At 33.2% G+C, this 104862-nt stretch overlaps 14 protein-coding genes and 2 non-coding genes across 16 annotated transcripts; 8 read left to right on the forward strand and 8 right to left on the reverse strand.

Annotated features, from left to right (window-relative positions):
• Positions 1 to 10579: 10579 nt before the first annotated feature.
• LOC133690260 (uncharacterized) lies at positions 10580 to 14117 on the forward strand. Its single transcript, XM_062110493.1, has 7 exons — positions 10580 to 10740; positions 10833 to 11018; positions 11247 to 11319; positions 11757 to 12088; positions 12344 to 12485; positions 12750 to 12875; positions 13467 to 14117. Exons 1-7 carry the CDS (start codon positions 10719 to 10721, stop codon positions 13849 to 13851), a joined length of 1266 nt encoding a protein of 421 aa, XP_061966477.1. The 5' UTR covers positions 10580 to 10718; the 3' UTR covers positions 13852 to 14117.
• A 4754-nt stretch (positions 14118 to 18871) lies between these two features.
• On the forward strand, positions 18872 to 22802 carry LOC133687866 (O-fucosyltransferase 19-like). The gene is made up of 8 exons (XM_062107202.1): positions 18872 to 19668; positions 20534 to 20606; positions 20702 to 20769; positions 20866 to 20954; positions 21044 to 21176; positions 21273 to 21505; positions 21615 to 22091; positions 22195 to 22802. The coding sequence occupies exons 1-8, from the start codon at positions 19096 to 19098 to the stop codon at positions 22454 to 22456; spliced, it is 1908 nt and encodes a 635-aa protein (XP_061963186.1). The 5' UTR covers positions 18872 to 19095; the 3' UTR covers positions 22457 to 22802.
• A 2426-nt stretch (positions 22803 to 25228) lies between these two features.
• On the forward strand, positions 25229 to 26326 carry LOC133689058 (uncharacterized). Its single transcript, XM_062108773.1, has 2 exons — positions 25229 to 25369; positions 25756 to 26326. Exons 1-2 carry the CDS (start codon positions 25326 to 25328, stop codon positions 26216 to 26218), a joined length of 507 nt encoding a protein of 168 aa, XP_061964757.1. The 5' UTR covers positions 25229 to 25325; the 3' UTR covers positions 26219 to 26326.
• Positions 26327 to 27333: 1007 nt separating this feature from the next.
• Positions 27334 to 27424, reverse strand: LOC133690417 (small nucleolar RNA snoR27). Its single transcript, XR_009841448.1, has one exon. It is a non-coding gene; the product is annotated as a small nucleolar RNA snoR27 (small nucleolar RNA).
• A 45-nt stretch (positions 27425 to 27469) lies between these two features.
• LOC133690416 (small nucleolar RNA snoR26) lies at positions 27470 to 27561 on the reverse strand. The gene has a single exon (XR_009841447.1). It is a non-coding gene; the product is annotated as a small nucleolar RNA snoR26 (small nucleolar RNA).
• Positions 27562 to 29807: 2246 nt separating this feature from the next.
• Positions 29808 to 31752, forward strand: LOC133687868 (tubulin beta chain-like). Its single transcript, XM_062107203.1, has 3 exons — positions 29808 to 30317; positions 30407 to 30676; positions 30767 to 31752. The coding sequence occupies exons 1-3, from the start codon at positions 29924 to 29926 to the stop codon at positions 31435 to 31437; spliced, it is 1335 nt and encodes a 444-aa protein (XP_061963187.1). The 5' UTR covers positions 29808 to 29923; the 3' UTR covers positions 31438 to 31752.
• A 1527-nt stretch (positions 31753 to 33279) lies between these two features.
• LOC133687869 (L-type lectin-domain containing receptor kinase VIII.1) lies at positions 33280 to 34821 on the reverse strand. The gene has a single exon (XM_062107204.1). The coding sequence runs from the start codon at positions 34569 to 34571 to the stop codon at positions 33501 to 33503; it is 1071 nt and encodes a 356-aa protein (XP_061963188.1). The 5' UTR covers positions 34572 to 34821; the 3' UTR covers positions 33280 to 33500.
• Positions 34822 to 43970: 9149 nt separating this feature from the next.
• LOC133688385 (uncharacterized) lies at positions 43971 to 46206 on the reverse strand. The gene is made up of 4 exons (XM_062107856.1): positions 45717 to 46206; positions 45040 to 45218; positions 44287 to 44629; positions 43971 to 44109 (listed from the first exon to the last, which is right to left on the reverse strand). Exons 1-4 carry the CDS (start codon positions 46140 to 46142, stop codon positions 44029 to 44031), a joined length of 1029 nt encoding a protein of 342 aa, XP_061963840.1. The 5' UTR covers positions 46143 to 46206; the 3' UTR covers positions 43971 to 44028.
• Positions 46207 to 49345: 3139 nt separating this feature from the next.
• On the forward strand, positions 49346 to 51442 carry LOC133688283 (cytochrome P450 76A2-like). Its single transcript, XM_062107715.1, has 2 exons — positions 49346 to 50418; positions 50703 to 51442. Exons 1-2 carry the CDS (start codon positions 49498 to 49500, stop codon positions 51315 to 51317), a joined length of 1536 nt encoding a protein of 511 aa, XP_061963699.1. The 5' UTR covers positions 49346 to 49497; the 3' UTR covers positions 51318 to 51442.
• Positions 51443 to 54226: 2784 nt separating this feature from the next.
• LOC133688790 (uncharacterized) lies at positions 54227 to 57555 on the forward strand. The gene is made up of 7 exons (XM_062108401.1): positions 54227 to 54578; positions 54655 to 54937; positions 55799 to 55996; positions 56080 to 56761; positions 56880 to 56986; positions 57066 to 57122; positions 57232 to 57555. The coding sequence occupies exons 1-7, from the start codon at positions 54396 to 54398 to the stop codon at positions 57282 to 57284; spliced, it is 1563 nt and encodes a 520-aa protein (XP_061964385.1). The 5' UTR covers positions 54227 to 54395; the 3' UTR covers positions 57285 to 57555.
• A 186-nt stretch (positions 57556 to 57741) lies between these two features.
• Positions 57742 to 59819, reverse strand: LOC133689443 (uncharacterized). Its single transcript, XM_062109298.1, has 6 exons — positions 59774 to 59819; positions 59243 to 59328; positions 58490 to 58575; positions 58306 to 58360; positions 58082 to 58213; positions 57742 to 57813 (listed from the first exon to the last, which is right to left on the reverse strand). The coding sequence occupies exons 1-6, from the start codon at positions 59817 to 59819 to the stop codon at positions 57742 to 57744; spliced, it is 477 nt and encodes a 158-aa protein (XP_061965282.1).
• Positions 59696 to 61901, reverse strand: LOC133688791 (fructose-1,6-bisphosphatase, chloroplastic-like). The gene is given in 5 exon segments (XM_062108403.1): positions 59696 to 59957; positions 60044 to 60550; positions 60678 to 60902; positions 61208 to 61513; positions 61515 to 61901. Coding segments are annotated over 5 exon segments (1254 nt in total). The 5' UTR covers positions 61659 to 61901; the 3' UTR covers positions 59696 to 59885.
• A 3045-nt stretch (positions 61902 to 64946) lies between these two features.
• Positions 64947 to 66728, forward strand: LOC133688820 (uncharacterized). The gene is made up of 3 exons (XM_062108436.1): positions 64947 to 65156; positions 65292 to 65618; positions 66367 to 66728. The coding sequence occupies exons 1-3, from the start codon at positions 65093 to 65095 to the stop codon at positions 66510 to 66512; spliced, it is 537 nt and encodes a 178-aa protein (XP_061964420.1). The 5' UTR covers positions 64947 to 65092; the 3' UTR covers positions 66513 to 66728.
• Positions 66729 to 71791: 5063 nt separating this feature from the next.
• LOC133690098 (laccase-7) lies at positions 71792 to 75266 on the reverse strand. Its single transcript, XM_062110280.1, has 5 exons — positions 74950 to 75266; positions 74172 to 74323; positions 73566 to 73810; positions 73330 to 73458; positions 71792 to 73150 (listed from the first exon to the last, which is right to left on the reverse strand). The coding sequence occupies exons 1-5, from the start codon at positions 75037 to 75039 to the stop codon at positions 72078 to 72080; spliced, it is 1689 nt and encodes a 562-aa protein (XP_061966264.1). The 5' UTR covers positions 75040 to 75266; the 3' UTR covers positions 71792 to 72077.
• A 19007-nt stretch (positions 75267 to 94273) lies between these two features.
• On the forward strand, positions 94274 to 97375 carry LOC133689079 (uncharacterized). The gene is made up of 2 exons (XM_062108802.1): positions 94274 to 95109; positions 96794 to 97375. The coding sequence occupies exons 1-2, from the start codon at positions 94667 to 94669 to the stop codon at positions 97038 to 97040; spliced, it is 690 nt and encodes a 229-aa protein (XP_061964786.1). The 5' UTR covers positions 94274 to 94666; the 3' UTR covers positions 97041 to 97375.
• Positions 97376 to 97768: 393 nt separating this feature from the next.
• Positions 97769 to 101903, reverse strand: LOC133690214 (serine/threonine-protein kinase BSK6-like). Its single transcript, XM_062110438.1, has 10 exons — positions 101503 to 101903; positions 101184 to 101404; positions 100930 to 101065; positions 100535 to 100668; positions 100337 to 100442; positions 100064 to 100149; positions 99721 to 99909; positions 99421 to 99585; positions 98719 to 98832; positions 97769 to 98185 (listed from the first exon to the last, which is right to left on the reverse strand). The coding sequence occupies exons 1-10, from the start codon at positions 101582 to 101584 to the stop codon at positions 97943 to 97945; spliced, it is 1476 nt and encodes a 491-aa protein (XP_061966422.1). The 5' UTR covers positions 101585 to 101903; the 3' UTR covers positions 97769 to 97942.
• Between the last annotated feature and the right edge of the window lie 2959 nt (positions 101904 to 104862).

Genomic DNA, 104862 nt, shown 5'->3' on the forward strand with positions numbered 1-104862 from the left:
AAAACCATAATTATTTTAAAAGCAAAATCTAAACATTCTAGAAAGTATAGGCGCATTCTATACATAAGATTTGCTTCCTTAGTCATATACATTTAATAGCTAAATCTAAATATTATTATGGGTAGATGTGCATTAATGTATAAAATTGTTAATTATGATTATTTTAAAACTTTATTAAACATTCAATGTTATTAAGATTTTATGGCTATTCTTAATATCAATGATGTTTGCTTAAATGTATTATTACAATTTAAATCTATTTATTTATCTTATGAGTTTAGGTTTTTATATTAGCCCAAGCCTATATATTGATTGGATTTAAAAAGATAGGCTCAAAATTAACTTATTAGGTTTTTCTTAACCCAATCCAACTTCTATAGGTTTTAATTAAACCAAGCCTAAACCTAATTAATTTGAGTTTTAACTTAAACCTAAAATATAATTAGATTGATTATTCCTTTATAAGTCCCCATTTCTATTTGGTTTTTAATTCTAGCCCAATTTAGTTTTATTAGGCAATTAATTAATTATTATTAGCTCTAAACCTTAAACTCAATAACTTATATAAAAGATCTAGTCCAACCAAAATTTTAATTAACCAAACTTTTATTTTAAATTGGATTTTTATCCAAGCCCAAACCAATTTTAATTTTTCCCAAGATTAAAATTCATAAAACCTTAAACTAAACCCAAATCTAATTAATTTATTCTGGCATAAAATTAAGACCAAACTAAATAAAAAAAATATTTCTTCCCTTAAGCTTTCTTTTCCTTTATACCTAATACGTCTATAACACCGAAAGTCAATTCCAGAGAAATTTCTAAACATCTACTGATTTTGTTTAATAAAAATCCTATAAAGTTGAAATGAAATCATATAATAATAAGCACAATTATCATAACCCGAAAATAAACTTAATTATGAAATTCCTTAAAATTACCATCATCAACCATAAACATAAAATTCTCTAATCAATAAAGAACTTGCAGAAATAATATCACAACCACATATACAATATTCATAAAATATAGATGAAAAATTAACCATATATGGCTTGAGAGACATCACAGAAAAACAAATTGCTAAAATGATCATCTCATAATATTTTGCTTTATATTTTTTTACCAATAATAATAATAATAATTTTTTAAATTTTTTTTATTCTAGCGTATGGTATATCTTTGTGCCTACATGCCTTCAAGATATTCATGTTGTATCTAAATGGTGACTCCTTTACTTGTTCATGGAAAGGTCATGGGTTCAAGTCTTAATAGTCACATAATAATATTTTTCAAGCAATGTTATAATAGCATATAACAAAAAGAGTTCAAATCTCCCCTTAATTATTTTTTAAATTAGAACTTATACACCAATGTTCAAATCTCAACCTCCTCCAATATCTCTTTTTAATTTCCAAATCTTTCAATTCTAATTCTCTTATTTAATTTACCAAATCAATGTGTCGGAGTTTAAAAAAAGGTTTGCAATTAAAATTTCCATCTTTCCTATTGTGACAAAAAAGCAAATAAATTCAAGCACTATTATTTGTAAAACTTTCAACTCTTGATTATTTTAAATAAAATAATTATTATGTGTGTATATATTATAATTTTAGATAAATTTATATTGTATATTTGAGTCATTTAATTACTCTTTAAAGAATATATTTCCTATATTATAATCTACTAATAACAAATCCATTGTATCTTCTAATGGATGAAAACGGACGACGATAAAATGATAGTTACTATTTTTTATCACTCGTCGTTGTTCGGGTCATCAAGAAAAAAAGCTTATCCACCTTTGTTGAGGTATTGTCACTAGTTTTCTATAACAATTCGCTTTTAAGTGTAACTTTCATATATCAAAATTAAATTTCTTTTATTTAGATCTCTTTTGGATTTTGAATAGAACACGTAGAAATGGATTGGTGTATTTTTAAAATATATACTTATTTTTATGTACTCCTTTAAAATTCAAATCTAATGATAAAATGAAAAGCAAATTTATTTACTTCTTGTTGTTAGATTTGAGTTAAGTCTCACCTGTTAAGATATCTTGGTTTAACAAGTTGTGAGTTGACTCAAATAATAGTGAGTTGATTGATCAAGTTAGATCGCCACGCCATGTCAATGATATTAATATTATTAAAAAACCATCTCAACCCAATAATTTAAGCTATTAGATAAGATCCCAAAATATAATTAATATTATTATTCTTTAACACATTTCCTTGAGTGAAAGCATTTTGAACTTAAAACTTGCACAAGATCATTGTACCTTGTGCTTGATTTTATCAAATAAATAAAGGTGATAAGATTCGAACCCGTGACCGTTTGGTCATCAAGACTCTGATACCATGTCAAATAACAATTTCAACCCAATAACTTAAACTATTAGATCAAGTACTAAGATATAATTAATATTATTATTCTCTAACAAATACATAAATATATTTTAAAACTTATTCGTAGCAAACTATTGATGATGTATGCAGAGGAGAAATGGGAGGCCATACCAACTAGTTGAATTTTTTCAATATTTTCTCTTAATTTAAACTGAATATGTAAAATTAAAATCTTTTGTGCCTATCTGTCGAAGTCAAATCTGATTTGATTTGTTCGGATGATCGAGTTTGATGATCTAATTAATTCCCTAACCCGCTTAACTTCAAATCCAATATAGATTAATTTTTAGATTATCAAGTGTTCGGGTCAATCCACTAGTGGTTTGACAACACTGTATTTACCAACCAAGCTAAAGTGTTAAACCCCTCTAAGGATAATTTTGTGATTCGAGAGTAACTTTTTGTAGTAAGCTGTAATTTACCCGGTTGGTGCTTATTTACGAGCCATTGCGGACAAAGTTTTCAACAGTGGTGAGGAAGCCTTGGTTGTAATTGGTCAGAATGGGCTAGCAAACAATGCAAGTAGTTTACGAGGATAGAGCAAGAAATTATCCAGAATCTTGTCGATATTATAATCCTGAAGAGAAATGTGGTTATACACTTGAAAAGACATTCGGGAAAAAAACAAGTAGCACTTGTCTTGAATGGGTTTCTTGCCTCTACTAATGACTTTTAAAGAGTGGTCGGCAGTCTGAATAAGATTATTTTTTAAAGTAATTTTTATTTAAAAATATATTAAAATAATACTTTTTTTATTTTTTTAAATTTATTTTTATCATTTACACATTAAAATATTTAAAAATACTAAAAAATAATTTTAAATAAAAAAATATTTTAAATTTTAACAAAAGACATGTTTAAACTAGATGCCAAACAACCCCTTAAATTGGCAAACCAAGTCAGCAATCACTAATGACAAATATCTTTATAATCTCTCTTCTATGCTAAGAACAAGAATAACAATATCCGAACTAAGAAGTTTGAGAATTATGTATTTTGGATATTGAATTCTAAAGACTTGAATCAGTAATATATACAAGAGTATGTGCTACTACAAATCTGCTATTCAAGAAAAGTAGATCATACAATAAAAGCTGATTATATTTATATCCTATGATCTCGTTCAATCAATCAGAGAGATATGATTTCCTTCTTCATTTACTATCTTGTAACATATTTGCTTTCCTTTAACACTCCTCCTCAAGTTGGAGCATGTATATCAATAGTGCCTAACTTGCTCAGATGTGTATAGAAAATAGGTGCACGCAGTGGCTTAGTAAATAAGTATGTTACTTGCTCTCCTGTTCTAACATATGAAGTTTTGATCTCTCTCATTTGAATTCTTTCACGGACAGTGTGAATCAATTTCAATATGTTTTGTACGTTCATGATACACGGGATTTGCGGCTATATGCAAAGCAACTTGATTATCACAAAATAATCCTGCCGGCTGGAGATGTTCAACACATAAATCTCTTAATAAAAATCATAGCCAACTCAATTCACAAGTGGCTGCAGCCATAGACCGATATTCTGCCTTTGCGGATGACCAGGCAACTGTAATTTGCTTCTTGTTTTTCCATGACACCAATGATTTTCCAAGAAAGATATAATAACCAGTTACTGAGCGACGTGTTGTGGGGCATCGCGCCCAATCTGCATCACAGTAACTAATCAAATGGAGCTCATTATGGGAAGGAAACATTAAACCTTGTCCAGGAGCCCTTTTGAGATATCGAAGAAGTCGATATGCTGCATCAAGATGGTGTCGCTGTGGATCTTGCATGAACTGGCTTAATGTGTTGACAGTGTATGCAATTTCTGGTCTTGTGATGGTCAAGTAAATTAATTTTCCAACTAGGCGTCTATATCTTGCTGGCTCATGTAGTGGGCTGCTACCTGCAGGTGTTAATACCAAATCTGCCTCCATTGGTATCTTTGTAGATTTAGCATCAAGTAAGCCAGCCTCCTCTAATATTTCCAGTGTATATTTTCGTTGGCAAATGGTGATTCCTGCTTGTGACCGTGCGACTTCAACTCCAAGGAAATATTTCAAGGGTCCGAGATCTTTAATTCGAAATTTGCTACTAAGAAAACCTTTCAAGTTCTTAATTTCTGCTTAATTGTTGCCTGTGATCACCATGTAACAGAACAATAGTGAGTGAAGTCCCCTTAACTTGAGTGAATAAAGAGTAGTTTGCCTTGGATTGGCAGAAACCGATGGTCTGTATTGTTGAAGAGAATTCTCTAAACCAGCTTCCGGATGCCTGCTTAAGCCCATATAAAGATTTGTGGAGTCGACAAACAATGTTCTCCCCCTGTCGATGACAACCTGGAGGAGGCAACATGTAAACTTCCTCTTGGAGTTTGCCTTGAAGAAAATCATTTTGAACATCCATTTGGTGTAAAGACCAGTTGCGAACAGCAACCACAGCTAAGAGGCAACGAACAGTAAGGAGTTTGGCTACTGGGGCGAAGGTCTCTTTGTAGTCAATGTCTTCGCGTTGGGTGAAACCCTTTGCAACAAGGCGAGCTTTGTGGCGTTCAAGGGTCCCATCAGATCGATACTTAAGTTTGAACACCCATTGGCAACCGATAGGTCGGTGTCCATGCGGGGGAGGAACAAAACTCCAGGTATTGTTGTCTGAGAGAGCTTGGAGTTCGATTTGCATAGCAGTGATCCAATGGGGATTTTGACAGGCCTGTTCATAAGTAGTAGGTTCTACCAAGTGGGAGATATGAGCAAGAAAACATTGGTATTGAGGGGACAAGTGTGAATAGGAAACATACCGATGGAGTGGATGTCGTGTGCTGAACATGGACTGCGAGGATGTTGCCTTGGACATAAGCAAAGTTGAGTGATGAGCCACATAATCTTTGAAATGAGCTGGTGGTTTGGAAGAATGGGTGGATTGGCGTAGTGTAACTTGGTGAGGGGATCTGTCAAGAAGAGCAGGTTCTGGTGAAGGTGCGGTGATGGTAGAAGGTAAGGTAGTTTCGGGCGTGTTGTCAGTTATGGTAGTGTCGGGGGTGGCTGTCGTGAGTGGAAGAGAAATGGGATCAGAGGGATCGGTGTTGTGTGGGGAGGGAAAGTATGTGAGAAAAGGATCCAGAGTGGGAGTGGGTGATGGAGAAACAAGTGGCAGGGCAGGTTGGGTGGCATGTCTGGGGGAGGTGTAGGGAAAAATATGCTCATGAAAAATGACATCTCGTGAGGTGAAAAATTCATGTGTGGTGAGATCATATAACTTATAACCCTTTTGGCCAATGGGATAACCAAGAAAAACACAATGACGTGCACGCACATCAAACTTAGTGACAGGTGTGAGGTTGGTAACATAACTAAGACATCCAAAAACACATAAGTGTGTATAGATTGGCAGTGTGTTGTGCAAAAAGCTCGTATGGTGATTTATGAGAGAGTAATGGTGTGGGAAGATGATTTATGAGGTAACAGACAGTTTGGATACTTTCTCCCCAAAACTTTAAAGGTAAATTGGCCTGAAATTGAATAGCACGACCAATGTTTAAAAGATGCCTATATTTATGTTCCACAACCCCATTTTGTTGTGGTGTGTAAGGACAAGAATGTTGAAAAGAAGTCCCACACGAGTCTAAATAAGAATGTATAGAAAGAAATTCACTACCATTATCTGCACGAAGGATCTTAATGTCTTTTTGAAATTGTGTTTTGACCCAAGAGAAAAAGGATTTCAAAATTGATTGCGTGTCAGATTTGAATTTCATAAAATGCACCCAAGTAAAACGAGTATAATCGTCTACAATAGTAAGAAAGTATTGTGCCCCAAAATGTGTTGGATGTCTGTGAGGTCCCCAAATATCACAATGGATTAAATCAAAAGGTGCAGACGTTTTTATTTCACTACGACCAAAAGGTAAACGAGTTTGATTTGCCAAAGAACAAATATCACAAATATGTGTGGAATCAAAAATGATTTCAGTATTATTTTTTGCTAATGAAAGTAAAGGTGCAGATGACGGGTGCCCTAGACGTCGATGCCATAAGTTATTGGTATGGTGAATGTGGTTGGCGAGATGGGGGTTTTGTCCTGGTGTAAGGTAGTAGAGGCCATCAAAATGCTTGCCCAAGCCAATCATCCTCTTCGTGTCTATGTCCTACACAATACAAAAATCCGGATAAAATGTTACCATACAATGCAAAGCTCTTGTTAATTTACTGACAGACAATAAATTGACATGAAATGTTGGTACATAGAGAACTTTATCAAGAGATAACTCATGTGATAATTTGATAGAACCAATGTTTGTTATTTTCGTCTGTCCCCCATTTGGTAAACCAACAAATACATGTTGAGCATTAACAATGTTATGCGTTGGTGATGAATGCGATATATGATCAGTTGCTCCACTGTCAATAATCCAATAGAGAGTTAAAGGAGAACCTGTTTGTGCTATATTGCATTTTTGCGAGATACCTGTTGCATTTATAGATGGTTGTCCATTACCACTACAGAGCATGGCTATAATCTGATTATACTCCTTGGTAGTGAATGTAGGACCATCTGTAACTGGAGTGTTGTGCTTGGAATTTGTGGTAGTGTGAACAACCCTTGTAGCAGAGTGAACAACCTCAGTATTATTGGCCATTGATCTCTTATTTCTCAGCTTCACATTCTTGCCATGCCATCGGTGTCCTTCTGGAAACCCAATAATATAATAACAATGGTCTACCAAATGTCCATCTCCATCACAGTAGTTGCATTTAAGTGGTTTACGTGAAGATGTGTTGGTGCTCTGTTTATTAAATGACTGGAATGTTGGGTTTCGCCTTACCTGCATTGCATGAGAATTCATCCCTATATCAGGGAGTGGATTCATCTGTCGTTCATGTTGGAAAATAAGACCATAAACTCGTCGTGTGTCAGGGAGTGGATTCATCATCAAGATCGACCCTCGTATTGTGGAGAAAGATTCATTCAATCCCATTAGGAATTGCATAACTCTTTCTTTCTCTTCCCGTTCAGCGAGTCCCTTTAAACCTGCAGAAGTGCAAACAAGTGGATCATGGCAGGATGCTAACTCATCCCATAAAGCTTTCATCTTGGTATAATAAGAGGAAACCGAGAGTTTCCCTTGATGATTTTCAATAATTTCTTGTCGAATCTAATAGATTCTTGAGTCATTGTTCTGTGAAAACCTTTCTTTGAGATCGTTCCAAATTGCAGCAGCAGATTCTGTGTACATGATGCTGTTGGAAATGTCTAGGTGGACAGAGTTCACGATCCACAGTGTTACCATATCATTGCATCTTTTCTAAGATGCATAGTTTTTATTCAGGGGTGACGGAGCTGTAATGGTTCCATCAATGAACCATGTTTTGTTCTTTGCGCTGAGACTTATGCACATGGCACGACTCCATTGCCCATAATTGTTTCCATCAAGTGGCTTGGAAGCAAGAATAATTCCAGTATGGTCTGTATGGTGTATTGCATACGAATCTGAGAACTCTATAGAATGCTTGTCTGTCTTCGTCCTTGCTTCTGTCATGGTGTTTGTGAGAGATTTGTAATTTACTATGAGGGGGCTGTGTATTTGAGGCTGTGTTTGTTATGGTGGCGGAAGTGTGATAGGTTACCAAAGGCAATGCTCTGATACTATAAGAAGTTTGAGAATTATGTATTTTGTATATTGAATTCTGAAGACTTGAATCAGTAATATATATAAGAGTATGTGCTACTACAAATCTGTTATTCAAGGAAAGTAAATCATATAATAAAAACTGATTATATTTATATCCTATGATCTCGTTCAATCAATCAGAGAGATATGATTTCCTTCTTCATTTACTATCTTGTAACATATTTGCTTTCCTTTAACACGAACTTCAATTCCAAATCTTAAGCTTTCGGAACGTGCACAATCATAGTTATTTTCATAAAGAAAAAAAAAAGTTTTGATTTTGATATAGATATTATATAAGGGTTTTTAAATAAAAAATTGATGTGATATAAGTATAATATTTTCTATAAAAAATATATATGATAACTTATATATCTTTTTATTTTTTGTAAAAAAAAGAATTCAATCCCAAATCTTAAATTATTTAGGAATTGTTGTATGAATCCTTTGTGTTGAACAACACATAAATATGATATAGTTTTTTATTTTATATTTTTCAATTGATTACTGGATTTAAAAATATATATACTTTAATAACTACTTGCAGAAGAGAATAATAGAAAGTTCAAACTTAAAACACGTAGCTTTTGTTCCTGCAAAGGATAATTTGCTATTTAGAGGCTTGTATTTTTCCATCATGCCGAGGGTGTTTTTTTTACGTTATTATAATAAAAAAATTAATAAAATATTATGATTCAAAAAATATTTAGAAAAATAATATAATTTGACGAGTTACAAGTTTTATCTACGACTCACATGTTGCAAGTCTTATATGCAACTCGCGAGTTATATGAGAGACATGCAATTCTTGCAAAAAGATAGTTATGACAGTTTTTTTCAGACTCTCAACTTCCTATATTAAAAAAAACAACATAACATATACATCACAGTTTAGAAACACAAATCTCAATTTATCTCCCCAGCAAAATTAAAAAATCAACACATATCACAATTCATCAAATATATAACAATTCACAACTCATTATCAAACACAATAAAAATTAACATAATATTTTATTAAATTTAAACTAAATCTATAATTCTTAAAACATTAAAGCATGCAATATAAGTACGTCTAAAAATCACCTTAGCTCATAGACGAGCTTAGAGTGCTCGTGGATGGGCTTGCACCACCCCAAATCATCCAACTCGAGGACAAGCTTGTAACGCCCGTGTAAGGATCAACACCAAAATCAACCCAGCTCATGGAAGGACATGCCTCCCTAACTGCATGTCTCGAATCATGATAAGTGATCTCATCTTCCTACTTTGAGATGTTTAGCTTCCCCAACCTCCTTAAATCTAGCATGGCACAAGTTGAACAAATTGTTAGCCAAGGCATATGTCATCCCATCGACACCTTTGTGAATAATGGATGTTGTTATCCAAGCCTCTTATAATAAGAAATGAATCTAATTAATAAAAAAAACTAATTAGCACTCATGATCTATAATAAAAATAACCATCATTTATAAAAGTTTTATATTTAAAAAAAATTATATCAATCGATTTTGCTCTAGATATTGGAGCACATAATACATCGAAATATGTAGATATTTTGGAAAACATAACCATATAGATGCAGTAAACTAATGTGTTATTGGCAAATACCATCTTATATAGGTATTTAGATCAATTATTAATTGTCGTTCCATATATAGCCAACCTTTCTTAGCATTTTAAAAATCTAGGGAAGTTGCATGATAATCTACAAATTCCTTTCCAACATACCCTTTTCTATAAATGTTTTCCTTTGTTGATATTTGGTTTCTTTAATTATCATCTAAACCAGATGGACTAATTGCATGTAATGCCTGTGTGGTTCTTTAAGTGTTACTTGGCACTTAAGTGAACTCTATATTAAAGAAGTTTCCTCGATCATGTCTATTATTCAATTAAAGCTCTAAAATATTCATTTCATTAATGTTGGTAAACTTAAACATTGAATTTACACTCACGTTATTACATATGGGTACATCGATATAATAAATTGGACTAATTCGTATTCGTATTATCTTTCAAGTAATTTCAACTTTAACTTTAAACATATTCCAACCAAGTTAATCACATAATATTTTAAATAGCTCATTAAAAGACATTTATAATATAGTAGTTATGAACTCATTATATCATTACATAACATTTTAAATAGCTAATTTTTATCCAATTACATATTTCTTGAGGTTTTTTTAAAGGTTATAATGATTTTTTTTTGTTCAATATTGTTGTTGTTTTTCTATCATCTAATTAAAATAAAATTAATTTGTTAAATCCGGTAGAACTATAACTCAAATTATTTATATATTTTTATTTATTTAAAACATGTTTGCAGTGCTTATACACCACAGAAAAAAAAAATACAGAACCACAGTGCAACGAAGGCCCATATCTAGTTGTTACTGAATGTTGTTTCTTTTTTATCTGAGGGAAGAAGTGAAAGGGTACAAAAATTAAAACCCGCTAAATCTGTGGGTCCGACCCGGCATGTGGAGCTTGTGTCCATGTCAATTGAATTGGAAGGATTGACTTCGATGCGATTTGGTTCCTTACCAGCTAAGAAAAAAATAAAATAAATAGAGGTAGTAAGTATTATTTCATAGATAATCAATCAATCATCATTAATTTCCACTCTCTCAAAAACAATCAATCATGGAGGAACCTCTGTTTTCAGGTACAAATTAATTCCATCGTTCTCTTTTGTTTATGAACTTCTATCATTTCAATATTATAATTTACATAAGATTTCTGTTGTGTGTGTTGAAGAAAACAGGAGTGAGTTGGGAGAAAGCGAGAAATGGAGCTCCTATCAGTTCGTTGGAGGAACCGGTTCGGTATTACCCACCGCTTCAGTCAGCGTCGATGAAATCCGGTCAGCTGCTGCCTCTTCCGATTATTACCCGCCCTCCATTCATGCCGCCTTGCTCACCTCGCCTGAACCCAATCCCAACGGTATATATATATACATATATTTTCAGTGTATGGAAATTACATCACTAGTTTCAATTTCCCTTTTCTATCTTAGCCTAAGGTTTTATGCAGTGAATTCAATCGTGCAGTCAATTGTTGTGACTATTTATTTATTTATGAATTGCATCACTTGATATCTGTCTTTTGGAAGTTAAATGCATCCATCATTATTTCGATCATGAACGGGAATATTCCTTCTTTCCTGGGCAGAGCAAGAAGCCATTGTTTATCAGGGAGGATATGTGGGAGGTGACTACGGTGGATCTACCAATGAATTTCAGAGGTATAACAAAACCTTTTTACCCGATTTGATATGATGGATTTTATTGGGACTCATTATATGTATGGCTTGCTCGCTTGATTCATTACTGGTTTGGGTTTTGCATTATTAAGCTTGTAATCCTCTCTCTATCCCCGTTATTTTCCCTTTTCACTTCAAGGATTTTACGCTTTCTTCTTATAGCCTCGTTTTGTATTATGAAAATACTAGCAAGATACGACGCAGAGAGTAAGTTTGCACGATACTGAAGAGTTCAAGAAGTTCTTATTTGTCTTGTTATATGTCATGCAGTATTAATTAACTTTGTGCCAATCCATTCATCATTATAACCTTAGATTATGCGAAGATCTAAAGGGAAGTAAGAGTCAAAATAAGACTGTTAGACATCATGTTTACCTTGGTTATTTAATTTCACTGTTGATTTAATCTTATTTTTACAGGCAAATATTGGATGAGGTTGAGATTCGAGAGTTGCTCATTGATCATGTTGGCCATCGTTGCTGTTGGGGAAGTCGTCCTGCTCGGACCTGGAAGATTCATGCCGTGGAAGACTGCAATGTCTATATAGGATCTCTAGAAACTTTCATAGAGGAGAGGGAAATTATTAGAGAAACAGAGCCATATCACGGTGGGAATATTGTTGGAAAGGATACTGCACCTGAACTTGGCGTCTGGGAATTGGATCTAAGATCTCAGTTCCCTGTGCTCTTTATACCTCATAAAGAAACAAGGACCAAAGTTCCTAATTCTGAAATTGTTGAGAAATGCACAGGTATGCACGTTAGTATGTTGGAATAAAGGACTCTTTTGAGTTTATACTATAAAATTCTTGATTCAGTCTGCTCGAAATTATATTTACCTAGGTTATTTACTTTCCCTGCTTTCCTGTACCTCTTTTAGTCTTATTTTTGTGTTTTCCAATTGGACAATCTTCTATCCATGCGGTGCAAGAGGCATCTGGTGCCCGTATTTTAAAATTTCAGTTATTACTGCTTACTTCTTACACAGCTTTACTAAACATTTGCAGATTGTGCTGGGAAGGGAGATATTGTATGTACTACATGCAATGCCAACCAAGAGCCTGGAATTAATAAGGAGAATCAGATGTTTGATTGCCCAACCTGCTATGGAAGGGGTTTGATTGCTCATAGAGATGGGTCTGACACAATGTAAGCTGTTTTCCCCCCTTCCCTATCAGGTTATGTTGCATCGATAAACCAATCTATGACTTGTGATCAAACTTCTAAAGTTCTTGTTGCACATTACATTGTACAATTAACTAGCGTAGAAATTGTCAGTTTGTTGTCCGAGTAATATCCAGTCTGATGAACTCAACTGTTGGTGCTGGAACTAATAGCTACTAACTATATATTTTGTAATGATGTCATGTTTAACAAGGTTGTTGGCTTGCTCTTACTAATTTTCCTCTATAGATGCACAAAGTGTTCTGGAAAAGGGAAAATCCCCTGTGCAACATGTGGATCTCGTGGGCTGATAAAATGCAAGAAATGCATTGGAAGTGGCGCTCTTTTGTCATGCAATGTTGCCATTGTTAGATGGTACGTATATGAGTTTCTGCTGATACTCTCACTACCTGTAAAACTTTGATGTTGATGGAATTTCTTTACTGTCTGAACTTTCTCGTCTTTGTTTAAAGAGGAGGCCAGCGTCTTCATTTTTAGTCACTGTTTTATGTTTCATCTACCTACAGTGTATGTTAAAAAAATAAAATCTTCAACCATGCCAATGGAACAACAATCACATTTCTATTTCAAGGATAAATAATTGTTGAAGTTATGAATTGAAAATACAACTATTATCATCATATCTCATGCCATAAATTCATCTCTGCTGACGTGGTTCCTCAAAACTAAAAATATCTTGAAGCTAAATCGTTTGAAATGTTTTGTGTCATCAGGATTCTGTGACTAGTAACCCTTTTAGATACTGCAGTGACATACTTTACTTGCTGTAACCTTACAATTGCTTATGCTACAGAATGTATGAAGTTTCCTTGGGTGGCATGAGATATTTTCAAGGTTTTGTTACTATGGCATGTATATAACTAGCTTCCAAGTATGCATCTATATCTTTTTTCATCAGCTTAGAATGGTTTGTGCTTATAATGGTGCAAACCTTGCTATCAACAGGAAGACCCTTTCAACTCGCAAAGTTAGCGCAACAAGTGGGGCAGCATCAGTTCCAGATGAAGTTTTTCATAAAGCCAAGGGTGTCCAATTATGCAACACTCAAGCACATCAATGCAGCCCGGCATTTTTCGCTGACTCATTCTTTCTCAATAAGTTTTCATCCGAAGTTATTGCTGAGAGAGCTTCTGTACCTCCCACTGCGAGGGTCATATGTGAGAGGCATGCCATATCTGTTGTGCCAGTGACACGCGTCACCATGACTCATCGTGACCGTTCATTCAGTTTTTACATTATTGGTTTTAGCAGGGAGGTATACTTGAAGGACTACTATCCTTCTAGGTTTTGTTGGGGGTTATGCCCTTGCTTGGAGTGGTTAAAGTTGTAATTAGGCGTATCTCTTAAATTAGAGAATTTGGGATCTCTGATTTACTATGCTTCCTGTGTTTGTGAGCTTGTTTTCTTTTATGGGTGAGAATAACTAGCGGCCATCCTATCCTGAAGAGATTTTTTTTATCTCAGTATTTTGTTGTATATTTTATGTTCCCCGTTACTGAAATGAGATATACAGATCGTGTAACATATAAACTCCTTTCTATTTTGAAATTATCTATGTTGATCCTTCCTTGTTTTAAGGATCTTGCAGCGTATAAACTTCTTTTTTACCTGGTATAATTTAAATTTTCAAATTTAGAATTCTCTCTATTTAAAACTCCTTTTAAGTTATTTTTTATCACCATATCTCTCTTAATTTCTTACTGCTTCAAACTCTTCTTCTTAGACCTCTCAATGCCTGGAAAAACCACCAAAACTTAAATAAACCCTAGGCACGATATTATGGATGAAGTTTCAGCATTTCTCTTCCCTCGAATGGTCAACATCCTAGATATCCCCCAAGCTTCTGACCTTTCTTCTTGCGAGAAATTCTTCTATCTTGACTTAACCCAACTTTGGATCGAGTTCTGTTGTTTTAGCCCACTTTTCATCTAGATGCCAACCTTTAACCATATTTTTGGTCCTGTAGTTCATCAAAATCCTGATTTTCCTGAAATCCCACATGTAAGCAAGGATGTGGCCATTAAAATTCGTAATCGTGTTATCCCTTTTTTCTGTTTCATCCTGAAAAATCTTTTAAAGTTAGTTGGGAAATATACCTTAATCATACTCTTTTTTAAAATAAAACTCGTTAATATAAAAAAATAACTTTATGGGCCGAACTATACATGCTTAGTTACAAAGATGATTATTTAATTAGCTACAAGGATATTACCTGCAATGGCCGAGTCTGAAGGATGTTCTGCACAAACTAATTTCATTAAATCAACTATACAGCAATTCATGAATCAGTCCCTAACTTTTAAATTTTGCTAGTTTCTCTCCTGCCTTTCTTTGATTTAGCAAATCCATCCCTCCTAATAATTTTCTTTGACTTATACCGTCAAAAACCATGCAAGGTTTACCGCTCTCCTTACAGAAAATAACACAATAGGAGACCAAAAAACCGAAAGAAAAATGAGGGAGAAACTAACAAAAATTTGAAGGTTGATGAACAATACGTTAATTGGTAGTATAGGTTAAGCATTGATTCGTGGTTCCACTTATCATCAGGAAGCCTTTTTTCATGTGGGCTTGCGGCTGTCAAGATTAAAGGAGTATCTAATATTCAAATAAATCACGCGCGAGTACGTAAACATTGTTTATTATTATAAACCAAAAAAAAAAAACATACTATATATATTGAAATAAATCAAGCACATTAATCTTGTACCATAAAATTCTTTTACAGAACCGATTATTACTGCAATATAATTCAATTATATAGTTTAATTTAAATTTAATTGATAAATAAATCAAATTCAAATATTTATAAAAGATAAAACTTAATTATTTTTGTTTTTTATATTACTTTCATTTCCAAAAAAAAAAAAGGGTAAATGAATAGGTTTTTCATTATCTTTGCAAAATGATAATAGTTGTTACGTGTTGTGTTGATACTGCTCAGTTGCTCATTATCAATTGTAATTATCCAACATGAACAAATTTGGTATGTTTTTTTTTTTGTTTAATGTTGATTATCAGATTAACTTGTATGTATCTTGATTAATCTTATATGTTTTAAAATTAATAATTATATAAATTTTTAATAATTTTAAGATACGTAAAACTAATAATTTTTAAAACTACACGAATAAGAGATTTCGTACGTTTAATATATTGAAAAGAGACTGCATCCAGCAATAACTCAAACTATCTTTTTTATTTTAATTTTTTTTTGTTCAAGTCGAGTTGGATTGGAATCCTCAACAAATCCCAGTTTGTACTTTCTAGTGACAAATAACCAACACGCGGCCGTATGGAGCACCAAAAGACAGAACATGCAAGCTTGTAAAATTCTGCGGTTGATTTTCATTTTGGCGGTCAGTCAGTTGGCACCGGTCAATACGCGAGTTTTTTTTACTGATATAACGCACATGTTAAAGAAAGTACGGGAAATATCACAGTTTTATCATAATCGAATATCGGTTCACAGCCAAATATTGATTGTTTTAAAATTTATATCTAGTTTAAATTAATAAACTTTTACAAAATTTAATCTAAAATTTTATAAAAATTCAATACTCATGAGATAAAATTTAAGATTTAATAATTAAAATAAAATAAAATAATATGCAGGAAGAGAAAAGGAGTAAAGAAACAAATAAAATAAAATAAAATAAATAATGGAGATTACATTATAGTTTTATTTTTAAAATATTAGTATTGCTAAAAAAACCCTAATGAAACGATTTAATTATATTTTAAAAAAGACAGTCAAATAAGATTATAATTAGTTAGACCCTAATGAAACGATTCAATTATATTTTAAAAAAGACAGTCAAATAAGATTATAATTAGTTAGAGGTTAATTAATGATTAATTATGATATTATTTGGTGTTATTTCAAGTGTAATTAAAATTATTTCATTAAGGTTTTGAAAACAAAACCTTAGCATGTTCTTCTGATCTATTATTTATTTGTTTATTTATTCTTTCACGTTACATTATTTTATTTTTATTTTTTTCTTGATTATTATATCTTGAATTTTATTTATAGGCTATTAAATTTTTATTAAATTTTAGATTAGTTTTTATTTAAATCAATTAATTTATATAAAAATATATTTTAATTTTAATTAAATAACTGCTATTGAAAATAGTGGATATATCCATAACTGTATACAAAACGAATCTACATAGATACTGTCGTGTTTAAACTGCGTCATCTTTCTGATACTTTCCTAACCTACGTTAATATTTACCAAAAAGTGTAATTTTCAAAAAACAATCTGTTTCACGTGGGTTCCATGATTAAAACCCGTGATGGACCCACGACGGTGACCCATCAACGAAGTCCCATCGCTTTAACAAATAAGGATGAAATCCATCCAACGGATATAAAGTGCCGGAGGATACATAATATATTTATTAATTGAGTGCTTACCCCAAGGGAGGGGGGGTAGGCAGAATGGCGCCACGTGTCAGTATAAGATTCCGTGAAATGTCAAAGGAAAATACGCTGCTCCGCGTATAAGCAAAAGGTACAAGGGAAAAACTGAGTCAGAGAGAAAGGGAGGACAAATCTGGAGGAACGTTCAAATGTATCACCGTTTTGCCCGTAAGAGAATTCTCGTCCCAAAGAGGAGAAAAGGTCCCTTTTGAAATGTCCTAACTGCCCCTTTTCCCTTTTCCTTTTCGAGTACAATTACCGTTTTCAGTTACTATTCCTTGAGATTTTTAATTTCTTATTACTTCATTCATGTGGGTTTCTAATGGTTTCATTAAAGCTAGGTGACCGGTAAAAGGTCATTCTAATATACCGTTGTAAAATTAGTAATTTTATAATAAAAAAATATAACAATATTTTAGAAAATAGATTCTTAAAATTAAAATATATATTTTAAAAATATTAAAAATAAAAAAATTATAAATCCTTGACTTAAAGGATTTATGGTATATTTATAACTCATAAATATTATTCTTTTATGGAGAGAGAAGAGGCTGAAGTATAATTTTATTTTGTGATATTGTGAGTTATATTTTACTTGAAGTAATACATATTGGATCGATATAAAATATTAAGGAATCCATATGGGATTCCAAAAAAACATCTGACAGGTGTTGAGTTTAGGTTTATTAGAGATGAAAAATGAGTTCAAACGCATTACCTAGACCCAAACATATTTGAGCCTATACTCCTTGAATCACAACTATATATTGGGCTTTGGCTTTGTAGCTCGAGCACAGTGGATGTTTTTAAAATCTATTTTGATGGAGTTTTTTTAATTTATTTTGGAGTTTTTCTAGTTCTATTTTATTGTTAGGCTTTTGTTTAATTTAATCGGAAGAGGTCAACCAGATGGTTAATAAGATTTTATTTCTTCATAAAATGGTTAATGAAAATTTCTTCTTAAATTTTTTGTTTTAAACATTAAAATTAATATACAAGAGAATTTATTAAATTTTTATGAATGTTACATTTTATTAAATTTATTAAATTTTTATGATGTGGGGGTGTGCTTTTAAAATTATTAAAGATAAAATTAAAAAAAAAACAAAATGTATTTTTTCAATCAACACAATACTTTGTGTTGTTTCCCCTTCTCAATTAGTTGTTGTTAATAAGCATAAGATAATTTATTGTGTGTGTAATCCATTTCCTATTTGGTTACTAATAGTAAGTAAATTGATCAGTGCAGTTACTTGAAGACAATGACTCCATTGTCTAAATCTTCATATAAATTGCAATAAATATCCAACTTGAAGTAAATTTCATCTCTTAATTAGTTAATTAATGCATTATTAGATTAATGGTACGTTCCAGTAATTTATCGCAGGAACGCAAGAGTCAAGTTTCCTATTTGACTCATTTTTCTTCTTTATTTTCTCGAGAGTCAAGAGCATGGATACTTTTGGAAATCCCTGAGCAATTTTGTTACTAAATCAACTCAAGTGACCTGCTGGAATCAACGGCTCAAATTGCTTTCTAATTAAATCCTTATATAAATTGCATATATAGGCATCGAAAAAAAGAATAAATCTCAAGTAAATATCTCTTTAGTGCGTTCATGCATTATTAGAATTAACGGCAATTAAATGCATGGAAGAATCGGAACATGTTACTTTCGAAATACATAAAAAAAATAAAAAAAATTGAAAAGTCATGATCACTTAACCATAACAACATGATAACAATATACCATAATTAATCCCATGAGGATTTAAACTAATTACGAGAAGATATTTATGCTGGTCAGGCTGGCTGGCTATGTATGGAGCTTACCAAAGAAGAAGAAAATCCAAGAGGTCGATTTGGTAACTTACTATGAGTGAAAAAAAAAGAAAGAGACCAATATGTATTTGTGAAGGAGTCAGACAGTGTCCGAGAGGGAGAGGGAGAGGGAGAGGGAGAGGGCAAATAAAACACCAAAAAACCAGAAAAACGAAAGCGCACGCACCTCTGCTGTCCCTTACATTACGGACTTCCTTCCCTAACTTCCTTCCCTCCCTCCCATCCCAACTACAAATCACACGAACCAACAAAACGCAACTCTCCCTTCTCTGCAACATATTTTCTTCCTGAATTAAGACCACAATGTCGTCTGGAGGTCCCACCGCTACGTCCTCCACCAATGCCAGCCCAAGGAGCCACCCTGGTCCCACCACCACCAGACGACGGGTTGATGCCATCGCCGCAGACAGAACCTCTAACTTCTCCGATTTCAACCACGATTTCTCTGACGAAGAAGACAGTCCTGGCGGCTCTTCCACTACTGGCGGGCCCCACCATTTTCATCATAACTACCATTGTCATAACCATAGCCACCGCCACCACCCCTTGATAAAGTATCTTCTGCTTCGCAGGAAGTTTTTCTTTTTTGTTCCGGAGTCGTGGCTGCTTGGGGTGGAGGATTTGACGGCTGCCATTTCACGTGGTTTGAGATCCGGCAAGAACATGGGTCGTAGGATTTTTGGTGTTTTAATGTTAATGGCGGTTTTGTCGGTTTTTCTGAAGGTCTCGTTTTGGAGTCAAACGGAGAGAAATATTCATGAAAATAGTAATTTAGTTATTTTCAGACATTTTAAAGATGATTGGGCTAGGGCTCAACGTTCTATCATCGAACACCACCCTTCCATTTCCACTCCCCTTCTCCACAAGCTTCCTCCTGTAAGTGACGTGATATTTTTCTTTCCTTTTTCATCTCTTTCCGTTTATTTGGTTCAGGAGAAAGAAAAAAAAACTATAGCTTTTGCTTTTCTTTTTTATTTTTAATTTATTTTCTTACGGATAGAATTTGAATGTATTTCATGAATAATTAGTTGTGCCAAGTAATTTTTTTTTTTTTAATTTTTCTTTTAGGGGTTGAATACCCGCAAAAGAAAAAAAAAAAAAAAAAGGTGTTATGACTTGCAAGAAAATGGGTGGCAACCAATGTTCGGCTTGTACTTGTACTGTAGTGTTGAAATTGTATTTGATTAGCCATTGTTTTTTTAATTGTTTTTTTTATATAAATATATTAAAATAATATTTTTTATTTTTAAAATTTTATTTTTAACATAGCAAATCAAAACATCCAAAAATATAAAAATTTTAATTTTAAACAAAAAAAATTCAAAAAAAAAAACACTCTACATGTTTGCCTTTTGCATATAAAATGTATTTTTAAAAATATTTTAATTTTTTTCTTCAATTTTTTTAATAATTTTAAATTATTTTACGTGTAAAAACAAATTTAAAACTAAAAAAATATTATTTTAATATATTTTTAAATAAAAATAACTTTAACAAAAAAAAAAAAAAACATTCTAAACTATTTACAGAATGCATGTAAATGGGCTGCTTTGAAATGACTAGTCAGATTATAAGTTTTCTTCTTTGCTTTTAATTTTGTTGTTTCTCATGGCCACCCTGACATATGCATGATTATGAATTTTGGTTTGTAAGTTTTAATCCGGTTTGTAAGTTTTAATCCGTGAACAAACATTCTCATTTTTTTCCAATTAGCTTGAATTTGTGTGATTGTTGTTTGCAGATTCCAAAAATCTGGATGAAACCCAACAGCGACGACTTTTATCAGTGCATACCTCCGCCAAGAAATCAAATAAGTGTGTGTTTTGCTTCTGCCTTAAAAACTTGTTGGGCAGTACTTTGCAGTCGATGAATTCTAGCCTAATTTTTATGAGATTTTAAATTGATCTAGGAGCCAGGAAAACAAATGGTTACCTTCTTGTTCATGCGAATGGTGGATTGAATCAAATGAGAACAGGAGTAGGTTTCAGTATTGACACCCTCTAATTGAGTTTGCTATTTAGAGAAAGCTATCCCGATTGGCGCTGATTTTTTGTATTTTTTTTTTATGTGCAGATTTGTGATATGGTTGCAGCTGCTATGTTAATGAATGCAACTCTTGTTCTTCCTGCTCTTGATCGTGAATCATTTTGGACGGATCCAAGGTATCTTTCTAAGTAAATTCTAGCTGGTGTATGATAAATGTTCTGCTGGTTGTAAAGTTGAAAGTAAGCAATTTTGTAACTCCTTTCAGCACTTTTAAAGACATTTTTGACTGGAGGCACTTTATGGAAGCGTTAAAAGATGATATTGATGTAGTTGAGTATTTGCCATCCCAGTATGCAGCCAAGAAGCCCCATGAAAAGGCACCTGTCTCGTGGTCTAAGGTTTGAAAACTTCCCTGTAGTTTTATTTATTTATTTATTTGAGAGAAAAAAACCTCCTCTGTTACTGGAATTATTGCTTTGTTGGTTCATTTTCAGGCCAATTACTACAGAGTGGAGATGGCGACATTGTTAAAGAAGTACAAAGTTTTAAGGTTTACCCACAGTGATTCACGGCTGGCTAATAATGGCCTTGCAGCTCACATCCAGAGGCTAAGGTGCCGTGCCAATTACAAGGCTCTCCGGTATGCAAAGGAGATTGAGGATCTTGGAAAGAAATTGGTTGATAGACTAAGAAATAAAAGCGAGCCATATGTTGCTCTGCATTTAAGGTACTTATCTTCTGGTTTCGATTACCATTCTCTTAGCTGGAAAGATGTGCCATCTGATTTCGTGAGAAGAAAAATTAGCAAATTTACCAGAGCCAATGTTGACTAGCAGATATGAGAAAGACATGCTTGCCTTCACTGGCTGCAGCCACAACCTTACCGCAGAAGAGGCTGAAGAGCTCAGAGTTATGAGGTTCAAGACTCCGCATTGGAAGGAGAAGGAGATAGATAGTAAAACACGACGGCTCCAAGGGGGTTGTCCGATGACTCCCAGAGAAGCTGCTATATTTCTAAAGGCTATGGGCTACCCATCCTCTACAGCTATCTATATAGTTGCGGGGCCATCATACGGAAGCGGTAGCATGGCACCCTTCCTTGCAGAGTTCCCAAATGTTTTTTCTCATTTTAATCTAGCAACATCGGAAGAATTAGAACCTATCAAGCCATATCAAAATCGTCTCGCTGCCTTGGATTATATCGTGGCACTTGAAAGTGATGTCTTTATTTATACATATCATGGAAATATGGCCAAAGCTGTGCAGGGGCATAGGAGGTTTGAAGGATTTCGAAAGACTATAAATCCAGACAAGTAAGATAACAAATCTCACCCTTACTCCAATGTTGAATTTTCTTCTTTGTTGGAAATTGGACTTTCAAAATCAATCTAATGATAGAATGACATGTGATTTCAGACGAAATTTTGTCGTGCTGATTGATCAGTTGGATGACGGTGCATTATCCTGGGAAGAATTCTCTTTGCAGGTTCAGAGTTTACATTCAGACAGGATTGGAGCTCCATACCAGAGGCAGGCAGGCTCATCACCGAAGGAGGAAGAGAACTTTTATGCAAATCCTCTTCCTGGATGTGTATGCAACATTTCCCAGGAGATATTTGTGAGCCCGAAACTTGTCCAAACAGTAAAACCAAGTAATAGGGCTGCATTGAACAGATAGGGGCTAAGTTTGAATTTGAGCTTGTGCAGTAGACTATTTGATGCCCGTTGCTTGAAAGGTGGCGAGTCTGCGTTGAGCAGCTTTTGCCCAGACAGGGGGGGAGGGTAAGAGCTGCCAGTAGGGTCAAGAAGTCTTAAGGTTTCTCACGTGGCAGGAAAGATACAAGTTTCATCTCTTGTTTAGACAAGAGGATCTAACCAGAAATTTAGGGACGCAGGGAAAGTCAAAGCATAATTCCTAGGTGAATCATCTCAGTTACAGATTAGATTATTTGATTTATTGGTTATTATTCTTTATACAAAATTATTATATATAACCTTCGCTCGGCCATCAAATTAACTCTTTGATCAGCATGATCACAACAGTGCTGGTATATGTCTTCATTTTGCCAGTGCAGACACATTTACAACCCTCACTGAATCAACATAACTCCACATTCTTCACTCTGCAATTTATGATAAACGTCCTGCTCTGTCGAGCTAACATTACCAGAAGTCTCACAGCAAGAATTTGGCAGCTCAAAGCAACGGTGTCGTTCCTTGAAAATATGGAACCTGCATTAGAAATCACATATCCTGAACAGAACAACAACCTTTTGGAAATCCAAGATTCACATTCCATGCTAGCCCGCGAAGCAATAACAATCCCTTACTCTTGTCTACCGCGGCGTCTTTAATTTTTTTGACATAAAAAAATGCTAAGGCGATGCTGCCGATGAAAAAAAAAAGCAAAAAAAAATAATCAAAAACTGGAGTTGTGTTTTATTTAAGTTTAATATGTTTGATTAATTTAAATAACCAAAAAAAAACATAGCAACAATAAATAAATTTAAAAAAATAATAATAAAAGGATGCTATGGTAACACTACTATTTTAAAAAAAAAATATAAGATTTAAGTCATTAATTTGACAAGATTCAACCTTCAGCATTGAATTGTTGAGAATTAAGTATTTTTTTTATTATATGATTATCTCTATCCCATGACCAGATCAAGAGAGGTCGTGGTCTAGTGGATGAAGGGACTTGTTTCCTTTTTCTACACTCAGGTTCGATTCTCTCTATGCATGCATGTCACCCTCACGATGCTTTACATGTCCACTGAACTTATAGTATATTCAGTAGGCCTGAGGATTAGTTGTGGTGTGCGTAAACTGGCCCGGACACCTCGGGTTATAAAAAAAAAGGTATGAGATGTTAGCCTAGGTTGATATTAGTTTTTTTTTTAAAAAAAAAATTTACATTTGTTTTCTTTCTTGATTTCAGCCATCCCATGACCAGATCAAGGGCATAAGATGTTAGTCTTGGTTGACATTGGTCTTCTTCTTTAAAATTTTTTTACACCCATTTTCTTTTTTAATTTCAACCTTTGACATTGAGTTTATTAAATATCAAGTTTTTTTGTTTTTTTATGTTATTAATGAGAATGTCTCAATCTCATAATTCGAGTCACAAGTTTTTTATGTTAACTTGAATTGGGTCGAGGTTTTTATTTTTTATTTCATAATTTCTTTTTATTTTTATTTTTGTCTTTTAGCATAAGGTCTATAACTCAAGGCATATAATTTATTTTACTTTAAAATATTTTGGCATCGTTTTAAAATTATTTTTTTAAGTTTCAAAAGAAATTCGAAGCATCTATCTAGTGAATTATAACACTGTATTTTTCTCCCTTCTTTTAGTTATTTTTTTAATTGAGTGTTTTCGAATTAATACTATCGAATCTGTACAAGGGGTTCTTGATTTCCTCTGTTTATTTATTTGTTTATGAGAATTTTTAGTTATTTTTTTAATTGAGTGTTTTCGAATTAATACTATCGAATCTGTACAAGGGGTTCTTGATTTGCTCTGTTTATTTATTTGTTTATGAGAATTTTCTGGCTTGTATTGCTGTGATAGAAGGACTAATTGATTAATTATCTAAGTTTGGTGATGATTGCAAGTTTGCAACGTTAATATACTTCAGGGACTGGATTAGACGTTGAGTTCTCCCTGACCTCAGATGTTTTCTTCTGTTTTTTTACTTCAAAAAAAAAACGGAAAAGAGTCAAAAGAAAAGAATAAGGCCGTCTTTGAAAAATGACAGACGTCTTCAAACGCCCTCAAATTTAATAATACCTTGGATCAACAGCGTGGTGTACACGTGGCCTTCACAAATGACAGTACTCTTTTTTGTTTTTATTTTTTATTTTTTAAATTTCCTTTTAAGGAAAGACGTCTCCATAAAAGCTCGTGTATACTTACTTATACACACGTGTGTGTATTTTATTATTGAAAGTTATAAGCTCCGATTGGATTTCATGAGAAGGGAAAGAAAACAATTGCTGAGATTGATCACAAAAATCAAAGCAAAGAAAATGATTCTTAAAACAGTTTAGAAATCTTTTGATGTCATTAATTATTTTTGCTTTTAAATTAATGAAATTCATTTCATTATTTTCTTTGTTATGAAATCTTTTATTGAAAAAAAGAAAAATCAACAACCATTAACATGTTAAATTTTATGATTGATTGTTGGTGTTTTCTTTTTTTATGAGAAGGAAAAGGTCGTGGACGTCCTCATACGTCCCCGGGCGTTTTTCATCCATCTATGCTTCTGGAAAAGGTCTCCTAACACTTGGGGAGGGGGGGAGGTATAAATATAGACAGACAGACAGACGTCTTTGAAAAATGATAGACGTCTTCATACGTCCAAGGGCGTTTTTCATTTTTTACTCTATGCTTCTGGGAAAGGTCCTAACAATTGAGAGAGAGAGAGCGAGCGAGAGATGTATATAAATAGTGATAGGCAGATAGAAGGCAACTCAATTCCAAAAACAGCACCACCACCACCACAAAGAACGTTTCAAAGAAGAAGAGAACAGTAAAGGAAATGGCTGATCACCCTATGCCACATCTGGGATTTGAAATTGAAAGGTATGTTTGAAGCTCTTTGCTTTGGTTTACTCTCTAGCTATCTGTCAACATTTTAATTTTCTCTCTCTAAAGTTTAGGACCTTCATTTTAATTTTATTTTCTTATTGAAGACTTCACTCACTTTAATAGTATTTATCTTCTACCATATCCATATTGGTGCTCCAGTTTCATGAGAGAATTACCAAGTTCTGGCTCATGGCACTGCTTGCCATTTCCCCTGTTCAATTTCTGGGCAATAGGAAATCATTCTGTCCAAATTAAGGAGCAAATATCTAATACTATTTATTATCTACATAAATCGCTGTTCTAATACAATAAATACATAAAGATTACTAAAACAAAAACACTATTTTGGTATCCTAATTTCAATTTTGTTGTGATGGCAGCATCATCACGCAGCATGGCGTTTTTGCTTTCCTAGTCAACACACTAAATGGCCAGATCCAGGTGATGTACAAATCCATGACAGCATCTCCATTTGACACACACGAGGGGGTCATGCTCGCATTCTTTATTGCGTTCTTTATTTACGCCACCGCATCAGTGGCCGAGATCATGCTCCGAGCTCGTGAATCAATCTACCATCCTATTGTTAGCTATATCCGCTTGTTTGCTAGCGGCCTCGCCACGATTTTGCTTCTGGTGATTCTTGACCCCGTTTTGGGGTATATCATCTCTGTCATATGGGGTAGTTTATTTGCGAGAGTAGCGTATGAATCATGCAAGGAGTTGCAGGAGTTCCGAAGCCACACAGCTCAATTGGGACACAGCTTGTGGACCAAGCTTGTTGGAGTCTTGGGATACCACAATGAGGAAGAACCAGATCAAGCTATTCGCCCGGCCGTGTAACGCCCCATTTGGCACTTTGTTGTTCTTGCATTTCAAAATTCCTTAATTTATATTGTACATTGTAATCACGTCTTGATTATATGCGGAATGAAGAACAGAGTAGAGAAATATCCTCCTCTTTTTTTATTATTAGACTTGCAAATTTTAAGGAGATTGACTTTAATTCAGAGAGTTTTGCTTGTCAAATCAAAGGGTTCCTCAACCTTCACAAGTAATGGATGCTTTCAGGTACAGTTTTCAAAAAAACAGTTTATATGTATGTTTGGTTACTGAGAAAATGAAGCAGAGGAAAAATTCAATTTAACCGGTTTTGAGGAAGAACCAATCGGTTTGAAACAGATTTCAATTCGGTCCTGTTCACAATCTCAAGAAATCACAACTCCTCGTTCGGTTAGATTTTTTGGCCCAAACCAGACCGGACCTTTATACATTACCATTGTCCTACAAGGAGGTCCTGTCATTCTGGCTCTTTCGGTGGTTTTACATCATATATGAATATTAATTTGGTCAGATTTTGAATGGCGTGGACCTAAAAATCCCAGGAAAATTCCTCAAGAAAAAATGCAAGGCCCAGCAAGCTAATAAATCGAGACAACTGTTGAATCAAATTTTACCAAAATGAGAAAACAGACGGCAGTATAGCATGTAAATTTCAGACAAAATAACACAGTTTCAAAGTAACAACATTGATTCTGTGACAGCAAGCAATAGCAATTTATAAACTGAAATCAGGGGGGAAAAACATAGAGAAAACATTCCGAGTCACATGAACAGATCGTTTCCACAAAAGAATTATCGCCTGGTTGAGCGGATGGCAACAACTTTGCTCTACTCCAACATCAGATACCCACCCAATTTCACAGAATAAAAAAGACACTGTTACTGTAAAACCCAGAGTGAAAGTAGTCTTCGTATCTGTAGCAGCAAATGAAAAGAGAAAAGAAAGCAATATGATGGAAAAAGGATCCCAGAGTGTTATATACAGTTGGGATATCCAATATTTCCCATTCAGGAAGATATATAGTTTTTTCAAAGTAAAATCATTGATCCCCTAACAGATAGCGACAAGCTATCAAGGAACGCTCCAACCAGCAAAACAAGAAATCATGATGGTAAATGGATCTCAGCGTGTACAAAATTTATCTCCATTTCATTGTTAGATGCAGGAAGATAACGCAGTAAAATCAATAACATCATTGATCCACAATTAAAAATAAAATTAAAATCAAATAAGAAGAAAACAGAGAGAAAGAGCATCTCAGAGAAATCTGTCCCCATGATTTTCTTCACTGTAAAATCAAAGTGCAAGGATAACGATTTGGCTAACTCATCACTGATGCTCGTATAAATAAATTTGAACAATTGAAAGCACTCAACAAAAATCTTGTTGATTAGTCGCATACAAATATACAAGGTACCTTCTTCCAGTTCCACTGTTGTTAGAACAAAACCCTTTAATTTGTTAGCGAGGCAGGCCCGCTGCCGTGCTTTTAAAGGCGGCTAGGTTTAGGTTTTAAGCTAGAGTGTGTTTGGTATGAGAGTTAGTCTATCCCGTGCTCCAGCTGAGATCACCCCGCGCAAGCATGAATACATGCCAAAACTCCTGGGCGTTACCCCCTTCTTATATTATACGACGACCTCGGAGTTATTATTTATCAATGAGAGGAAATTGTTTGGCGGGACCCGCTAAAAACTTGAATACTTCGCAAGTGTTTTTTATACACACACACACATAACACTCCTGCATGTTGTTACTATGAATTTAAATAACTTTATTAAATGAAGTGCAAATTTGAATTTAAATAATCTTTTTTTTTTCTTTGAAAAATTTGGTTTTAGTTATTTGAATGGGTCAATATCTGATAATAACTGTTTGAGAATGTGGTTGTGGTTATTTTTTAAAGTAATTTTTACTTGAAAATATATTAAAATGATATTTTTTTAATTTTTAAAAATTATTTTTGATATTAGCGTATTAAAATGATATAAAAATATTAAAAAATATTAATTTATACTTAAAAAATAATTTTTAAAAAAATACTTTTAAAACGTAAAAACATACGTGACCAGTAATTAGTGATTTTGTAAATCAGTTTTTCTTGTTTTAAAAATATAAGCTGTCCACTTGATTAGAGTTTACTTCTTATTCCTTTTTCAAATGCAATTTTTGTTTTATTTATAGCAGGAAAAGTTGGAGATTTAATTGTGAAAGGCATTTAAATGTATAAACACGCACTCACATCAAGATCAAGACAATTTAGAATATTTATATAAGTTAATTAAACATAAATAAATCATTTCTCACCTAATTAATGGTGGGATTCAAATTGGAAACCACAAGGTGAAAAAATGTTATTTTTACAACATTAATCAACCCAATGAAACAATTAAATAATTTGCTTAAATAACAATTTTATCTGAGAAAATGTTGCGTGCAATCTTTAATGTGCATTTTGTACGTGCGTTGATATTTTATTTTTTTCATTAGATTTATTACGAATAAATATTATACTTGCAATTATATATATATATATATAGAAAAAGAGAGTTATGTTTGCTAAGATTAGACGGCCACTAAAACACACATAGCCAGCTCAAAATAAGTGTCATTATCTTATAAATAAATTTTATATTATTTTAGGAGTAGTTGCTTGATAGGAAAGATAGATAGAATTAGAAGATAAAAATAAAAAAGCTCACCCTAAAAATAAAAATATACATATATATAAAAAAATATTATCCTAAAAAATTAAAAAATAATTGTTTGAATGAACGGCAACCAACAATTCATTTACTGACATTTTGAAGATGTTAGGGAATGAGTTTTAACTTGTTTTTTTGGTTAAAAATTGAATTTTTATTTTATTTTCTTAGTTTTTTTTTTCATTTTGATATGTTAATGTCAAATATAAATTTTAAAGATAAAAAAAATATTATTTTAATATTTTCCAAATAAAAAAATATTTTAAAAAACAAGTATTACTATATTTTAAAATATCTTCTTTAACACAGAGGGGGGGACGAGGCCACCTCCCTCTTGCACAAAAACAATAGTCATTTATTAAGAACAAATTAATACATTAAAATAATAATTTTTTTTATTTTTTTAAATTTATTTTTTAACATTAACACATCAAAATAATACAAACACATAAAAATAAAATTAATTTTAAACACAAAAAAAATTATTTTTTATGAAATGTGGTTTAAGCTGTGTTTTCAAACAGATCTAAGTATTAATTAATAGTCTATTTAACATTGTGGTAGTTATTGTTTTGATATCAATATGTTAAAATAATATAAAAATACAAAAAAAAATTGAAAAAAATAATAATTATTTTTTAAAAATAAAAAAATAAACATACTGTGAAGGGATTAGATAAAAACAAAAACTAGTCATTCATGGTAACATCCAGCTGTGTCCTCTCGAATTTTGAATTTCAAAAATCTATATGGCGTGGCATCGCATCCAGCTCAAATCTCCATTCTTAACGTTACAACTCACATTTACTCACTCGCCAATTCAAAACCAGCCCCTTTCACTCCTCACCGTTCATACCCAAACCCACTTCCAACCGTTAGATATATCTTCCTATAAAAGCCCCCCCTGTCCCTACACCCTCCTCTCCCTCTCTCATTCTCTCCATTTCCTCTGCCGAAATAAAATAAAATATAAACTCCTTCCTAATTCTCATTTCGTTCAAGATGCGTGAGATTCTTCACATCCAAGGAGGCCAATGCGGCAATCAAATTGGTGCAAAATTCTGGGAGGTGGTTTGTGCAGAACACGGAATTGATGCAACTGGGAAATGGAATGGAGATTCTGAGCTGCAGATTGAAAGGATCAATGTTTATTACAACGAGGCAGGTAATGGCCGGTATGTTCCAAGGGCTGTCCTTATGGACCTTGAACCTGGTACTATGGATAGTGTCAGGTCTGGTCCTTATGGCCAGATCTTCAGACCTGATAATTTTGTTTTCGGACAATCTGGTGCCGGAAACAACTGGGCTAAAGGCCATTACACAGAGGGTGCCGAGTTGATTGATTCTGTCCTCGATGTTGTCCGAAAAGAAGCAGAGAATTGCGATTGCTTGCAGGGTTGGTATTTCTTCCTTTCTTTCTTTTTGAAATGGAAATTTGGTTTTGGTCTTGTTGCTAAGGTGGGGTGGGGTTTGTTGGATTTGCAGGATTTCAGGTGTGCCATTCTTTAGGAGGAGGGACCGGATCCGGTATGGGAACTCTTTTGATATCGAAGATCAGAGAGGAATATCCAGACCGGATGATGCTTACCTTCTCCGTCTTTCCCTCTCCCAAGGTTTCTGATACGGTTGTTGAGCCTTATAATGCAACCCTTTCTGTGCATCAGCTTGTTGAAAATGCAGATGAATGTATGGTCCTTGATAATGAAGCTCTCTATGACATCTGCTTCCGTACCCTCAAACTCACCACTCCAAGCTGTAAGAACTTTGATGTTCACATGTTTTTAGCTAGGGATTTTAATGTCTTTTATGTTTTTGTTATTGATTTCACTGTTCTTTTCGGCGCAGTTGGTGATTTGAATCATTTGATTTCTGCTACAATGTCTGGGGTCACATGTTGCCTGAGATTTCCAGGACAGCTTAACTCTGACCTGAGAAAGCTTGCTGTGAATCTGATCCCCTTCCCTCGGCTCCATTTCTTCATGGTGGGTTTTGCTCCTCTGACCTCACGTGGTTCGCAGCAGTACAGTGCCTTGACTGTCCCAGAGCTCACCCAGCAAATGTGGGATGCAAAGAACATGATGTGTGCAGCAGACCCGCGCCACGGTCGGTATCTGACAGCCTCAGCAATGTTCAGGGGCAAAATGAGTACCAAGGAAGTTGATGAGCAGATGATCAATGTTCAAAACAAGAACTCTTCATACTTTGTTGAATGGATCCCAAACAATGTCAAATCAACTGTTTGTGATATTCCTCCTACAGGACTGAAAATGGCATCGACATTCATTGGAAATTCGACATCAATTCAGGAAATGTTCCGTCGTGTGAGCGAGCAGTTTACTGCCATGTTTAGGAGGAAGGCATTCTTGCATTGGTACACCGGGGAAGGAATGGATGAGATGGAGTTCACAGAGGCAGAGAGCAACATGAATGATTTGGTTTCTGAGTATCAGCAGTACCAAGATGCCACAGCCGATGAGGACTATGAGGATGAAGAGGAGGAACTCCATGACATGTGATCTTGATCCATGTTACTATGTTGAATGAAAATGCTTGGAGTTGGGTTGTGATTGAGGTAGTGGACGTTGAAAGAAATGCAAGCCAACATTCTGCTGTCAGTCTCTGGCAACAGAATGGATGATTCCAGGCAGATGGAGGCCATTTTATTGTCATACTTATAAATGTTTGTAGTTTTGGTACTTTCTTTCTTTCTTGGGTTTTCAGAAGGGAGGGAACAAGGATTGTCAAACAAGTACTCTTATATGCGGATACAATTAGAGATGTTAATCTAGCGTTAACATCTCTTCTTCAATCAACTGTTGCATTTCTAATTATGTTATTATTTCTCTCTAAAATAACTACACGATGTCTGTTCCTCAAGTGATTGATAACTTAAACTTCATTTGCCATTATACATCAATGATACAGCATTGGACAATGTTGCTTATGGCCACAAAACATTATGCAATCATGTTAATAAAACTTTCCTCAATGTAAGGAAGGCTGGAAAGCTAAGCTCAACTCTGTACACAAATGGAAAGAAACGAGACGGTTTCTCCGAGCTTAGAGAGTATCTGGGGATCATTCTATTTTCAGCTCTCTCATGAAAATAACCACCATGGAGCACACAAAACACGGATTCCTGTGAAACTGCCCCGCCGCTGTACTTCCACTCCAGCAGATAGCACTAGAGATTAAAGATGAAACGGAGTCCACAATAGCATGGGCCTTGAAGAGAAGCCGAATAAGAAACTTTAAGTTTTGCAGAGATTCACAGATTACTTTTAGCAAGTTCCCGGACTGTATAACGTTCTGGTCACCTTTAGAACAAAACCTAAAGGTTACAATTTTATCAATAACCGCAACATAGAGTTTTGAGAATAAGGGCTGAAACTGTGTTAGAGTTTTGAAGTTAAACACCAATGCTCCCATCACTAGACAGTGTAACAAAAAAAACCACATTTGGTCGATCGTTCATGGTACAACAAAATGCTAGAAAATCTGTGAAGAGCAGCATGAAAAGGACAGGAATTTACACAAAAAATCCAACACAACCCAGAACCTCGCCTCTTACATCCACGGTTGCCCCCTCACAGCTACTCTTGCCCTCAGAATTATGCAGGTGGGAAAAACACTCCTCTCGCACCAATGGATGCCCCTAATGTCAAAGATCGTCGATTGATGCAACACAAACAATTCTCCCGGTAGTCCACTAGCAGGTACTAAAGAGCACTGCAACATTCTCATAAGACAACTACTCTGAAATACCACAGGTTTCACAGTTTTAGCAAAAGTTAACAGAATAGCTACGAGACACAGACTAGCAATTCCCGAAATCTGCTTCCCAGTAACATTTCTCAAACATAGTAAAACGACTGCCTTCAGCCAACCTTAAATCTGGCAACAGTTCATACCGTATCTAGAGATAAAATGCTATGTTGAGAAAAATCTCAACTCAGTATAACACCACAGCTATTGACCATCAGGTTATCATTCATAATTTCCACTTTTCACTCATTCAAAATGATAATTAATTGCAAGCTTTTGGTATGACTTTCACCATGTACATAAACTTAGTCTAGTACCAACTGCCGGTATTTAAATCACTATAAGGATCATAATTATAGAATACTATTAAACAAGAATGACTACAGTAGCATGTGCCTTTGCGGTTTGATAGCTTGCTCTGTTATGCTAAAAGGCAATGACAATCCAGTGGTCTTGCGCATCTTTGTTCACTGTTAGAAAATTTGGAACATGGAGCAAAGCAAGTAAAAACATATGAGAGTTGATTAAAGAGTGAATTAGATACGTGGGATAAACCAAGCACAGACAAGGTTATAAACATAATAAAGGCTAGATTACGCAAGTGAAAATGGCTTCACAATATGAATTAATGCAAACCATTACATCAATTCAAAGTTAATTTCAGTGCTCCCGTAATTAGACAATATGCCACAAACTACATTTAGATAATTAACTATCAGTTACAACAACACAATAGAACCTGCTAAAACAATTACCAAAAAAAAAAAGAACAGGGATTTACAACACAGCCTCCAACAGATCTAAGCTCGAGCACCTAATGCTTGCCATCTTCGATGGCTTTATCTACAATAACTTTGACTTTCTTGTATTCGAAATCCACTGGGGGGACAGAACACTCTTCTGGCACGACAGGGCGCCTATTGCCAAAAATGGTCCAAAGATACAACACCATGAACGCCCCCACTGCTCCACAAGCAGTACCAAAGATCATTGCAGTAAGCATTTTTAAAATACAACCACTCTTCTTCTGAACCACCATTGGTTTCTCATGTTTAGCAAAATCCTGAGGGTCCAGTGGCTGAGAATGCATCCAAAGCGGGACTCGCCGTAGCTTAAAGTTCCATGAATGGAGGAAACATGTCTGGGAAGAATTACCATTTGATGAGGTCAAGCCTATCAACACTTTCTCATCATTCCACATTTTTGACAGGTCAATTGGGTGAGAGATCAATGGGTCAATTGGCTTTATATCACCAGAATGACTCAATCTAACCTCTAATCTTTTTGAACCAGCTTCATAATCAATCCAAGAATGCAATCTTTTTCCACTATTCAACACCATATTATTAGATGAAACGTTTCTCACTTTAACTGATACAAAACCACCCACATCAATTCCCACATGGTTATCATTCAAATCACCAAACTTAGCATCCCTCATCGTATCAAATTCAACAGCAACAAATTTAGGACTACTTTTCTCGGGTCCTAAATAAAGCCCAAATGGGGTGTTATCAAACACACTTGCATTAAAACCACTAGGAACCACAACAAAAGCTAAACCATCTCCATTATCATGTGACATCAAGAATGAGAAATAAGTGGAAAAGGAAACCAAATTTCCAGGATTACCTTCAACAAGCTTGATGGGTTGCTTGTACATGACTCGTCCAGCACTTAAGCTCACAGGGCGAGTGAGTTGAAGAGAAGAACTATTACCAACAACCTTTGCATCACCATAAAGAGCAATGCTGAACTCAAAGTTTGGATCTTTATCAAAACTTCCAAATGAAAAGGAGTAACTTGAGACAGCATGTAGCATTTTCGAGTGGAAAATCATGAAAGTTAACACTGTTAAGCAGGTAGAAATGGAGAGCTTGGCCATGGCTAAAGTGGGTTTCCTAAGCTGAATCTGGGTTTGCTTGGAGTAAGATTTCTAGGGTTTGTGAGGTGAACCCATTTACAAGTAGGTGACTATTTTTTATTATTGTTGGTTGTTGTTGTTTGTAGAATGTAGAAACCAAAGAAGGGAAGTAAAGAATATGCGGAAGGTGGGCTTGGAGGTTGTGAAAATTAAATACGTTTACTCCCTTCTGAAACCCTCTGACTCACTTTCTCTGAGCGGATGCTGAGTGAGGAAACATTAAATTATTAATATTATAGAGTGTAGCTTATTTTGCATCCATACCCCTGGATTTAACTGAGTTTGCAAATGTATACGACATCTTTTTGGTTATTCGCATTCCCATCATTCAATGCAAGTTCTGACGGGCAATCAAATACCAATGGATGGATAAAAATCCGTACCATAATCACTTCTTTTTCATTGGGAGCATAATTCCTTCCTTTTAGTATTGGTACGAAGCAATAATGTCATAGGTTGCGTAAGATTCTACTACTATATCATTTATTAGTGTAGATCCTCCTCCTATGTCTAATGAATGGATGGATTAAAAACAAGTTTTAGAAAAATCAATAAAAAGTTTGGATTTCTTGCTACTCAATTCTAGTAATAATTATTACAACTTTCTAATCACAAAATTATAGACCTTTTAAAAGAAAAAAAATTAATAAACTAACTCTCTTTTTTTGTTGCTTTTTTTTTAGTTTTTAGTTTAACGTGGATGTCCGGGTCAGCTTGCGCGCACCTCGACTAATCCCACGGGCCCTGAAGTTAACGACCATGTAAGCCTCTAGTGGCCATCATATGAGCAACCACAGGGCTCGAACCTGAGATCACAAAGAGAGCAAACCTCTTGGTCCCAAGCTCTTACCACTGGGCCACCACCTAGATAGTTTTTTTGTTGCTTTTAAAAATACTTTTAGATGCAAATCAAAACTAATTCTTTAAACTTATTAAAAATAACTTAATTCATGCTATGATAATGAAATGGGATAATTGTAAAAAATCTCTATAGTTTGATTTTGAATTTTTTTTTCTTTGTTTTTTTAAATTATATTTTTCATCATGTAGTTTATATGTTCAATAAGAGTTTGCATGCTTGACAATATGTTTTATTTGATTTTTTTGTTTAATTTAGGATGTAAAATGTAATTTATAAAAATATAGAAAAAAAAAATGAAGTTTAGATCAAACTATTAAAGGGTTTTTGTAATTATCTCTAATGAAATTAAAAAAAAAATACTACATTCCATCGTATAAAGTAAAATAAGAAATCCTACATCTTAACAACCAACAAATACAAAGCCAAATTAAATAGGGCTTGTTTGACATTGTAATAATATTATTTTTTAAAGTATTTTTTTAATTGTAAATACTTTAAAAAAAAATATTTTTTTATTTTTTAAAATTTATTTTTGACATCAACACACTATAATATAGTTTTAAAACCTGGGGCGGCTAGACTGGTAAATCCAGGACCCGGCTGACCCCGGGTTGAAATCGGATCAGGTTTAAGAAAAAATAAGAAAAGTAAAAAACCCGAGTGACCTGGTGGGTTGACCCAGCAAGACCCGGTAAAAAACCATGTTGTAACCCCTTGATTATTTATTTATTTATTTTTAACCAAAACAATGTTGTTTTGATTTATTAAAAAATTATGGTTGATCCGGTGATTCAAGATTTAAGCCGGGTCGACCATCAGACTGGATTTAAAAACTATACACTAAAATGATATGTTTTAGTATGAAAATAAATAAATAAAATTCTTGAAAATAAAATCAAATATGTTTAAAAGTACACGAATTGTTGGCACGTAGACAGAACTCTAATGAGATCAGAGATGAAATTAATGAGAAACAGAGGTGGGCATTCGTAAATAAAATAACTAAAGTAAGGAATCCAGTTGTCAAACACCTTAATTAATTAAAGGATAGACTTCAACTGTACTCTCAAGTGCTTCCACGCACTTTTGTCTTTCCTTGAACTGACTTCCTAAAGAGCACCTGGACCGACCGGCTAGCGAGTTGCTTACACCTTACCCTGTTTCTCTTCTGAAGCAAAACCCACTTCTTTATTTCTACGAGTCCTTTCCTTTTCCTTTTTGAATATCTCTCTTCTTTTTTTATATTTTTATTTCTTGTTGATAAAAGGCCAAGAATAAGAAAATAAAAAAGGCCAAGGATTCCCCATCTCACAGGACCACTAACCTGCGCAGTGGGTGGTGATACATCAACCTCGTTGGCTTTAATCCGACATGTACAAACACACCTAGAATGAGAGAAAAGATAATGGGTAGTGGCTGCTTTAGCAAACTCTTTTCAGGCAAAAACTAATATGCGCGTGCTCCATTGTCTTCTTGGTAAAAAATAAAGTAGGAAAGAGCCACTTAGTAGAGGAATATACAGTCCAAATACCATTAAACTAAGTGGTTCTGCTTGGAGAACCTTCGGCTATGGCTGTTGTCTATCTTTGAAGATAGTTTTTGTGTGTGTGTGTGTGTGTGTGTGTGTGTGTTGTTCTTACTGTACATCCTCACTAGCTTGGACAAAGCACTCAATTCACCGTAAAAAGGCTTGGCCTTATATTATGGCTTGTTTGGCGAAGGGCCATGCACTCTCCTCTGTTGGAATAAAGTTGATGCTGAGATGCCATTTATCACGACTCCAGTGCTTGTGGGTCACCTTTTGATGGGTGAAATTCTCTATGTGTACGTTTAAGATTGGCTAGCTACATGGGAATATATATATATATATATATATATATATATATATATATATATATATATATGAGAACCATTACCTAGCTCATGCAGTTTCCGTTACCATTAAAAGACTTGCTAGCAGGTATTTTCCAGTCTACGCTAAACTATTGGTATTTCCTCAATGAACATGAAGGAATTTTCCAAACATATAATAACGTATCTATTCATGAATGATGCAGAGCTGTTTTTTTGAAATTTTAGCTAATATTTTAAGATTTTAACTGAGTAGATTTTTGCTTTTTCATGTAACCAGAGTCATTGTGTTATAATGGACCTTGTAGAATTGTTTCCAAGGACTTGTAAATAAATAATTGTAAAATAGGTCGGCTGAATAGTAGAATTTCCTGTTGAGCCATAGAAAATCCGATTGAATCTACCGTGGAGCCACCACTATAGTTTCATTGCTCATTTCATGGCCATTTTACATCAATGATGTATCACCATGGTGAGTTTGTGAGCGCGTTGAAATTATATTTTTTAAAAATTAATTTTTTTATAATTTTAGATTATTTTAATGTATTGATATTAAAAATAATTTTTAAAAAATAAAAATATATATTATTTTAATAAATTAAAAAACAAACAAATATTTTAAACCCCAATCACTTTTACATTTTCAAACATACTCTAACGATGCAATTTCTCCCCAGCGTAGTTTACATGTAACATCACGTTCGTAACTTTCTTTTAAAGTATAGTGCGGTAGATATTTGAATAAAGGCGGGGATGGACTGAGGCAAAAGGGAATTACGAAGCAGAGCTTGTTCTGCTTCCTTGTCTATTTGGATGTCAGCAGAGGTTAATTTTTAATATATTTTTTTACTTTTAATATTAATATTAATATATTAAAATAATATTAATTTAAATTATTTTAAAAATAAATTTTAAAAAATTCAATTCATCTGCATTTTCGAATGACACTTAATGGATGCAAAATGAAGACAAGCTGGAACTCTCATTGTACAACATTGATTTTTATGTCTCTTTGTTTCTGTTTTTTAAAAATATCTTTTTTAAAAATATATTTTTTTTAAATTAATATTTTTTTGATATTTTTAGATCATATGTGCTGATATTAAAGATAATTTTTTAAAAAATAAAAAAATATTATTTTGATACATTTCTGTATGAAAAACAATTGTAATAATACTTTTAAATGTATTAAGTGTTTGGTATTGAAGTCAAAACGTTATTTATTAAAAAAAATAGTTTTTTTATTATTTTAATATATTAATGTGAAAAATAAATTTTAAAAAATATAAAATATATTAATTTTTATAAAAGAAATTATTTTAAAAATCAATTTCTACGCTGCTCTCGTCCCATCATGCACTTCACTTCATCGTAAAGCAGACAAAATTTAAAACCATAGCACGTGACCTTTGCTTGAACACTAAAGTAGAGACATGGGACCACTTGACCTCGACCTCGTGACTCTTATGAATAATGACCCAGGGACTAATATTGAAAGCTACAAGCTTCGGTTGGTAGCCATGGACCCTTAGCCCTTAGGTTCAACTCAGTCTTTGATTATAGATCCATGGTTAGATGACTACTTTTCAACACGCAAGAGAAGTTTTAGTCGTTGATTTTAGATCGAAAACAGACATACTAGTGTTGTTTCAGACAACGACATATCATTTGGAGATTTAGATCAGCTTGAATTCACCTGTAAAATATACTTTCTAGATCATGGTTCCAACTTAATTTGATTACTTCGCTTTTTTTAAGCTATCTTTCATTTAATTATATAATATAATAAAGATAGATAGGTGTTAGTAGAAAAGTCACCAAATATTTTAAATATATATATATATATAATTGGTTGCATTAAAAAATGTAAGCTAAAAACAAACAACTATAATCTTATTAGAAAACAAATAAAATTTTTAATGGAATTTAATAAAATAATAACTTAAATATATTTTAAGTTAGTTTGAGAAATTAATAAAGTGGTATATATAAATAGTTATTTAATATAAAATCAAATAAACATAGGATGAAGAGAAAAAAAGAGATCGGAAGGTAAGCTTAGTAGGCTCAACACTTTTGACCCATCAAAATTTAGGGCTGACATGTGGGTTTGATGGGATAAATTAACATGCCTAAGCCTAAATATTTTAAATTATCTAAATAGATAAATGGATGGACAACCCATTATTTACTCATTTTTTTAAAAAAAAATAGATGAAGTTTCGTTTGTAGAGTCAGGCGATATGTTGTCTATAGAGGTAAAAGAAATATCGGCTACAAACCTAGTTTCTAACCACCAGCGGTTGTTGAAAAATTGGAGTGGTTGGATTTTTGTCCAAAAAAACCTAATTTTCAATTCATTTTCACTTAGAGAAAAAAAAAAACTCTTATAATTCTAAGAAACTTATCCCTCAAGTAAAAAAAAAAAACAAGATCAAATATAAAAAACTCTCTCAACCATGATTTAATTTTTTTAGTGATATTGAACCCTCAAACACCTTAATGGCACTCATCTTGTTAAGAAATTAATGCTTGCACACCAAGTTTGGCAATCTTTTTAAACAAAATTGAATCAACTAACCTATTCCTCTTTTTCATCATTTATCAACGACTCTCTTTCTTCTCTCTCAAGTCTAGGGACTAAAAGACAGAGAAAAAAAATTTATGTATCAAAATGTAAAAACCTTTTAAAGTAGGGATTAAAAATGAAAAAAAAAATCAAGGACAAAAAATGTACCTAACCATAGTAAAACAAAAAAACAAGCCTAGAAATTTTTCCCGATGTTTATTTTGATTCTTGGAGTTTTAATTATGTATAATCAAGAAAATTGTTTTTTATTTTTTCAAATCGAGCATCAATTCAATACCACAAATCATCAATCATTACCTTGAATTAACTAAATGTAAAAAGATCTTAATTTTGTACCAAAATAAATAAATAAAACAGTGTCGTGGTCTATAATGCAATGTGAGAATGTCTATAGTAAAAATGACATGCCCTGTAGTTTTTTTTAATTCTAATTCTAATTCTAATTTAAATAGATGACCATATATTTCTTGTTTAAAATTTAAATTCAAACCAGCTCCTTCCTTTTTAGAAATTTTGGAAAAGTCATCCATTAACATTTTTTAAAATTTGGATTCCCCAACTCTTTTATTGTTTTGTTAGAATGCATGGTTTTCTTGTAAATTTCAGTTGGGGACAAATCAAACAAAAATTGAACTGTATAAGTTTTCCATATAACAATATTATGTCCTACCTAGTTTCTTTTTTTTTTAGTTTAACATGGGTGTTCGAGTCAACTTGCGCTCACCTCGACTAATCACACGGGCCCTGAAGTTAACGACCATATAAGTCTCCAATAGTCATCATATGAGTAACCACAAGGCTCGAATATAAGATCACAAAGGGAGCACACCTCTTAGTCCCAAACTCTTACCACTTGGCCACTATCTAGATGGTTTATCTAGTTTCATAAGGTGTGTTTGGTATTGCGGGTGCTGTTGTGGTTGTGGTTTAAAAAAGTTGTTTTTATAAAAAGTACTTTTAGTTGAAGTTGATTTGGAAAAATATATGCTTGGTTAAAATTATGATTAAAATTGAGGTTGACAAAAAAATAGTTTAATGTGTTTAGTTAAGAATGCTTTTGAAATTGAGGTTATAAAATAATTTTAAAAAATATATATTAATATTGATGGTTTTTAATTTAAATATTATAGATTTAACTATTACTATTATATCATGAAATAAATAATAATTTATATAAAATATTTTTTTCTATCTACAATTTCATCACGTATGAAATACATCCGACAAGAACTATATTTTTCACAAATTTCTTAAGAGCGCAGCAACATCAGATAAAATATAATCAGAAATAAATTTGGGATTGCGATCAAATTTTGCAAATACTAGATCATCAAGTGATCTTCGTCTAATTTATGTAGTGTCATTAAATAATGTTTAACACTGGTTTTTTTAATAAAACACAATTAAAAATATATTTTTTTATTTTGTTGGGTTGGACCCGGTTCAATAGCTTCGAATCGGACTGGTCCGACCGGAACAGTGGAGCATGCTCCACTGTTCAAGGAATAAAAAAAAATAAAACCCATGAACAGTAGAACATGTTCCACTGTTTATCCTAGCTGCTTCTTGGAAACCTGTGGCACATCAAAGTTACAAGTGGATTTCACAAAAAAAAACCTGATATTTTTATTTTACCAAATATTAATAGTTGTGATTATGGATGAACCTCACATAACATCAAACACCCACTTTGAAGTGAAGGCACTCATGACTCGGGAGTTCCTCTATTATTTTCAGGCAGTTTATAGCTACTACAGAGTGTTGTTGTTATTCAATTATTCATCAATCATGCAAAATTAGTTTTTTTTTATTACATAAATGATAAGGCAAAAACACAAAATCCCTTACGAATAGGCATGAAAATTCAATGACATAATTACTATTTCGAATGTTAAGGTGTTTTTTTTTTCCGGTGTATATATAAACAAAGATTCCATTAAGATGTCAAATCAAGAACACTATGCAGAAAACAATTATTGGATAAACTTTCTGCTGGTTTGTGTGAATCCTGATTGCAAGTCCTTTTTTTTTTTTTGGGGGGGGGGGTGGGGTTCTTTTTTCTTACCTAATAAGTCTCAAAAGTTCAAGTTTTCTGGCAACAGTAAACCGGGTTAAATAATAAGTATCAATAATTTCATTTTTATTTTCTAAGCAAGATAATTAACCAAGATAATTAATAGCTTATACTTATAAATTAAGGGTGATAAATTAAGGTAACTTGTGATTAATATCTAAAAAAAAATTCTTTTTGATAGAAACATTGATTCTCTTATACTTAAACAAATAAATATATATTTTTTTAAAATACAATAATATTATAGAAAGAAATTTAACATATTTTTGTTCAATTCCTTCCCGAACAACATCATTTAAAGGATCATGAGCCTTTCCTTGGCTGGTTAATGAGCTTTATAGATTGAATTGCTAAAAGTGGCTGCTGAACTAAGGGTTTTACGAGTACCTTCAAAACAAGTCTCCTAATAGGCTAGGAGGAACTTTCGATGCTTCTGTTAGAACTAGTGAAGGTGAAGGAAGACATGCGAGGTTCTGTGTGTGTATGTGTTTGCAAGAAAAATACAAGAGATGATGTGAGATTGAATGAGAAAGTACAAGCCCCTCTCTTTCTATGTTTATGGAAGAGTAAATGAGCATAGAGCTTGTTCTTACTTGTTTAGTCATGGGTTTTTATATATCCATGAATCATGTGAATTTATTTGTTATTTAATCATACAGTATGACTGCCTTTATTATGGATGGTCGCACTGTCATGTAAAACGACGCGTTTAGGTTGGCAGCCCTGGCACGAGTGTATTTTAACACAATATTTATGTGTTTCGTGGCGATGAGTAGTCATGTTAGCATTAAAAAAGAATTGCATGAAACATGCGAAAATAAGAGGATTGATGGGCTCCTGTTTGAGCCCATTTATTTTGCATCATTTGGGCTTGGTTTAGAGCTTTTTTTCTCTTCTTGGGCTTGGTTTACCGCCCCTTGATTCTTTCTCATGGTCTCGGTTTGCAGCCCAAAAAAAACAGATATCTACAACTACACTATACTACATGCCATTTTACACTGTGCGATCCATTAAAAAAAAAAAATCTACATAACAAAGCAAAGCTTTAAAAGCACATGGATTGAGTCCATCTGTGTACACTTTTCATATGCATTTTTAAATGCTACAGGTACTGTATGCTATATCGATCTCCAAGAAAGTGGATGAACTCTAGTGTACCGGCATTTGACCTTGCCGATGTCAGATAAATTTATGGATTTGTACAAATTCAATGGTCTCGTGCCAGCAAACCCCCGTGACATTTCTGTCATTCCGTGGTTTTCCTGAAAAATATGAATTTATACATTCTGCCTTTACATATGAAATTGTAATAGGATACACTCTGCATATACAACTATCTACATAACAATTTTACCATGCTTTTATCCTGATGGATATGATCAAGATTGCTATTCTGACTGACAATCATGAAGTCAGCAACCAGAAATACAATAAAACAAAGAACTCTTACTGAAATTCCATCATTAACTTAATGAAGCAAAGTGCAAAAGAGCTTGTTGTGTTTTGAACCAGGGCAGCTGAGATTTGCCTGGTTACAAAAGTTTGATCTCAAGGAATTTTGAACGGACAAAGCAAACTCACACGCTCCCACATCCATCTCTATCATCTAGCTGTGTAGGATGGTAATTCTGATGGATGCAAGTGTCAATTAAAATCTTAGAAGAGAACTGTTTTTGAATCACCATCTGGGGCAGGGCAGCTATTCTACCTTCAGGAAAATTGTTGATCTATGAATAATACAAGTACACCAGAGAGAGATCTTTGAGCCAAGTATCAACCAAAGACAAATTTTATAAAAGCTTTTGACTTGAAAAGCGAGAACCGACGTGACTTGGAGTCAGCACGTTTCCAGTGTTTCATGTTTAAAACTATGCATGTTACTTGACCAGATGCGGATGTAACATAGTGAGTTCACAGATATGTAATTAAAGTGCACTTTGTAGAGGAGGAGTAGAAACAACCACTGACAAGAGAGGGAAAATCTAATAAAATTAGCAAAACTCGCCATTCAATGATTATCTGGAGAAACCAAATATTTACATCATTTCATCTCTGCTACAATTTCACCGAGATCTAATTCTACTAAGCTCTCCTTGCCGAAGAGAGTAACCACCACAGTTGCCTGCAATAACACAATTTGGCGAGCAATAATATTCAGTGTCTTGAATAAACATGTATATTAAAGACATGATTGCAGATGAAGTCTTTTCAAGTGTATGCCATTTTACTAAGCGACACATTATCTAACGAGGTCATTTAAAATAGCAAGTGAAATTAGCTCACGCAGCAAAGAATATACCTTCCCAGTTTTGCGATTTAGTTTCTTAAGGCTGCCAACAAAGTCTGCAAAAGTTCCAGATACAACCCTAACAGTTGAACCTGTTTTTGGGAGGTCACCCTTTTTTCTGGATGAGCTACTCACAAGAGGGCCAGAGATTTTTCTCAATCCCCTTTCGGAATTGGAATCTATAAAAGATTGTGTAATGTTATTGGAACCTAACTTCACAGAGTTAAGGGCTCCCTGTGCTTGTTGCTCTTCCTCAAAACCTATATCAGCTTTTTCTTGTTCCTCTTTTGCCTGTTGGAAGACTGCTTCCATGTCATCATCGGACACTGGTCTAGGCTTGTTGATCTGTCGTTTTCTGCTCAAGTGAACAATGGTTACTCAAAATGAATAAGAAGCACGCCAAAAGAAAATAACACACAGTTTATGTAAATCCAAAATACGAGAGTGCAGCAGACACAAGGTTGGATATTTAGAAACTCAGAAAAAGTCAGCATGTAGGAACAAATATCAAACTTTAACATTCATGTCTTGTTAGAATACAATATAACCTCTTTCCCATTTTATACATCAGCAACAATGTGATACAAAACATAATCTATTCTATATTCCCTGCCATATCCCTATTCATATTTTCATGTGCAAGCTCTCATCTGAGACTTTTTAGCACTGGATGATAACAATATTATTATACCTAAAACATGCTTGAACATTGCAAACAACTGATATTAGCATATAACAAGTAAACAGAACAGAGTAAGCACTCACGTATTTCCAACCTTGGCACCAACAAAACCACCAACTCCGTCGCACTCTCTTACAAAATCATGTATCTCTTTGTTTAGAACACACCATAGAAAAACACACCCTGGAAAGATGGGTTTTGGTTTAACAGAGTAGGTACCATTTTTCAATTTTCTCCTCTCCTTGACAGAAGGAGCATAGACCTGGAAACAAAAACTAGTGCCTTGAGAAAACTAAAAGAATCCCTGTGCAAAATTCTTAATCATCAATAGTGTATTAAGTAATAAAACCCTCGAGATATAACCCCTACCCAATGAAACTGCTATTATTATTATTATTATTATTATTTAAATAAAAGAAATAAAGCAGTATCCTAAAGTTAAAAATACTAAAACCCTGGTGCTGGTGATTAATATCTACTAAATACCCAGACCAAGATTGAGACGATGTGATACATTATACAGTTCAATGTAACCAATTACAATTAAAAGGATTTCATCATTAAAGTAAATCAACAAAAAACATGGTATTAAGTTCAGGCTATTTTCTATAGCGGAGAGTTCATAAACAGAAAAAAAAAAAAAACGTCAATTCCATTCAGATTAAGGCTCTTGGTCATAGCAAAAACAACACCATTTGCAACAAAAGGAGAAAAAACTACTGTATAAATAGCAGAATAAATATAGTACACAATAAGTGACCTTAAAGTCCATTTGAGGGAAGTTCCTAGCGAGTAACCGAGCAAGAACATCAGAAGTTTCATCTCCTCTAATTCGAGAAACCCGAACAATCCACCATTGAGGACCTAAAAGAGCAAGCTTATCAAGATTGAGCTCTTCAGCCATAGAAGTAGTAGGTTTCTTCTTGGGTTTCTTAATAAACCTCTCTTCAACTTCTTCTCGCCAATTATATCCAGCCTTACTTTCTCTCTTCTCATTTCTGAGTTGCCTTCTCTCTCTTGCTGTTAGCAGTTGCTGTTCTTCACGGGTGGTTGTGGAATCAAGAGTTGCTGCTATTGGTGAAAGGGTGTGCTTGGTTCTTGGGATTGCGAGGGAAAGGAAGGAAAACGAGGGTGGAGAGAGGAGAGAGTGAGGGCAAGGACTCCATAGGAGAAGCCCTTGCTTCATTGTTTTGTTCCGATGGGTTTGGTTAGTTGTTGGGGAAGAAGATAGAGTGGGACGGTGGTGGTGGTGGTGGTATTTTGATGATTTTGTAATGTTTTTGGATAGACTCGTTTAACAGGCCCATTGGGCTTTTAAATCTATTTTGAAGCTAGGAAAGATGTCCAGATCCATTCATCGATAGGTTTTAATGGGCCTGGACAGATGCATAAGAGTACAAATGATGGAGAAAAAAATCAACACATCTCTTGTATTTTTTTTTTTACGAAGTTCTTCAAAATCAAGCTTTTTTTTTGTCCATATCTATATCTTTTAGGAGATCCCTACCATGAAAATGAGGCTGTCGTAAACTTATAAAGTGGGTTTGTTTTTACATTTAAAAATTATTTTTGAAAAATTTTAAATTCTTTTTAAATTATTTTTTTTTATAATTTTAAATTATTTTGATTTGATGATGTTAAAAAATTTATTTTAATATATTTTTAAATAAAAAATATTTTTAAAAACAATCCCTATCATAATTTTAAATTATTATTTATGCCGGAACTTACAAGTTCCCTTGGACCTGGTCATGGATTGAATATCATGAAAAGGCATTGTAGAATTGGTCTCTCTTTCGAATCCTTGATAGAGAGAATGGTTTCACTTTGAAATGCGATGTTTTTTTTACATAGTTAATGTTAATGTCGTGTTCACATATATTATTAAAAAAAATGTGATGTTTGTGGACAAGTAAAAAAACATGATTTAACCTGTCCTTTTCTTCTTCCTCCTCCTACTTTCTTTGACAAATACAGGGCGAGATCCTGTTTTTTTTTTTTTTTGTCCAAAACAGGATTCCCCACGGCTCAGCGTCTGTTCGGCTGCTGGCCCATTTGCCAAATACGTTTGGCCAAAAAGTTGTAGGTAAACATACTTCCTTTATATATATACTTACTATTTAATTCGCATTTCAATGTAGGTTGTAAGTTTTTTTAACAAAAATATTAGTTGTATAGGCTATTTAGATGTGTTTTTTTATATAAAAAAAATCAAAATGTAAATCAAAAAGTCTCTGCAGACATCTACTTAAATAAATTAGTAATTATCTATGTAAATAAACAAAAAAAAATGTTAATAATAACCAAAAAAATTAAAAAAATTAAGAGGTATTTAAATATATATCAATATATTCAATCACACAAATTGAGACATTTACCCGATTGAGTTTACTGAACTTATTTAAATCAATAAAAGATAATAGAAATACAAGTAAGATTGTTGTCAAACGACATTAACTTTAAACCACACAATGCAGCTTACCTCGTGAAGGGTACGCTAAGAGTATTAATACCTTCCATAGCCACAATTAGTCCCCTACCCTTGAATTTTTTATAAGACTAGTACACTCGGGTTTTCTAACGACCTTGAACCAAACAACTACGTGGTGATTTTTTGACCCCTGACATTACACACCCGCGTGATAACGACTCCACCGAGGATGATTTTACAATTTAAGAATTTGTGATCTCTATACCTCGCTCAATAACACTTAAGGAATTTGAAAGTGTTTGAGTGTTGTGAAAATGAAAATGTATACTCTTGTAAAAGAATAGGTTTTAATGCACAAATGTGAATATAATTTAGAATTGATGATTTGAAGCTGGTTTTGCTTTTGAAATAGCTTGTGTCTATATGTGTGCAGGAGGGCGGGCGCATGCATGTGCGTACGTGTGTGTGTTTCTAGCAAAAACTAGTCGTTTATAGTCGTTATTATTCCTCTAACAACTACAACAATTGACTGGTACCATATTGTCAAGCCAAATAGTCGACCGGTTCCTGTAAATTTCCAAATATTCATCACATATGAACAAGCGGTCGACCATTTCATTTGGTATCACTAAACGGTCAACCAATTCATGTAAAATACTATATTTATTAGTTTTATTCCTAATGATTTCTTAGAATTGTTTTATCAATTGTTTTTAAATGCATGCAAAGTAAAATGTGTGTATTCATTTTAATTTGTGCTATGAAGTATGATATAAAGATTTACATTTAAGTATTAAAATGAATACTTAAAAACTAAGTCTTCCCTTGTTTTGCATCTTGAACTTGTTGATTGATTTTTTTATTCAATACCTCATACTTGTTGATGTGATCTTTATATAAACCTATTTAAACTTAATCTCATCCAAACATATTATTAGTTTATTTTTATTTAATTGTTATCATCAAAATACATAAAATATTAATATGTGATCCAAAGGTCAACATCTCCTCTTTTTTGTTTGGTAATCGTGGGTGCTCAGGTCAGCTTACAGGCACCTTGACTAATCCTCCAAGGCCCTGAAGTTAACGATCAGGTACGCTTTCAGGGCTCTGTAGTTTATGACATTCGAACTAGTAACCTCTGAAGAGCAAACTCAAAACCTAACTAATTAATATCTTTTTAAGTAAGTATTTAGAGGTGTGTATATGTGTTTCCCTCGATTACTCCCCAAATCCCTTGATTTCTCTAAGAATTGAAAATTTAAAATTTTCCTCTCTTTCATCTTTGTTTAAAGTTGCCGGGTTGAAGAGAAGAAAATCTTCTCCTTTTTATAGTCTTTCTAGAGTAATTTATCAATTTACCCCTCCTTAAAGATAATATAAATTGTCATTCATTTTTTTAATGTTTTTTTATTTTATTTTTGAAATAATAATTGATTTTTTTAAATCATAATTTAATCTATTTTTTAATTAAAAGTTAAATTTAAAAAAAATCAAAAGATTCATCTTATATTTTTTTATATATAAAAATAGGATAAAAAATCAAACCCGAAAGTAAACAGTCAACTCGTTGATCAATGAATGATTTACACGTCTTAAGATTATTAAAATATCAAAAACAAAAAATAAAATGGAGAGATGGACAGGGCCACCAAATTCAAATGTAGAGAACGTGGCTCGTTTCAAAGCACAGACCATAGGGATCTACGACGACGAAACACCATATATTTTTTTCAACAATCAAGATATCTTTTAGACCATCTTTTATGTATCGAGCTTGATAATCAAGTTTTTACAGAGACAAATTACACTTCAATTAATTAATTAATTAAAGATGCCAAATGCTCTTTCAAGTTGATTCTCTCCATGCACTCGGAGGAATCCTTTTGTCTTATTCCATGAAATAATACATCATTAATCAATCCAATTCTATCAGACATGTGTGTAGAGGATTGGATTTATTTTGTTTCGGTATCCATTGGCCGCAGATCTTATTTTAATTCGCTTCCATTTGTCTGTGTAGAATTGACCCTCAACAAACAGCACCTTAATGGTAGCTAGCTAGTTACGCCTATTTAACAGAAGCAGAGCTCATTTCAACATACAATTAATGGTAGCCATGGAGTGGTTGTGGCCTTCAAACCTTTCCATTTCCCTCAGCCTTTTCTCATTAGCACTCCTATCCCTGCTCCTCCTCCGTGCAAAGTCCAGCCGAAAAAGGCACCCTCCGGGGCCATCAGGATGGCCAATACTTGGGAACCTGTTCGATCTTGGTTCAATGCCACACAGGACTCTAACAGACATGAGACAGAAGTATGGTGATGTTATTTGGCTAAGACTCGGTGCTATAAACACCATGGTGATTCTATCAGCTAAGGCTGCAACTGAGTTCTTCAAGAACCATGACCTATCATTTGCTGATCGCAACATAACGGAAACAATGCGTGCCCACGGCTACGATCAAGGCTCCCTGGCCCTTGCACCTTATGGTTCGTATTGGCGCGTCCTCAGGCGGCTGGTCACTGTAGACATGATAGTAACCAAACGCATCAATGAAACAGCTTCTATACGTAGAAAATGTGTTGATGATATGCTGCAATGGATTGAAGAGGAGTCATGTAAAGTTGGGAAGGCTTCCGGAATTCATGTTTCACGGTTTGTGTTCTTGATGACATTTAATATGTTAGGAAATCTTATGCTTTCACGTGATTTATTAGATCCAGAATCAAAGGTGGGATCTGAATTTTTTGATGCAATGATGGGGCTAATGGAGTGGTCAGGGCTTGCTAATCTGGCGGATTTTTTTCCATGGTTGAGGCGGCTAGACCTGCAAGGATTGAGGAAGAACATGGAGAGGGATCTTGGGAAGGCCATGGAGATTGCTTCGAAGTTTGTGAAGGAGAGGGTGGAGGATAAGAAAGTGACAAGTGATTCGAGGAAGGATTTCTTAGATGTTCTGCTTGAGTTCAGAGGCAGTGGAAAAGATGAGCCTGATAAACTTTCAGAACGGGACCTCAACATTTTTATACTGGTAATTCTCTAGTTTTACCATTACTTCCATTTATTTTCCTTGTAGATGAAGTTGGATATTCGCTTAGGAGTATTATAAGTTTATGATGCCTTTGTTTTTTCCCTAGTAGAATAAAATAAAGACGCGTCATTTTCTTCCGAGCGATGAAGTTGGAGAGAAGTCTTGTCTTTTCTTCGTTGATTACCAGGAATTTAATTAGGTCATGTCACACTATTATTTATTTCATGATGGACATGGTCTTACAACTGTTCATTAATCAAATCGTAATTGCAAATCCAATTCAGGAAATATTTATGGCCGGTTCAGAAACCACCAGCAGTACTGTTGAATGGGCACTGACCGAGCTCCTATGCAACCCAGAGTCGATGATCAAGGTTAAAGCTGAGCTTGCTCAAGTAGTTCGAGCAAGCAAGAAAGTTGAGGAGAGTGACATGGAAAATCTTCCATTCTTGCAAGCTGTGGTGAAGGAAACTCTGCGACTACACCCTCCAATTCCCTTTCTAGTTCCAAGAAGAGCAGTGCATGACACCAATTTCATGGGATATGATATACCCAAGAACACACAGGTTCTAGTTAATGCTTGGGCTATTGGAAGAGACCCAGATGCATGGGATGATCCTTCGTCTTTCATGCCTGAAAGGTTCATCGGAACAAGAGTTGACTATAGAGGTCAAGATTTGGAGTTCATTCCTTTTGGAGCCGGGAGACGAATGTGCGCAGGTGTGCCCCTAGCTCATCGAGTTCTTCACCTTATTTTGGGGTCATTGCTTCACCATTTTGACTGGGAATTTGAAGCTAATGTCACCCCAGCCAGTGTAGATAAGAAAGATCGAATGGGTGTTGCAGTGCGTAAATCTGAACCATTAATGGCGGTACCTAAGAGGTCTAATAAGGCGTGAGACTTGAAATGTGTCATCTGCTACACTACTGCTTAATTTGATGCAATGAACTTCATGATCACTCCTTGTATTGTCAGAATTAAAAGATTTTCTTGTTGAATTGAGTGGGCTTTTATTATTATTAACTGGATTGGACCTAAAATGTATTTCATTCTAGGGGATGCCTTGAATTCCAGGGCCCCAGGACTTGTTTTACTTTCTCTGGATTCAAGGATGGGGTTGCCATAAAAAAAAAACAAGAAGAAATATTTACAATGTTGATTAGCCTAATAAAAAAAATGGTTTTACTAGGATAGGTTTTAATTTCAATCTGACTTGCGTTGCGCATTGATCGGATAATTTTTCTTAAATTGTAAAGAGATATGTATGCGCCACTAACATGTTTTTTAATATATAAAAAAACTAATAATGAATTAGAAATATGATGTATACCATAAAATATATTTTTTTAATATTAAAACAACGGAATAACTTTTGCTCACTTGCAAAACTTTCAACTCAAGTCACAAGAGTTTGATAATCTCATTGAAAGCAAAAAAAATAAATTAGAAAACTTAATTTTTAATAAAAAAAAATATTGAAAAATGAAAAAAAAATTAATTTACAAAAAAAAAGGCTTAACTTGGGTAAACTTGTAAATCAGGTCATGAGAATGAGATTATCCTATAGAAAACAATTTGAAAAAAATTATAAAACCAAAATCTAAATCAACTCATTGTTGAGTGATGTAAATTTGAAAAGAAACAATTAAAAAAACAATATGAGTCAATTTAGGTAAATCCGACAAACCTACAACCAATGATATAAGATCAAGATAACTTAATAAAAAGAAAATAAAAAAAATTACAAAGCTCAATTCTCAATCAACCAAACCCGTAGCTCGGGTTATGAGACCAAAATAAACTAAAAAAAAATATTATGAAGTTTAAATCTCAATTAACTCATTGTAAAAAGACTAAATCAAAAGAGAAACGATTAAAAAAAAACATAAAACAATAATTTGAGTCATCCTGGGTTATCCAGGAAAACCCACAACCCAAGTCACGTAGCCAAAATAACTTAATAGAAAGAAAAAATAAATAAATTATAAATCTCAATTCTCGACTAATCACTTGAGTCACAAGAATGAGACTACCTCGTAAAAAACTAACAAAAACAAATTATGAGGCCTGACTTTAAACCAATCAATTGTTAAAAATTGTTAAAGAATAAAATTGAAAAATAAATAACTTTTTTTAAAATAATAACATGAGTCATTTTGAGTCAGCTCAACAAACCTGCGACTGGATTCGTGCTAAATCACAACCAACTAAACATGCGACTCAAGTCATGAAAATAAGACTACTCCATAAAAAACAAATAAAAAAAATATGAAACCCACCTCTATACTAACCCATTGTTGAAGAATGAAATTAATTTTTTTTTAAAAAAAACTGAGTTAATCCATGTTAATTTGGTAAACCTGTGACCCGTGTTGTAAAGCCGAGATAACTTAATAGAAAACAAATCGAAACAAAACTCAATTCCCAACCAACTAAATGTTAAAGGACAAAATTGAAAAGAAAATGAATTAAAAAAAATCCCAAAGAGAGAGAGGAGAAGGGGAAAAAAAGTTTTAGCAAAATTAAAACAAATCATGGAGGCCAATTCCTAATTAATTAACTGTTAAAAAAAAAAAATGACTCAAGGCAATCTGAATTAACATGTTAAATCCGTAATATAAGTTACGAGAATATGACAACCTTGTGGAAATTAAATAAAAAAATTACAAAGTACAACTCCCTATAAATCCAACAAGCTGAAATTTACAAAAATATCAAAGGTTGGAATTGGAAATATAACTAAATCCAAAAGAATAATATATAACTCAACATAAATAAAATAAAAAAGAAATTACGAAACACAATTCTCGAAACAACTCAACGTTGAAGGATAATAATAATAATAAAGAAGATCATGTTGTTAAAAGCTGAAATTAAAAAAAACTAAACAAGAAAAAAGCAAAAAAAGCAATAATTTACAAAACACTATTATAATGAATAATGTTTTATGAGTGCACCTACAGTTAATTAGCCATGTTCTAATATTGAATGATGAAATTAAAAAAAAAATAAATTAAAAAATAACAAAATATGAATCTATTCAACTCGAATTAACCTGCCGACCCATGTCATAATATCAAGATAACTCTATAAAAAATAAATTTAAAAAACTACAAAGCTTTATTTTCAATAAATCTAATGTTAAAGTTGAAATCAAGAAAAAAAATTAAATCATGAGATCAATATATAACTCAATTAAAAGAAAATAAAAAAAATACAAAACATGATTTTCAAACACAATCTAATACTGAAAAATAAAAATAAAAATAAAAACTAGAATAAAATAATATTATTAAAGCATGAAATTAAAAAAATTAAAAAAACACAAAATATTATTCAAATAAATAATGTAATTATTTTATAAGTGTGACCAAGAGCATTAGCCACACCCAAAAGTCTTTTGTTTTTTTAATTATTAATGTCAGTTGTTAATTAATATTCAGACACACTCTACCCGATACATTCCCAAAAATACCTGTTTTTTTTTTAAATTTTATAGACTTAGTTTAATTTTACTTCTGCTTTTAATGTATTTTTTAGTATTTTTTTATTTTTACATGTTAAAATTAAAAATAAATAAATAAATTTAAATTGTTTTTAATATATTTTTAAATAAAAAACAACATTACCAGAACGTAAAACACACTTAAAATCGACAGCAATTAGCGCTTAAAATCCAGTATGAGTTTCCCGCGGCGGGAACCAAAATGCAAAGGGCAAAGCCCAAACAACCGCTAAAAACCTTTAACCTCCCACCCAATTATTTTAAAACCTCCCGCCCCCTCTCTACCTCTCCTCTGATAAACTCTCCCTCCCACCATCTCATTTTCCTCCTCCTCCTTTCGCGCTCTCTCCCTCTCCCTCTCCCGCTCTCTCTCTCTCTCTCTCTCTCTCTCTCTCTCTCTCTCACACACACACACACACACACACACACACACACCCACACACACCCACCCACCTTCTGAAAAATCAAAAGATGGGGAAGCAAAACAAATCCAAGTCGAAAAAAAGCGATTCTCTTGTTGGTAAGGGGAAAGTAACTCCGCTCCAAATCGCATTCATCGTCGATCGATATCTCTCCGACAACAATTTATCCCAAACTCGCTCCATTTTCAGGACGGAAGCCTCTTCTCTTATCTCAAAATCTCCTGTTCGTGAGGTACGTACCCCTTTATTTTTTTTTAAAGGTAATCGATATCTAGAAACAAATAATCTAAATGTTTTTTTTTTCTCAGGCACCGAAGACTTTGTTGAGTTTGGGGGCGATTTTGAATGATTATATATCTTTGAAGGAGCAAAAGGTGATTTTAGATCAAGAAAAGGTGCGTTTGGAGCAAGAGAAATTCAGGGTACAGAATCTTTTGCACGGTATGCAACAAGTGATGAATGCTTATAATGCTAGTGGAAACGTAGCACCAGCACCACCAGCAGCTACACCTATGATTCAGGCTTCTGTTACAAGATCTGCGGTTATGGTTCCTCGAGCAGATCCATTTCGTGGATCCCCTTCAGCTGCAGGTGAGCTCGATAAACCCTTTGCATGATTATGTTGATATGATTATTTGAATGTTTTATGATAACGTGCTACAGTTTTTTATTTTGGCCAACCTGAATTTGGTGGTTCGAATCTGGGATCCCAACTTTTAAGCCTATATAAATGGCGGATATAGTTTATTTGCTTGATTTCATCTGGTCTGTGAATTGCATGCTTAACTGTACTATTAACTGTGGATTGATGAAATAATTTGTTTGCTTGCCAGGATCTTGTAATTTTTTTTTGGAGAAATCAGTGCTCCAATTGGGAATTTTAAGAAGAAAAAGGATCACGTTTTAGTGGCTAATTCCCTAGATGGATTCCATTGTTGTATGCTACTTAAAATGAAGCTTGCTAAATGATGACAAACCTTTGATAATAAATAATTATGGAATAATCATATCAATCACTCCAACACCAATACTTTCAACATATGTTAATCTCGCCATTGTCACACATTGAGCCTTTTCCAGTCTCCACGGACCATGGTAGTGAGTTTTTATGAGTTAGTGCTGAATTTGGATAATTGATCATTCTCTTTATGAGAGATTACAAGTTCCCTGCATTTGTGAAAGACATGTTTTTGAAGGATTTCTTTGTAGGCTATTGGTTTTCTGTAGTGTTACTATCAATATTCAAAAGAAGTTTCCTTCTCCAAAACAATGAAAGAAAAGGGGTTCTCTTACTCTAATAGGTTCGGGGTTTCTCCTCTTAGGAATTTCCTTGCATCTTCTTCCCTCTATGCTTGGAGAAGGCAGAACAAAGATACGAAGACAATCTCTAGGAAAACATTCGGAAATTAGGAATTTATTTACTCATATGCTTTATTGATTATCTCTTGCTAGGTTGTCCAGTGTACAAATCACCAAATTGCTTTCCAGTCTCCACACCCTCGAACACTACCACGGAGCATAGCAATCTGTCTTCAATTACCAATCAGCCATCAACAAGAAAGCGAATGGGTTCAAGTGCTGTTTCAGACTCTGCTCCAGATGCTAAAAAGTCTCGCAGCAAGTTAGCCTCAAGGAAAATACCAAGTAAATGTAAGAAATTCATGTTCTTGCACATTTCTCATTCTCAAAATTTGAATTTGTTTATTTTTTTTTATAACTCGCTATGTCTTCAGGTACACTCAAACAATCTGATAATGATGCCGCTACTCAAGAAAATGTTCATCCCTCTCCAATGATTGGATCATCAACACAAAATTGTACACCCACTGGTCCAATAGTTCAAACATCCAATGTGGCTAAGAGTTTGTTCCATCAGCCTTTACCGTCCCCTCCAACTAGTTCATCTAATCCCAATACACCACCACAATCATTTTCCCCTCACAATGACAACTCTGCATCTCCAAAGGATATTTCTGCCAATGCTCACTGCAGTAGCAACAATACTCCTCAACAGGTCACTCCTACCAACTGTACGGTGATCACATCAGAGAGAGTTACAGTGAGCCCATTCAAAAACATGACGTACTACACCATGGAGAGAAATCAGTGCATCTCTTCTTCCTCACCAGTCAAGACAACCTTGAAGAGGATGTGCAAGAGGGATTGTGTGAAAGGAAGGCTAGACTTCGATGGTTCTGACGCAACAGTGAATTTGGATAAACCAGTTGACAATGAGTTCTCTACATCCGAGTCTGATAAGGATGGAGACTTTTTTGACTTAGACTTGCCTAACTTAGATGTATTCGGGGCTAATTTCTCCTTCTCTGAACTGTTGGTGGATCTAGACCTTGATTGTGAAGGAATTGCTTGTCCATGCCAGCCAGCCTTGGGAGCTTCTACAGACACCATTTCAGGGTATTGGTTTTCTTTGGCTATATTCTAATAACCTAATACTTCTCTATTGTCTTTTTGACTCCAATGAATCCTTTCTTGGTTTCTTTTCTCTGATATTTTGGCTCCGTATGATATACAGGTCATCGCATGAATCTAGGGATGGCAATCTGGGGACTGATCAAGTCATGTCGGAGTTTTCCTCTACCATGACTGAGGTGTTTTCAGGAAACGATATACATATGCAAGGTAATCTGAATGATCTCCTCAACATAATTGACCAGAATGCATCCATCATTATGCATATATTGAGTGATTTTTTTTTCAGGTCCTGATATAACAGCTGTGAAGTCTATAACAAAATGCATAAGAATTTTAAGCCCTGGTAAATTTATCACTTCACCTTCATGCTTTGTGTATTTTCTAAATTTTTTTATGCTACCTTCCCTATTTCTTGGAACCCTTGAATTATTTGGCCTTTTCTCAAATTGCAGCTAAAAGTCAGAGGAGTTCTTTGAATCAGGAGAATTGTTTGGCTAGAAACTGATTGACTTGAAGATTCAAATGACACTTTAGACTGACCTGTTACCAGTACAGCACTTACTGCAGAAGATTCATAACCATCTTCACTAGTAATCTAGGTTTATAATCTCGGGATCCTTTATGGCTTGTCTCTCAGTTGACCAAACCCCAATTTTTTAGCTCATATGTAAGTTTCTGTTTGATGTACTATTCTTAATATACCCACAAAAGTATTGATTGCTCTGCCAAGACTCATTGCTATAAGCATTCTATGCTACACAATTTAGTTCTGTATCGCATGCTGCATTCTTTTTGATAAAAGAAGTGCTGAATTCTTCTGACATATAGTTTACGTTTTTGATGGAGATCACTTTCATCAATTTTATGTAAGGTTGAAATTATGTAAGAGTTCTTCATTCAAATGTCATTATTTAAGCATGCTGCAAGAAGGGGAATAAAGGGCAGAATCAAGATATCTAAGCTCAAGCAAGATACTGAAGAAGTTTGTCCACTTCATCTGAATTTCCAAAGAAAATCGGTGTGCGTTGGTGTATCTGCCACAAAATTACAAAGTTAATCCAAAGAGTCAGTAGTTATTTGATTCCCAAGGTTCATTCTGTTTCTGTGGTTATGAATTGTATGGAAATGTGATTCAAATCATAGTTTCTGATCCTAGCGCTCATAATATTCTGTGTTTGTCACTCCCATGGTTGTTTTCTTGCACAATTTCTTAAATTGTGATTGATAATCTAAAGATGAAGCGGTAAAGCTGCAATGCAACGGCTGCCTGCGCTGGCTTGACGTCAAGGATTCTCTGGTGACCATCTGTTGCTTTCCACCAGCTTGTTCCACAATATAACTCATAGGTGCGCATTCATACAGTAGCCTTAAGTTCCCATTTTTACTGTCCTTTTTCTTTGGGTTTCCATAGATGCCACCATATAGAAGCATCCTCTGTATTTCATCAACAAGGCAGCTTAAGGCTAGACATTCCTCTGTATTTAACGTCCAGAATTATATTGGATCCCAGTATAAGTTTCCTCAACTGCAACAGGTATATCTTCTTCATCTGTTGCTACAATTTCCGTGCGGCCACTTGACCTTAAACATTTGCAAAACAGCTAGACATTAAAAAACATTAGCTATGGTTTCAGTTACAAAATGTTTAACTCACAAACTTTAGCTTGTTCTTTCTTCAATAGCCAATTTGTCAAGTTTTAAAGCGCGTACAGGCCCTTCTTTCTCTTCTCTTCTTTGATGTCCCATTCAGCTGCTGTAATTTCCACAGCTTTGCATCGAACTCCTTCGCAAAACTGCTGCCAAATGATTGCCTCTAATGGTTAGAGAGGTTATTAACAGGAAAAAGGTGAGGAATAGTGGAAGAGCGAGAGGGAGAAAAGGTGATTTGTGAAGAGGAAGTTGGAATGGCCTCAAACATTGGTGTACTTGTATGTCTGTGTGCTACAGGGCTCTCACTTATCTTCCATTCTGCGACAGATTTATTCGACTTTTAAGCCCATTTGGTATTGGAGGTGCCTGCAGGGTGCAAGCCTGAAACATGACTGGTACTGCATGTAATGGATTTATTTTTTCTGCAAATATTTATAGTTGTTAAAATCTTACATTCTAGTTTATGTCCACGGTATAAATCCCAACTTTTATGAAAAAACTTGGGGTTTTTTTTATCCCTAATACGTGCAACTGGGGTTTATTAAAAAGAATTAATGCCTTGACAATCTCATCTCGAGTTGCCAAGGAGATTTCTCAGGCCTCATTGTTAAATGGAACTTATGATAGCTTTTCAACAACCTGATCTCATTTGGTGCTCACAGATTTCCTTTTGTTCTTATAATATCGCAAGTTGTTGCCGTGGATCAGTAGTATATATATTACAGAAGGTCAATATCTGCTGCCATTATTTGCAGCAGATTTCACATAGGCAATAAAGATTGAATCCCAAGATTCAGACCTCTTTCCTTATGCATGATCAGTGATGGTAGCTTGCAAGGTTGCCCCAAAATCTTCAGTTACAGTGGTATCTTCAGTAACAATTCCAGTTGTAGAAGAATCTGCAGTTACAGATGCAGATGATTCAATAATCATTAATTTTGTGTTCTTTTTAGAGATTTGTAACTTCAAGTTCATGCATGTGATTGGAAACCCAAACTGGTCAGGAGGCATCAGATGCTCTAATGATACGGGCGAATACGTAAAGTTTAAATGTGATATGTTCAACATCAACCCCTCCACTATTTTATTCAGTGATGTTAATATTTGAAAGTGAAATCGCCCGCTGTATGACTTTATCTAGCTGAAGCTTCTGTTATGTGCAACAGAAGCAATGGCAGCAACCAATGCATCAACAATTGTAACTCAATTTACAACAATAAAATAATACTACTGTTTCTGAAAGCCTGCTATCATGCGTTCCGCATAGATTCTTAACATTGAGTTTCAATCTTCCATTACTTTTAAGCGATAAAAAATTGATTTTACATTTGTGACACGACTGACTTTCTGTGTTCTTAACCCAGGAGCGCATTTCCTGAGAAACTGCCATGGCCAATGATAACATTTAGCTTCACAGAACAAAATTACTCTTGTTTTTTTTTTTTTTTCATTTTAATCAAGCTAAATACTTCTCTAATTTCTCCACTTCCTCCACGCTCCCAATGTAAAGCGGAACGCGCTGGTGTATCTGGTGAAGAAAACAATGCCTCAGTTATTAACTCAAGAAAGAAGAAATGAAAAATGCTTGAATTGAATGAAGCGTATTAAACTGACCTCAGCAGGTGTGATATCCAACACTCTCTGACGCCCATCTGAACCTTTCCCGCCAGCTTGTTCCACTATAAAGCTCATCGGTGCACACTCATACAAAAGCCTCAGCTTCCCATTCTTGCTCCTTTTGTCTCTGGGGTACCCATAAATGCCACCATACAGCAGCGTCCGATGGAAGTCGCCAACCAAGCTTCCAATGTATCAAGCAGAGTAGGGCTTGCCACTCGGACCAGGGTCTTTAAGGTCATCGATGTACTTCTTCAAATTGTCATCCCATAATTCGTAGTTTCCTTCATTAAATGCATAAATCTTTCCAGCTTTTGGAATCCGGATATTTTCTTGAGTTAAAACAAATTCTCCATACATTGGATTCAAGGTGAAAGCGAACACGCCTTTTCCAATAGTGAGCACAAAAATCACTGAGCTTGAATACATGCAGTAGCCAGCAGCAAGAAGGTTATCTCCTGGCTGGCAAACATTCACAACACACTTCTGTTCCGACTGGTCAAGCTGCAATTACCAAATCTTCAAACAATCAGATATTAGCTATACACTATCTTCCTTTGTGTTTGATAAATTTGAAATGGAACATGAAAAGTGCCCATCAAATTTTTGTTTGTAGTATACATGGACTTACAGCGGGATCATCTCCAATATCAGCAAGACACTCATCATTTGGGCTGTATATCCAGAAGATAGAACCTGTAGACACTGCAACATCAATGTTGGAGGATCCATCAAGTGGGTCAAAAACCACTATATAGTTTCCAGAGTAACTCTCCTCCACTGCCACTGGCACATCCTCTTCCTCTGATGCTATGATACCTGTGCGCCCACTTGATCTCAAGCAGCTAGAGAACACCTGTACTTAGTTGCAAACCAAGTAATTTCAACAACTGCGCCAAATGTTTACAACTAAAATGCATCTAATTCGTGAACCAAAGAATTATTTAAGGGAAGAGAGAAGTTGCCTCATGGCCTCATATATATATATATATATATATATATATGGTGCTAGCACTTAAACTTTATGTATAAGCAAAAGAAAATCATCATCTAGTTAGTTTTTAGACTGTCTCACAATCAAATTTGCATAAATATGATGAAGCATGCATGTTTAATTCTGGTAGTTTGATGCAAGATAATTAGTTGTTCATCAGCTCAGACCTCATTAGAGACCACGTTAAGCTTCTTTTGGTCTTCTCCTTGAACATTAACAGCTCCTTGAACTCCAGTTAAGTTAGAAATGCTGGCTCTTTGAACCAAAGAAGCAATCTGCTTACATGCCATTGAAATGCTAGAAATCACAATAGTGAGTTCAGCATCAATAACACCCGCTTGTTCTTGATTCAGCAGCCAACCAGTGAGTGTTTGAATCTCAAACCTACTCTTCTTTGTCTCAGCCTTAGAGGCTGTGTTGACAGCCATGCACTCAAGCCCACCACCACCTCCACCATGTTTAATTTTTCTTGATAGTAATAGTGATGTTGGGGTATGACACGAGTGTTTTTGAGTCAAAGACACATAACTGGAAAGGAGATAGGCGGGAAAGAGAACGTGAGCTTGTGAAGAGAAGATGTGATGATGAAGTTGTCATTGCTGCTGCTTGAGCAACCATGGCTTCTGCTTGTCTTCTTTGTTTTTTGATATAATTTTTTCTTGGTTTTCTTTTTCTACATGGATTGTGATGGGCATAGAAGGTAGATTGTGAGGTGGGAAAAGATTTCGGTTAAATTTAGGGTCCCACACTTATCATCCCTTTCAGAAATCCGTTTTGTGATCATTGTTCGTTCTAAGTATCCAAGACGAGAATACATAGAAGATTTCTTTTTCTTGATTTGGGAAAAGGATGTGGATGGCCAATTTCAAAATTGCTTTTTTTTTTAATTGGGCTGTTGTCCGATCTAAGTCTAGTATCGTTTTTGCAAGAGCTCATTGTTTCAGTGTGGCATTAGCGCGCAACTCGATCATTCTGCGGTCGAATCAATTTTATTTTTAACTAAAAAAATTATTCCATAATATGCTTTCTAAAAAAAATATATTTAATCATAAATTTAAAATATATAATGCATACTGAAAAATATTTTTTAAATATTAATATGGTAATACTATTTTCTTTCAAATATTGAGGTTATAACATTGGATCGATTTAGATTAAATTATTAAATCTATGGCTTAGATATGAGATCGTGATAACGTTATAGAAAATAAATCTAAATAAATTATAAAGATTAATTCATAATTAACCCAATATTAAAAGAAAAAATTAAAAAAATTAAATTAAAAATGACAAAAAAGAACTAACCAAGTCAACCTAGGGTAACAAGCTAAACATGTCATGAGATCAAAATAACTCAATATAAAGCAAATAAAAAAAAATATGAAATCCAATTCTCAACCAATCCAATATTATTGAACGATGAAATAAAGAAATAATTAAAAAAAAACAAAAAAACCTTAGTAAGCTTAGGCTAACATATTAAAATCATGATTTAGATAATAAAATTGAGATAGCTTCATGAAAAGAAAATAAAAAAAATTACAAAGTTCTATTTCTAGTAATTCAATATTAAAGGTTGAAATTCGAGATAAAAAAAATTCATGGGATCAAGATTGAGTTGTTGAAAGAAGATGAAATTGAAAAAAAAGCTAAATAAAACGAAGAAGAAGATTAAGTTGTTGGAGGGTGAAATTAAAAAAAAAATATTCAATTAAAAATAATTAAAAAAATAAAAAAAGTCAACTCAGGTTAACCTGTAAAACCTGTAACCCGGTTTCTAAGATAAAGATAACTACATAAAAAGTAAATAAAAAAATAATAAAATCTAATTAAAAAATTAAAACAAATAGAGTCACATGCTAAACTTGTGGGTTGAATCGTGAGATTGTGATAATACAATATAAAGTAAATCAAAAAAATCTACAAAGTTCTATTTATAATTAACCCAATGTTGAAGGATGATATTAAAAAATAATAATTAGAAAAAGTAAAAAAATAAAATCCAAATCAATTAAATTCTTAACTTGGATCATCAAATTATAATAAATTTATAGAAAAAAATAAAAAAAATTACAAAAACTAGCATGAAATCAAGTAAAAAACTCAGGCAATGCAACTAAAAGAGGAACTCACTCTGATAGAGAAAGGGAATCAGTCGATCCAACAAAACTTGTAGGCTGTAAAATCCCCGACAGACAAAATCTCACTCATAGATCATCCTGTTTCTGAAGATGATCTGACGCTATACATCTTCCATGGTCTGGGGGGCTGGTTTTCGTGAAATTGCAGCCCTATTCGTGCACAAGGCCGTCCACTCACGTTTGAAGAGTTGCATGATCTTCTTGGAAGTCATGATGCATATCTACGTCGCCTTGAAACCATTTTTCAGCAGCTGGTTGCCTCTGTAAATTACTCTAATCGGCGAACTGGTTCGTCTTTTCCCGGAATTCAGCCTTCTAAAGGCTCCTCACGGTCAAGTAGTTTAGACCGCTACAATATTGGCTATGCACCACTTGACTTGATTTACGATGACGTTTTGGGGGCCTCTAGTTCAATTGGTATTTGATGGATCACGTTACCATAGTTGATCACTTCACCAATTATATTTGGATCTACCCAAGGGAAACAAAATCCAATGTTCACACAATTTTTCTTAATTTTCCTCCTAGAAAAAATCAAGTGAACAATTTTTGTTTTTCTAATTAGATGTAACCGATGAAGTGTGATAAATAGAGTAAATTTGATAAATTTGTTTGTTTTTTTTTTGTTGCAAAGGCTAATTTTCTGAATGTTAGATAGACGGATTTCTTGTATTTTTATGAGAGCTTCACTTTCTAGAGTTAGTAAAAAGAAAAAGCAGTTTTTCTTTATTTATTTATTTTGAATCATGGTAAGTTCTAGAACATTAATAATTAACACAATGATTTGATGATCTCAAAGCCATTCTCTTTTGAACTTTGGAGCAAAAGACTCTTGTGTTTTATGGTCATACGTTACGTAAGGGGAACTCCATGGCTGCTGCTACTACAAGGATGGATTAGCTTTCAATTCAACCACAGCCGCCTTCGAAGAAGACTGCTGCTTTTCTTTGAAGCTCGCTATCACCATTGGATGATGGACACGTTTCATCTTGGACGTGACCGACGGACCAAAATAGCATCACCAAGGCAGGACATGCACGCATCATTTTCTCTTAAATTGTTGGCAAGTCAATTTTTCATGTCTTTTATTTATTTAATTTTATAGAGGGCAGTTAATTCCCATGTCCGCTAATTACCCTCTGTTCAGGCTTGAGCCGTATTGTGATCCAGGTCAAGCAAAATTTATAATTACTGCTGGCCTCAAATCTGGAAATTGTTCACTTAACAAAATTTGCTGTTAATTTCCTCGTCCCCCCCCCCCCCCCCTGTTCAACCCGCCATAATTAGTTAGTTCATTATAAATAATAATAATTAACAATAATAGCCCCATTTCGTTCATGATTGATAGAGAATGGTATCGGTTTAAAAGTCACCGGTTCTAGTGTTTCTTGGAGGCGAAGGAGTTGAAGAGCCGCAGAGTCAATACAAATTGGGTAATTTGACATGGTAAACTATAAGAAACTTCTGCATGGTTAGGCAGTCAACCGAACAGACATCCAAACACGTTGTTCTTAGTTTTCCACATCTGAATTTGGACGCACAAGAAACAAGAACAGAGTACTTTATGCCTATATGGAGTAATAAATTAAGGAAAAACCTGCTGTCAGCAAATGAGAGCTCTGCCTCATGGGCTGCACGGAGAATATCAATTTAACGCGTTCCAAAAATAGGTTTACGCGTCCTTTTCATAGACAAGTACGAGTATTACAAGCAAAGAACCACCTCAACGCCTGTTTACATTCTCTATATAAGCCATTCATACCGTTTGCCTTTTTTTATAAATTCGTTCCCCTGTATTCACTCTCCCCCCCTCAAAAAACCCTCTTCATTGTCCTGTCAGTTAAGCAATCATCATCCCAGGAAAAATCCCTATCAATCAACCTTCTCGCAATAACATCTTGTATCTTATCAATGGCTTCCTTCAAACTCCCATTGGTTCTCTTTCTCTCTTCTCTATTCCTCCAAGCAGCTTTAGGTAATTATATATACTACATTATGCGCACTTTATATATATTACATTATGCACACGCTAGGTAACATTCTTGCTTGTTAATTCGTTGATTTTTTTTTCTTTGAGTTTTCTTGATGATGGTCGGTTTTTAATTGGCAGCCGAAATTGTATGCGAGGAATTGCCAAATGATATTTGTGCTTTTACCGTCTCGTCATCCGGCAAGAGGTGCTTGTTGGAGACATATGCAAAACAAAATGGTGCAGTTGAGTACCAGTGCAGGACATCCGAGGTGGTTGTTGAGAAAATGGCAGATTACATTGAGACCGATGCTTGTGTCAAGGCTTGTGGGGTTGATAGGAACTCGGTTGGCATTTCCTCTGATGCACTCCTCGAGCCTCAGTTCACCGGCAAGCTTTGCTCTCCTGCCTGTTACCAGAACTGCCCCAACATTGTAGACCTTTATTTCAATTTGGCTGCTGGAGAAGGTATGATCTTACGATACGTGCATGTGTTTAATCGGAGAATTTTGTTTCTTCAATTCCCTTTTCAAAGGAATATTATTTGCTCATGATTAAAAACAAAAGGAATAATGTTAAATACTGGTCTGGGGTTTTGAAATGTAAAATTGGTGAATGCCATGTTCAATTCTTGGTTGCGGCTATCCATTTTGTTTTTGAATTTCTTTTCTTTTTCCTTTTTTTTGGGTCTCTTTTCGCATCTGAGGTCAGATTTGATAGCAATAAGCATACATATTTTTAGAAAAATCAAAATCCGCCTTGGTTTCTTCGAAAATCCGGCTTTTGATGATTTCTTACCTTACAATTAAATATCGTTCTGTGGGATGCATAAAATATGACCAGGTCAGAAGGACAAACCATTGATGGTTATGACTTTTCATCTCTCACAATAGCTGTGGAGCAGAATGTTATCTTGGGCTTAATTAAATTTACAGTAACGTCTTCCTATGTCTCATATTCGAAATTCCTTTCCCTTTTGTGCATAAGGGATATATATTAGAGTACTCGTTCATGTTCTTGTTTGATCTTTCCTTTTCAACTAACTAAAGCATTTTGGTGGTTTGCTTACTTCACCTTTAATCAAAGAATTATCCTTCCTTGTGTAAAGGCAAGGAACTATGGCTTAAAATTCTGCAGGAACTCTTACTTTTATTACAGCATCCATCAATATTCTCCCCAATGGCTATTTTTTCATAATGTCTTTTGACACGTGCAGGTGCATTTTTGCCTGACCTCTGTGATGCTGCCCGCTATAACCCTCACCGTTCCATGATTCAGCTTATGAGCTCCGGCGCAGCCCCTGGACCTGTTGCTTCTGAAACCGCATCTTTGATCGCTGCCCCTGCCCCTGCTCCCATGTAATCAAAACATATATTTGATGTCTTCAAGAAAATTTTCTGTGAAGACTAGTTTATATTGAATGAGAAATTATTTATATTATATATCTAGTGAATTAGAAAGACTACGAGGAATTCAACGCTACATATACTGGTCTTCTTCAGGGCTGCAATTTGATTGTATTCTGTTTTTTGAGGATTATTTTATGCGATTATGCCATTGAGTTTTGCGGACAGATAATTTGTGTTCCTGTCTTCATTTGATGAATAAATAAAATTGATCCAATCTTTATCTAATAAACCCAGTGTAAATCAATTGGAGCATATCTTCATCTTTCATGAAACATAGCATAAACCAGGAACAAAGTGTGGAGACAGATATCATATCATTAACACTTTGGCACGTATCAAAAGTCTAAAGAGGTGATTTAATTGGACTTGAACTATTATGGAGAGAAGTAGCATAAGAAATTTCGAACACAAAGCACAAATCAATTCAACGTAAATCACAGCTGCACTAGACGATTCCCTAAACATGCACCTAATTAAGAGCCAATGTAGTGAAATCCCAAAGAAGCTCAACCGTGAGGTCTCGTATTGCTCAAAGGTCGGAGTCGCCAAGAAATCATCAGGTTCCACTACATCATAGGGATGAACGGACTTATGTTGCTGTGGCTAAAACTCTAGAACGTGCAGAAATTGAAGAGGCAAGAACAACGGTATATGAGATTAAGGAAGAAGATGTTGAATGGCTTAAGCAAAGTTTGGTTGGTGTTTTTCTTTTAATTAATATGGATTATGTTGCCATTAAACCAAAGCTACTGCGAAGTGGAATGGAATTGATTGACCATAGATTATTGGGAGCATCTCAAGCAGTTTTAATAACTTATATGATTCTACGATGCCGGTTTTTAAGTCAGATGAATTTGACTGGGGACTATTTTTCGATGAACTCAGTCCATGGAAATGCTCAGATAGGGCTTTTGATAAATTTGCATGGGTTACTATCTCTGGCTTACCTTTGGCAGCATATAGTAAGGATTGTATATCCTCCATTTTAGCAGCTCAAGGAAAGGATATTGGTTATGATTTGGGCAGTGTTAGCCACAGTTCCATATCTGGAGTTCGTGTTCTGCTTGCTACATCTTCTAATGTGTTCATTGAAAGACAGATTTTGTAATCTTGTTAAAACATTATATGATTTAACAAGTTTATAAACAATAACATCAAAAATTGATAAAGTTATGTTATCAAATAGTTAAAAAAAACGAAGTAAATAAACATATTGATATATAAAACATGGATAAATTTTATATTATTATATGTTTCTATATTGATGATCGGCAAAAATAAACTTGAGACTTTAAAAATGAAAGAATCTAATGATAGAATTTGTCAAGAGAAGATCCCAAAATATAACTAGGTTTAAATAAAGAACTAAGTCATGTAACACTATTAGTAGTATACAGAAATTATTATTTCATGCATTTTTTTATGATGAAAGTAATGTTAGCTGTAACGTGGTAAAAAATAAACTTTGTTTTTAATGATTTTTATATCTTGGTACGCATACCAAGTGAAATATATCATTATATTTTCAGTGAAAGATCACTTATACGAGTAAAATATACTACAATTTCTTTGAGAATTTTAAAAAAATTTAATTCATTCATGAAATCATCAAGAGTTGCTGATGAAATAAACACAATCGTGATTTATGATGATTTTGCCATAAGAAATATAATTGAGATAGATGAATGTCCCATGTATACTTTATTAGTTACACTCCTTTTACACAATTTTTACCCAGAATATTGGTCAATGGACAGCCGTACCATTTGTTAATCCTATCCAACTTAAAGTGAACAATGTTATAACAGTGGTTTAGTTTATTTCGTGGCTTCAAATAATGACAGTTGTGGGCATATTTCATGCATGTGGAGAGATTTTTGAAGTATTTTAATTAGCAAACATGAGCACTTTACCATGATTATAATTAAGTTTTAAGTTGATTTATGTTAATTTAATTATTTTATAATTTTATAAAATATTTTTTTAAAATGTTTTTATATAATTACCGATGGTCTTTTTCGAGGGATATACCGATAGAATCAAGCGGGTTATTTTTTTTATGCGTCTGTTCCGTCGGTAATTCCATCGGTATATCCCTCGGTAATTCTGTTGGTAATAAAAAATATTTTTACTGACACGTCTGTTCCGTCAATAAATTCGTTATATTATCGACGAATAATTTACTGATGGATTATTTTTATCTGTGATTCTGTTGATAATATAATTATTAATAGAATATATATCTTATATCAATAAAAAACTTTTATTAATAAAACTGTTAAATCTTGCAGAGGCAAGCTGTCTTTGTGCCTCGCAGGTTTGTTAAAATGTGAAGCTGACCCGACGTGTTAACTTCTTGAATCTCCTTGAAGCCTGCACGGAGGATAGACTTATATTTTTTACTCTTTCTGCTTTTTATCGAAGGAAACAATATACTGATATAACAATTAATTCTGTCAATATACTAACTTCTTAACCAAGGTTTTCAAAAACAATTTTTTTGACATGATATTAAAAATATAATATAAACTCGGATGATAAAATTATAAAATTATAAGTAATTTTTTAAAACTAATTATATATTAACAATTTCAGTCAAGAAAATAAATTACATTAAAATTTAATAAAGTGAGTCAATAATATTATAATCAATAAGTGATATAAATAAAATAAGATATATATATATATATATATATATATATAATATTTAAAATTAAATAAACCTCTAAACAATGTCTAATATGCCAACAAAAATTAAAATTAAAAATAATTATTCAAAATCAAATAAAAAAAATAGAATAAAAAAAGTTTTCATGTTAAAATTTCTGTAGCCCGAATCTTCAATTTTCGCATATTTTTGACAGATTTGGGTCCTGATTTCAAATATATCATTCTCTCTTCTCTGGATGAATTACTGGGCCTCCAATATATGATTGGAAAGCTTCAGATGTCTAATTTTCGGGCCAACTTTAATCGCAGAAAAATTCCACCAGTAGCTCCAAATATGTCCCAAACAATACACGAAGGTTTAGTTTGATATATTTAACAAGATTCATCTACTAATTTTTATTCTTTGAAATATTATGTCCCGAACTTCATTTGACCTGAAAATTTACTACAATATTTTTTCATATGTCTAATATTTCCCTATAAAATTTCAGCTCTAACCAAAGTACAGTTTGAAAAATATGCTCAATCTCGCAAAACTGGTCAGCAAATATTTTAAGACAAATTTGAACCTAACTTAGTTTATGTCAAAAATTTAATAAGCTCGTAAAATCAGAATAATTTTACTGATTTTACACAAGTTAAATTTGATTTTACTAATTTTCAAGGTTTTAATCTAATTTTACATATTAAATACATATTAACTCATAAAATTATACAATTTTAAAAATCAACTCGCAATTATAACAACTTATCCTGTTTAGGTTTAAAATCTATCCTCTCCTTCATCTTCGTACCCTTAGCCACCCTGCAGGAAATCTTGGGCAAAACATTAGTTTACGAGATGTGATTGAGAGTATGATTGTGTTTATTTTTTAAAGTGCTTTTCATTTATAAATGTATCAAAATAATTTTTTTTTAAATTATTTTTAATATCATCGCATCAAAATGATCTAAAAATATAAAAAAATATTAATTTGAAGTAAAGAAAAAAATAAAAAAATTTTAAATTTTTTCAAAAACACTTTTAAAATACAAAATCAAACAAGGAATCCTCTATAGTTTTTGAAGCTTTTCCATCACGTAATGTCATATCTACTAGAGAGTGATTGTTTTGAATAATTGCATGAGATTACCATTTAAATTAACTATTTTAAATTTTATGATTCAATTTTGATATGATCATTTTGTTCAAATCCAATAATGACCCCCCGATATATTGACCGAATTTAGCACAACCCAATCCATGAACAAGCTAATTAACTTCTTAAATTTATTATTAAATTTTTATATTTTATTGCCAAAGAGGTAAAAATTGGTATGAATTGCAAATAGACGATGAGATCCCATAATGGATTCAATCAAAATAAAAAATGTACAAATATTTTATATGATGTCTAACAATTGTGCTAGTTACACGTGTATAAGTGAATCCTTTATCTTCTCGAGATTTATTTTTAAATATTTGAGTACTTAATATATATAAAATTAGCATTTCTAAATTTATTTTTAGCGGAAAAGCCCACCGGGCCCAAATGAAAGGACAAACCAATTAAAAAAAAAAATTGCTCGATGCAAATCCAGCTAAAAATCCTCGGCAATTAATAAAGTATAAGATAATAGCCCTGCGCATCTGCGTGAGATCATGTGGATGCCAAAATAGACAGGTCAACATACTCAAACCACGGCTTACAGTACCTTTCAATTATTATTATTATTATTATTATTTTTTACTATAAATAAGTTGGATGGCTACCATTATATATTCATTCTTTTTTTTAAGAGAGAAGTGTATATAATAACCTATTTATATAAAGTGCATTCAATTTTATTTACGCCTGTGTTTTTTTTCTTTTTGGTTAATGAAATTTGAGTCAAAATAAATTTAATTATAATTATAAATTTTGCTTAAAGAAAAAAACTTGAATTATCAAATTTGTAAGTAATTTATAGATTAAATTCAAGATTAATTAGTTCCAGCAGTAAGAATTTAGAAAACCCAACTTGAATTAATAAATTTGATTAATGAATTAATAAAACATGACAAACGTACTATCCCCCTGTAAACATAAATTAATTACTTGAAAATAATTGATTAGTGAATTCTTGTTCTCTCTCTTTGAAGTACAATTTTAAAATTTGCCCTTAATATGTCAGTTATTGTTTCGTTAATTTCCTTAAATTTCAAGCACAATTCAAGCCATTGCGAGGAAAATTAAATCTGTTCTAATCATTGGCTTAACTAATCATTAAATTTTTTGGAAAAGGATTATCATTTATTTTATTTTATGTTTGAAATTTTTTTTTAAAATAATTTTAAATATTTTTTTTAAATTAATTTTTTAAGTGTTTTTAGATATTTTAATGTACTAATATTAAAAATAAATTTTAAAAAATAAAAAAATATTATTTTAAAATTAAACTAAAAAATAATATATTTCTAAATAAAAAAATACTTTAAAAATAAATCAATACAACAACAACAGTAACAAAATCAAAATGTATCTAAAGTTGAACTAAAAAACCTACCTGGTATCTGGTTGTCATGAAAGAGAGAGCTCTCCGAGATTATTTAATGATAAGAATCATAAATTTTTCAAGGTATCAATATATGCGTGTACAACCCTTGAACAATAAAAAAATAAAACAGCTAAATCACTATATGTATCTGTTCATGGTAAACAAATCTTGCACAAACATCAAACAAAGTTTGGAAAATAAAATTATAATTATGACATTCAATTAAAGAATTTGAACCCGGTGGCACACGCCTGCTTGTAATAGCAGAGCATCAACTTTCTTTGCTGCAGTGAAAGAGTCGAAAATGAGTTGTAAGAATGTTGAACAGCTACTAACATTGAGGCAGATCAGCTGGAGGTGGCGGCAAAGTAGAATCTTCCGTCGGTCCATTCTTAACGACGAAAGCTGTAGCTAATCCCCAGGGCAAGTGCACATCTAGATGACAGTGCATGAACCACACACCTGGATTATTGGCTGTGAATCTTATGACTGCCCATCCTCCCACTGGAACACCAATGGTGTTACGTGATTGTGGATTGACGAGATTGAACTTCTTAGGGTCTTTAACGGGATCATAGTTCCCAAACCCTTGAGCCAACACATGGAAATTGAAACCGTGAAGATGCATAGGATGATTCTCCACGCCAAGAATAGCTGTGTTCTGTAACACCATCTCCACCGTGGAATTATACTTCAACACCTTCACGCTTGTTGATTTCGGTGTAATTAACAGGGATGGATTTAGGGCGTTGATGCTGGCGTTGGTGTAGTCAAATTTGATCGGAGGAGTATCAGGGAAATCAGGAGTGTAGATTCCGCTTACATTGAAAAAGAAGGCTTGCAGCATGGACAAAGTTGTAGGACTCACAAATGAGAAATTGTTCATGCTAGCAGAGAGTCGCGTCCCATTTGAACACGTTGGGCAAATTGAGAGCCCCAAGCCCACTGTCACAAACATGTGCTCATCAATCTGACGTGGGACTGGGACCCAATGAGGCCCACCAGCCAGGCCAGTAATGTTGGTGAAAAACTTATGGGCAGTTGGGGTGTCATTGAAGGCAGGCATTAGAGGCATTATGGGAGTTGCTGATGTGGGTGCTCCTTCGTAGACAACAATTCCTCTAGTCGTCGTGTTATCAAATGGCACACCAGCAGCACTAGAATATGCGTTTGCAGCCATGTAATAAGATCCCACTTCCTGGTCTGCTGCGAGGAGAACGTCCACGGTCTGGCCAGGGCCGATGACAACAACGCCAGTGACGTAGGGCACCGTGTACCCGGCATCAACAGCAACAACTTTCATATTATGATTGGCTATCTTGAAAAAGAGCTCATTATTGAGCGCAGCGTTGATTATTCGGAGGAGATAAGTCTTTCCTTTCTGTACCTTAAGCTTGAATATTCCTAGGATTGCACGGGCAAAATAAACCATAAACATAATAAGAGCAGGACGGTTTAAAATGAAAATAAATGTGTCACCATTAATATGCTTGGACATTTCATCTTCTAGACGGATCAGTAATATTTACACCATGAATACCGATGATGACTGAGGATGATGATGGCATATTATTATTACTTACGGTTTTGAGAGCAAGGGTAGAGATCCCCGGGGAGTCCATTAATGGTGAAGGCATCCGAAGTGTTAGGCGCTGCACCACTGGCTAGAGCCTGGTTTTCGACATCAACAACATTAGCATTCCACCACTCTCCTGCAATCATATAAACATATTTTAATTGCCACGCATTGTCATTAATCTTAAATTCATAATAGTTCGAGCATTAATCATGTGACTTTAAATTAAAAATCAAGGGTTACCAAATAAAATGGGAACTTCTTTGTCGGGTTTTGGGAAAGGGTAAGGGTGGCCGGATCTTGGTCGGATAATGAGTGCCCCATAAACTGTTGCTCGGAGCCAACTGACATGAGCATGCCACCATAGAGTACCTTCTTGCTTGAGGAGTTTAAATTGGTAGGTATATTTACCTCCAGGCGGTATTGGACATTGAGTTACCATATTAGGTCCATCCGCCCAGGCACTAAGTAATTGAAACACTCCATGCCTGCATAAAAACAAAAAAAGTTCAATAATTAGCCACTAATAATTTATCGAATAATGATAAATTTAAAAGAGTGATAATAATTAATGATATTTATATATAGAACCCAATCTTTTAATAATTTTTTTAATCATGATTATATTAGCCTGCACGGTAGTTGAAGAATAACTTTCTCAAGTTTTCAATTAATAGAGTTTTTTAGTGGATAACATGAAGAAGACAAATTTGATATTTTCTTGGGAAAATTCCTAGCTGGGTACGATTTCTGGCAGAAAATCAATGTGTTTATTTTCTGATCCACTCACTTCTAGCTTCTTATGTAATTAACCAAGGATTTACTATTACCAAAAAACCATGGATTTACCAGTGAAGTGTCATGTTGTACGGTGACTTGTTAAAAACGTGGACTTTAAGGGTGTCGCCCTCTTGAACGCGAAGTGTTGGGCCTGGTAGGCTTCCATTCACTGCAGTCACCACTTGCTCGGTGCACAGCCGACGAACTGTAAGGTTTTTCACCTAAAACATTCACAACAAAACCCATCAGCCTGCAATTAAGGTTTAAGAAAAGTGGAAAATCTTTTTGCCTATATATATATATATTATATATATAGGAGACTCATGTACTGGCTAGAATATGCAAACTTGGTCAGTCCAGAAGAGATGAAAAACTTTTCCCACTAGATTATTTAAATTATGGGCAGAAGTGTGTTGGAAGTGTATTGAGTTGCCGACTCCCATGTTTCCTTCCAAGTTAGTAGGCATCTCGAGCTCTAGCCTCTTTTGTAACGAAAGAAAAGAGTTTACTGAATCTTGGGACGTCGCAGAATCAAATCTTTTTCCTTGGATCCTTTTCATTCAAAGTGTGAACATGATTTTGATCTTAGGAGCTCAAAATGAAACAAAAGCGTATGGCTAATTTGATGAATGTTTTTCCTATGTCAAAACTCTAAGTTAACTTCCTAGGAGGATATAATAAACCCGCTTACCATCCTATCCTCACCCCTGATATTTCTTAAAATGACCAAAAACCCTAATGCAACCTTTGCATTACATAATTTATCAAGACGGGAACCTATAAGGACCATTCCCCAAAAAGGGTGAGTACTAATACAAGAGAGAAGAGCTTAAAGTCAAAGAATTACATGGAATGAGTGTTCCACAATCGCAGCAGAAGCCACTGAAGAAGCTAGAAGAACCAGAGCACATGTTAACCAGAACAGAAGACGTAACATGTTTGAAGAGAGAAGAGTGCTATGAATGAATGGAGAGAAGCTCTAATTTATAAAAAAGTGGCTTTAGCAAATGTTTGTTGTTGGAATTTCGATATCTCAACACACACATATTTATAGAAGAAATATACAAGTTTAGATGATCATAGCCTCCACACGATTGCGTGCTTAGGTACTTAATTTCTTCTATGGAGTTTTTCAAGTGACTTGAAGTAGAAAAACTCAACGGGTTAGCAAAAACTTCGTTTTCTAATAGCTTAAGTTAGGCTATCTAAATATACATAATTAAAGTGCAAGTGTTAAGAATCTTGATTGCTCAAGCAAACAAACATTTTCGGCTTTTGTGCTGTGGTCGCGAATTTGTTTTTTTTTTTTTAAAAAAAAAAACAATTTCCTAATTCTATATATTCCCTTGCCAAAACATAACGACTATAGAGTAAGCATTTTCCATTTCATGATTAGCTAAGGACTATGAATATAGTTAAAAAGAACCCGGTAGTCAAATGACACCTAGGGTTGGCAATCTGTCGTCATCTCGAGTGTCAAACAAGCGCTTAAGGGAGACCTTTTCCATTTTCAATTACGTCTGTTTTATAAAAATCGAATTAAAAAAATGAAGGCGTGGTAGAGCTGCTAGAGAAAATAATATTCAAAGAAAATGAGCAGAGGCCAGGTTGGAATTTTACTCCCTTGAAAACCAATCTAGTGATTAAGTGTCTCTAATAATATCAAACAAATTAAGTGGTAAACCATCGAATCGAGTAAAAAACAACTCATGAATTCCAATTTTAATCACAGATTATTCTAACCTTTCGTTGATCCACATTTGGATGCCAAAGGGAGACGGTGCAATAATTATGCTATGAAGAACGAGGGGGTCTGGCCCCCAGCTGGTTTTTTTTTATAGCCTAGCTTAAAAATACGTGTTAGTAAAACAAATAATCGATAAAAAATAAAAATAAAATAAAAAACATGGTCACCCAACTCTCTCTCTTTATGCGCTCCATGCCAAAAATTATTTGTCCCTCCCTCTCTTTCATCGAAATTAAGAAGGTAATCCAAACTCAAAAACTATATATTATTTTTTTCTTTTTTTTTTGTTTGTTTTGTATTGTTTTATTGGTATTCTATTTTGTTTTTATATTTGGATGGGTTATCATTAATTTTTAATTTGATTGAGTTTTTGTGAATTTGAATGGAATTAAAGATATTAATTTCATCAATTTATGGTCTTGATCTTTATTGTTGTTTTTAATTTTGGATTCTCTTAATTAAGATTTGCTTATTTTACCTGTTTTGATTTTAGGTTGGTGTTTAATGAAAATTTAATGCTCCATAAAATATTAAATACACATCATAACAAATTCAAAAGAAAATTTTACATGTCTTTGCTAAAAATATTCAATCTTCAATTCATCATGAGACTGATAATGTAAAATTTTATTTGATTATTAATGAAGCTCGAGATGAATTTAGAAGAGAGCAAATGGTCCTTATGAGAACATTTTGTTAGCATAAAGATATTGAAGTTCTTAATATGGATGCTTGTTTTTTTTAAATATGGGACGATCTCATCCTAAAAGAAATTAGTAACAATTAAACATCACTATCGAGTTGATATATTTATAAAAATAATTGATCAATAATTGTAAGAGCTAAATAATATATTCAGTAAGTAGAAAACTAGGCATTTTATGTTGAGCGCAGCTTCGATTCCAAAAAGTAAAAAAGAAGCCAACACATTATTTAATGTTAAAGATATATGCAAGCTTGTTGATAAGTTTTATCCTAAAAATTTTTCTAAACAAGAAAGAATTTAGTTGAGATTCTAGTTATAAAATTATAAGCTTGGTAGACCTAATTATCCAGAGTTAAAAAATTTATCATCCATTGATGATTTATAACAAAGATTGGTAGAAACTAGAAAAATAGTAATTTATGCATTAATTAACAGATTGATTTGACTTATTTTAATTTGTTTTTGTGACAACTATTGAACAAAATTTTTCAACAATAAAAATTGTTAAAAAAAGATTTTGCAATCAGATGAAGAATGATTTTCTTATAGATTATTTGATTGTTTATATAGAAAAAAAATTATTGAAAGATTCTCAACAAATATAATATTTGATGATTTATATTTTATGAAAAAACAATGAGTGCAATTAAAATAAATATGTAAAAAACTTTCTTTATTATTTTATTGTTATTGTAATTTATTTCAAAAAAATTACAAAATAAAAATAATACTTTATTTTAGCTAATTAATGTTTCTTATAAACTTTGTATGTTTATATTCAAGGTATGAAAACTAACAAAATTAAAGTAGTGGATTCATTATAAAGATTAAATGAATTTTTTAGCTTTAATTTAATTTGGTATTACTTTTAATTTCTTAGCCCATACAAAAATTGTTCTATATTTATAGTAAGTTTTTACATTGCTTATCTTGTTTGAAATAAATCTTGCATTGTTTTATGTTTTTCTTTGCATAAAACTAAATTATGCAATCTTTTTTTGTTTACAATTCATGTATGGTAGATCAAAGCAATTTATATTCTTAATATGTCATCTGTAACATTCAATTCTTTCATGTTAAGCTAACCCTTTTGTGTATTATCATATTTGATTTACTAAACAATGAATTTTCTATTTATTTCTATTTCTATTTTTATTATTCTTTAAATTTATTTCTTTAATTTATGAGTGATATTGAGATATTTCATAAACTTCAAGGATAAAATTGAAATTTGCACATATTTTCCATTACTATTCTTTAAATAAATTAATAGAGGACTAAAATTAAAAAAATAAAAAAAATTAAATGAAATTGAGATAACACACTCACTCAAGAGACAAAATAAAAATTGCCCAAATAAAAAAGAACAAAGAATGACATATTTGTCATCCCAATAAAAACATGCAACAGGATTACCAACTCCTAATTAATTAATGGTGAGTTCATTATATTCTCATGGGTTAAAATGAGGACTCTTTTGGAAATCAATATTATATTAAAGGTATAAAAAGAATTTCGTGCTCCATTGGAAGAATTGCCTGTATGGTTTGTTTGCGCAGTTGATTTTTTAATTTAGTATTTGGTCAATAATTATTTTATTTAAGAATCAAAGTATATAATATTTTTTAAAAAATTATTTCATTTTTGAATGAAGTCAAGCTATATCTGCTTTTAATAAAAAAAAATAAAAGTGTTTATCGTGGAGAATAATTTTTTCTTAAGAAGATTAATATATTTTTTTTACTAACTTGCCTATGGTTCTCTCTCTCTCTCCCCCCCCTCCCTCCCTCTCCCATTATATATTTTTTTACAAAGCTTGCCTTGTGAAACTTGGTCGGGCCATGACCAAACCAAGCTTGAGCTAAGACTCAGTTTAGCTACACAACCGAACTTGAGGGAAGACTTGATTGGGATATCCGACTGATTTTCAAATAACACTTCTATGAAAGAAGGGAAAATCATCACTACCATGGTCGACACAGTGGCCTAATCTTAAAAACTTGGGATACAATGCATAATTAAGAAAGTGCTGGGAAGTTCTTATGTTTTATTTTTTGCTCCCCAGCTTGCTCTCCTTTGATTATACGAGGTTTCTCTCCACCTCGTCAAATCCTAGATAAATTAAAGAAATAAAGTCACAGTTATCCTAATTATCCATTATATATATATATATATATATATATATATATATATATATATATATATATGACTCTACGTAACAAGGAAGCTTGTATCTTATAACAGAATCAGATTTGGCTTTGACCATTTAAAAACAAGCAATCGAAGGCCTGATGTATACGTAAGGTACTTCTTACCAGTGGTGGATACAACTGGAGAACGAACAAGTCTACGTGTTGTTCTAATGATTATCAATAATTAATTGAAGTGCCCCGTCCCATGATCAAGTCGTTATCTTTTTTCTTCAGAAGCTTCTAATCTATTTCATTGATTATCTTTTAATAAAATAAATAAATAAATAAATAATAGGAAGAGTAAGACGACACGTTTAGGAATACTTCTTGTTCTTGTGCAAGTTAATCCGTTGACTATGGAATCTGGTCACTTCCCTTAAGCCTTGAAATGAGAATATACCCCTACCAAATATTTTTATGGAAAAATGGTAAATGACAGCTCACCTCATCCTTTGATTCATAAGTAAATCTTTTTATAGTTAATGTTTAATTATTATTTTGGGATGGAAAACATAAAAATATATAGTAAGAATAAAAGAGAAATGTCTTAATTTACTTATTTATTTATTTTGAAACTATAAAAATCTATTCCAAAATTATCTTAGAAATAAGTTTATTTTATGTATCTCTTGAATTAAATATATTTATATATTTGTTGCTTTTATTCTAAAATATTACCCAAACTCATTGAGTGGATCATTAATTAGACCTTAAATTACATGTACAACAGCTCTTTCTTTTCTTGAGATATTGGTCTAGATTGTAGGTGGATTTACATCCTGAAATATTGTTATTAAGATTTTAATATAAGATATTGTGAGAAAGAAATTATCATTTAATTAAGCCACAAATAGTGACTTCACTTTTTAGAACAAAGAGGATCGGCCCATGATCATTGCCAATAGAAATGCTGGTTCCTCGGTAAACAATTGGGCATGCAATAGCTATCAACATCAAACGATGATTAAAAATAAAAAACTAAAAGTTAAAATTAAAAATTATACGATTTTGCTGCTATTCACCTGCACCTAGCTACAACATGGACTGCACTGTTCATCCACTATGCAGCAGCCGCTTTTACGCCCCTCTTTTGAGGTCTTATTTTATTTCGGTACCTCTGTTGATAGAAAGGCTCAATCTCTTTGATCTTTCCCAAGTTTAATAGAAAGACTTGTCTTTGACAATGCTAGGATCAGTAACAGTAGCAAATTTCTTAAATTAAGATCCAAAATACTTTAGTGAAATTGGAATCGTTAACACTAATCAGAGAAATTTATCCCATTAAATATTAGAACATGCAAAGCTTGCAAATGGAGAGAAATAATAATTGATACTTCAAAGGTTAATAAAATAATCATTCATTAATTAAAATCTGAGAAGATCAATTTAATGACAAGAGGAGAATATTCCGTGGTGCCCATAAAATTGGGATTCAAGTACACTGTGCATTAAAAAATGTCTTCTCAAGATTCCCGTATGAACAATTCTAGTTTCAAAGAAAAATAATCTGATAAGAAATGATTTGAGATCTGTAAAATATGTTTCGAGTTCGAATTAACGTGGATATCTTATAAGAGAATAATATAATCAAGGTTTTATTTACTCATCTAAACCAATAAAATATACTTTCTGAAAATAAATTTTCTCGAATTCAAAAGAAAAATTATAAATAATTCTAGCCAAATCTTCCAACAATAATGATCCCAAGACAACGAATTTCTCTCTAGTTTTGGTGCGATTCATGTCCTCGCTAACTACCCTATTTTTTTATTTGCTTCTCTCTAATTTTGTATGACAACTCTCTCTATTTTTTGTTGTTGTAGTTTTGATATTATTAGATGGTGATTGAGGTCTTATAGTTGTTCTTTCTCTTTCAAATTGATTTTCAAGTTATTCATTTGAACATTTTCATCTGCTTTGGCAAGATGTGAATTATAATACAAATCATCCTATGAGCATATGAGCTCTGAATGATAAACAAATACCAATTCTTTTTTTGTTCAAATAAATTTAAAATTTAGCTTCAAAAGAATGAATAGCAATCCTTAATTTATTTCTCTTTTTAATTCACCCAGGACTTCAAAAAAAAAAATTACCATGGGAGAATATATAAAGTTCTTGACTCTGATACATGGATTAGTTGAGATGACAAAGAGTAAATCTATTTAATTTGAGGTGTGGCTCTTAATTTATTATTAAAGTGATACATTTATATCTGATTAACTACATTTATAAAGATATTTAAATTTTGAATGTAACATAAATATAATGGAATATTTTTAAATAAATGTTTATTCTAATTTATTTAAATTGACAAATTAATTATTCGATTGGGCATCTCAACAAACAATAAGAATGGTGCCAAAAATTCAAAATTATGCTATGGTAATTGGCTTTTGTGACATTCAATTGTACAGATAAGAATCTTGAGAAAATATATTTTAGTCATATTCGTATACAGGGCAATTATTTATGTGCCAACCAAGAAATTCGTCTATGACACCAATGAATTTGCATAATGAAAGGTAAAAACAGCCAAATATAAGTAATTAGTTTTCTTTAGCTAATTCTATAAATTTTATAATATCAATATCACTTTACAATCTCATAAATTCTATAAATTTTATAATATTGTTTTCCCGTGTGGCATTTGCTTGAAAGAGGAGGCAATTTATCAAACCAGTTGTCAATTGAAATTGGTTTGTACTGTGGGAGTTTCGGAATGTTAGAGAGTTGCATTTTCCAAGAAAGAAAATCAGACCCTTTATGCCGCTTTATTTCCTCCTTATGATTATCTCCATATTATTTCTCTATTGGTCATATTAATTATATTTATCTTCTAGTATCAATATAAAATATAAAATTTATAACTTTCAAAATTAATATAAAAGCATTGAAAGTAGAATTATGATGGTGCAATAAAGTTATGAAAGTTAAATGGAATTTCAACCCCAACTTATCTTGCATCAATGGATTATGTTTAGATTCTTCAAAGCGATTCTATATGGTGTTGTTGATGCAAAAGAGGATGGAAGCCTTGGATGCGTAGAGAAGTATTTGAACTTTAAGAAAACAAGTTTGTGGGTCGATGAATTGGCATGTGGGATTGCTAATAAATAAGGACATCTCATGTGTGGCTTAGAAAAGTCGCATACAAATTCTAGAAGACAGGGTAGTTATGTGACAGTTCTTTGTTAGAAGTCCTTGCTTAGATGTAAGAGGAAGAATTTTTAATCTACTCACTACTAGAAAATTGAAAGGAAAAAAAATCAATGGAAATGCCAATGAAAAATATTTTGTTGCTATTTAATGAAGAAAATTAAAATAGAAAATTTATATCGGTAATTTCCAATGAAAACAGTGACAAAACAAAAATAAATAAAAATCTTCCATCGGAATTTTATTGGTATGGCTGGTGTGTCAAATTGATTCCATCAGCAATCTTAAAATGAATTAAAGCTCTGCCATCCCCTCCCCCATCCCATTTCTTCTTCTTCTTCTTTTTCTTTTTTATTTTGTAAAAAATAGCATCAGCCCTTCCTTCTCCCAAATTCGATAGCTACCCTCCCCGACTCATAAATTCAGTGTCGAGAGTACCTCTCTTCTACTTATCTCATGTTTTGGTTTCTTCTTCTTTTTCATTGAATAAACTTAGGGTTTGACATTGTTAAATCCTAAATTAGTGTTAGGGTTTTTACCTGACTTGAGGGTGATCTTGTTATGCCAAATTATATCAAAAGAGTACACAGTCTTGTTTGAAATTGGACTCTTGATATGTTGATTTCAATTTGTTTGCAATGGTATGTGTGAATCATTTTAGCAATATCTTTCTATGATCATTGTCCTTTATTATACATATTGTTGGATTTTTTTGTATTTGAACAAAGAAAATTTGGATGCTAATGGTTAGATCCAACCAAATTGTGTTGTGATATGAAAATAAATAAGAGATTTTATGTTGTGATATAAATTTGGATGCTTCTCTACAAGGTTAGTTTATTGTCAAATTTAGTTTGTTGAAAAAATTTCAACTTGATTATTTTACGAATTAGTAGGGTTTTATATTTATGTCTTGGTTTTTTTTTGTTACATGGTATTGTGCTTTTTCTATATGTATATTGTATTTTTTATAAAAATCGAGTAAATGGTATCTCATATGTGACATGTAAAAAAGAGAAAAACTAGTTTTCCTTGTGAAATTATGGGCTCTATAATCTAAACTAGTGTGAATAGATTGTGTCTTTGATCACGTTTGATGATAAGAAAACAGAGGGAAAGGGTAAAGAATGTATGTGTTCATTTCTTTGGTTAATTTGTATGTCAAGAAAAATAAACTTAAAGAAGTAATGCTACAGTTAGGCAAAAATCAATTTGTTTTGGTAGCAAAGTTTTATGGAGAAGTGAGTTAAAAGTTGACTTATCTTATCCATCTTTCATTAATATGCATCCTGATTTTGTTTTTACTTTTGTGAAAAATAGATATTTATAGCAAAAGAATTGTTCTTAGATAGATAAATTAAAAACTTTCTTGAGCAACTATTAAAATATTTCATTAGACACAACTCAATAGGATTCCGTAGATGATTGTCTTTTAGTTCACCAAAGTGAGTCGATAAGTCATTCATTAACTTTCCTTTTCTTATATTTTCTCATAAAACGAATACACTACTGGATTGGTTTTCATAGAAATTTTGATTTGGGTTATTTAGAAGATTCATGGGTTGATCCGTTACCTAAACCTCTTTTTAAGTCGGTATTCAAATCATCTCTCATAATTTTACTTCAAAGTTAAAATTTAAATGGAGAAAATAAATCTTTTTAACCACCAAAGATTGCCTAACAATTTCTCTATTACGCTAAATAGTAGGAATGTCTGATAATCGCTTTTTCTATGAAAATGGTGAGATTTTTATTCATTCATTCATTTATCTAAATGTAGTGTAACAATAAGGTTACTAATAAATGTATAACGTAGGTGTTTGGTGAAGAAAGTTTAAGGTTAGATAAATGGTTTATAATTAAAGTTATTAGTTTTTTAAATTTTGAAAACTAATAAATGTATGAAATCAATTAAAGAAAAGTTTTGGTGGGACGAGAGTAATGGGGCGCTTCTTAGGAGAGTGTGGGAAAATCATGGTGTATATAGGTAAGTTTAAATCAACTAATATTATATTATTGTAAACTTGTTTTCTTTTATTTCATTATTTAATTTCTATTTAATATTTTTTGTACTAGCTCGCGTGTTTTTTTGTATGATGCTTATAAACAAGCAATTAGAAAGGTTGGCTCAAATGATGTAGAGAAGTGGAAAAACTATAAACCAAGACATGTCACAAAGAAAAATTGGACATTGTATCAAAAAATTTTGGCTTTAGAAAACTTTACAAAAGCTCACAATAAAATAAAAATAAAGAAACGCATGGTTCAATAAGCAAGCATATTAGGGGGGAGATTTCATTTATTAATCATACAAAGCACCTAGTAAGAACTTATTGTTATATATATTATTATTTTTCTTGAAGTTCTAATCACATGTTTATTTGTATGACTTTGAACAATCTATTTAATTTGCAATAAAAACAATTTATTTGAATGCTCATAAATAAACAAGCAACTTAGAGGCTATATGAGTAAACTCATATAAAAAAGGGTGATACGAGAACATAAGAGAAAAAAAATTGTCGATACAAGAGCAAAAGTGTTTATTTTAAGTTTTTTTTATAGTTATCATTGGTTTAAAATTGTTTATTTGTATCAATAATCTAAAATTTCCTTACCTAATTTAGGAATTTAACTCTCTTTTTTAGGAGACATATAACGCTAGCATGGTTGCAAAATTAGGCAAAGATATTTCTACTCATCCTCCTCGTGATCCTCAAGTATGGTTGGAGGTTATTGCCAATGATAAACTTAACAAGAATTAGATTTATGGTATACTTATGGCATAGGCCTAAGAATTGAAGATGGACCACACTGTTTGTTTCAACTATAGACACATAATATTTTGGCTCAAACTATATATTAAGGACTTTGATGAGGTTGTTTTGAAAAGTGTTCAAGAACAATTATTTATTAAAATACAAAGTATGGACAAAAAATGAGAGCAGAAATCCAACTAGAAAATATGTTGTATTAAGCTTAATTAAGTGTTGGGTATACATTTTCCTTCTCTTCTTGAACTTTTAGATATGGGATTTTTTCCTCCCTCTCCTCCTCCATCTTTATAGAAATTTTAATGTGTTGTTTATATCTATTTACATTTGTTTAAAAAGTGTTTGTATATGAAATTTTATTTATCTTATTTTTATGAACTATTTAAATGAATTGTGAAATTTTTATTAGTAATTTTTGTTCCGGAGATTTATTTTTGTTGTGGTTTATTGTGCAAATTATTGTTAGGTTGGTGATCATTATATATAAAAAAATAAAAAATTACAATCCCTAACATAACAAAATTATTCGTCAATGATTCCATTAGTATTTTTTTAAAAAAAAGGTTAATAAGCAAAAGTTATCATTGAAGTCATAGTAATTGCAACGTAAGGAAAGGAATTCATGTTGAAGAGAGAAAAAAGGAGCAAAACAATACTCTATTTGAAATTATATTCTTCTTCCTCCATATTTTTTATACCGATCAGAACCAAGGTACCAATACTGGTTAATATAGCATGGAATATTATCTCTTTTTTTAATAATTTCTAATGTACTTCAATCATATGAAATTCAGTCGTATTCTATTGCTTTAAAATCATTTTACTTTCCTAGTTTGAAGTTGGATTTTTATGTGCATGGAGCATATAGCGCAAAATATTAAATTTTAGATCAAATATATGTTAGTTGGGTGTTTAGGATTGTAGTAATGATTGTTTTTCAAAGTGTATTTTATTTTAAAATATATTAAAATAATATTTTTTATATTTTAAAAATTATTTTTGATATAAGCACATTAAAATAATAAAAAAATATCAAGAACAAATTAATTAATTTAAAATAAAAAAAAAATCAAAATTTTTCAAAAATATTTTCCAACCACAGTATCAAACACTAGTTATATGCTTGTTAATATACTATTAAGGTATAACTTATATCTAATATTACTTAGATACTTATAATAAAAAAAATATTATTTCATTTTCAGTATATAATTTTTTTAAGAATAAAATAAGTAAGTAAATATTTTTTATCAATTTATCTCCATAATATCACATCTAAGTTTTTAAAAACCAATTCTTTGTACTTGTACTCTATGATATATATATTGTTTGTATTTTATGCTCCATAATGAGTTGATAAAAATATTCTGCAACTTAAAGGACCAATCAAGTTCACGAATTCGATAATGACAGAAAAAATAAGAATTTCTTTGAAAAGTCGGATGAGTATCTTAAATTACAATATTTCGCAGCATCTATATCACGGAGCACTTGTGTTTGGCATCCAATGCTTCTAGAAACTCTATACTAAAGACTTAACAAAACCATTAAATCAAGGATTCAAAACCAAAAAAAATAAAATTTGAAGGATTGAATGAAAATTATATTATAAGGACTAAAATAAAAATACAGAGACCATATCTTTTTAGTTTCTTTAACAAACGAACACCCTCGAAAGCAATACAATAACTTCCAAAATACTTAAAAAAATATAATCCTCCAAAACCAATCAGAAATTTATAAAATACCATTAAATGAATAATGAAATGAAAAGTAAAAATTAGTCGTCTTGGAGATTTATTTTTTTCACTTTAATTCTTAATAGTGATTTGTTTCTAGAAGATGTGTCCACGTACATTTAGCTGTGGGGGCATTGTCTAAGATAAATATTGTGATTGTTAAAAACAAATATTATCAAATAGATTAATTACTTAGTTTTTTATCCTTTAAATATGATATTTAACAAAACACAAGTTTCCATATATCCAATAATGAGTAACATTATATGCGCACGTGTGTATAGAGAGAGAGCACCTCACATTAAAAAAAAAAATCTTTTTATTTACATAAAAAATTAATTTTTTTATTTATTAGATTTATCATATCGAATGAAACTTAAATATGTTTAATTATAATTTTTTGTTGCTAAACATTGTATTAAGATTTTTAAAATAAAAGTGTAACTTAATTTAATTTATGCATAAAATTAAAGATATGAAAATATATTATAATAATTTTTTATATATAATAAGAAAATATAGGGTGTTAACAAAAAAAAATCCAAAACAAAAATAAAATAAGAACTCAAAGGGCGCGGGAAAAACCAAAAACAAATGGTGAAGGGGTGGGCCTAGCTGGTGGGTTGCCAAAGCCCACACACGCCTAGGCTAGAGGTGCCCCTAAACAATTTAAAATATATATAATTAAGAGCTAATAAATGATGAATCGTTTGCAAAAGCAGATGAGACATCATTTTTTTCATTTTCTCCGTTGATATTCTGCTGGTGATCGAAAAGACTCGTATCGCTAGAATTCATTCCAAAATTCTTTTTTTTTTTATCATTTCTGGTCCTTATCACCTCATATATGCATCTGGAAAACTATTACCAACCTCAAAATATATTTTAAGCCTAAATTAAGTATCAATTTTTCTTAGCTTTTTTAAAAAATCTATTTCTGGTGATATTTTTTTTTGACATTATTAAATTTTTAAACCATCTCCAATTAACTTTTTTCTTTAAGATATGTGGTTGCGGTTGTTTTTCATGCTAAAATATATCAAAATAATATATTTTATTTTTAAAAATTATTTTTTGAGATCAACGTATCAAAACAATCCAAAATATATAAAAAATTAACTTTTAAAAAAATTAATTTTTTAAAAAACATGATTTGCACCGCGTTTCCAAACGATGCAAAAATCAATAACACCTATATCATTGGGCTCTATGGCTATAATATGATTGGTAAAAGTTCTTTCTCCTCTCTGTTTTCCTGACCTCTCTCTTCTCTTTCAATTTCTATTAATTGAAATATAATAGAAATAAAGTTTGTTGATTAAAATATAAAATTTACAAATTAACATATAAAATTGTTGTTCATGAAAAATGAAGTCTACATTGCAAATGAGTGTATAACCGTTGAAAAATCACAATCTATTTTAGTTTTTTTAATTACTTTCTCATTTATGGAATCATTTTTTCCTGGGTGCTGGCAACATTACAGGTTACATAAGAACCAAAACATGGACTAGAAGATTGGGACAATCTACACACGCAAATGACTAAATAATTAAAGTCTTCACACGTTTAGCGTCTTAATTAGGAGATCGGCAAGAGCACAGCGTGCAGGTTCGTTACTTGGTCATTATCATATATATATATATATATATATATATATATGAAGTTTAAAATTTGGTATTTAAGCGTCAAAATTTGACTTGTTTAGGCTAAACTATTAAGCAATTGGTACGCTATATATCCTAATATATATTTGTTCATCGAGACAAACCAGAAAAGGAGAAAAGCAATTAATAAATAGTAACGAGGTGGCTGTGACACAATTACTTTAATGCTGGCATGTATGTATGTATGTATGCATGTATGTATGTATTCAATAAGCTGTGAGGAGATTTCGTGAGGAGGAAAGAATAAGATTACTAAAAAATGTCTAGTTCAGCTGGTAACAAGTACGCGAGAGGGTAGATGCATGTATATTTAGTCTCTCCGTTTTTTTTATTTCTTAATTATTTAGTTTTTCTATTTTTTAAAATTATTTATGTTATTATCATTATCATTACTATATATTAAACTCATCCATGTGATTTACGATTGTTAATGATATGCATGATCCCTTTGTCACGGCCATTAGTAAAAGTGCTCATTAATTTTCCGTACTTCAAAATACGTATCTTGGTATAGAAAAGAAATTAATTTCATAATTATAGTCCTGGGTTGTAAACTAATGGAATAATACCGCTATATTTTATTTTATTTTGAATTTGAGAAAACCTCACATCTTGAAAAACACATTTTATAAGTCTAGATGAACGGGTAAAATTTTAGCTATTTCAAATTTTTATAAAAGATACACGTTCTGACTCGAACTTAAAATTTATTATATAGATTTCAAGCTTTTTATTATCAGGCTACGCTACTGGAATATAAAGACATGACAGAGACTGAGGTATATATAATTCGATGAATTATCTTTTAAATCTGATGAATTAAAAAAAAAAAATCAAAGGGAGACCACAAGATTTCTCCATTTCAAGTACAGGGGGGGCAAAAGGTTATTATTAAAAGAAGGTATTTTTTTATGCGCGCTCACGTAGAATGAGGCTCGAGGCCGTTTAAAAATAGGCTTGCGATTTTTTTTTTCTAACCAGTCTGAGCGCGTTGCCTTCTTGAGCATTGGAAGGGTACAAATTTAAAGTTTGAACATCTCTAGCTCTTGGTCTGCACTTTTTGAAGGTTTGACGTTGTAGTTTTTAGTTCAAAAGACATGACAGAGACTGTTCTTCCTGTGTGCTGCTTTAAGATAACAGAGACCCATGAAGATGCTTATGCTGGGATAACGAAAGAAAACAACATTTGTGAATTATGTTATACGTACAACAACTCTCTTTTATATTTCCTCTAGCATAAATTTGATGAATAACAACGGAATTATCGATAAAAAATATAATTTCATTGGTAATGTCCAATGGAACTTGGCGATGAAAGTTGTTCTTTTAGTAATTACTCATACAACTATCGATAGAATAAAAATAAATATTATGTTCGCAGTATAAAACGAAATTATATTCTCATAGAAATACCTATAGGGATATTCTGTGCCATTTTTCATTAGAAATTATGTCAGTAATTTTAAAAGTGTTATAATAGACACCAGCTCATCCCCCTTTCTGTTTCTCATACTCACAAATCCAGCCAACACTTATCACTGTCAGCATTTTTATCTTGTTTAATTTTTTTCTAAATATTCATCGCGCTAAGTAAGCAAACCTATCTATTTTTTATGTTACCTATTTATTTTTTAGGTTAACTTATTGAAATTGTTTTGTAGTATCTGTAGTTTATTTGTATATTTAAGTGTTTTACAACTTTTTCCTAGAGAATTTTGTTGTATGATTTGTATGTATGTTAGGGTTTGTTTGAGATTTAAGAAAAATTGAATTTGTTTATAATTTGATAATATCGAGTTTTATTTTATAATGTAGGTGTGTTATAACGGAAGAAATGATGTGTTATTTAATTAGTATCAATCACATTTTATCTATTTTATTATTAAGTTGAAGATTTAGAGAAAATTGAATTTTTTTAGAATTGATAATAATTAAAAGGTATTGTTGGTTATTAAGTTAGGCCTGGTTCGCCCATGATGGATGAACCTGATCCAAGTTATTAGAGGAGTTACTAAAAGAAGTAACCTCCTTCTCTAATCAAATATAAAGAGACATAACCCATATAAAAAGGTTAAGTTTTCATTATTGAAAGAACATAGTTTTTTCTTTCGCTTCTCCTATCTTGACTCTCTATATTAACTTTGATAAGATTTACAAAGACGTTCGTACTGTAGAATATTACTTTGGTTCTAGTAATTGAAGTGGTACTGAAGTAATTGATCCAGGAATAAAAAAATAGATTCTCACAAGTAAGTTTTCCTTTCCAATCTACAGGTATTGATTTAGATTAAATAAATTTGAATTGAATAAATAATAGATAATTAGATGGAAACTGATTATTTGTTGTTAATATAATTGTTTAGTTAATATTTTAACGTAACATTAAAAATGATAATTGGTTATTGGATTGTAAAATAATTTTAAATAAAAAGGTTGAATTTTAAATTGATAGTTAGATGTAATTAATATTCTACATAATAAATCTCCAAATTATTCCATATTATGAACTTTTGGTTGCTCTTGCTATCCTTTTCTGAGACCATATCAACTATACAAGCTAACCTTTAGAAATAAACGAGATATCTTTCATGGTTATTCCAATAACCAAAAAGGATATCATTGTCTAGAATTGTAAAATCAAAAGCTATATATTTCACGTCATGTTATTTTTTTTATGTAAACATATTTCCAGGAAGGAATAATGATCCATTCTCCAACGCTCAAAGTAGTTCGTTCTTCCATTTGCTGGTAATTTCTTCACATGAACTATCACATTCAATTGTTTCAAATACTTTGTTTCCTAATGTTTTATCTACAAAGTCTGATCCTACATATCCTGATATGAGACAATCTTCTGATTATATTCACCTAGTACGATCTTCTGTCAATCTGCTTCCTACACTACTAATTTAGAGTTTACAACTTTACCAGTACCATCATCTTTTGTTGCTAACCTACCGTCTAATTTTCATAACCAATGTAAATTTGTGCTGTCTTCTGTACCAACACCTTCATCTGGTGTTACGCAATCCAAAATTGGTCACTCCAAGCCTAAAACTTTTCCAGATTACAAGGTGTTATGCATCACACAGATGTTTTTCAGTCTTTTTAATGAGCAGGAACCTTCCTTTTGCAGCACAGCAGTTTCTCATCAACCTGGATAGCATATTAAAACTAGTTGACTGATTTTTTCACCCAGGGACAAACCGCACTACGGTTTACTTTCTTGAGGTCCAAATTAAAGGTGTTCAATCTCCAAGGGGGTGTTAGTGATCCTGTTAGGATTCTAGTTACTCAACCTTCACCACAAGTTATTTCTTCTCCTACAAATACTTAATAATTTAGCTCAGTTGTATAAATCCTTTCCGATAACATTTTGATAACTTTCAAGTGATGTATTAATCTTCTTATCTAGTTACCTTGTATCTATATATTAATTATAGTCAATATAAGACTATAAGTACACGACGAAGTTGGCAAAACCTCTTCTTCTCTTTTATTCTTTCACAAGCTTGACGTGCTTTTTGTCAGGTAACCTAATCCAGAGTAGGCATAAGTGACCATTGAAAAAGAACAGACAAGAGATTAGGTAATCCATTTAACAAGCATTAATTCATTTGGGTGTTGTTTAAAAAAAATAGCAGTAATTTATCTGGGTACACATCAGTTCGATCCCCATGGTGGGTGTTAAGGGTGATAATTTGTTGCTTTGAAATTTTATTGGATTAGTCCAAATCCTTGGTGATGAATATCTGTTGAACAAGTAGCATGTACTCTATTGGCCACGATGCTTGGACAGAGCAGGCACAGAAGAGGACAACAGCTTGCGATTTTGCTCCCACTTGCCAAAAATGTTCCTGCGGCAAGCAAATTAGGAGAGGGAATATATTGGAGTGGGAGGATTCAAGTAGTGACCGGACCCACCTACCAAGGTGTCCGATCATTGTTTGCCGCCCGTTACAAAATCCTCGTCGATGAGACGACCTTAAGCTCTATCTTTATCTATATATCTTATTGTCTCCGTTTTTCTTTTCTTTTTCTATAACTCCTTCGAACCCTTCGGCTTTGGAATTTTGCTCCTTTAGGTTTCCGTCGTCCCCCCAATTATATTTCATTTTCCAGACTCTACTCCTCCTCCTTCTACTGGCCTTTTCATTTGCTCACGCAAAGCCGCCATTTCAATACATTATTAATATTATTCGTGATAAAAAATAATATTAATTATATATTAATTTTTTATTTAAAAATTTAAATTATTAAATTAATATGATTTTTTAATAAGGTATTACAGTTTCGATAACCAAGTAATCTCGAGTTTAAATCTCACTGTCTTTATTAATTTAATAAAAAATAAGTAAAATATAATATAGATATATACAAGTTTTAAATTTGAAGGAAATAATATAAATTATATCTTAAAATTTTATTTAAAATTTTAAATTATTCAATTTAAATCTATATATATATATATATATATATATATATATATATATATATATATATATATACAGTGGCACCGCACCCGTCCAAGTGCTGGTCGTCAACTGCTTGCTTCGTGTCCCAGGCGAAAGAAATCACATGTTATGCCTCACGTCTCTCTTCAAGCACGCCACCATATCCACCGTTAAATGAAAGGGGCAATTTCAGTGCAGATTATGGATCCAATGACATGACACGATATAATAAGCGAGCCCGATTCAAGGCTGCTTTTCTTGTTCATAAAAAAACAAAAAGAATTTGCACGGCAAAAATACAACTGAGTAGCGTATTGGTTAGACAAGGACTCCTTTTTCATTTTCTTTAATGAAAAGGACTCCCATTTCACTCTTAAGCGTAGATAATGATTAGCGTATTGATCAAACTGAAACCTTAAATAATTAGTGCTCTCCATTTTCTACTTCTTGCTTAATTACAAGGACTAACTTAATCAACCCTTTAATAACCGCTTGCTTCTCCTTCTCCTTCTTTTAAAAAATCAAAATAAAAAGCAAAAGACATATAATAAAATTAATATGACCTAACATACATTAGCTATCAATAAATATAGCATAAATCTTGAAGGGTTTTTTTTATCCTCATTTATGAAATAAATATGGCTTTGAAACTCACCTTTAAAAGGGATAATTTGTATACTTTTGAGAATAATTTGTGTGTTTTTTATTATGAGAATAAATTGTGTGCTTGATTAAGAACATAATGATTATTTAAAACAGCCAAAAATTTAGAGAACAACAAGCATTTTCTAATATTAGAATCTTGCTTCAGTAATAATAATAATAAAGAAAAAAAAGTGAAGGTGCTCATGTTATAAGAAAACGATACGTGCATCCGATACATGACAGTTTGATCTTGCACATCACAGTAACTTGATTCCATCAAACCGTACCGAATATATATTGGACCTAGATTCCGTTACGCCAAATCTCCCGGCATGAATTTTAAATAAACCTGAATCGGTTCCCCAACTATAAATATATTTTCAATATAATCCCCTAACTAGTAAATTTACCAATCGGACCCATCACAGATATTTCCTTAACTGGACCCCGCCACTAATCGATGTCAGCTCATGCAGTTGAAATACATGCACTTAGAAAATGCTAGTATCACACCCCCTCCCCTCTGTACCCGCTTTCATGATTATTTAGATTTTTTATTCGATATGAATATGAAAGATTTTAAGTATATACTTTTTGACAGAGATAGAGTATAAAACCTTAACCATTACCTCCACTAATTAAAGATTTAAAGGGCTAGTTTTTTCTAATCTTTTAGGTAGATTCTACGGTGTAAAAGGCCGTTAAATTTTGTATTTTAAAAAAAATTAACTTTTTTATATTTTTAAATTAATAAAAACTTTAAAAAATAATCATTATTACAATTACAAAAAGACGTAAATCCTTTATAATGTGGTAAATAAAAGATGCTTGAAATGATTGGTTTTCACGCTACAAATGGTGGTGGAGGATGTAAAAGGGTTTGGTAGTGGCTAATGATGACGTTTAACGATATATATAAGCTGGTAACGGCAGGACCCCGTCAATAGATGGGAGATACAATCGATAAGATCAGTAGTTGGGGGACTAGAATGAGAATATATTAATGTTTGGAGGGATAATTTAAAGTTTTCCCTTTTATTCGAATCGTGTAGCGCCACTTAATTGTCATAAAACGAAAATAATAAATCTCCTCGCAAATTCTCTGCACACCCACTTCACGTCTCTGGACTCTGTAGTAGCTTTGCAGTTTGTCTGAGGTCCAAACCACAAGTTTTATACGAACAAAAGTGTTTTGTCTCTGTGAGCTTTAAAGGACAGCCTTCTGTCTTATTATTACATCCTCTGATAATGATGATCAACATAAATAAGTCTCCTACCTCTGTAATTACTGGCTTTTTTTCTTTTCTTGCAAATTATTGATTTTGGTGACGTTAATGAGTTGCAGCTGTTGTTGTCACCTAATACAAGAATACCCACTTCATCGAATCCTTTGAGTTTATGTCGAACTCCTTAAAAACCATCCAAAAAGTTGCCAAATTTATACTCCATCCTTTGACTGTTTCTGTGTCTCAATCTTTAAAATGTCAGTTCATGAAATGTCCCACCTGGATTTAGAGCAAGGGACACACCACTGCTCTGTTGCTGGAAGTGATATCAGTTCTTTTTCTGATGCAGAAAATGGGTCTTGCTACTCTCAGTTCTATTCAACCACTGCTGGGTCTTATGATGATTACAGTTTCGCTTGTGTCTCTGAACCTGAGGGCATAGACGGTGTGGTTTTGGATTCTAGGAGGGTGTCTTCAGTGTCTGATTGTTCAGTGGAGGTGGAGATTGAGAATAGGGTACCTGAAATAAAGGTGCATTTGAGTAAAGTGGAGAGAGATTGTAGGATTTGCCATCTGGGTTTGGAGAGTAATAGTCATGAATCAGGCGTTCCTATTGAATTGGGTTGCTCTTGTAAGAATGATTTAGCTGCTGCTCATAAACAGTGTGCAGAAGCCTGGTTCAGGATTAGGGGAAACAAGTAAGTACAAGGTTGAATTCTGGTTTTTGTTTTCTTTGGTTAATTTTCTTTTGCCGTTTTTTTTTGTTTTTTTTTTTAATATTTATTCGCGGTGTTGGTACGATGGCTAAAATTTTGGATTATGTTTAATTTTCTTTGTTTGTGAGAAATGGTAAATATCGACTTTGTGCTTCTTAGTAGTATTATCAAAGTTGTCTGATGAGTTTTGTAAAGTGTAAATGATGCACTAAAGCGGGATTTCATGAAGGGATAATAGTAACTATTTTTCACCAAAGAGGACAGAGGGTTCAGTGCTTGAGGCTTTTGGATACTAGATTGCTGTCTGCTTAGTTTATGGGATACGAAGCATAGTGTGGAAGTTAAGAATTATGATGAATAAAAGGGAAAGTGGAAGGAGATTCTGTTTATTTACAAGTTGAAAGAGTACAGCTTTAAGACACCAGTCCCAATGAAATGTCTAGCTACACCGACAATTTCTTGCCAATCTTTGCTTTTTTGAAATTTAGGAATCTAAATAATGCTCCTTTCTGAATCTCCTCCTCTTGTTGATACCTAGATTAAAGATAATTACTTGTGGGTGCGCTACTTAATATTTGTATTTGTATAATCGCTAATGCAGATTCCTTACTTTCCTCTTCGTCTGATGTGGTTAGCAACAAATGATAATTGACGTCCCAGGACAATATTTAAGCGTCATAGGATTCTGAATGACGGTAGAAATCTCCTGATATCTGTGAATCTTAAAACTCATGGTTGCATTTCACAATCAGTGTTTATCTGTCACTCGTGTCTATATCAGGCAAATTGGTTGATACCATACCCCGAAAACATGGTGAAATGGATTATCTTGGTATCCGCTTTAACACATTCATTTCTAAACATATTAGACGTAGAAAGTTTGATTGGTGTGCTCGTGGATTTAACATTGCTTAAATTTCTCGCTAGAACTTAGAACAACCTGGGAAAACTGAACATTCGAAACTGTTAATTCAAGCACCAACATGTGCTTGTTGATGCATGCATTTAGTGGTTGCAAGGATCTTCTGTTGATCTTACTTCTCCTTGCTGGAATACTGTTAAATGATGTAAAAAAAAACCTGTGTGCAGGAACAAGTGATGGGATCTGGCTATTGTGGAGGTTCAATGTAAATTATCCATTATTTGATAGTAATACAGTGGTATCTCTAGTCCTTAATCTATCACCAAATTCTTTGTTTGTCAATCGCAATAGGTATTCTTTATGCTTTGAATTTGAGGTTTTAACTGTACATATGCTCCTGGGTAAAATTTCCAAAATCACTGTTCTATCGACATATGATTTTCAAATATCTCTCTTTCATTTCTGGTGTCTCTTTTACCTGGTATTCTAGTTTGCAGTTAGCCAGCTAGCCTCCTTTTTTCTGGACCAGGCATCTATTTTTTGCCAGTTGTTCTAAGCCTTCTGCTGTTGTACTCGCTGAACAGATGAACTACATGAGCTATATTCCTTTTAGGGGTTGCATTAGTCCATATTACATGATCAATTAGTAGTATTTATTTGCTTGTAACTTTCATTTCAAATTCCTAATCCGTGGCAACTATCATGGTATGTCTAATTAGTTCCTTTTGTCATTAAAATTAGTCTCGTATATGTTCTGGTATTTATCTCTCACCTATATTTATTTGGTTCGCTTGTATGTACCAGGACCTGTGAGATTTGTCATTCGACTGCACGCAATGTTGTTTTAGCAAGTGACATAGAATCAATCGAGCATTTGAATGAGACAAACAATGGCATGGATACCGCTACGACAGCAGTCTCAGCATCGATTCCCACTGCAGAAACTCGAAGCTTTTGGCAAGGCCACCGCTTCCTGAATTTCTTGCTTGCTTGTGTGGTATTTGCTTTTGTACTGTCGTGGCTCTTTCACTTCAATGTGCCATCCTCGTAAACTTCTGTAGAAGAGGGTTGAGAGAATAGGAAAAGGAAATAACTTTAGAGGAAAGGCGAAGTAATCTAGAAGAGCTTGCAGAGATTGTTGTGTGATGAGTGAGGAAGACTTCAGTGCTTCATGTGGTTTTATAGGCAATCATAATATTTTCCTTTAATACGCGTAGGAGTTATGTTGATCTATATACGTACAATGATATTTACCAGAGCTTTGACAGCCTTGAAAATTATTCGTAGGTGTCCTGATGCTGGGTTGATTCATAGCTCTGCCTTGAAAAATATTTATAGGTATTTGGAGGTTGCATTGATTCATCTAAATGCTGTTATTTTTATGGTAAGTTTTTCTTTATAATGCCTCGTACTATGGAGATATAGTTATGTCCATGACAGACATTCCCAAACCCCATTTTGATTTTGTTAGAAAATTTTGATCAGATTTCCCGCATACAGCATTTTGAAGATCCAGCAACCACGAAAATGTCCGTTGTCTCTCTTATTTTAATTCAAGTCTTGGCCACAGTTATTCTTTTTATGTTCCCCCAAAATGGTCATGAAAAGGGTTCGTGAATGTCGGATTCCCAGGCTGAAGTGTTAGCCAGCAATCTCGGTCTTGGAAGCAGAAATGATCGGTAACAAACAACCTCTAAATAGGCCTTGCTTGACGAAAATCGCAGTGATGTGTCCCCGATGAATCTTGCATTGCACTAATCAACTACTAAACTCAAAAGATTAAAGAACTGAACTGCAGAAGCATAATTTATCCACTCAAACAAAAATAATTGAAGAATACTGTAAGTTTGACACAAGGTCAAAATATGGATGTAGAAAATGAGAAGCAAGAATACATACATGAGCCTACACAAAATTACCAAAATAGTAAATAAAAAAAAGACCTATACACTTTCAGTTTTTGTTTCTTTTGGCTTCCAAGTTTGTGCCATCTTTGAGTGTTTCTTGTGCATCAGTCTCCATTCCAAGTCTGAAAAGGCAAGCTGCTTGGAGGTACGAGGCAGTGGACCACTCAGGAGACACCACTTGGGCTTGCATAGCATCCCCTAGAGCTTCTTGTGGCATGTCATTCATTAAGTAAGATAAGCAACGCCTAGCATATACAGTTGGTGACACCATGGTTCCGCCATCGATGAACTGCAAAAGACAGGAAAACTCATTCTCGTTTCAGAAGCCAACATAAAGTTCCATTGCCATCAGGATGCAGAGGATAAACTCAAACCCATATTTTATAACAAGAAGATTCAGTGCTAACAATAAATCTGTGGAGGAGGCTCGATTTAGTGGTGCTATCCTGCTAGCAGCAAACTGTACAAGGTATTAAGAGCTTCGGCAAGAGCAATTTATTTCCCTAACTTGATGTAGGCACTATTAAAATTTTATCAAGGGATAAGATTTATCTCTTGTTCTTTGTTCATAAAATATAGTTCTTCATGTCTGCTAAGCAATCCAATAGAAAATTTTCTTCTCTAACTATGACAAAATGATACTAACTTATCAATGAAGAATTATAACGGTGATATATAGTGTCAGATTCTATGGGTTGTCTTGTCTAATTTATAGCTACAGAATATGAACTAATTTATCGTGTTGGGTTGCTTGTAACTATATAAGAAAATAAACCATCCTAAACCACAGATTCCAGATTCGACATAACAAGGGAAACTCACTTGAGTGTAGCAATCAATGGCAGTCGCAAAATCCTTTGCTCGAAAAGCAGTATCTCCATGCTTCTTAGAATTCAGGGTCTCTTGCATTTGATTAGTCCACATTTGGAAAGAAAGCTGCAAGGAAAGAGGAAGACAATTAAGAGCTAAACAAACATTTAAAAACAGGTTACATATTGGGGCCAGAGCAACATAATAAGACTTCCTCCCCAAAGGACCCTGGTATCTAGTTCCTAGGATGAAATTTTTAGATTCAGACAAAAAATCCAGGGAAAAAAAGGGTTAAGAGCTGTAGACATGGTTTTTAATTGACAGGTAGACAAACTAACGTTTTTTTTATTTTTTGAGTATGGACAAGCGAACAGTTAGACCATGAGATAATAGTTACAACAGTAGACAGTGTTTTTAATTGATTGTACAATAAATCAGTAGGACTTTGTTCTATCCTTACAGGGCATAGTTATGACCATTACAAGGCAAAGTGGCATGACTCAAAACAAAAACAATTCATTTATCTATTTGTTTTATTTTTATTGCAATGAAATGTGAAAACCACTCATATTTCCTTTTCCTTCAGCTCGCTCACTCTTGATATGCATGTGACACAGACTACTAATCTTGCTATTTTATTGATTCCGGCGTCAATATGGTTACATTTTTTAGTAACAAAAATAAACCATCAATTACAAACAAGAGATGGCAAACCTCATTGGCAATCCCCTCATCGTCCTTGTATCCAATCTTTTCCAGTATTTCATGTATAGCAGTGAGATCCGTTCTCAAGCATGCCTCACCAAAAGGAGTCAATGATAATGGCTGAGTTGATGATGCAGTTTCTTGTCGGATGCCCATTAAAACATATGACGGGACCTGCTAAAACAATATTTGATAAGAAAAAGGTGTATTTACAAACTTTTCAACCCAGCAGAAGCAGGCCTAATTTTAAGAAAACTATGCCTGCCTTTCTCCACGAAGACATACAGCAAAGCCAACTATTTTATATACCTCTGTTTCTTTTTGAAGTGACAAAAGTGCAGTGACAAGGGATTTAGCATTTGGCCTCTCACGAGCTTCATACTGCAAACAACGGGAAGCTAATCTAACCAACTCTGTTCCATCATCTTTTGAAAAATGGCCTTCTAGAGCAGAATCCATCAACATCAGGAAATTTTTGCCACGAATCAGGTCAAGTGCCTATAAAGAAGACAGGCAGTGGAGGAAATCCTCAAGTTTTTTATGCTTAAATGACCATCAATCACAATGCGAAAACAATAGTTCATCTGTACTACAAGGGACCAAGAAACCAATAAGATGGGTGATTACAGCATAAGAAAAGCAAATAGCTTACATGACTTGGAGGAATATGTTTGCCACTCAGAAGATCTAACAACAAGGTTCCAAAGCTGTAAACTACACTTTCAGGCGTCACTCTACCTGCCAGGATAACGGAACAATTTTTATCATCAACCATTTCTAATAATTTAATCATTTTCAACCTTTACTCTGGCCCTTGGTACCCAAAACTAATCAGATTGAGAGGTAACTAATCCATTTATGCACGCAAAGGTCATATCAGTTTATAGTGATCATGAGTTCAGATGCAGACACAAACAGTCTTTACCAGTTCTCAAGTACTCTGGCGGGGTGAAAGCCAAATTTGTGCTGTAACTTTTGCCATCACGACTATTCTTCATGAGGCCAAAGCAAGATAGCCTAGGATTACCATCCTGTCAACAGCTGGACCAAAATTAGGACCGACACAATACAGTGGATGAACCAAGCACAGAGAAGATTCTACATCGCAGACAACCACACTTACCTTATCAAATAAGATCCTGTAGGCATTGAGATCATGATACAACGCCCTTCCTTTGCTGCAACAGTATTCCAGAGCTTGTGCCAAGTACAGGGCTACCCTCAACCTCATTGCCCATTTCATGGGCTGGCTCTCCCCTGTAATGACCAAAATATCAAGAATTCAAACAAAGCATACGAGGAAGAAACCAGTTTAAAGTTCATTAACTCTAACCCTAAATACCATTATATTGCCTAATCAAATCTGATCAACTAATTTTCAATGTTGGGAATTTTTGGCTGACATAAGAAAAGGGCAAAAAGGGTCTCCTAGCAATAAACAAACAATAAAAGATGAAAGGAAAGAATTTCAACAGCCAAAACAAACACATTAAAATTCAAAAGAAAAGAAGTGCTTACAGTGAAAAAGATGCTTAGCAAGGGTTTCATGAGGCATAAACTCAGCAACTAGCAGCCTCTCCTCTCCTTCACAGCAACATCCTATCAAATTCGCCAATCTCTCACTCCTCAAACTCCCCACTGTTCTCGCTTCCTCCTAAATTACATTTTGTACCAAATCCATTTTTAACTCAAGAGTATATTTAATGACTTCTCACAATTTTAACAAAACATAAAGAAATCATTTTAAAAAAAAACTGTTAAAATGAACGTACGAGGAATTGGCGAGAATCAGGCCAGGCGAGTCGGTTAAATCGTTTAACGGCGATCCAACGGTCATTGTCTAGTTTCCCTTTGTAAACAACGTTCGGAGCTTTTTCACCATGTTCCGATACTATGTTGTCCGAAGAGAACCCAGACGTGGCTGCTTTCAGTTGTTCGAAACTGAACTCGGTGAAACTCGGGAATGCATTTCTGTCACTTTTGCCCCCATTCTCTGCACCGAATGACAATATTACCCCAACTATTACCCCTCGTTTACAAAAAAATAAAATAAAAAACAGAGACGGAGAAGAGACAGGGGGCTTGAATTACCGAGATCGGAGGATTCGAGGACTGAAGCCTTAAGGTGGGACTGGAACCAGCAGAGAGAGAATTTGGAGCAGCGGGCTCCCATTGATTAGAGAGAGAGAGAGAAAAAAGAAATGAAAATGATCAGACGGTGACGAGAGAAAGTGAATCAAACGGTTTGCATCAGTTCTGGTGCTGATCCTTGTCTACAAGTTACTGGAAGTGGTCGAATGCTACTTCACAAAAGGGGGAGAAAGCGGGTTGTTGAGGATCCCAAGTTTTTATTGAAGCCAGCAAGCTTTAGGCTTTAGCTACTTGTGTTGTGTGTATTTGGGCAATAAATTGCAAAGGGCCTTTCAGGTTTCAGCTTCTGCCTTTTTTAGCAACCTCTGTCTCACCATTCCTCGCTCTCTCTCGTTTTCAAATTTTCTGTTTTTTTGTGGTAAAAACTTCGGATGGTGTTTGAAGGGTGTTTTGGGTTTTTGTGCTTTAATTAATTAATTAATTAATTAATTAATTTACGGTAGGTTAGAAAGTATAATAATGATGGTGTGATTTTGACTTGTAAACTTATTAAAATAATATTTTTATTATTTTTTTAAAATTATTTTTAGCATTGATATATTAAAAAAATATAAAAATAATAATTTAAAATAAAAAATAATAATCTTTTCAAAAAAAAATTAAAACACAAAAAGAAACATGCTAGCCGTTATTTATTTCTATATGAGTGGGCAAAGCTTAAAAACTAGCATTTTTCAGAGTAAAGTGTATTTTTGCCTTTATAGACTCAGCAATGTTCTACTTCTACTCCCATAGTCTTCATTTCTCAATTTTGTCCTTCTAATTTTTGTAAAGTTATTTTTTCTTGTTTTTCTCTCTTTTTCCTCTCAAATACCCATACATGTTACATTGCAGTATCTCAACTTAAAGATTTAAAGAAAATGAGAGAACCTAAAAACCAAATCCAAGTTAAGGGCAATTGGGAGCTTTTTGGAAACTAGAAGGGTAACATTAGAAGATTTTAAACTATAGAGATGGAAGTAGACATTGATAAAATCAACGGAGTTGAGGTGGCAGGCTGATCCGATTGAAATCATGGGTCGACGTCGTTGAAATCTAATTGTGCACATGGAATAATAATTTAGCTTGATGAGACCTGGTATTTGACAGGGAATTTATGTGTTAATTAATTTGAGATTAGCTGTTGTGTTTGGTCCCTGTGGCTGTGTCTTATTGAGGAACCTTAATTGACAAGGACTCTGTCTCTCTCTGTTTTTCGTTGAAATTGAATCTTGCAGATCCTTTGTATTTTTCTAGAGAGCCCTTCTTCTTGTTCTTCATAGGCTAACTTATTGTTCTTCAAAATATAGTCTCTTTTTTTATTAGAATGATTAATAATAGTGAATTGTTTGTTTGCGTTTTGACAAGTTCAAACTAGGAATTGTTCATATTAATCCCTAGTTTCATTTGTGGGTCGACAAACCTGTAGTCAAATCTCATCCGCGTATTGTTAGTGTATTTTCAAGAAAAAAAAACATTATAATAAACTACTGCTATATATAATATCCAATAGTATTTTAATACTGTGATTGAGTTAATTATAATAATCTTTGTTTATTAAATAATGAATTTGAAATGGTGAGTGGTGTCAAAGGTTCATTCCTTTGAACGGAGGGAAGAAAAAAGCCAAGAGATCGCCTGAAAATGAAGGAAAATCTTATACGTAAAAAGCAAGTGTTCCTTTAATCCGTTGCCAGTTGATAGATTACCACGGTAGGGTTTATGTTCCATGGGTGCTTATCCAAGAAAAAACTTAATCAGTGGGAAAAGGTTGCTGCCTTTTTAAAATTATTTATTTTGCACTCGTCTCCATCGATGATAACTTAGATATCAAGTAGTGTGTGAATCATTAGCTACTGAGTAGGGTTTTTATTTTTTTGGATTTTGTGCATCAGAATTAAATTATTTTAAAATTATATTTTAAATAAGTCGTTTATACTTAACTGTTACGTTAGTAAGAAATTAATATATAAGTATATAATATATATTTAATTACCAACTACATTTTATATTAAATGTTTAATAGTGTAGTAGCGGTTATTTTTTAAAATATTTTTTTTAATATATTAAAATAATATTTTTTATTTTAAAAATTTTATTTTTAATATCAACAGTTAAAAAACACTAAAAATAATATTTTTAAACAAATAAATCAATTTTTAAAAAAAACAACGATTCTGCCAAAAAAAAACAAACAAGTTTTTAATCATCATCTATTCTTTATTCTAGCAAAACCTGGGAGAATATTGGTATATAACTTTAGTAGTGATTGACATTAACAAATAAAAATAATCTAAAACCATTACAAATCTAATTTAAAATAAAATAAATTTATTTTTTTCAAAGCACAGCTAAAAAAACAACCACCGACAAAAAAGTATGGCCATGAACAGAGAACCTCAGCATGCTATTTCTAACCATTGACCAAATTTATTCCATCCCTCACGCCTTTTCCTTATTTTCTTACGTATTGAAGAATTGGCCTTTTGTTTTATGTTACAGAGATTCTAAAAAATGGCCTCCGTTTCCATCCGTCCAGCCTAAGAAGATTAACCTCTTTTTTCCCTTCTTCGGTGGCATTACAACCAGCCTTAAAATTGAAGATGATGTAAGCTTCAAGGATCAAAACAGAACAATCCATCACAGGTCAACAAACAAGCTAAGCTAAGCTATGCTGTGTTTCCTCGTTGCATATTTTTTAACGTGGGCTAGAAATCTTTAAACGGGAGCCTTGTTCTCCTTTTGCACTTGCATTCTCTACTGGATCTGAAGCATGCTAACTTTTGATCACACACTGGTCATCATTCAATAAGGATAACAACAGGAAAAGAGTAGAGCAAAGCAATCCTTTTGTCTGACAGTTGGAGTTATTATTTGCACCACCCATTTAGGGCTCAAGAGGACCCCTCTCCCTCTCTTTTTTTACAAGGAAAAGAAAGAGCATGTAAAGAGAGAAAGTGGTTCTTACGGACATGCCTCAGTGATGATGGCGCATCACTCACCTTATCGTAGCTAGACAGACCATTGGTCTCTCTCCCTCTTTATTGACTAAGTTTCCAAAGCTTAATTTGCGCCGGCATCACGTTCTGGGCATAGACGGTGGTGGGGCAATGAGTGCCTATCATACTACCATATTATAAGGTGAGCAAGCATGGGGCCAAGCTCATTTGCTGTCAAGAGCAACAAAAACACACTTGAAAGAGCCCACATGGGCAACAAGATCAAATTGCGCTACAGCCCATGTCCTTGAATCATTGAGAATGCATCAAGGAACAAGAAGATGGGCGAGCCTCGAATTCTTGTGTTTGATTATCTTTGTGG

Source organism: Populus nigra, chromosome 3, assembly GCF_951802175.1.
Source record: "Populus nigra chromosome 3, ddPopNigr1.1, whole genome shotgun sequence".
Lineage (NCBI taxonomy): Eukaryota > Viridiplantae > Streptophyta > Magnoliopsida > Malpighiales > Salicaceae > Populus > Populus nigra.

Coding starts and splice junctions, on each gene's coding strand:
- LOC133690260 (XM_062110493.1), top strand. CDS start 10,719: ATGGAGGAACCTCTGTTTTCAG. Junction 11,019..11,246: donor GCCTGAACCCAATCCCAACG/GTATATATATAT, acceptor TTTCCTGGGCAG/AGCAAGAAGCCATTGTTTAT. Junction 12,876..13,466: donor AATGTTGCCATTGTTAGATG/GTACGTATATGA, acceptor TGCTATCAACAG/GAAGACCCTTTCAACTCGCA.
- LOC133687866 (XM_062107202.1), top strand. CDS start 19,096: ATGTCGTCTGGAGGTCCCACCGCTACGTCCTCCACCAATGCCAGCCCA. Junction 20,955..21,043: donor TCATTTTGGACGGATCCAAG/GTATCTTTCTAA, acceptor AACTCCTTTCAG/CACTTTTAAAGACATTTTTG. Junction 22,092..22,194: donor AAGACTATAAATCCAGACAA/GTAAGATAACAA, acceptor ATGTGATTTCAG/ACGAAATTTTGTCGTGCTGA.
- LOC133689058 (XM_062108773.1), top strand. CDS start 25,326: ATGGCTGATCACCCTATGCCACATCTGGGATTTGAAATTGAAAG. Junction 25,370..25,755: donor CTGGGATTTGAAATTGAAAG/GTATGTTTGAAG, acceptor TTGTGATGGCAG/CATCATCACGCAGCATGGCG.
- LOC133687868 (XM_062107203.1), top strand. CDS start 29,924: ATGCGTGAGATTCTTCACATCCAAGGAGGCCAATGCGGCAATCAAATT. Junction 30,318..30,406: donor GAATTGCGATTGCTTGCAGG/GTTGGTATTTCT, acceptor TTGGATTTGCAG/GATTTCAGGTGTGCCATTCT. Junction 30,677..30,766: donor CAAACTCACCACTCCAAGCT/GTAAGAACTTTG, acceptor TTTTCGGCGCAG/TTGGTGATTTGAATCATTTG.
- LOC133687869 (XM_062107204.1), bottom strand. CDS start 34,571: ATGGCCAAGCTCTCCATTTCTACCTGCTTAACAGTGTTAACTTTCATG.
- LOC133688385 (XM_062107856.1), bottom strand. CDS start 46,142: ATGAAGCAAGGGCTTCTCCTATGGAGTCCTTGCCCTCACTCTCTCCTC. Junction 45,219..45,716: donor TCCCTCAAATGGACTTTAAG/GTCACTTATTGT, acceptor TTTTGTTTCCAG/GTCTATGCTCCTTCTGTCAA. Junction 44,630..45,039: donor GGTGCCAAGGTTGGAAATAC/GTGAGTGCTTAC, acceptor TCACTTGAGCAG/AAAACGACAGATCAACAAGC.
- LOC133688283 (XM_062107715.1), top strand. CDS start 49,498: ATGGTAGCCATGGAGTGGTTGTGGCCTTCAAACCTTTCCATTTCCCTC. Junction 50,419..50,702: donor ACCTCAACATTTTTATACTG/GTAATTCTCTAG, acceptor AATCCAATTCAG/GAAATATTTATGGCCGGTTC.
- LOC133688790 (XM_062108401.1), top strand. CDS start 54,396: ATGGGGAAGCAAAACAAATCCAAGTCGAAAAAAAGCGATTCTCTTGTT. Junction 54,579..54,654: donor CAAAATCTCCTGTTCGTGAG/GTACGTACCCCT, acceptor TTTTTTTCTCAG/GCACCGAAGACTTTGTTGAG. Junction 55,997..56,079: donor AAGGAAAATACCAAGTAAAT/GTAAGAAATTCA, acceptor CTATGTCTTCAG/GTACACTCAAACAATCTGAT.
- LOC133689443 (XM_062109298.1), bottom strand. CDS start 59,819: ATGGCAGTTTCTCAGGAAATGCGCTCCTGGGTTAAGAACACAGAAA. Junction 58,576..59,242: donor AAGCTACCATCACTGATCAT/GCATAAGGAAAG, acceptor ATCATTTGGCAG/CAGTTTTGCGAAGGAGTTCG. Junction 58,214..58,305: donor AAGAAGATATACCTGTTGCA/GTTGAGGAAACT, acceptor GATGAAATACAG/AGGATGCTTCTATATGGTGG.
- LOC133688820 (XM_062108436.1), top strand. CDS start 65,093: ATGGCTTCCTTCAAACTCCCATTGGTTCTCTTTCTCTCTTCTCTATTC. Junction 65,157..65,291: donor ATTCCTCCAAGCAGCTTTAG/GTAATTATATAT, acceptor TTTAATTGGCAG/CCGAAATTGTATGCGAGGAA. Junction 65,619..66,366: donor CAATTTGGCTGCTGGAGAAG/GTATGATCTTAC, acceptor TGACACGTGCAG/GTGCATTTTTGCCTGACCTC.
- LOC133690098 (XM_062110280.1), bottom strand. CDS start 75,039: ATGTTACGTCTTCTGTTCTGGTTAACATGTGCTCTGGTTCTTCTAGCT. Junction 73,811..74,171: donor TACAACATGACACTTCACTG/GTAAATCCATGG, acceptor GTTTTTATGCAG/GCATGGAGTGTTTCAATTAC. Junction 73,459..73,565: donor AGAAGTTCCCATTTTATTTG/GTAACCCTTGAT, acceptor ATATGATTGCAG/GAGAGTGGTGGAATGCTAAT.
- LOC133689079 (XM_062108802.1), top strand. CDS start 94,667: ATGTCAGTTCATGAAATGTCCCACCTGGATTTAGAGCAAGGGACACAC. Junction 95,110..96,793: donor TTCAGGATTAGGGGAAACAA/GTAAGTACAAGG, acceptor TGTATGTACCAG/GACCTGTGAGATTTGTCATT.
- LOC133690214 (XM_062110438.1), bottom strand. CDS start 101,584: ATGGGAGCCCGCTGCTCCAAATTCTCTCTCTGCTGGTTCCAGTCCCAC. Junction 101,405..101,502: donor CCTCGAATCCTCCGATCTCG/GTAATTCAAGCC, acceptor CATTCGGTGCAG/AGAATGGGGGCAAAAGTGAC. Junction 99,910..100,063: donor AACATATTCCTCCAAGTCAT/GTAAGCTATTTG, acceptor TCTTCTTTATAG/GCACTTGACCTGATTCGTGG.